Source organism: Salvelinus fontinalis, chromosome 22 (assembly GCF_029448725.1).
Source record: "Salvelinus fontinalis isolate EN_2023a chromosome 22, ASM2944872v1, whole genome shotgun sequence".
Lineage (NCBI taxonomy): Eukaryota > Metazoa > Chordata > Actinopteri > Salmoniformes > Salmonidae > Salvelinus > Salvelinus fontinalis.
This window is the reverse complement of record NC_074686.1, coordinates 19,434,787-19,578,965: the sequence shown is the minus strand read 5'-3', so window position 1 is coordinate 19,578,965 and position 144,179 is coordinate 19,434,787. Positions and strand designations below refer to the sequence as shown.

The 144,179-nt window shown below is 44.6% G+C and overlaps 2 protein-coding genes across 11 annotated transcripts in view; one reads left to right on the top strand and one right to left on the bottom strand.

Moving 5' to 3' along the window:
* The first annotated feature begins 43,453 nt into the window (after positions 1–43,453).
* On the top strand, positions 43,454–134,142 carry LOC129819990 (protein Jumonji-like). 4 transcript variants are annotated; one of them, XR_008754139.1, is made up of 19 exons: positions 43,455–44,021; positions 91,466–91,601; positions 94,908–95,028; positions 104,094–104,263; positions 109,063–109,086; positions 113,670–113,846; positions 118,743–118,954; positions 123,082–124,270; positions 124,883–125,397; positions 126,303–126,395; positions 126,553–126,671; positions 126,790–126,860; positions 126,975–127,089; positions 128,014–128,302; positions 130,344–130,474; positions 130,782–130,965; positions 131,336–131,443; positions 132,155–132,978; positions 133,043–134,142. XR_008754139.1 is itself a non-coding variant. In XM_055876760.1 (18 exons), the coding sequence occupies exons 1-18, from the start codon at positions 43,977–43,979 to the stop codon at positions 132,335–132,337; spliced, it is 3,882 nt and encodes a 1,293-aa protein (XP_055732735.1). In that variant the 5' UTR covers positions 43,455–43,976; the 3' UTR covers positions 132,338–133,036. The 4 variants fall into 4 exon arrangements, 1 of the variants encoding a protein (XP_055732735.1); XR_008754138.1 differs by having other exon boundaries at positions 132,155–133,012; XR_008754140.1 differs by lacking the exon at positions 109,063–109,086 and having other exon boundaries at positions 43,454–44,021; positions 132,155–133,012.
* Positions 134,143–135,010: 868 nt separating this feature from the next.
* Positions 135,011–144,179, bottom strand: part of LOC129819992 (dysbindin-like) — a 15,558-nt gene continuing 6,389 nt past the window's right edge. For all 7 annotated transcript variants that reach the window (XM_055876763.1, XM_055876765.1, XM_055876768.1 and 4 more), the window contains 3 exons: positions 137,373–137,576; positions 135,618–135,752; positions 135,011–135,509 (listed from right to left, as the gene is read on the bottom strand). In XM_055876763.1, the coding sequence (XP_055732738.1) occupies positions 135,247–135,509; positions 135,618–135,752; positions 137,373–137,576 (602 nt within the window). In that variant the 3' untranslated portion in view covers positions 135,011–135,246. The remainder of the gene's footprint in view (positions 135,510–135,617; positions 135,753–137,372; positions 137,577–144,179) is intronic.

The following is a 144,179-nucleotide window of genomic DNA, read 5'->3' as shown; positions in this document are numbered from 1 at the left end:
AATGTTGAATGTTACGGTATGAACAGACAAATCAAAATGATCTACTAATAGTTTACTACAAGACTCAAAACGACAAGTTGTCGGTCACAGTCAACAACAAATCAACAGTCCAGTGCTCATTGTTGTGCAGCTAGATGCTGTCTGGTCTCTGTAAGACGCTGGCATGTTAGACTCCAGAGAACAGCAATCTAACACTCTCACCTTCAGCGGGAGCAGCCATTAGCTACAGCTTGTGTGTGTGTGTGTGTGTGTGTGTGTGTGTGTGTGTGTGTGTGTGTGTGTGTGTGTGTGTGTGTGTGTGTGTGTGTGTGTGTGTGTGTGTGTGTGTGTGTGTGTGTGTGTGTGTCGGAGGAGGAGGAGGAGGAGACAAAGTGTTGTGGTTTCTAGGGGCTGCAGGGGCCTAACTAATCCTGTTGAGGACGTCTCGTGCCTCTCTTCCTCTTCCCTCCATGCCCTGCAGACATACAGAAACAGACCGAGGTCCACAGTCATAGAGACACACACACACACACACACACACACACACACACAGCTATTTGTTTTCATTTCCCCACTGGTGATTTGGATTCTGTTCTGGTAGTTCTGATTACACTGCACACATGTAATGTGTCTGGTATCTGTAGCGTTCTTTGTAATCATAATGAATTGTATTTCATGAATTAACAAATAGAAAAACAACAATGTGTTTTATTTTTAAAATGGATAACAGCAAAATTGTTTGATGCTTTTTAATCATTGTGAATAAATGTATAAAACATTATTGTATCCTGACTAATTTGTTGTTTTCTGAGAACAATGCCGATATGGTAATGGAATTGATTTAATTAACATGCGAGAGAGAAGTCCTAGAGGATCACGGCTATTTTTGTACATGGAGAGTATAACCATATGTAAATATATGGTTAGTTGTCACGAGCGTTGTTGTAAGAATCGGACCAAAATGCAGCGTGGTTTGGGTTCATCATCTTTATTACGTGAACCGGCAAAAAACAATAAAGAACAAAACGAACGGGAAGCTATGCAGTGCTCAAGGCAACTATACACAAACAAGATCCCACAACAAACAGGTGGGAAAAGGCTGCCTAGATATGATCCCCAATCAGAGACAACGATAGACAGCTGCCTCTGATTGGGAACCATACCAGGCCAACCTAGAAATAAAGAAACTAGAATGCCCACCCCAGTCACACCCCGACCTAACCAAAATAGAGAATAAAGGATCTCTAAGGTCAGGGAGTGACATTAGTACTGTCCAGCATTTCTTTTTTTATCTTTTAGGATGTTTTCTGTATGGATTTATGTCAGTGGGATAGCAGTAGACCTAGGCTTTTCCAAGGGAAACAAAGTAACTACTTTTTTCAACTATTTGAATACAGATATGATATGAGAAATCAAGTACTTTCCTGAAACTATTGGATTTGCTGCTTTCAACTGATGGCAGAGCTGTATCTGGAACTGCATGCTGAAGATATACATAGAATGAATAGAGCACACACCATCTCTTCCACCGTTTCAATCTATCTGACAGTTATATTTGATACAATACATTTATATCTGAACATTTTCTAAATGTCTGTTGCCCCAGGTGTACACAAGTAAAACCAATTAACCAATAACATTTTATACAGATACGTATAAATTCGTTGTGACGGTTGACTACTGCATGACTTTCAACATGCCACTGAAAAGGTCGAAAGCTACAATTAAAAATACTGCAGAGTAATTCAAAGCCATTTGCTAACATTGCAAACCGCAAGTTGGATGCTTAGCTAAATCCACTTCAAATGTTGTTTGTGTTCTTGTTTCAAACAAACACCATAGCATCATTAAAGGGATAGTTCACTCAGAATACATGTTTTTGTTATTGCGTTTTAATTGCATAGCAATGAGCTGAGAGTTTAAAAAAAACCTTCTGTACACAAGAGGAATGGTGACTGTTCCTTATTCCACTTATGTAATAACTCCATTATTATGTAATTATAAAGCAATTTCCAAAGCCATATGTTACAACAATGTTGCTATTGTAATAATCACAAAGTTACTACACATGTAGAAGGACTGTCAAGTGTTACTGCATTACCTTGTCTCACTCCTTATGAAATATATATTTGTTAGTCATATTGAAACTGCAAAAGTGGTCTACTCAAATGTTGAGATGACTAACTAATTCAACTAACTGTTGTAGTTTTTGGTTCATCATCAAATATTTGGCCGCAATCAAATACTTATACAGTATATATATTTATTTTTTAAATAGCTTGCAGATATTCAAATATCTTAAAATATTACTTGGTTTTCTGAGAGGTATTCAAAATACTTTCAAATATGATTTGTTTTTCTGAGACCTGTATTTGAATATAAAAATGTTTTTTGCCTTTTAGTTGAAACTATATAAACTATATTATTAAAGTTGGTATTTTCAAATAAACTAGGAATTACAACTATTTTCTGCACAGGTCTGGATGCCAGTGGAGTACAGAACGAGATTACTGTCTATGTTGTTTTGTTCTTGGTCCTGCAAAAGCCACAAACTATGTTAAAATATTGGTTGACTAGGATGTTGACTATTCTCACTATGATGCTTGTCTATGAGTGTGACTTCTACTTAAAGTACATCAGCATGTGACCAGAGAATCATTGTCAAGAGAAACAGACATGCAAAGAGCAGTTTCCAGGTTCTTATATTTAGCTCAGAGAAACCACAACGCCTCGTCTCTCAAACCGTCATCTCACACACAGGAGAGTGATGGTGACAGCTCTTCCTCCCAACACCCTTCATCTCTCCTTTCTCTGAATGTTGGCCAAGATACGCTGCACTCTCTCTCTCTCCCTCTCTCTCTTTTTCTCTCTTTCTCTCTCAGATCTACAGACAGAGGCTGTGTAGCTGGGGTTACCCCCCCCACCCCCACAAAATAGACACATAACCTTCATCTAGAGACGCTGTCCAAATTAAGCCAAGCGGGTCTGCCCCCCACCCCCCCACCCCCCCAGGCAGCAGCCTGTTGAAACAGACGACCAGCCTCCTGTGTATCACCCTCCAGAGTCGTCCACAGAAACACACCTGTCTGAAGGAGCAGCAGAGGGGTTTGGAGTTTAGCAATAAAAAGCTTTTGTTTTTGATCCTGTTTGAACATTCCTTCTGAGGCCTAAAGCCTAGCAGAAGGCTGGACTGGCTACCTCAGGGACACGCTGAAAGTCTGCGCTGACTGCTCAATGACACAGACGGAACATAAGTGGACCTGGTCAGCCATATGAAAACTCAACAAGATCAGAAACACGAAACAGGAGGGTCTCAGCTCCAGCTTCTATTCTTCAACCCAGATTCTTCCATGTGACTAATTATGACTGATCACCCTACCAGCAGAGGCCTCAGAAGACAGAAAGACGATAGAGCTGGTATTTATAAACTTGCTCTCTGTTTGATTGTAGAGAAGACGGCTGTTAGTCTGGAGGCCATTCCTGGACAGGCATCACATTAGAGATGATTCTGGCGAATCGACACAGCAGATCAGTTCTAAACGAGGGCTGGTGATATCTGTAGAGGAATGCTCATCCAGAAGTCTCATGACTCCCCCAGAGTACAACTACTCTATGGCTCTTTATAGACCAACACAATGAGGCCTCTATTAGTAGTCCACCCAGCCATGTGGAGCCATCTAACCATGGCCTGTTTCATTAAAGCCAGAAGGGGCCTTTATCCGACAAGGGGAACGAAACCAATGTTCTTTTCTCTTTGCTGGGAGGAGCTTTAGTAAGGAAGTCTGAACAACGATCTGAACAACAATCAATATCTGACCCGATGTTGCTGTGAGCTGGTTATCAGTCTGGATATATCACAGCTTTCAGTCTTCCATTAAAGGTTGAAGAATGTAAGAAAATAGAATATCTGATCCACACACTGACTGACTGACTCTACCAGCTCTATGCTGTTAAACACCAGACTGACCTGTCAAACCAAACACAACCCCTGTGTTATTCTCCTCTTAAAGAGACAGCAGAGAAAAGCGTCACGAAGCAGGAAGAAAATATCTGAATGTTTCCTCTTTGTTTTCTTCCTCCGGAGCGAGTCGGTCTCTCTCTGTCACGGCTCTGAGACTGGCAGCAGAACCGGTCAGACTGATCTCTGTTTTGTGTTTCAGACAGAAAGACTAAAACACAGTGATGAGGGGAGATATGAGGGGGGATAGTGATCAGGCCTATCTGGTGCTGCTGCTGTGCATCTGACTACTCCAGCTAAGGCAGGACAGAATGGATAACACGTCATATCACAGAGCTCTGGGAGTCACTTTGAACAATGACATTGTACTAAGCACAGACTCAATGCGGGGTTTAAGTTAGGTCTAAGTGCACTAATCCCAGACTCAGGGAGAGGCTTAGGTCTAGATGTACAGTTCCTTATGTGCACTGGAGTGATTCGACACAGCCCTATCTTTATGACAGGGTCTTAGGGCGTCTATAATATGAGCAGCATCTGCTTGGTCCATCAGGCCCCATGGTGATTCCTCTCCCAGTGCACTCTGGGAAAGTCTCCTAAAGTCTCCTGATTCTCAGACCTCTCTCTCTCTAGGCTGCTGTAATACTGCTGTCAGGGGCCTGATACTGACAGAAATAACAACAGGCTGGACTGACTGGGGAGGGGATGTAGCCCACTCCATTACGTTAGTTCATAGACCCTGTAGACCACTGTGTTATACAGCCCAGTTGAAAGGATTACCAGTGTATGTAACCCTATGTCCTCATGTTCTGATACTTACTATAACATGGGATCGGCCGGACTTGACACTGTGCTTGTGTGTCATACAACTGTATGCACAACGTCTAACTCAACATTTCTTCTGTCTTCATGTATCCACAGGCTGACTCTGGGGACTCTTAAAACTAAAGACACTTTTCAACACGTTCGTTGGCCCCTTTTCCACCATACCATGGCCGTAACACATATGACACATGTTGAGACAGTCCACCGCCAAGAGGATATCCTAGGGAGTGTTTACTGTCTACAAGACTGACGTTATGGACATCATACTCACATTATGAATATTAGATTCACTATTTTTTATTTCACCTTTATTTAACTAGGCAAGACAGTTAAGAACAAATTCTTACTTATGATGACGGCCTAAGAACAGTGGGTTAACTGTCTTGTTCATGGGCAGAACGACAGATTTTTACCATGTCAACTCGGGGATTTAATCTAGCAACCTTTTAGTTACTGGCCCAACGCTCTAACTACTAGGCTACCTGGACATTAGACTCACATTATGGACATTAGTATCCCTGTTTGGACATTATACTCACTACGGGAACATTATACTCACTATGTGGACATTATACTCACTATGTGGACATTAGATTCACTGTGTGGACATTAGATTCACTGTGTGGACATTATACTCACTGTGTGGACATTAGATTCACTGTGTGGACATTATACTCACTATGTGGACATTATACTCACTGCGTGAACATTATACTCACTATGTGGACATTATACTCACTATGTGGACATTCGACTCACTGTGTGGACATTAGACTCACTGTGGGGACATTATACTCATCATGTGGACATTATACTCATCATGTGGACATTATACTCATCATGTGGACATTATACTCATCATGTGGACATTAGACTCACTATGTGGACATTAGACTCACTATGGGGACATTATACTCATCATGTGGACATTATACTCATCATGTGGACATTATACTCATCATGTGGACATTATACTCATCATGTGGACATTAGACTCACGTTATGGACCTTAGTGTCACGCTCTGACCGTAGAGAGCTTTTTATGTCTCTATTTTGGTTTGGTCAGGGTGTGATTTGGGTGGGCATTCTATGTTCATTTTCTATGTGTTATATTTCTTTGTGTTTGGCCGGTTGTGGTTCTCAATCAGAGGCAGCTGTCTATCGTTGTCTCTGATTGAGAACCATACTTAGGTAGTTTTTTCTCACATGGTTTTTGTGGGTAGTTATTTTCTGTTTAGTGTTTCAAACCTGACAGGACTGTTTCGGTTATTCTCTTTGTTATTTTGTTATTAGTGTTCAGTTTCAATAAAAAGCATGAACACTTACCACGCTGCGCTTTGGTCCACACTTTCAACAGACAACAGTTACACTTAGACTCACGTTATGGACATTAGACTCACGTTATGGACATTAGACTCACGTTATGGACATTAGACTCACGTTATGGACATTAGACTCACGTTATGGACATTAGACTCACGTTATGGACATTAGACTCACGTTATGGACATTAGACTCACGTTATGGACATTAGACTCACGTTATGGACATTAGACTCACATTATGGACATTAGACTCACGTTATGGACATTAGACTCACGTTATGGACATTAGACTCACGTTATGGACATTAGTATCACTATAAGGACATTACTGCGAGAACTGGAAGATCGATCTCTGAAAAACAGCCTTATACCAGTCAGATGATTTCAGTCATCATATTACATGACTGATATTCTAAGAAAAGAGCTCCCTGTTCTTCCTGATATGGCTGAGTAGTTCTAGGGGGCCACTCCGTCCTCTGGCCCTGGCTGGCCAGTGTGTGTTTCTATGAATGAAGCCATGGGGTGCTGTATTTGACAAGCTGCTCCATAGAGGAAGTTTTTGTGTGGAGTTGGGTGGTGATTTGCATTTGAAACAGTTCCCCTCCTCCCTCTCTGACTCCGTGGCCCGGGGCTAATGTTCGCTCTCTGTCCAGACCAGGCCCTGCACCTGTAGATCACACACAAATGTGCACACGTACGCGCGTGCACACACACACACACACACACACACACCTGCAGTCACACGTCAGAGTACAGCTGCAGGCTTTAGTTGACCGCTCTACTCTGCTCGCTGGCCAGACTCTATAGGCCTAATGATCCTTGACTGGACATCTGTGGACCACAGGCTGGAATGGGAACACCAGGGAACTCTCCTCTTCACTGTTATACTATAATGAAGAATAGAAAATGGCTGCCTGCTCAGCCTTTAGTAAATTGATGAGATTAACTGTATATGAAGAACTATGGAATTGCCAGAATGCTACAGTATCTTATAGGGCTCAGTTAATACACAATGGATGTTAGAGACACACTATAAAATAAGTTAAAAAAAGAACTTCATTAAGAAAGCGATCAATCAGCGGTGCTAAAAATGGACATCCCGTTTAAGAGTCTTGTTGTTGATCACGCTACAGTACACATCTCTGAATGAGACAAGACAAGACAAAAGCTTGGATGGATCGGTAACTAGTTTTGTTTCTGAGACAGAGAGGAAATCATATGCAGAGAACAGACTTATCAGACCCTCCTGTTGGAGCGATAAATGAAAGTGTTTGAATGGAAGCACGTCTCGGTGTCAGGGTTTGTAATGTTCTCGCTGACAGTAATGTAATTCAGTAAGCACCTTGCTGTGCCAGTTGTCATGGTGCCAGGTACACTGGCACTCAGACTGGCACTCAGGGCGCTTAACCATTTAGGGCACTGGCATCATGGCATCAAGCCTGCTCTCTCCCCACCTCCATACGTCTCAAGAACTGCCGGTTTCAAATAGTATTTGTTTTCTTTCAAACACTTTAGCTGCTCTTGATTGAGCTTGCCTGGCACAATTGAACCAACGATATTGTCCCAAAAGTGCAAAACCGGCCCATCTGTCATTGCAGGCAGGCTCAATCAAATGCTCAAAGAATATATATATTTTTTTTAAACAATCCTATTTGAACCCAGGTGTGATCCATCTTTGCTGAGTAGCCAAAACATACCCTGCCTGTTAAGCTGGTGTTTATGCTCAGACCCTTTTAAGGAATAATTTTTCAAACCTCTCAACCTTTTGTGCCCTCAGAGATGAGAGAAGAATGTCCTGTAACCACCAACGTAAGAGGAAACCCTGTGAATGGGATTACCTTTCCTTCTCAATGAGTTTGAGCATTTGTCTTGTGGACAAGCTGTTTTAAACAGTGTAAGCTGTTTAAAAAAATGTACTGTACTAGATGTACATATTCGTGTCCATTTGTAGACAAATGCCTTGCCAGATATTAAACAGCCAAAAGTCAATAGTGACTAAGGTAAGAAAGCAAGGTGGGTCCATTAGCTATCTGTCTGGCCTAATCATTGACCTACTACCTCTTTAATTCGCTGGTATAAAAAAACGCATTGCTCACAGTGCAATACAACACACTCTACACTCTAAGTTCAGAAAAATGACTGCGTATATCCATGACAAACAGCCAGGCTCAGGGCATGTTTTGGTCAAACACTACATCTTGCCCTGTCACTGGAGTCAGGAAAACTGGGCTTCAGCATTCTAAGCAGTCGATAGCGAAGTGCTTACACATTCTATAGTGATGTAATAGCTTGATTGATTCATGGGGCCTACTGGGTCTGTGATGTATGGAGAGAGTATAGAAAACTGAACTCAGAGTTGAAGTCAGGACGCTACAGGACAAACCCTGATGTGCTTTAACCTGCTCATCCTTTACATTAAACCGATATTAGCATATGCATTTATCCTCTTGACGGTGAGCCTCTCACCCTCAACCACTTAAGCAGGGAGACATCACGCCTTGAAAGCAAACAGCATGGGAGGGAATGAATGCCTTGTCAACTAGAACAATGTAAGGAGTTAATAGTGTATGTAACTGGAGCGTTACAGGGGTGGAGGAACACTGCACACCTTTAGTACACTGACGTAGTAACTAGGGTCATGATGCTGAACCTGTAGTCGCGGTGTATTGTTTCGATTGACATGGTGTACCGTAACCATGAGAGACTGCTTGCACAGGGCTCCCTGGTAAAACGTATTTATTTCTATCAGGACTCGCCTGGATATACAAAAGATCAACATAAATGTAAAAAATGCACATTGCATTTCTTCGAGCCAGACGCAGTCCCCTTTGTATGTGATGATTAACAAGACTAAGCTGGAATACTTGTTCTAAACGTTGAAAGGAGACACGGCTCATTATTCTTACAAAATGTCCGATTTCTTTCCTCATTGTGGCCTAGAGCTATTAATCCTAAAGTAACAGTGTAATGGTTATATTCCTTAAACTGCCATCTCTCACCAAGCCTTAATCTGTTGAGTCCTGCTGTATGTCCCACCAGGAGCATGATATTAGCTTACACTGATGTTGTCTTCATGGCATCAGAAACACCAACCGGTCGACTGGGAGTTCCAGAAACGCTTTAGAGCCACACATTTCAGCCACTAGCCTGTTGAACACATGCACGCACGCAGCTTGGACAAGCCCTATTCACCCTGATATTCACCCTGTCTTCTGGAACTAGGCCTGAGGATGAAAGAGACCTGAATGATCCAGTCATCATGGCTACAGCTTGTAGAGGTGTATAGTTGAGTTTAGTTCCTTGAGGCGTCATGGATGGGAGACCCAAAGAAATGGGAGAGCATTATTTCAGACCCACATGAGGGGCTCAGATATCATCTTACACTTCCTGCTCCAGGCCTCTGGTCAGCCATCCCCTCCCCCATCAGCTCATATCAGCCTCCTCTCTAAACCTCCTCCACTAAGGTCAAAGATCAGTAATCCCTCTTTCTCCGCAACAACAAAAAGAAACAGTGTGCTAAACATTCGTATTTTCAACAGGAAGAAGATTGTTGTGATTGTGATCTGAGCGCAAAAGGCTAACTGATAGAAATAAAACCGAGGTTGGAAACGTTGTCCAACCATAAGAGGCTTCCTGATAATATCTCCCCTGATGCATTTCAGTTGGAATAAGACGGCCTGTTTCATTTGCATTCCCTGCCATTCGGCCTCCAACACACACCAATGAAACTGAATGAGGGTGTGACAGCTGGAATGGGGGTGTGGCAGCAGGACAATACTCTCCAGACTTAATTTGCCAGGGTCACAACAGACACCTTAACGCCAGGGTAACACTGACCATTAACTACTACACACGACATTTCACCTCTGAAAAGTGGGTACATTGATTAATATCACCATTCAACATTATCCAGGGCATCTGTAAAAACTATAAGGTAGATTATTAGTATATTAGAATAAAAAAGCAGTAATTCAACATATTTCCTATGATTGGCAGTAGGATCAGAGTGGCTTAGCCCTCCCGATGATGTTACAGCCAGATAAACCTGAAATCAAGAAATTAAGGAAAATGAATGTAAATGTCACAATTTAATGCTGAGGATGATTTCACATGTTTCATTGGAATAGGAAGAGTAAGTGAATGAACAATAGGAGGGATTTCAACAGAGTGAGGGATGAGGAAAAGAGAGAGAGAGAGACAGAGAGAGAGAGCGCGAGAGAGAGCGAGAGACAGAGAGAGCGAGAGACAGAGAGAGCGAGAGACAGAGAGACACAGAGACAGAGAGAGAGTGGTAGAGAGAGATAAAGAGAGAGACAGAGTGAGAGGAGAGGGGGGAGAGAGAGAGAGAGAGGCAGAGAGACAGAGAGAGAGAGAGAGACAGAGAGACAGAGAGAGAGAGAGAGAGAGAAGAACAAAGAGACAGAGAGAGAGAGAGACAGAGAGAGAGAAAGAAAGAGAGAAAGAGTGGTAGAGAGAGAGAAAGAGAGAGAGAGAGTGAGAGGAGAGGGGGGAGAGAGAGAGTTTGTTTGTAGACTTACACCAGTATTTTGTGTTAGAAGGTAACTGAGTGAGGACAGAAAAATCCTGTCAATTCAATATTCAATAAAGGGGGCTGTATCACAACTGGCCGTGATTGAGGGTCCCATAGTGTGGCACACAATGGTCATTGTAAATAAGAATTTGTTCTTAATGACTTGCCTAGCTAAATAAAGGTTAAATAAAAATAAAAATATAAATCCATTGCAGATGTAAGAACAGAGATAAATGCTTTGAAATGATTTCCCTTACAGCAAGTCCGCACACCATCAAACCAACAGCTACAAATCACATCTCCACCGAATGACTGCCACATCAGCTAGATTGTTAGACATGATTCAAGTACCAGGCTTTTATCACTTGATAAAGTATATAATATAATGTGTTCTTATCTATTACATCAATATATCCACTGATGAGACAAAGGACATGACATGCCTGCCAGTCTCTGTTATTGGGTAGTGTTCAGCTCCCTACCTCACCTGAAATCACTGTGACAGCCTGGGCTGATATTGAAATGCAGACACTCAACCAAAACAGAGAAACGGGAATAACTGAATATATAAAATAGCTAACAACACTGTTGATTTGTTTTGTTGCACATATCAGAAAAACTCAAACTTTGTGAGGACAGTAAATCTAATAAGATGCTAAATGCAATTTTGAAGACAGAAGCAGTTTTCGATTATTCTCTTACCACACATTTGCCTTTTATCAACCCCCCCCCCCAAAAAAAAATTACGAATAGTCATAGACTAAAAACATTTGTACACTTGGGAGACTGGCGGTTGAAGTTTACTTTCTCCCACCTGAAGAGAGAGGAGCCAACAGAACAGGTGTGATGATGATCAGGAGGGTTCTTACAGAACAGGTGTGATGAAGGTTCTAACAGGAAGTCACCAACTTCCCTGAAAGGATCCGGAACGCCTTCCAAAGAGGTGTTGATTAAAAAACACTTTATTCCAGAAAGCTGCTGCCCTTCTAGTCAAGTTAATTTCCCAGGATGTATGACTGGTCATGGAAGTAGCTTGTGACTAAGTGTCCTGCCCTTTGATATGTATGACACATCTACTGCAGAGAGTGCAACTTTCCCTCAGGATATTCATCATGTAAGATCTTAATTTGATCACTGTGTGCAGGAAATACAAACTTGTGGTGTATTTAAGGTTTACAAAGGCCTCTATTTTCACTTTAAATGATTTGCCCAAACAAAAAATGTATCAACCCCTACAAACATTACCATTAATTATAATCCACACAATTATTCATATTTCCTGTTACTGTAGGATTATTTTCCAGCTATTTTCCATTAAGATCCTGCATCTGTACTTCCTTGCATATTCACTCTGGATCTCTACGTCTGCCTTTCTCTCTCTCTCTGTCTGCTGTTTATTTAAGGCTGTGTTTCCCACAGTGAGGCTTGTCTGAGGGTGGCTGCCACCAGAGTCCTCTCTCCCAGGGTAAAGCATGTTCTGTGGCTGGCTGTCCTCTGCCATGTGGCTCTCATTACATTACCATCTCAATCACTGTCCGTGTGGTAATTACCTGGACTAACCTGTACCCCAGCACATTGACACGGTACCGGTACCCCCTGTATATAGCCTGGTTATTGTTATTTTACTGTTGTTCTTTTCTTTTTAACTTTAATTTACTTCCTAAATATTTTTCTCAAAACTGCATTGTTGGTAAAAACAAACAAACAGAACAGTTGGTTAAGGGCTTGTAAGTAAGCATTTAGTCTGGTCAGTAAGGTCTGTGAAATGTGACAAATACAATTTGATTTGATTTGACTTTTTCATCTATAGAGGACAGACAAATTAACAATTGACCTGCCATCGATGACTAATTCTACAGACTTTACATGTTCTGCCTGGCTGGAAAAATGGTTATGGCTGCAGGATACATAGAAACCTCTTTCCTGTGATGTAGTTACATCACTTTCCTGTGATGTAGTTACTCTCTACTATACTGTAGATCCTGCCTGGCTGTCTGTCTCCCTACCTGCCTGTGCCTGTCTCCCTACCTCTCTGCTCGCATGCCTGTCTGTCCCCCGGTCTCCCTGCCTGTCTGCATGCCCACTGCCTGGCTGCCTTTCTCTTTGCCTGCCTGCAAGACACTGCCAATGTCTCTGTGTGTGTGTGAGTACTGCCTCTCTGTATTCTTTGAAGATCAACAGCATGCTTCTTTGGGCTTAAAGAGTGTTTCAACCATGCAGAATGGAAACAGGTGGTACATGTTGTCAATAATTACCGTGGTTGCTTCCCTCTCATGACAGGCTGTGTGGTCCCATATAGTTGATGGGAGTTTAGACAAGTGACAACACGTCATCTTCAACTGCTTGAAGAGCAGTTATCCTCCAGTGTATTCTAATGTACTCTAAGTAAACCTCTCTTTGTTACAGCAGTCCAGAGTTATTCACTGTGTATTGAATCAACTTTCATTCTCTTGCTGTTTCTATAGAAACTCTACAGTGTGGTGCCTAGTTCTTCTCTTCATTACAAAGAACAAGATGCTCCTGAGTACCTCCCCACCTCCACATGTAACAGTGTAACATCTTCCCCAGTGGCCTCCTCCTGAAACACAATCACATAAACAAAGACCAGTCTTCTTACTGACGCAGGATAAGTGCTTATTAGAGGAGACAAGCTGATTGGTGATTGTGTTGCAGTGTCTTGCTGCTAGCAGAACAAATTGCCCACAAGGGCTGAAAAACAACTCTTGACTTTATGATGAGAGGAACAAACTGAGACATGGGAGCAGAGTAGATGTGATTACTGGGCTATTGTTGTGGAATATCATATCAGTCTGTTTCCTGCTGCTGCTGCCTGCTAAATACAGACCATAATAATCCCCATGTGATGCTGGAGGCTGGGAGGGTTAGGGGGGAGAGGGGGATGGGGTGGAGGGGATTGCCTGGGTTAGGGGGGAGAGGGAGATGGGGTGGAGGGGATTGCCTGGGTTAGGGGGGAGATGGGGTGGAGGGGGGTTACCTGGGTTAGGGGGTTAGGGGGGAGAGAGAGATGGGGTGGAGAAGGGTTGCCTGGGTTAGGGGGTTAGAGGGAGAGAGAAATGGGGTGGAGGGGGGTTGCCTGAGTCGAGACAGAGCGTGGGGGGAGGTAATTAAAACTACATGTGTCTGTTGCCAAAATGTACGCATTTACACCCTGTCTCTAAGGTTACACCGGCCTCGTCTAAGGTTACTGGGGCTTTGTTTCAGGGGGTACTGACATTTATGACATGTTTTTTAGTCAGACCTGCTATAAGAGAAGAGTCTTGAGAGTTGTCCCTGAGTGATCTATTGTCCCCGAGTGATCTATTGACCCTGAGTGATCTAAATATGAGTCTGTCTTTCAGTAATGACCCAGTTAGACAGCAGCATCAGAGAGGAGAGGAGGGAGAGGAGAATACCACTCTGGTGTTAACAATTATTACTGGAGATAATTAACAAATCCAATTAATACAGATGAATCGCCGAGAGAGAGAGAGAGAGAGATGGGGGACAGAGCATTTTCAAACATTTCAAATTTGTGTCCGGAAATTGGCAACAAAGGAATGCTGGGGGGTTCCTGGGCAATAAACTTTCTCCTGGGAGCAGTAGTCACTAATCAGTTGGCTGTGTTCAAGGTGACACAGAGACACACAGGCATGTTGCTTCACTAGAGAGCTGGAGACACAGTGAACCATGCTGTACCACTGGAGGCCTGGTTCTGGTCTGTCCGTCTGGGTCTGAACTCTCATCTGGGGTTTGTAACTTTAATGAGCTCATCATGTGTCCCGAGGCTACCTCTACAACTCAGGCTACCTGGGTCAGAAACAAGACCAACAGGAAAACCGCAGAGGTGGCTGAACAGCACAACTTACAGGACGTTCAGGGATGTTGAAAAGCTGTAGGAGAACTACATGGCAGTTGTGTCAAGAAGCTGCCAGGTCTTGTTTTCCTCTTTAATTGAATTGAACACCTACAAGCTCACACAACACTCTCCAGGAAGAGAAGAACCCAGCCTAGGCCAGAACAGTCTGCTGTGGAAGACAGGCCCAGACTAAATATGACATTGTTGATGGATGGGATGAGATTCTTAATCCCCTATTGGTTCTATGTGTGCCTGGCCTATACCATTAACACTGCATGTGGCTACGCTACACGGTGAACACATATGTGCTTCCTCTGCTCCACACTGCTAAGTCCAGATCGTTTCCACTAATGCCACTGGCCTACAGACATAACAGAGATTAGTAAACCAATACCCTCTACCACCTGGTCTGGAAAGACCAATAGAAAAAGGGGCAATGCGGCGGTCCTATGGAGATCTGGCAGTCTCACTGGATCAACTATCCTAATTGCAGAGACAGAGACACTGATACTGTCATTCTGACTGGTCCTGGAACAACTTCAATAAGGAGGACCATTAAAAGAACAGCCGCAATCAGGGTTTTGGTTCAGCAGCTCCTGGTCATGGTGGGTAGGGGGGCTCGGTGTGTGTGTTTGTATGTGTATGTGTGTATGGGGTGTTGGTCAGGGATTTGATGAGATAGGGAGATTCAAAGTCAGATTTTCCCTGGTGAAACCGGCGCCGTGCTCCAGGCTGCAGAATAGGCAGAGAGGGAAGTGGCTTGTCATGTACAATAAAGGAATGTCCGGGCCAGTCAGGCCTGTGAGTAGGGTCGGTAACCTTTTCCATCCATACACTCTGTGATGGTCAGGAGGAACAGGGATCTCTCTGGGGGCTCACTGTCTACCCTCTAACAGGTGGAGGTGCAGTGAGGTGTTGATAGACAGTCCGACTACCCTCTCAGGGCCCGGTTTCCCAAAAGCATCTTAAGGCTAAGTTCATTATGAGAACCTTAGTCGAGCATCATTAAATCTCCAAGCTGTTTCCCAAAACCATTGTTAGTTGCACTTGTACACGTTCGTTATTACCAACAGCCTCAGACCACTCAAAGAACAGCCAAATGTGTTCTTAGATGTTTTTTTTGCCCTTCCACATCACTTTAAAGACATAAGATCTGTGGAAACATATAATCAAGCTATTTATCTGTCTCTGTGTGACCAGCAATAACTTTGGAAGAAATTAACTACAAATACACATTTGCCAATGTCTTTGTAGTTGAACAAGTGAAGGATAAAAATATGCTTAAAAAGAAACCGAGATGAGTGCATTAAAACATTTGTACAGTAATCCTATAGGCTTAAATAAATGTAATTTCAGTCAATTGAGTTCTATTTGTAGTCTACACTATCTGTAATGTTTGCCTCCATATATTTAATGGTGTGTAACGTGTGAAACGTGCCAAATGAATATGTGATTGACTGCATTATTATAAGGTAAGAATTAGAATAAGCATCCTCAATATTTCGCGACATTAGGTGATATCTCTCTAGGAGCTGATCTGTCGTCAGTATCGTGGAATAATTATAACGTTAAGGTAATATTTGAATGGAGAAACCTGACCAGAGAGCAGAGCTGCCTTTCTTTTGATCCTATCAGTTTCGACAAACGCTCCAACGACGCACTTAGCGAATGTTCTTACTGCGTGGTGTTTTGGGAAATGCATGATAAATCTTCGGCCGTTGTAGGAAAGATGCATCATCGCTATCATCGAAACCGGGCCCAGAGCTCGCTGACCCGCTGGCTCCTCCCCTTGCTCCAAGGTTGCAGCCTACATCCGAGACGCATCTCATACTGCAGGGATATTCCACATGCAATAATGTTTTTGAAGAACTGGATAAAAAAAGCTAAGTACACACACCAATAAAGCACTTTCTTAAAATGCAATGTTGCTGAAAGTAATTAGGAAGCAGGTGGAGGGCGCTCAACCAACGTGAGTCGAGGTGCAACCCAAAAATGTGATCATCATTGAAAAGGAGCAAAACTTGTTCAGAATTCAAAACATATTTTTTATTCAAGCAACAGTTTAACAGCTTCTTGAAAGTAATTGGGCCATTTTAAAATAATCAGAAAACGAAGGGTCTCAATAAATAACACAACGATATGTCAAATCAGGTAATGCCAATTTCGAGTTTGAAGGAAGTATGCTTTGAATTAACTTCCCTCCGTCATTAGGTGCGTTTTTTTGTCACACCCCTTTCTAATGAGTATGAGAGAGGGAAACAGAAGGGGAGGGAGAAGGCATGCTTCCTGAGAGTTCCAACTTTCAGCAATGGGGTTATTCTATTTTGTAGCTTAAACATTTCAAACCCTTGAGCCAGATTCATATGAAGAAAAAGAGAATCAACTTTGCCACATAGGCGCTAGAAAATGCAAAAATCGCTAGAAACCACAATAGAGAGTTAGACAACCACCATAGTGCTCGTAATTTTGGCACTAAATGTTGGATCTTGGCAGGGATTTCTTTGCAGAGCTTTTATTGTTGTTCAGAATTGATCAAAGGGCCAGTCTAAATGACTAAACGGGCCGCCAGTTGAATAGCCCTGCCCTACTGAGACATAACCCCAAACCGAAATGTACAAAGACCTCCAGGGGTTCATCTCCTACTGAGACCTCCGGGGATTTACAGGGGCCGGAGCTCAACATGTGACCCAGCCTTCAGCGCGACACGCCAGCTGAAATCATCATGCTGTTCAGGGGGCCCTTTAAACTCTGCCGTTAAAACACCAGGTAAAAGATTTCTGTCTTCTGGTGGGATGGATGGCTTTAGCAGAGAGATGAGGAGAGAGAGAGAGAGAGATCTGACAGAGTACCTTGTACAGTAGATGTGGGTGCCTGTTGCCTGTGTGTCAGAGTCAGGGTTAGGTGGGAGCTCTGTGCTGTCTGTGCTGAGCTACAGGCTCAAACGGTTTCATGCTATTAATAACATCAACCGCAACCCCTGTGTGGATGGATGAGCTAGAACTATTAGTAAAATGGGTTTTTCTACCTCGTGCATGTGTGAGGACAACAGAGGGGCTTGAATGCACAAGCTATAGCTCAACAAATGCCCACAGTCTCATACCAGTCATGAACTACATTGGACCCCAAATCTTCAAAAGTTATTCTGCGCAGCCTTAGAATTGTATTAGGCCTAATATAGAAAAAAAGACAAGACATTTTTACATAAATACACAAGAGATCTATAACTTTGGTATTAGCTTTAAATATTTAACAGTAGGTATCCCTGTTTCTGTTCTCTCCTCACGACTTTGCTGGCACCTGCCTGCTTTAACCAAAGCAGATAAAACAGGCCTAAATTATATTTATTTTGGTGTAATCATAAGGATTAAGCTGCTGAAGAAACACATTAATGTATAATCCCCCGTGCCTCCCCCCTCCTCTCACTTTACCTCCGGGCTCTCCCTCCCTCCCTCCCTCCCTCCCTCCCTCCCTCCCTCCCTCCCTCCCTTCAGCTTTGCAGCACTGAGCCTTTTAATTCAGAAGGAAAATGGAGGCAGTGGTTTGGAGCCGCTTTGAGCTCCTGCCAAGCTCTCGTCTACATTGTGGAGCTTACAGCTGGGCTTGCTTTCCTTTATTCTGCTCTTTCTCTGTCCGTCTCTTTCTTTCTCTGTCCCTTCCTTTCTTTCTGTGGTGCAATTCTTGCTGCTGTGTGTGCAGGGGTGGGGGGGGGGTCACTTGTCATGGGGCCAACTTTTTGGGTTTCCATCCCATACACCCCACTTCTTCCTTCCCTCCTCCCCCGTACACCCTCATTCCCTCCTTCCTCAATGACAGGCTGTAAACACAAGAGCAGTGAGAGGGGGAGAGAATGGGGAAGGGGGGACACGGCACACTCTTAACTCCCCCTGACATGCTGCCTCATTTCTCCCCACCCCTTCTGCTGCTCTCTAGCATGGTTTAAATGTACTGTACCGCATGTCTTATTATCCTGGTTTAAATGTACTGTACCGCATGTCTTATTATCCTGGTTTAAATGTACTGTACCGCATGTCTTATTATCCTGGTTTAAATGTACTGTACCGCATGTCTTATTATCCTGGTTTAAATGTACTGTACCGCATGTCTTATTATCCTGGTTTAAATGTACTGTACCGCATGTCTTATTATCCTGGTTTAAATGTACTGTACCTTATGTCTTATTATCCTGGTTTAAATGTACTGTACCGCATGTCTTATTATCCTGGTTTAAATGTACTGTACAGTGTGTCTTATTATCCTGGTTTAAATGTACTGTACCGCATGTCTTATTATCCTGGTTTAAATGTACTGTACCGCATGTCTTATTATCCTGGTTTAAATGTACTGTACCGCATGTCTTATTATCCTGGTTTAAATGTACTGTACAGCGTGTCTTATTATCATGGTTTAAACGTACGGTACCGTGTGTCTTATCCTGGTTTAAATGTACTGTACAGCGCGTCTTATTATCATGGTTTAAACGTACTGTAACGCGTGTCTTATTATCATGGTTTAAACGTACAATACACCGTGTCTTATTATCATGGTTTAAATGTACTGTACAGCGTGTCTTATTATCATGGTTTAAATGTACTGTACAGCGTGTCTTATTATCATGGTTTAAATGTACTGTACAGCGTGTCTTATTGTCAGAGGGAGAAAACAGGGATAAATAAGAGTTCTGAAGAAATAAAGAGAGAAGAAGATCCAAAGGGAGATACTGACACAGAGAGAGAAAGATAATGGGAGAGAGTGAGACAGAGGAGATGGAATACTCAAATAAAGACAGTGATCTGATAACAAGCTGTGGGACTTTGAGACAGACTGTATCTCTCAGAGAAAAACACTGATATTAAAAAGACAGGGAGATTGTGCTGTAATTCTCTCTCATACACAGTAGTCTGCAGATGTATGACTGTAAATGAGATTAAATGGAGGAGGCTCATTGGTTCCCCATTTTCCAGTACTCTCATTCTCCATCGCAATTTGATTTTATGTAAAACTCCTACTGAAACTCCTACTGAAAGCCACGAAGAGATGACAAGCGCCTGATGCATCCAACCTTCCGGAAACCTCCAGTAAACCACACACTTATTATTGTTACTGTTGGCTCTTCATTTTAATCCACAGGCACTGGCCAGTCTGGCAGAGTTTACCAGTCTACTCTGTTTCGGGATCAGGTGCTGACTTGTTGAACATCAGACCTTGTGAAAGTAATGGAAGCCAAACATACTTTATATATATCAAATAAAGTCAAAGAAAAACATCTATTTCCGTTTGTCTCTGAAAGATGAGTAATAATGATACTTCATCGTCATGTTCCAGCAATGTCCTCCTCCGTGGTGAGCTGGAGTGATGAATATAGAGAGATTAATAATGTGGACATAGCTAAACATGGAACAGACAGCTGCTGAGAATGACAGCTCTTTCTTTCATCCAGACTAATCAAATCAACTGGGCTGCATTAGCCACAGCCAATGCAAAGCACCTCGGCACAAATTCATTTTGGATTTGAATTACAAATGAATCCTTTTAGAGGATCGTTGTGTTCTTGTAATGATCTGACTCCCAGGTATCACTCAGAGTTTGGTAGAAGGTTACATCTCCATGACAACTTGAAGAGAGAGGAGGGAGGGGGAAAGCTGTTGATGATGAGCCCAGGGGGAAATGGAGCTTCTCTTCTGTTAATGTCAAGAAAGTAGCAATCCTGTGGATCTGTGGACTTGACTGTATCTGTTTATATCCAGCATCTGTTGAAGCTCCCAATGAGGCATTTTAATGTATTCCAAAAGTAAATAAAAAAAATACTATGAAATCTCACAGTTTAGTTTTGATAAATGCAACATTGTCTTTGTTTTAGTTGTAGGTTTCCCAGTTAGTTGGTCGTTAGTTGCCTGCAGTATATGACAAGGTCATTTTACCACAGACATTTGCATGTTTTTCTGACAACGCCCGTCCCTCTAAGGAAGTTGGCCTATCAGTCACAATGCCACACAGTGAGAACACAGAACAGTATTAGGTTGATGTTTAACTAAGAGTCCATCATGCTGTCAACTGTGTCTTTGTAATACTTGTTGCCTCGTGGTGTTTCAAGTGTGGTGTGTGTCGTCAAAGAGTTTCAGGTGTGGTGTTTGTCGTCATGGTGTTTAAGGTGTGGTGTGAGTCCCTAAGGTGTGAGTCACAAAGGAAGTCGAGTCTCAACAATGCTGTCATCAGCACGCCGTGACTTTGGTGTAAACAAAGCAGGATGATGGCATGCGAATGAGGAGAAAGGAGAGCAGAAGTTAATAAAACAATGTGCTCTCCAGCTGCTCAGATACATGTTGGACCGCGTCCAAAATGGCACTCCATATAGTGCACTACTTTTGAAGGACCCTCAGCCAGGCTGCCTTCCCCTGTTAGACCCCGCTCGGTGACCCTCCAGATACACTTCACCCTAACCGCCTGGGAAAGCAGGAAGCTGTGGTCCTGGAAAATGTCATGTTTACACTGAGCTTCCTTTAAACTTGTCTGCTGCCCTCCTTTTACTCATTGACAAAGTGGACAGGGTCGTTCTTAATAGTCACAGATTACCTTTTAATAAACACCTACGAGCCAACACTTGGTAAATAATCCAAACAAAGCCTTCACTGCTTGAAGATTAAGTAGAAATAGTGAGTCGAATCATTGCTTGAGAAACGTGTGTGCGACCAAAAAGTTTCACGCATATCTCTATTGGACATCTACGTATGATTTTCTTTAAGGTTCTGAGATAAAATCCCATTCCTCAATCTGGGATTAAACCCTACAAAATGAAGCCTTAACTAACATGAACACAGTTGACCCACATCCATATAGTTATCATCCCTCTGTCTTCACCCATATACTGTATATCCCGTTCTGCTCCCTCCCCCTGCTGTAACCCGCCCTGCTCCCTGCTCTGCTCCCTCCCCCTGCTGTAACCCGCCCTGCTCCCTGCTCTGCTCCCTCCCCCTGCTGTAACCCGCCCTGCTCCCTGCTCTGCTCCCTCCCCCTGCTGTAACCCGCCCTGCTCCCTGCTCTGCTCCCTCCCCCTGCTGTAACCCGCCCTGCTCCCTGCTCTGCTCCCTCCCCCTGCTGTAACCCGCCCTGCTCCCTGCTCTGCTCCCTCCCCCTGCTGTAACCCGCCCTGCTCCCTGCTCTGCTCCCTCCCCCTGCTGTAACCCGTCCTGCTCCCCGCTCTGCTCCACTCCCTCCCTCCTCCTACCTCTCATCTACCTGCATGTTTCCCATTCCCAGCCATCAATCAACCACTACCTTCCAGTCTACACCTTTCACTCCACCCCCTGTGTCGGTCTGAAACCCCTTTCTGTGTCGGTCTCAAACCCTTACTCTTAATTTCATGGATCATAGATCTTCTGCGTTCCTCCCGGCTCACAGTTCACTCCCCAACCTGAGAGATTCGTGCCTCTACAGACAGCCCAGACAGAGCGAGAGCAATGCTGTAAGCTGATACCTGGACACTCCACTACAGTTCCCCTTGAGGGGATGTGAATGGTTGACAGGTGGACACACCTGGTCTCTACAGCAACACAAACCTGCCGTTCTCAAAACCTGCACCCTGTTCCAAACCCACGGCCATCTACAAGCCTCTCTAAGACCCTGGAGCAAGAGACAGGGCTGGGGATAGTCTCTTTTACAGAGATGTGAGGTGTTGACAGTTCTGCAATATAAAGACAAATTGTCCAAGTTAGAGCATTTCCAGGGGCGTAGATTGATGGTCTTAAACACTGACGGGATGACTTAACTGAAATTCAAGACACTGCAAAGTACATTGCAGTCTAAGCCAAAAAGTTCTCAGAGCATGTGGGATGGGTGAAATGTGAATGCTGTTTGAGGCTGTTGAGATATTTTACATCACAGTGACTGAAGGTAAGACTAAAATAACTGACAGACCATTGACCTTGACTCTGCCCACATAATGTTTGTGTGAGAGAGGGAAAGCACACGGGGCGAGGGGGAGAAAGAGTGCAAGAGTGAGAGATATAGACAGAGAGAGAGAAAGACAGCAAGAGAGCAAGGGGGAGAGAGATTGAGAATGAAAGAGAACAAGAGCGAGATCGAGAGAGCGAGAGAGAGCGAGAGAGAGCGAGAGGGAAAGAGCACGATAATAGAAAGATGGGTGGAGGGGTGGTGTAGGTAGGTAGTAAGTTGTGGGTTGTGGACAGGCGTTGAAGAGAGCTGGTGATGGTATACGTGACAGACTCTTTGATTTGCATATACATGCTGTCAGTCTGGAGCCTGACGACAGGGGGTAGAAGAGGCTTGGTAGGGGTTAAGTAGCAGCTTTTTACTCGGTTTTTAAATAGCAGCAAACTGGATTTACTTTGGGCTGTGCTGAGTGGTGTGGCAGAGCTATCATTTTGAAATCACCAGCAGCTCCAGTGCCTTGGAGTACTAGTCCAGGACTTACATAGTGCATGTTTGTTATGCATGGGTATCTGAGAAGGTATCAAAAAAATACCAGGGTTAAATTCAGTGTATCACCCTTTTACTCTCTGTATAAAGATAACAAAACAGAGATACAACATGTATCCCTGGCTCTTGCCTCACTAATCCAGCCCCAGTCTTTGACATTGTCTCTGTAGCATAGCTCAGTGAGCTCTAGACACTTTGTTGTTCTCAGTCAGACCACAGTCTGTGTGGGGTAGTGCACTATAATTATCTAGGGTCTGCTAAGTCCCTCTGTAGCGACAACGAGATAAACTCCTCTAAAAGACTAAAGACTATAGACTCCAGTTTAGAGACAAAGACTATAGTAAGGTGTTAAGAAGCACCTGACTCTTTCATTTCCTCCTTAATCCATGTGTAAATTGAATTTAAATAGAACCATATAGTGTCGTAGCCCTGAGAGCCAAGTGTATAATAAATTGGTGGAAATATTTAGATCCCTTAAAATAAACTTTCCTCAGTCTCTCTTAGGAAATGACAGATTTACAATAAGGCAATTACCACAAGCCTCACTCGGTGTTAATTGTTGTTCTGTTCTGTTCACCTTATTTTGTCTCATAACGAGGATCAAGTTTGCATGGAAAATTAAACGTTGGGTTCTGGAAAAATACACAAGGTTGGTTAGATGAGTAGCTTTGAGGTTGAGTGGTCTGCTCCCCTTTACAGGACTATGGTGTAGAACTGAACTCACAGACGACCTCTGAACGGCACATGGCATTGGTTCAATTCATCTGGAAAAGCAAGCTATTTTAGACCGACATTCTGTGTCAGAAATATGGCTGGGACAGGAAAATATGTTGTGCTATCATGTCAAAGCATGACGTCTTACAACAATGGAAAATGCCACTTCTGAGAGAGGAAGTGTTTTATAACTGGGGTTGATGACATAGATTTGGCTGGTCTGAACAGAGCGCTGCAGCTTCAAAGAGCTCATGCTTCAACACCAGTATATTTCCAGTTGCTTAAGTTCCTCTACCACATGACTTTTAGTGTCACAGACTTGGCTGGGGGGGGGGAGAGAGCAATACTCGCACACACGTATGAAGCGCAGAGAAAGTGCTACGCTTCACACAAGGAGACTTAATCAATGTTATCAGTAATGGTTCCAGGCTGACCCTTCAGTCTAATGTGAGAGAGAGAGAGAGCGAGAGAGAGATCCTGGCTCAGGTTAGGTAGGCCAAGGAAGAGACTGTTACCGTGGCGATGTTGTGCCCTGGGTCAACAGGCCAGCTAAAGCCTGGCGCTTTTCCGTGGTAGCCGGGTGTGTTGTCTTGGTGTTGGGTTCCCTCCCTCTCAGGGCCAGTCAGGATGAGGTCGAGTGGAGGAGCTTCTCTTTTGTACAAAACAAATAGCAGCATGTTTGTTCGTTCATATAAAGATAATGTAGTGTGACAAAGTACAGAAAACTGTGGTGTCCGATGAGGGTTAAACAAAGGATTACACATGGCAAGGGGAAACAGAAGGGAGGGAGTACAACATGACAGATACTCTCTGTCTGTGACAACAGGAGGGTTGTACTGGGAGACAGACCACTTGCAGCGACAGTTGGCGTTGAGTCATGTGATGGACCTCATGGCAGAGCCAGGCTGCTGGATGGTTGTCTGCAGTGGAGAGCGAGGGAGCCAGTGTCAGTGGGGAGTCACCCCAGTGTGTTGGAGCTAATCTCTGGGCTTCAGCTCTACTGGGTGGAGGTCAGGGGGGAGCCTGGTGAACAGACAGTCCTCAGCACAGGAAACGACAGAAGCAGGAAGAGCCGTTGCCTCACCATCCGCCCTGCCACTCTATCACTACGGCCTCAACACTCACAGTCTATCCTTTCAGCTGGAGATGTATGCCATGAAAAATTCTCTGTATCACATGAAAAATTCTCTGTATCCCATTCTCCCACCCAAAGTACTCCCCTGTGACTCTGCTGAGCCAACTCATTTTAGTGCGGAGTCAGTCTCTCTCTCTCACTCTCTCTTTCTCCATCTCACACACTCCTCCTCATGAAGTCATTCACTGGGAGAGATGATGTACCACAGGGGAGGTTGTACCGGTCTTCCCACCTTGTTTTTTTACAGCTCATCGATGACTGATGCTGGGTTCTCAAATAAACCACTGTGGGAAGAAATCTGTTAAATACACCACATGACCAGAAGTATGTGGAAACCTGCTCGTCGAACATCTCAATCCAAAATCATGGGCATTAATATGGAGTTGGTCCCCCCTTTGCTGCTATAACGGATTCCACTCTTCTGGGAACTGTTGCCACAAAGTTGGAAGCACAGAATCATCTAGAATGACATTGTATGCTGTAGCGTTAAGATTTCCCTTCACTGGAACTAAGGGGCCTAGCCATGAAAAACAGCCCTAGACCATTATTTCTCCTCCAACAAACAGTTGACACTATGCATTCAGGCAAGTAGCATTCTCCTGGCATCTGCCAAACCAAGATTTATCCGTCGGCATGCCAGAGTGACAATCTCTCCAGAGTGGTGATCTTAGGCTTGTGTGTGGCCGCTCGGCCATGGAAACCCATTTTATGAAGCTCCAGACTAACATTTATTGTGCTGACGCTGCTTCCAAAGGTAATTGGAACTCGGTAGTGAGTGTTAAAACTGAAGACAGACATTTTTTATCCGCTACGCGCTTCAGCACTCTGCGATCTCGTTCTGTGAGCTTGTGTGGCCTACCACTTCGCAGCTGAGGTGTTGTTGCTCTTAGACGTTTCCACTTCACAATAACAGCGCTTACCAGTTGACCGGGAGCAGCGATAGCAGGAGAGACCTCTCCCCATCTTTACAACCATTGAATCTGTATATGTTTTGACCATGACAGTTTACAATCTAAGGTAACACCAAGTAATTTAGTCTTCTCAACTTGTTCAACAGCCACACAATTCTTATCAGATTCAGCTGAGGTCTAGAGCTTAGGGAATGATTTGTACCAAATACAATGCTCTTAGTTTTAGAGATGCTAAGGAACGGTTTATTACTGGCCACCCATTCCAAAACTGACTGCAACAGTGTTGACTGCAACAGGGTTTCAGTGAATTCATTAACTGTGGTTGCTGATGCGTATATGGTTGAGTCATCAGCATACATGGACACACAGGCTTTGTTTAATGCCAGTGGCATGTCATTGGTAAAAATATTAAAAGTAGAGGGCCTAGAGAACTGCCTTGCGGTACACCACACCCTACATGCTAGGCATTAGATAAGCTTCCATTAAAGAAACCCCTGAGTTATATGAGATCGATAGCTCTGAATCAACAAAATGGCATATTATTCACAATACTCAACAGGTTATGGTCAATAATATCAAAGACTGCACTGAAATCTAACAGTGCAGCTCCCACAATCTTTTTATTAATTTCTTTCAACCAACCATCAGTCATTTGTGTCAGTGCAGTACATGCTGAGTGCCCTTCTCCATAAGCATGCTGAAAGTCTGTTGTCAATTTGTTTACAGAGAAATAGCATTGTATTTGGTCAAACACAATTTTTTACCACAGTTTGCAAGAGCTGGCAGCAAGCTGATTGGTCTGCTGCTAGAACCAGTAAAGGCCGCTCTTGGGTAACGGAATGACATTGGCTTCCCTCCAGACATCTTCCTCTAGACTTAGATTAAAGATGACAGATAGGAGTGGCCATAGAGTCAGCTACCATCCTCAGTAGCCTTCCATCTAAGTGTCAATGCCAAGAGGTTTGTCATTATTGAACGATAACAAAACATTCTAAGAGTAGTTTCTTAGCAGGGAATGTTTATCAATAATTGGAGGAAGCAATTTCATAAATTCATCAAGTGCAGCATCTGGATAATCCTTATTAATTACACCAGACCAACAAATATTTTTTACATCATCCACATACAAGTCACAGAAAAAACTTTTGTATGATCTCTTATACACTATTTTAGGCCGAGCTTTTGGAACCTTGGTTCTCCTAGATATAGCCACTATATTTTGATCACTGCATCCAATGGGTATGGTTACAGCTTTTGAAAAGAGTTCTACAGTATTGGTAACAATTTGATCAAAACATGTGGATTATCATGTTCTTGTAGTGTTTGTAAACACCCTGGTAGGTTGATTAGTAACCTGAACCAGATTACAGCCACTGGTTACAGTGAGAAGTTTCCTCTTGAGCGGACAGTTTGATGAAAACCAAGCAAGTAGACTTCTGTTTACATCACATACACTATCAAGCATTTCACAAACATTATTTAGATACTGATGGTTAGCACTTGGCAGCCTATAGCAACACCCCAAAATATTGGGCTTTAGATAAGGTAGGTGAACCTGCAGCCACAGTACCAATAACACTTGACATGAGATCTTCTCTAAGCATTACTGGGATATGGCTCTGAATATACACTAACATTCAAAAGTTTTGGTTCACTTAGAAATGTCCTTGTTTTCCATGAAAACATACATGAAATGAGTTGCAAAATGAATAGGAAATAGGGTCAAGACGTTGACAAGGTTATAAATAATGATTTTCAATTGAAATAATAATAAACTTTGCTTTTGTCCAAGATTCCTCAATTTGCAGCAATTACAGCCTTGCAGACCTGGGCATTCTAATTGTCAATTTGTTGAGGTAATCTGAAGAGATTTCACCCCATGCTTTCTAGTAGCCGGGGAGTTCAATGCAGGGAAACTTAAATCCGTTTTATCAAATTTCTATCAGCATGTTAAATGTGCAACCAGAGGGAATAAAACTCTGGACCGTCTTCACTCCACACACAGAGATGCATACAAAGCTCTCCCTCGCCCTCCATTTGGCAAATCTGACCATAATTCTATCCTCCTGATTCTTGCTTACAAGCAAAAACGTAAGCAGGAAGCAGCAGTGACTAGATCAATAAAAAAGTGGTCAGATGAAGCAGATGCTAAGCTACAGGACTGTTTTGCTAACACAGACTGGAATATGTTCTGGGATTCCTCCAATGGCATTGAGGAGTACACCACGTCAGTCATTGGCTTCATCAATAAGTGCATCGATGACGTCGTCCCAGCAGTGACGGTACGTACATATCCCAACCAGAAACCATGAATTACAGGCAACATCCGCATTGAGCTAAAGGCTAGAGCTGTCGCTTTCAAGGAGCGGAACTCTAACCCGGAAGCTTATAAGAAACCCCGTTATGCTCTCCGATGAACCATCAAACAGGCAAAGTGTCAATACATGACTAAGATCGAATCGTAATACACCGGCTCTGATGCTCGTCAGATGTGGCAGGGCTTACAATCCATTACAGACTACAAAGGTAAGCACAGCCGAGAGCTGCCCAGTGACATGAGCCTACCAGACTAGCTAAACTACTTCAATGCTCGCTTTGAGGCAAATAACACTGAAACATGCATGAGAGCACCAGCTGTTCTGGAAGATTGTGTGATTACGCTCTCCATGGCCGATGTGAGTGAAACTTTTAAACAGGTCAACATTCACAAGGCCGCAGGGCCAGACAGATTACCAGGACGTGTACTGCGAGCATGCGCTGACCAACTGGCAAGTGACTTCACTGACATTTTCAACCTCTCCCTGTCCGAGCTGTAATATCAACATGTTCTAAACAGACCACCATAGTGCCTGTGTCTAAGAACACTAAGGTAACCTGCCTAAATGACTACTGACCCGTAGCACTCACGTCTGTAGCCATGAAGTGCCTTGAAAGGCTGGTGATGGCTCACATCAACACCAATATCCCAGAAACCCTAGACCCACTCCAATTTGCATACCGCCCCAACAGATCCATTGATGATGCAATCTCTATTGCACTCCACACTGCCCTTTCCCACCTGGACAAAAGGAACACCTACATGTGAATGCTATTCATTGACTACAGCTCAGTGTTCAACACCATAGTGCCCTCAAAGCTCATCACTAAGCTAAGGACCCTGGGACTAAACACCTCCCTCTGCAACTGGATCCTGGACTTCCTGATGGGCCGCCCCAGTTGGTAAGGGTAGGTAACAACACATCCACCACGCTGATCCTCAACACAGGGACCCCTCAGGGGTACATGCTCAGTTCCCTCCTGTACTCCCTGTTCACTCACGACTACACGGCCAGGCACGACTCCAACACCATCATTAAGTTTTCCGATGACACAACAGTGGTAGGCCTGATCACGACAACGACGAAACAGCCTATAGGGAGGAAGTCAGAGACCTGGCCGTGTGGTGCCAGGACAACAACCTCTCCCTCAACGTGATCAAGACAAAGGAGATGATTGTGGACTACAGGAAAAATAGGACCGAGCACGCCCCCATTCTCATCAATGGGGCTGCAGTGGAGCATCAAGTTCCTTGGTGTCTAATTCACCAACAAACTAACATGGTCCAAGCACACCAGGACATGTGGTAAAGAGGGCACGACAAAACCTAACCTAAAGACTCCAGCCACTCTAGTTATAGACTGTTCTCTCTGCTATGCTATGTGAAGCGGTACCAGAGCGCCAAGTCTAGGTCCAAGAGGCTTCTAAACAGCTTCTACCCCGAAGCCATAAGACTCCTGAACACCTAATCAAAAGGCTACCCCCGCCCTCTTTTATACCGCTGCTACTCTCTGTTGCTATCATCTATGCATAGTCACTTTAATAACTCTACCTACAGTTGAAGTCGGAAGTTTACATACACCTTAGCCAAATACATTTATACACAGTTTTTAACAATTCCTGACATTTAATCCGAGTTAAATTTCCTTGTTTAAGGTCAGTTAGGATCACCACTTTATTTTAAGAATGTGAAATGTCAGAATAATAGTAGAGAGAATGATTTATTTCAGTAGTTTACATACACTCAATTAGTATTTGGTATAATTTCCTTTAAATTGTTTAATAACCCGGGTCAAACATTTCGGGTAGCCTTCCACAAGCTTCCCACAATAAATTGGGTGAATTTTGGCCATTCCTCCTGACACAGCTGGTGTAACTGAGTCAGGTTTGTAGGCCTCTTTGCTCATGCACGCTTTTCCAGTTATGCCCACAAATGTTCTATGGTATTGAGGTTAGGGCTTTGAGATGACCACTCCAATACCTTGATTTTGTTGTCCTTAAGCCATTTTGCCACAACTTTGGAAGTATGCTTGGGGTCATTTCCCATTTGGAAGACCCATTTGAGACCAAGCTTTAACTTCCTGACTGATGTTTTGATGTTGCTTCAATATATCCACATAATTTTCCTATGAAGACATCTATTTTGTGAAGTGTACCAGTCCCTCCTGCAGCAATGCACCCCAACAACATGATGCTGCCACCCCCGTGCTTCACGGTTGGGATGGTGTTCTTCGGCTTGCAAGCTTCCCCCTTTTTCCTCCAAACATAACGATGGTCATTATGGCCAAACAGTTCTATTTTTGTTTCATCACACAACAGGAAATTCCTCCAAAAAGTACAATCTTTGTCCCAATGTGCAGTTGCAAAGCGTAGCCTGTCTTTTTTTATGGCGGTTTAGGAGCAGTGTCTTCTTCCTTGCTGAGTGGCCTTTCAGGTTATGTCAATATAGGTCTCGTTTTACTGTGGATATAGATACTTTTGTACCTGTTTCCTCCAGCATCTTCACAAGGTCCTTTGCTGTTGTTCTGGGATTGATTTGCACTTTTCGCACCAAAGTACGTTCCAGATACTCAACTGGTCTAAAGAAGGCCAGTTTTCTTGCTTCTTTATTCAGAACAAAATTTTTCAGCTGTGCTAACATAATTGCAAAATGGTTTTCTAATGATCAATTAGCCTTTAAAAATGATAAACTTGGATTAGCTAACACAACGTGCCATTGAAACACAGGAGTGATGCTTGCTGATAATGGGCCACTGTACGCCTATGTAGATATTCCATAAAAAATCTGCCGTTTCCAGCTACAATAGTCATTTACAACATTATCAATGTCTACACTGTATTTCGGATCAATTTGATGTTATTTTAATTGACAAAGATTTTGATTTTACTTCAAAAACAATGACAATTCTAAGATCCAACTCAATCTTCCTTTGGTTCATCTTCATTTTCTTCCTTTTGTGGTCCTCAGACCACATTCCAGGTCTCATGTGTTGGTTCTGCAATTCCGTCTACAACAATGTTATTCTGCCTTGATTGTCCCTCTAGATAATCTGATTTCTCTGTCATTGTTATGATGGATTTCCATATAGAACTAATGTCCTCTCTCATTGACTTACAGGTTGTTGTCATCTTGCCGTTTTCCTGTTTGAACTCATCAAGCTGACGCTGGGAGAACTGCAAACACTTCTTCTGGTCCTGGACCTCTCTGGTCAGGTCACCCATTATTTTATTAGTTGACCACCAGTATTTGGACAAAACACTTGAAGATATTTTCTTGGTGTTGTAACAACTGCTTGTAGAACTATTTTTGATCCTTTTAAAGATCCTTTACCTGTGATAGAGAGACACCACTGTCCTCAACGGTACCAGCTTTGGTCTTGTCATGGTAGCAACGAAGGCTACGTTGTTACTCCCCACAATTCCAGACAGTGCAGGTTGCAGAGAAGATGGAAAGAGCAACAAACAGTAGGGATCTAGACAGCCACAAGCCTAGGATAATCCGAGGTCCAGTGAAACCCTGCTAGCTTGATAGGCAGCTAACAGGGTCAGATAGGTCCTCGGTTGGCAGAATCCCTGGGCAGATAGCAGCGGACCCAGCTACTGATGCCAACCGCATCGCAGGATCCAAAATCAAAAGGTTTCCAACTAGTAACCAAACTTTTCCAATAAAAAACTTTCAGACACTTTCAAACTTTACAAACCAAGTGCTGCCTCTATTCCACATTCAACAGGAAGTTACATTTACATATGGTTAAGTTGTTAAGGCTTGTCATCCTAAGGGTTTTACCAAGGAGATATGGTTGTAACATCTTAAATAGCTTAACAGTGAAATCCTTAGCCTGTTGCTCCTGGAATGGGAAAGGTTATTGAGGACCGAACAATTTCTGTTTAGCACTAGAAAGCATTCTGGTAGTCAGAATCAGCACAACAGACTGCTCACGGACATACAATACAATCAGCCCACATACTGAGTCCTTAGTCATTAGAAGCATTTGCCTGGTCTCTACAGAGCATCTACCTCCTACATCCTACAGCGTGGTGGAGGCTGAGAGTGGTGCTGAGGAGGATCTACAGAAGCAGTGAGGTTAAAAACAGACACCACACACACACATTGATCAGCAGGAGACAGATGTCAGGCTTCAGTTATATAACCCTTCCTCCCTTCCTTCTTGCTAACCTTCTTCCCTCCTAACTGACTAACAGGCTGAGGTGGGTGTTGGTGCTGTGATACTGAGAGTGCTGAAAGCTCATGACTCAGTAGGAATATACACTGAGTGTACAAAACATGAATAACACCTGCTCTTTCCAAGACATAGACTGACCAGGTGAATCCAGGTGAAAGCTATGACCCCTTATTGATGTCACTTGTTAAATCCACTTCAAATCAGTGTGAAGGGGAGGAGACAGGTTAAAGGATTTTTAATCCTTGATACAATTGAGACATGGATTGTATATGTGTGCCATTTAGAGGGTGAATGGGAAATATAAAATATTTAAGTACATTTCAACGGGGTATGGTAGTAGGTGCCAGGTGCACCGGTTTGTGTCAAGAACTGCAACACCGCTGGGTTTCCTATGTGTATCAAGAATGGTCCACCACCCAAAGGATATCCAGTCAACTTGACACAACTGTGGGAGGCATTGGAGTCAACATGGGCCAGCATTCATGGGGAACGCATTCGACATCTAATAGAGTCCATGCCTCGAATAGTTGAGGCTGTTCTGAGGCCAAAAGGAGGGGGTGCAAGTGCAACTCAATATAGCGAAGGTGTTCCTAATGTTTGGTATACTCAGTGTATAAACTGCATACTGTGTTCCTCTACAAACTCCTGTGTCTCATCCTGCCTCATTAGAACACACTAGAAGGTGAGCCTGCTAGCTGGGCTGTACACCCTGCTTCTGTTAAGAGGAGCTCTGAGATAAGCGTTTCCTCTCACCTCCCTTTGTGCCGTGCTTAAGAGATCAGCATCGTCGTGACACTTCTCCCTGTGAGCATACTCTTGACGCACCTCCCCTCTGCCTCGCCTCCCCTGCTGAACCCAACACCCTGGACAAAGCACACAGCAAACCTGTAAACAATTCATGAGGCCTCCATTTTTCATGGGTGGGGAGAGAGGGAGAGTAGAGCGAGAGAGAGAGAGGGAAAAGAGAGGGAGTATGTTTGCAAGAGATAGTGAGAAATAGGAAGAGTCAGGTTAGAGTAAGAGAAAAAGTGTGGTGGTCGAGGAGCGTGGTGGTCGAGTGGTCGAGGAGTGTGGTGGTCGAGGTGTGTGGTGGTCGAAGAGTGTGGTGGTCGAGTGATCGAGGAGTGTGGTGGTCGAGTGATCGAGGAGTGTGGTGGTCGAGGTGTGTGGTGGTCGAGTGGTCGAGGAGTGTGGTGGTCGAGGTGTGTGGTGGTCGAGGAGCGTGGTGGTCGAGGAGTGTGGTGGTCGCGGTGTGTGGTGGTCGAGGAGCGTGGTGGTCGAGGAGTGTGGTGGTCGAGGTGTGTGGTGGTCGAGGTGTGTGGTGGTCGAGTGGTCGAGGTGTGTGGTGGTCGAGGAGCGTGGTGGTCGAGTGGTCGAGGTGTGTGGTGGTCGAGGAGCGTGGTGGTCGAGGAGCGTGGTGGTCGAGGTGTGTGGTGGTCGAGGAGCGTGGTGGTCGAGGAGCGTGGTGGTCGAGTGGTCGAGGTGTGTGGTGGTCGAGGAGCGTGGTGGTCGAGGAGCGTGGTGGTCGAGTGGTCGAGGTGTGTGGTGGTCGAGGAGCGTGGTGGTCGAGTGGTCGAGGTGTGTGGTGGTCGAGGAGCGTGGTCGTCGAGTGGTCGAGGAGTGTGGTGGTCGAGGTGTGTGGTGGTCGAGGAGTGTGGTGTTCGAGGAGTGTGGTGGTCGAGTGGTGTGGTGGTCGAGTGGTGTGGTGGTCGAGGAGTGTGGTGGTCGAGTGGTCGAAGAGTGCGGACCAAGAAGCGTTCATGATATTTAAACAAACTGAACACTGACACAAAATAACAAAGTAGAACAAAACGAAACTGTTCTGTCTGGTACAGACACAAAACAGAAAACAACTACCCACAAAACACAGGTGGGCAAAGGCTGCCTAAGTATGATTCCCAATCAGAGACAACGATAGACAGCTGCCTCTGATTGGGAACCACACTCGGCCAAAAACAAAGAAATATAACACATAGAATGCCCACCCGAATCACACCCTGGCCTAACCAAAATAGAGACTAAAACTCTCTATGGCCAGGGCGTGACAACCGGCCAGTCTGTCTTGTCGTTCTGTGTTCCCCAGCTGATCCTGGCCATGGCCCGTTTGTGTTACTTTTTTACCACGTGGCTGAGTTCAGTGGCAGTGGCCTCGCTCCCTCTCCCTTTCTCCTCGCTCGCTCTCTCTCTCTCTCCTCGCTTGCTCTCTCTCTCTTCGCTCTCTCCTCGCTCTCTTCCCTCTCTCTCTCTTCCCTCTCTCCCTGTGATCACAAAGCAGAGGAAGGCTGGTGTTTGTGAACGGTGCAGGTGTCCTGGGCATGAAAGGGCCTCAGGGCTACAGGGAGACCCAGGAGACTCAGGTCCCTCTGGAGAACGTTCAGCTCAACCCAGCTGAGTCAGTCAGTCAGCCGAACAGAACACCTTCTTTTGCCACTCGTTACGTGGCTACACTGAGGATGGCAGGCCTCCCCTGGTCATCACTGAATCATGGCTGGAGACAAATCCACTTAATCAAACCCCAGAATGTGAGGAGGAGAAATGTGAATGGACTCTGACTGCTGAGTGGGAGGAAGAGAATGACAACCCGAACGTACAGTTGAACGGAGAGATCACAGAGAAACAGTGACAGACAGAAGACACAAAGTGTCCACATCAGACTGTATCAGATGGGGGGCGTCTCCAAGCAACAGGTTCAGCTGGACAGAACCAACTCCACATCAGACAGTCCCATAGAGACAGGATGAAGACAGGGTTCCTAGGTGAGAACAGGTAAGGCTGTGGGTTCTGAGGTGAGGCTGTGACAACTAACATTGTCAACAAACACAACAACACAACGACAGCGGTGGGGCAGCAGCACCCTTGTGGTTGTGTTTAACCAACCAGTAAAGCAGTAGTGTAACTGACATTTCACGACATGAACAGTTACACAGTCTTTGGATTCTGTTGTTATTGTTGTTCACGTTGAACTTGGATTTTCTCTCTTTCTCATTGGTGTTTCCATTTGAGTCCAGCTGATGCAATTACCTAGCATGTATTTCATTCCAGGAGGGATTTAGGAACTCAAGGTGTCCAATTATCCTGCGTGGTAGACTGGGACTCTCAGTCCCTCTGAGGGGGCCAAGGCTGTAAAATAAATGTTGTTTGTGATCTTGACTGGTCCCAGCAGAGAGGAGAGGAGGGTGGGGGAGAGGGTAGAGGGGGCAGGGGAGGTTAACCTCACTTTAATGAGACTAGGTACAGGATTTCCATTTCGACAAGGTCATTTCATACTAGCACGACCCTCGGCACGCAACACAATTTAAAACATTATTTCTCACTCTTTTGTGTCATTTTCAATATCCTCACTAATACTTACATTTTACAGCATCTTGAAAATACAAAATTGTACAAGTGGCAAGCATCTATTTTACAACCCCCCCCCCCACCCAGCAGCACAGGGCTGTTCCTCTGTCTGTTGCTGTAGTGGAGCGGTATTGTTTTTTACAGTATTTATTTTATTGAACCTTTATTTAACTAGGAAAGTCAGTTAAGAACAAATTCTTATTTACAATGACGGCCTACCCTGTCCAAACCCGGACAACACTGGGCCAATTGTGCGCAGTCCTATAGGACTCCCAATCACAGCCAGTTGTGATACAGCCTGGAATAGAACCAGGGTGTCTGTAGTGATGTCTCTAGCACTCAGATGGAGTGCCTTAGACTGCTGCGCCACTCGGGAGCCCAAGTGATCATCTTTCCATAATAAAAAGAGTAAAAGAACCCTTGATATTTATACCAGATTCAATATTATAATACCACATTCCACATTATAATACCACAAAAATTATCCCAAAATATTTGAGGTTACACTAACAGTGATACTGTTCCAACCGTTTAAAAACAAGTTCCCAGTACTCTGAGAGTTGAGATATATATATTTTTAAGATCTCTCAACATTAATTTGGATTCCCTTTTTGTCAATGCTTTATTAGCCATGCTAAATTAATGGTATTTTCCCTCCACTGCACCTCCGCTCGTTCCCTTTACTCTGCTACGGGACATCAGTCTGAGTAGCACCGGCTGCTCTGATCAGCCTCACTCACCAATTAAAACCATGGGGAGTGAAAACTCTAATCACCCCCCCCCCCCCCCCGGCACATCGGGACACAGTTAGACTCCTCAATCCACCTCCACACCACCTCCCCACCTAAGAGCAGACCTAACACCAAACAGCCTGTTAAAGCAACACTCTAAAGAGGAGGTTTAAACGTGTCTGTCTGCTCAGTGTCACGGCCTGCATGGGCTCCTAGAAGTCAAGTCAAGTGTATCTACAGCTATTAGTGGAGAACATGCGTTTGGAATGGAGGCCTGCAGGAATAGTGAACAGGGACCAGGCAGGATTAGTGAACAGGGGCCGGGCAGGAATAGTGAATAGAGGCCAGCAGGAAAAGTGAATAGAGGCCAGCAGGAACAGTGATCAGGGGCTAAGCAGGATTAGTGATCAGGGGCTAAACAGGATTAGTGATCAGGGGCCAGGCAGGATTAGTGATCAGGGGCTAAACAGGATTAGTGATCAGGGGCCAGGCAGGATTAGTGAACAGGGGCCAGGCAGGAATAGTGATCAGGGGCCAGGCAGGATTAGTGAGCAGGGGCCAGGCAGGAATAGTGATCAGGGGCCAGCAGGATTAGTGATCAGGGGCCAGCAGGATTAGTGAACAGAGGCCAGGCAGGAATAGTGAATAGAGGCCAGCAGGAATAGTGAATAGAGGCCAGCAGGAATAGTGAATAGAGGACAGCAGGAATAGTGATCAGGGGCCAAGCAGGATTAGTGATCAGGGGCCAGCAGGAATAGTAATCAGGGGCCAGTAGGAATAGTGATCAGGGGCCAGCAGGAATAGTAATCAGGGGCCAGCAGGAATAGTGATCAGGGGCCAGCAAGAAATAGTGATCAGGGGCCAGGCAGGAATAGTGGCCAGGGGCCAGGCAGGAATAGTGGGCAGGGGCCAGGCAGGAATAGTGATCAGGGGCCAGCAGGAATAGTGATCAGGGGCCAGGCAGGAATAGTGGGCAGGGGCCAGGCAGGAATAGTGATCAGGGGCCAGGCAGGAATAGTGATCAGGGGCCAGGCAGGAATAGTGGGCAGGGGCCAGCAGGAATAGTGATCAGGGGCCAGCAGGAATAGTGATCAGGGGCCAGGCAGGAATAGTGATCAGGGGCCAGGCAGGAATAGTGGGCATAAATGTCACTAAACAGGACAGAGCCCCACAGAACCCCTGGGAGCAGGAGGACATGGAAAAACAGAAAGACGTAACTCATGTCCAAAACATTAACTGAACTATTTATGTTTCTACATCAAGGTCGCACATCAGTGATGAGTTAAATGATGATAAAAAATATATATTTATCCCTATACAATAACGGAAATTATTATAGTGTAACAGTTTATAAATAGCTTACTGATATTTTCTAAATTAGCAATAAAGATTTACAAATGTTCAGCAAATCATTAACACATACCTTAGAAATGATCTGACAATGGCTTATAAATGAAAGTTATTATATAAAGTGTTACAACCGTGTGGTTAACTGGGATCAGTGTGAAGTCTGGAGGCTGGTCGGATTTAATCAGATCCATAATATAATGTCATCTGCAGGTTTCACTGTGGCTTATTGATCTGCCGGATATTGATCCAGAGTGTTTGTTCATTCATGGGCAAGTTCACAGCTTTGATCACTGTGAGCATGGTGCTGAATCTACATCAAACATGCTGGGGAGTGATATCCCATCCTCGTTGCATGATTATAAAGAAATCTGCATGTTCATGCACTGGTTTTCATCTGTTCCCTGTAGGGCTCATTTCAGCACCTTGGTTCACTATCATCAGGAAGTGCACCTGATCCAACCCCAGTGTGAATAGACTGATGTTGTTTAGCTTATTAAAGAGCCAATCCAACAGCAGAAGAGACTTTACCTTCCCCTTGTACATGATTTCAGAGGCTTGACTTTGCTGCTGTGAACAGCAGTAACAGTACTTACCCACATCACACAGGTCCACACCAGTGGTGGCTGGTGGCACTTTAAATTGGGAGGATGGGCTAATAGTATTGGCTGGAACAGAATAAATGTAATGGTCTCAAACACATCACACACCTGGTTTCCATGTGTTTGATACCATTCCAATCCCTCCATTTATTATTATGAGCCGTCCTCCCCTCACCAGCCTCCTCTGGTCCACACAGTCTTCCCTTCACAAACTGCATCAACATGTAGGCCTTGTCATTCCTCCTGATAGGTCACTGAGGAGGAAGAGAAACCAGTCATCAAACAGTCATCACAACCAACCGAGATCCTGCTCATCAGTCCTTCAAGACGCAGACACACACAGTTTTGATGACTTCAAAGCAATGATAAGCCCTGACAGTGTAGGGGCCAGTAGGAATGTTCTGAGTAACAGAAGGCAGTAGAGTTGTTTTTGACTTTACAAGTCGAAAACAGTCATATGCCAAATATTTTAATCTCTGTGAACGAGAAAGGGAAGGGGGATACCTAGTCAGTTGCACAACTGAATGCATTCAACTGAAATGTATTTCCGCATTTAACCCAACCCCTCTGAATCAGAGAGATGCAGTTTGAAAATCGACCTCCATCCAGGGATGGAAGATGTCGCTGTACTCCTAATTATCCCAATAGGCAAATGAAGAAGATTGAAATACTGCTTTAATAGTTTTAATAGAACTTTTCTGTCAGCATTCTAAGCTAGCTGAAGCTAAATCAGCCCATTAGATTCCATGAAAATGCGACGCCAAGCAATTGGGTGAGTAGCTGCTGGAGGTGATTGTGGAATTAAAGGAGCTGTTTTATCAGTAGCTACCTAGAATGAGGGTGTGGAAGGTAGTTTAATTAATAACTAGCAGTATTTCAACCTTCTGAAATTGCGAATGGGATAATGGGAAAGTAAGGAGTACAGTGACATCTTCCATTCCTGGATTGTGGTACGTTTTCAAACCATTTCTCTTCTTGTCCACCGAAATGAAGACATATTTGGATATGACCAAAACCTTTGACTAATTGGTTCCCTGTTCACCGCTAAATCACTGGTTCTCAGGTGAGAGAGGATATTTTCCCTTAGTTGAGGAGGAGGTGGTAGATGCCTACAGTTCCACTTAAGTGAAGGAAGGCTTGGCAGAATGCTTAGATTCATGGTCAGTAGGCTATGATTAATCTACTTGAACTTCTAGTCAATTTTAACATGAAAAGCTCATTTTGAGTCATATTGATGGTGTATGTGCATTTGTCACACTTCTATTACTGCAACCTTCTACAGTAGCCTGGATTTCGCCTGGGGTTCGTTTAGTAGCCTACAACAGAACGGTGTTCAATGTTAATTTAAACGGAAACGGTACTGAACAACAAGGATGAAGAAGAGGACTCTGGAGGCCCAGATGGGATTGTGGATGGTGTGTGCTGCACCTGTTTTGCAATGGTCACACACATATTGATCAGGCCACACCTCACTACACCCACTGAACTGTAGAAAACATACCTCAAACGATGTCGAATAACGCACTGTTTTAGGGAAACATGTTGTTCAGCAGCGTACAAACCGTCACGCAATGTAGCAAACGTTGAACCGAACTGATTGGCAGTGGTGGAAAAAGTATTCAAATGTCATACTTGAGTAAAAGTAAAGATACCTTAATAGAAAATGCCTACAGTAAAAGTGAAAGTCACACAGTAAAATACTACTTGAGTAAAAGTCAAAAAGTATTTGGTTTTAAAAGACCAAAAAAAATGTAATTGCTCAAATATACTGTACTTTAGGTATTAAAAGTAAAAGTATACATAGTTCCCAATTCCTTATATTAAGCAAACAAGACGGCCCAATTTTCTTGATGTATTTTTTATTGACGTATAGCCAAGGGCACGCTCCAACACTCAGACATCATTTAAGAAAAGAAGCACGAGTGTTTCAAGTTTTAATGTAACATGCACAAGTAAAACTACATACAGTTCAAGTCGGAAGTTTACATACACCTTAGCCAAACACATTTAAACTCAGTTTTTCACAATTCCTGACATTTAATCAGAGTAAAAATTCCCTGTCTTAGGTCAGTTAGGATCACCACTTTATTTTAAGAATGTGAAATGTCAGAATAATAGTAGAGATAATTTTTTATTTCTGCTCTTAATTTTTTCATCACATTCCCAGTGGGTCAAAAGTTTACATATACTCAATTAGTATTTGGTAGCATTGCCTTAATTTTTTTTTACTTGGGTCAAATGTTTTGGGTAGCCTTCCACCACCTTCCCACGATAAATTGGGTGAATTTTGGCCCATTGCCATTGACAGAGCTGGTGTAACTGAATCAGGTTTGTAGGACTCCTCGCTCGCACACGCTTTTTCAGTTCTGACCACACATTTTCTATAGGATTGAGGTCAGGGCTTTGTGATGGCCACTCCAATACCTTGAATTTGTTGTCCTTAAGCCATTTTGACACAATTTTGGAAGTATGCTTGAGGTCATTGTCCATTTGGAAGACCAATTTGCAACCAAGCTTTAACTTCCTGACTGATGTCTTGAGATGTTGCACCACTGTCCCCTCTGAATACTTCCCGAAATACCATATTTACAATGTGCAGGGATACTGGAGTGGTGGAGGTAGATATGTACAGTATAGGGGTAAGGGAACTAGGTAACAGGTTATAAGATAAACAGAGTAGCAGCAGCTTGTATGTGAGTGGGTGTGGATGTGTGTAGAGTCAGTATAAGTGCATGTGTATTATGTGTGAGTGAGCAGATGATAGAGTGAGTGTGTAGGGCCTGTGAGTGTGCATAGAAACAGTGCAAAAATGTAAATCAGGTCTATAAAGATACAATGTTAACTCAGATAGTCTATGTATCAGTCTCATTGCTTGGGGATAGAAGCTGTTCAAGAGCCTGTTAGTGTCAGACTTGATAAACTGGTACCGCTTGACAATGTGAAGCAGAGAGAATAGACTATGGCTTGGGTAGTTGGAGTCTTTAACGATTTTCCAGGCCTTCCTTCCACACCATCTGATATAGCTGTCTTGGATGGCAGGGAGCTCGGCCCCAGTGATGTACTGGGCTGTTCGCACTACCCTTTGTAGCGCCATTGGATCGATGGTGGTGGTACTGCCATACCAGGCAGTGATGCAGCTAGTCAAGATGCTCTAAGTGGTACAGCTATAGAACTTTTTGTGGATTTAAGGGCCCATGTCAAACCATGTCAACCTCCTGAGGGGAAAGAGGTGCTGTCGTGCCTTCTTCACGACTGTGCGTGCTTATTTTGACCATTTTACGTCTTTAGTGCTTTGGACACAGAGGAACTTGAAGCTCTCGACCTGCTCCTCTGCAGCCAATGTGGGTGGATCGGGGCATGTGGATGGGGGTGTGCTCATCCCCCTGTTTCCTGTAGTCTACGATCAGCTCCGTGGTCTTACTGACACTGAAAGAGAGGTTGTTGCTCTGGCACCACACCGGCAGGTCACTGACCTCCTCTCTGTAGGCTGACTCATCATCGCCGGTGATCAGGCCTACCACCGTCGTGTCGTCAGCCAACTTGATGATAGTGTTGAAGTCGTGCGTGGCCCCGCAGTCATGTGTGAACAGGGGTACAGGAGGGGAGTAAGCACACATCCCTGTGGGGCACCTGTGTTGAGGGTCTGTGTGGCAGAGGGGATGTTGCCTACCCTCACCACCCGGGGTTGCCTGTCAGGAAGTTCAGGATCCAGTTGTAGAGGGAGGTGTTCAGACCCAGTGTCCTAAGCTTGGTGACGAGTTTAGAGGGGACAATGGCGTTGAACGTTAAGCTGTAGTCAATGAACAGCATTCTCAGATAGGTATTCCTCCAATCTAGGTGGGTGAGGGCATTGTGGTGAGCAATTGAGATTGTGTCATTTATGGATCAGTTGAGGCGGTATGCAAATTGGGTTTAGGGTGTCTGGGATGGTGGAGTTAATGTGTGCCATAACCAGCCTCTCAAAGCACTTCATGATTACAGAAGTGAGTGCTACAGGGTGGTAGTCATTGTGGCGTGAAGCCTTACAGTTCTTGGGGCCAGGAATAATGGTGGTCATCTTAAAACATGTGTGGATTACAGACTGGGACAAGGAGAAGTTGAAAACTACCATGAATATGCCTGCCAGCTGTTCTGCGCATGCTCTGAGAACGCGCCCTAGAATACCGTCTGGGCCCGCGGCCTTGCGGGTGTTGACCTGCTTAAAGACTTTTCTCATGTCGACCTCGGAGAGCAAGATCCCCCAATCCTCTGGGTTGGTGACGGCCCTCACACCCGGCTCGATGTTGTTGTCAAAGCGTGCATAAAATGCATTGAGTTCGTCTGGTAGAGAGGCATCGTTGGGCAGATCACGGTTGCTTTTTCCTTTTGAATCCGTATTGGACTGTAGCCGGGCGTCGAAGGCTGTGTAGTATGATTCCACCTTATTGCTATATTGTCAATTTTCTCGTTTGATGACTCTGTGGAGGACATAGCAGGACGTCTTGTACTTATTCATATCCTTGGCAGTCGCCTCAGGGTTGTGTAGTCCTTTAATTTAGTGCCACTCTCAGTGCTAATCCAGGGCTTTTGATTGGGGAAGCAACAAACCCTCATGTGGGGACAATGTAGCCAATGCATTTTCCAGTGATGGAGGTGGTTAGCTTGGTAATATTAGTCTCAAAAGCAGTCCTGTAGCATAATCTCGGATTCTGGTGACCGTTTCTCAACGGTGTTTAGTGAGTTTGCCAGAAGTTGTGCACAGCTGGAGTGAATTTAACAAGGAAGCTAGTTTTGAAAATCTTAAATCTTAGAAGAAAAAAATCACATTTACATTTGATAAGATTCCCCAAAAGAATATGGTAGCTGTGATGTAAGGTTTACTTGACTTCACCTTCCTTACCTCAATGCACAATGCCATTCTGAAGGTGAATGTAGGCCTGTGGGCTAAAAACACTTTTTACTTTGGCAACAGAATATTACTGATTCATTTGTAGCATTGCCATTACATGATTGAGGGCTTGAAACAAGGTTGCTAATTTGCACACTAAATATGAATGGAATCCAGATCCGCTTTTCACTTGATAGCTCAAGCCACTGAGGAGAAATAGGAAACACGTGGTAACTTGCAATTTTCAAAGAACCAACTAGCCTACGTGTGGGGATCCGATTCCTTCGAACAAAGTAGGCTACTTCATCCGTGATATATTATTCATCTCCCGTTTTGTAAAATAATTTTTACCCGGTGCCCGAAAAACGGTCTTTTAAAGTTGCCGCTGTCCATGGTAACGGATGTGATAGGCTGAACCTGGGAAAGAAAGAAGCACGCCTCGTTCAGAATAGCAGCGGCGCTGGAGTAGCCAACAGTCGTCGTCTGATAGCTCCAGCCAAAACGGGACATCGAACCTTTTTTATTTTATTTATTTATTTGGTTCGATTGATATCCTCTTCTCAAACAAGATGTGACTTTTAAAACAAGACTAATACCTTTAGAATATTCATGTCAGGATAGCCGGGAGAGAGAACGCCGAGGGGTTTTTGCGAATGGAAGTTATTTGTTGTGAATTGTTTTGAGTATGTTATGCCGACGTGAGTTTGTTTTTGGGTTGTCTCTGTTCGTCGTGGACCCTTAATTTGGAATCTAACGACGAAAACCAGATCGTCGAGGGAAACCCTGAGTGGGGATTCTACGAAGCCAGAGAGCTCCCAACAGACCGGGGATTTAAATTGTGTTTGGTGTGCTCCGGGAGAAGCGAGAGTCAAAGAAAGAAATTCATGTGGCCATTCTCTCTTTAGCAAAATATTTTGGATTGCAGAATGAGCAAGGAAAGACCCAAGAGGAATATCATCCAAAAGAAATACGTGAGTAGCTACTTTCCTATTATTGTCCTATGTGCATAAAATAATTTGACCTTTACAAGTTTGCACGTTCAATTCGCTTGTTTCGAAGAAAATGCATCCACTTCGATCACGGAGTAGAAAGGTTACCATTACACAGCTGTGGCCTATTTGAGTCGAATTGCCTTTCAGGTTGAAGTTGTAGAATGTGTTATCAATTAGACGTCTTTGATTTTAAAGAGTCTGTTATATGTATACAGTGTCTGTGTTGCTTTAGTTCTTAAACATCAGACAAGGCTATTTATTTGATTATTAACTCGCCATGGAAGGGCAATGCGCATTGGGGACTCATCACTCTACGAGAAATGAATAAACCTCACACAACAATTTAAGTCAGAATTTTACACTGGAGCTGGCTACTTGTTTTCAGAATATATTTTTCTCCTTTAGTTCCTTTTAGAGCCATGAAGAGAGACCGCCATATCTCCCATGGCTGATTCCGGGTTGCATACCCCCATCCTGAGCAGCCCTCTATACACTGTGGCATTTATAAATTAACATTTGTTTTGCTGTTGGATATCATAACAACATTCACTTTAGTTATGTTGACGTGACTTGACTGTAACTGAAAAGCACAGTCCGACCATGAGTGGACTGTGGCTCTTTAATTTTCTCGGTAGGAAGAGGACGCAGGGGTTAGGCAATTTAACATTTGCGAAGAATTTATCATTATACAATCGTAGTGGAACGTTCAGGAGGAGTTGCTTGTCTGATGGTTTACTGACATTGATATGCGATAAAGGGTCTCATCATTTTCATTTTGTGTTGCACGTCTGTGTTATCTCAGTGAATGGAATATATTGCAGCCTGAGCTTGCTGACTCAGGAATGTTAAAGCTTCTCGGACATTTTTTTTCTAAATCCGCATTTAAGTTTAAGCAGACGAGAGACCCTGGATGCCGCTAAACGAGGTGTTAAAGGGCATAGTATATTAAACGCGAACTTGTTTTTTGTGTAATTTTAAAGAGGTGGTATTTCAGTCGCATTGCAGAGGTTCGTGTGAAGGGGAGGCAAGAAGCGACCATTTTCTATCTGCAACTACCTAATACCGGTGAATTTGTCAAAGGGGCTATACCAATTTAGGTAATTTAAAGATATTTACCCTCTGTGTAACCCAAAAGATTTAAAATATTTTAAATTGAGTTTTAAAACAGGCGTAAACTAACCAATGACGTACTCTCTCAAACTGAGACACTGGCACATCCCTTGGCTGAGTTTAACCCTCACGTTACTGCGTGTCCTCGTGTGAATTTTCCTCGTGTGGAAACAATGTGAAGTTATTATGAACTACTTTGAATAATAACATAACTTAAGATGCACGTTTTATATCCATATATTTAATCTCAAAACATTTTGGCCACGTGTGGGCCTGCTGTTTGTGGCCCACAACACTTGAGTTATGAAAGCACAGCGGGCACCTCATAAGGTGTGATTGTGGCCTTTCCCAAACATTCCACTCTAACGTGATTGAAACGTTATACTTTTTATATATTATGAGGTGAAATAATAATAATTTCCCGAAGTGTTAAGCATATAGTTACAGTCCATATACTCTATACTTTCCCCAGAGTGTGATACTATTTCTCCCTAACGTACTCAACTCTCACTGCAATGCTAAAGTAATCAATGCACTACATTTCCAACTTTCTTTGGGACAGGTGAGATAATTTGACAGCGAAAAGGACACTGGGGAAATCTCAAGACTGAAAATTATGTCTGATATTTTATTCATAACTTATGTAATTATAGATGTATGCTTATATGGCTATGTTTGTGTGTGGAATTGGACTGCGCGGAACATGGCTGTCACATCTGCTGAGCTGCAGCAGCTGGGGTAAAAATCTGGTCGGACCAAACCATGCGAACGACAAAACAACCTGGGGGTGCCCCCCTCTCCTCAGGGCCCCCCACTCAGAACGCAACACCCTCCCCCTCAGAACAACTCTTGGCCCCTCTGATTTAACGTCCCCTTAATTAGCGTTAGACAATTAGCCATGCTTGGCTCCTCAGGAACACTGGAAAAGAGTGAGTTGTGATTCTCCCCCATGTGCTCCATCCATGTTATTAAATACATACATCAGGGGGGAAAAACACTTTTTATAAAGCAGACAAGGCAGTTGCCGCTCCTTAGATAAGACTCAAGTTAACCCCCCCAAAAGAAAAAAACATTTTTAGAGGCACAAACACTCTCACTCTCTGAAATGATATATCTGTATATTCAGTGAATTTGGCGGGGGTGTAATAACTCATTTGGGTAGCAGCGTTTGCTAGATTTGTGGTGTTTATCTGAACATACCACTGAGAGGAGACGTGCAGCCAGGGCCATTTTGTCCTGACTAGGCTGTTCTCAGGATGTGTGGTGGGATAGAGCTGCCTCTGATTCAGGCTTTGTGGCGCTGGGCTGGCCTCTGTGTGCTGGGATAGAGCTTGGCTGTGTGGTGGGATAAGCACAGCTGCTGCAGGGGTCTTTACAAATGTAAAGAAGCTGTCAGTGTTTGTTTCATCAGGCACACAACTGATGAGGGCCAAGTTGAAAAATCCACTGCAGTGTGTTGAGCACAAAAAGAGGAAACACAAATAGAGGGGGCCGGGGTCGAGGCCTGTAAAGGTTCCCTCCCCTCTCTCCCTCCCCAGTCCTTCAGCTTTACTATTTAAATTTGTGCCTCATATCCACCCATGAGAGTTTGTGGGTCTGAGCCTGAATGTGCTTCATTTAACCTTCTGTTTTAATGCAGATGGTCTTTTTAAAATCCTCGTTTTCTTCCCGTGTGTAACACAGCAGAGTTCACAGTTCCGCCCTGAGGAACCTTGGCACTGTAACTGGGCCAGTGAGGAAGGTTTCAGACACCTCATTCTACACCACTACCCTCCACCTTCTTGCTCAACCATTCTTAGTATTAATCATAGTTTTATCCTCCTTTATATCGGCGGGACCACTGACTCCACAGTACGTGGAGAGCTGGATCTTCACAGTACGTGGAGAGCTGGATCTTCACAGTACGTGGAGAGCTGGATCTTCACAGTACGTGGAGAGAGGGAACTGGCAGACACAGCCTTTTGATGCTGTTGCATTTATTGATGGATTTATTCAGTTCTCAGTGTTTTGCTGTCTGCCAACAGACAATGTTCCACTTTACTGCGTCGTTACGGGAGCTCCCCAAACTGCCGAATTTAATTTGGGCCGCCAGTGATCAGCTGCAACCAGCCCATCGCCTCCTATTCTCCATTCTGTCTATCCCTGATTTTATGACAGCTTTACTTCACGCACCCTGCCCCTGTTACCCTGTTATGTAATGTGACCTATCTCTTATCAGCTGTTACCATCTCGGCACTATCTCTGCACAAGGCCACAGTTCCTTTTCTGTTCATTAGACCAACCTCTTTATGGGCAAACTACCAGCCAGGCTCATGCACTATTTTATTAAACTACCAGGGTAGTGCCATACGTACTGTACCAGGCAGATGAACTGCTGTAATATCATACAAATGGGGGGTGACTGTGTTGACACCATGGATAATGACTCCATATCTGTGCTGAGGAGGATGTGTTCCTATGTACTGTTTGATATTGTAATCATGTGCTGTAATATACTCTATCATATGTGCGATTATTCTGAGAGGAGACTGTCTGACATTGCTGTATTGGAGGACTATTCAGAATATATGTATGTATGAGACTCATGTACACCACATTCTCACTGAATGCACTGCTTCATTTTGCTACATGATTTATGTCTTGCTACTCCTGTGGGTTTGGCTGGACTGCCCTGAGAGGGACACAAGCTGCACTACACAGTATGTGTGTGTGTATGTGGCAGCCAAAGCTTATCTGTTCTGAATCCCTGAGGAGCTGAATCAGCATTTTTAGATGTCTTTGGTTTTGCCTCAACATGCTTCAACCCTGAGGTGGGAGGACACTTGACGGCAGTAGGTAGGCTGCATGGGTGTGACTGGAGGGCAGAACGGGGGAGGATGGGAGGGCATTATGAACAAGACACCTTAGCTGAACCCATTCAGCTGGTGAGGGTTGTGTTCAGAGTGCAGTAGACTTCTACGGAGTCTCTACTGACTGTAACGCCTAATGGAACCATTAGTACTGCAGTGTCCTGCCATCCAACCACTAACCTAACATAGCAGGCGTAAAAAAGACGCCTCAGCGGTGTCCCTACATCTGTTCTTTAGGTTGAAAACCCGAAACATCTGTGTTGTACCGACCCTGCGGAGAGTGAGTGCATGGACTGCTTCTGTGGTTGAGCTGGGGCTGGACACATCAGTTATACACTCTCGGTCAATCCGGTATTATCTCTAGATCCCTTTCTACCACTCTGACTTACCTTCATCAGGCAGCAGTAAGCCTCCAGGGATAAAGCAATAGAGGTTCCATTCTGACTATATTGATCCACGTTACCGACTCCTAATGCCTTGATGCGTGATGAGCTGCTGAATGGGCAGCGAGGAGGCTATTTTAGACATATATTGTTATTCAACATGATTTATAAATCATTATACTCAATGTCTAAATATAGTTGACCATCAGATTACACAGCTGTGTTATACCTGGTTTATAGGACTCGTATTTACTCATGTCTGAGTTTTGAATCATAGTGCAGTCATTACAAAACTCTCATTATGTAGTTTGGGGTTCTAGGTTTCCACCAATTTATTCTATATAAATCGGTGATGCAATGATGTTTGTAGTGGTGTATATAATGGTTATATTTCATGTGTAGCTGTATAATATCTGTTTCCTGCCAGAGACCCCCACATGGACTTTTGTCCACTGCTATTTTAGATTGGCACACTGACTTATCCACGGGTTAAGTTGGAGTCAAAGCATTAGTCAGATGTCATATTTACTGTGGTGGTGAAGGTATTTCTTTATTTACATTTTTATTGCAGTCATTTGAGGCCCTTGAACAAGCCGGTGTCGTTTTCTGAAAGATGTCCTCTCCCTCAGTACATGTTAATGCAGCCTTTTCAACAAGCGTCACCCCCCCCCTTCTGAGGACAGGCCTAACTCTGGGTGGCAGCTCGCCTCTCGATTTATTACAGTAATGAGCTTGTGCAGTAAGTGGCTGCAGTGTGTACTCTTCTCACTATAATCTGCTGGAGTAGTTGGGTGGGCTGCATTGGCTTTGTGGGGACCGGGGGGGGGGGGGACTTGCACAGGTGGGGAGGCAAGAAACTGAAGCTTTTTTTTTTTTTTTGGTGAATGGAGGCGAGTTAGTTACCGCTCTGTGCTCCAGCACCATGAGAAACACATTAGTCTCCTGCGCCATCTTGTCTGGTAATAGAATACTTTTTTTAAATATATATATATTTTTTTATTCCCTCGGTGTCATTACTCAGCCAGGTGCAAAGAGCAGAGCGGCACCGTTTCCAGTGGGATCAGTATGAGAGCAGAAGCTACGGCAGTTCTCTCCCGCTGAGCCAGAGAATCTCCTCTAAACTGCTGTGGAGGGGTTGGCGGTGGGATATCTTGCTGCTTACAACACTCGTGTATATTTGTCTGTAGTGTGTTTGTATTCATCTGTTTGGCGGGAGATCCGTCTCCTTGGTGGTTTCTTCTCTCCACTCCCTCCTCGCTGCATTCTTCCCACATTTTGTTGTTTGGCTTCAAACTGCCAAAGGAAACATTGGAAGCTTCCCCAGATAGATGGAGTGTATCTGAGTATATCTGTTGGAATACCTCACCTCGCCTCTCCCTCTCTCACCATAAACAGGCACCCTGTGCTTTGTCCCTGTGGGTCAGCTAAACACATGGGGCCTAGGAGTTTGGTTAGCCACACATTCTGTCCCTCACATGCCATTAGATAGCTGCTGTTGTCTTGGCGGCCTGAAACGTATAAAGATTATTCACAATATGTGGTTTCATAAAGAACGTTGACAGATGTTCATTATGACCCAACAGTGGGATTAATATTTAAAATAGAAGAATTGTCAGAAATCTGATTCAGTCAAAAGTAATGCCTCTGATCTCTGCATAATGGCAGAATTTTAATGACACTTCTAGCTGCTAAGTTTTCACTAGGCCTCACAGCAGGGGACTGTAGTGTTTGGTACACCCAGGGAAGGGAGCCAAAGCCCAGGCTGAAAGGCTGGCCCTGCCCCCTGGCCCTGGATCAAATAACCCTCCCAAAGGAAGCACTGTCACAGGTTGTGGTTTTTAGTCTGAGAACTAAAGAGGATAGAAATAATTAAATTGGGGTCTGTTGCGGGTAGAATTTCAATCTTTACCGTTGCTGATGACAGAGCCGGGTCTAGATACTGATCTTAATGTTGATCACGTCAGATCCATATACTGTACAGCCTTGCTTAAATCTCATTACATTGGTAAATTTCAGCAGATTTACACTACAGCCATTTAGGCCTATAGATGTCTATAGGTCTATAGTATACTGTGTGACTGAGGACAGAGTATGCGATTTAGTAAGGCTTCAGTTGGTAATCATAGAAGTTCAATCCAAACCAACTCTGCCATGTAATGTAAACTGAATCTGGGAGTCACCTAGTGTTTTTTTTTCTTTTTTATTCATGCCATCGGAGGGGGCCTAGCCACTCCGTTACTATAGCAACTGCTGGAGTCTGGGCAGAATGGAGCGTCCATCGGTCTGTTTTCAGACACGACACTCCAGTGTCTGAACATAGTGGAGAGCTGAAGTTAGACTGTAAAGTAGCTTTGCACAGACTGTACTGAGGGGTGTTTGTAGGTAACAGGCTGAGAGGCATGACTTACTTTGGTATGAAATGTGTGGCAATTTACACTCTTGTGCTATTTTAGGTATTTCACAACTAAGGCATTTCCTGACAGAACTAGCTGTTTGAGGCCTGTTCCCTTTAATATCACACTATTGTATTTTGAATGAAACCAGAACCATTACCTGGTACTGTAAATGACAGTTCCACTGAAATCAACTGAGGCATTATTACTCCTATCAGTCATTGTTGCCACATTTACTTTACTACCCGAATGGAGAGCAAGTGGAGGAGAGGCAGCCATTTAGTTTCCTCTGAGTATTGAATTGTCTTACTTGGCTTGGTGCTCAGACATAGTTAAGTGGAACCATTTGCCAACCTTGAAGGAGGAGTGTCTGAGTACCTTTATCACTGGACAATCTGCCAGACCCACTGACTGAGGCAGCAGCCATGGTTTGGTGTGTGGCTTTGTGTCTGTGACTTGGCCTGACAGGACAGGAGGTGTGTGACTGGTTCTCCTGTTTACTGTGACTTGGCAGAGGATCCTGTAAGCGGTGACACCGTGGTAACTAGGTGTCTCTGTCTCCGTGGCAACCAGGTTTGTCTGTGTGCCTGAGACAAAGTACATTTCGCCTCCACAGGATCCCTTTGAGCTCAATTACCAACTAGAGGGAGAGAATGAGAAGGAAGGAAGGAGTGAGGAAGGGATAGTATGAATCAACCCTGCTGCTCCTCTCTCTCTAGCCTGCTGGGGACCCTTCCCTCCCTCCATTCTGTATCTGATCTAATCGTTTCTCATACATCATAATATTTTGCGCACGGCCCCACAGTACGCTGCCTCCCAGTAACACCACACTGTCCTACCCCTGCAGCTCCTTCCCTGGGAATCTCCTCTCCTCCCCAGGCTGCAGCGTGGTTCTTTGTGAGGAAACGGGCCAAGCTATGAGGTGAAAATCATTTCTTAATTGCCTGTTTTCTGTAGCTCTGTGCAAGCGAGGGGCTTTAGTGTTGTGAGCCCCAAACAACCTGAGCAGCTCCACTAAACACCTGGCTTTGTGTCTGGGAGCAGGCTGGCCCACTGTAATCTACAGTCATATAGCCCTGCACTCTGAATGACCACTTTCATCATGATTTTCTCAGCAGTGGTTTGTGTAAAAAGCGTATCAAACATCTTTCCTCCCAACGACGTTTCTACAGTATGTGATAATTGCCAGAACAAGAGATGCAAAAAATATGTGTTTGGGCTATACTGGCATGGACCTTTTTCTCTATTAGTGTCTGTTGGCTATTAGATTGAAAGGTTGTGGTGTAAGAAGCCAACACTGTGTTGGATGCATGTCCATATCAGTGAGCGTTTTGTGAGCCCAGAGCAGTAGCATGGTGTAGAGCCAGGCTGGGGCCCCTCTGTGGTCAGCTTCCTGTCAACTGTCTGTTCTGCTGCGGTCTCCTCCATTACCAGCAAAGTAACGGCTAATCTTATCTCCCTGACAGTTAGCATTACACTCAGCCTTCTCTCCTGCAGCCATCTCTTTTGAGCTTCACTCTACCAGTCCACTCATTGTCTCTGCAGAAAGAGAGCGTTTTAGTGACAGTTGAGGTTTCTCCCTCCCAGTCAAACTGGCCTGTGAATACCAGGCCAGCTAATCACTAGCTGCTTGTAACTGTCATCCACAGTGTGTCCTGTTGGTGACACTGGGCCTGCTGCAGGAGAGCAGAGCTCACAGCTTCATTAAACCACATGAAATCCTCCACTTAATTTCTGTGGGCCCTGATAGTTGTTTTCCTCCAGCTAACAGAGCCGTGTAGTGCGACTATAACCTAACATAATCATTTAGTCTCCCAGCATCTGGCAGGCGACTCTGCTCTCTGAAATCCATCCACTGCTATTTTTATGGGGCATGAATCTGTTGAAGCCACGGCTGCTGCTGGCTGTCTGGCTTTTTTTCTCCTGTTGTAAATAACTTCTCTCTCCATCAGAGAAATAGAGTCCATTGTTATAGGTCATTTTCAGGCCTACTTTGTTTGAACGTCAAAGGAGAATAGCTTGTGAATAAAATGAATACGGTTGAAATATGATGGTCAAACGCCTGGACTATATTGAGTAACCGTAGTGCGGAGGAAAAACAAATTACATTTTCTGCTGCTATTGTTTTGATTCCTGGAACATGGCTGGTAGGTCGGTTAGGGGGTTAAGCACAGCGTTTGTATGCTGTGAACCCTCTGACCCTGGACGTTTACAAACGGGACAAAGCAGCTTTGCGTCTCTCAGCTCAGTCAGCGCTGTGCTGGGGCCCGGCCTCACGCTTGCATCAACACAGCTCCCCAACCGCAGTGATGGTGCATGATGGGAGCTGCAGAGTGCAGAATACACCTATGTTTTGGGGTAAGAGTAACCCTCTTGCTACCCCTGTGCTCTCCCATGAGCCAAGTTTAATTATTTTTTTTAATATATATTTTTTCTTTCTCCCCACTACTAATTGACTGTGAACATGGCTCTGGGAGCACGGTGCTGCATGGATCCCCCTGGCTGTCAATCGCTCTGCTTGGTTGTGAGCGACAGCTACAGATGTGTGCCCTGTTCTGTCTGTCCTCAAACCACAGTACCGTGAAACTGTCAGTCTGCCTTCCCCCTTTCTTTCCCCACTCCAGAGAAACTCACAATGCCTTTGACTTGTAGTTTCTCAGGTCGTGTCTACACTTGACACTTCCATGCGACTCCTACTATCAGAATACAAAGATCGCATTGAAAAGACTGGTCTAGATGTACAAACGTCGCTTTGTGGTCTAATTGTGTTCAAATATGGCTGACCACATCAGGTGGTCAGGGATGCATTGTGTGAGAATTTCTCCTTCGTCTGAATGCAGTCAGGCTACCGACAGCGCATACAGTGGGTGACGTCCAGCACTCCTCCCACCAGTCTCCACAAATGCATTCCAAGCACCGAGGAACATGTTTGCAGGCCTCATCAATGCTAGCCAACTAGTTCATATTTAGAAGAAAAACTCATTTGTTTGACTGGAGATATGCTCATTCATTTGCAATCCCTTTAGCATTGCTTGCTGGCTAACTACAGAGGTTAGCTACTGCCATCAGTTGTGATTTTATTATAATTTAGCCTATTCCACCGTTTGTAGAATGCATACTGGCATTTGAATATTGGTGGGAAAAGAGAGTCCGGACACACTGGACACTGTAGACTCATTTACATGTAGGTGTAGACTCCTGACGCTTTCGGAATTCCATGATCAGAACTCTATGATCAGAATACCAAAGCGGCATGAACTGTCAAGTCTAGACATGGCCCGCTGTGTCTTGGGGATCCCATGAGGTTTAATTGAACCACTATGATGTTTGTGTAAATGTGGTCTGTGCACAGCCTTCTCAGCAGTGAGATGTAGGCTACACTACTTCTCAGCTCTGTTGGCTATTTATACTAAATTCTCTTCAGTCCATGCCACTGAAACATATTTGAGTTTGACTAAACTCAGTTCTGATGTTTTGGAGCTGGTTATTTGCCATTCATTTATAAAGGTCTAAATGCTTTTCATTCATTGATAAAGGTAGACAGTAGTGCTAGTTTGGTTTAATGTTCTCCCTCACCAGAGAGAAGCTAGTCTAAACCATACTGTTTTATTTCAGTCCTGTGAAATTAATTCATGGAAAAGCTGAGTGTCTGACTCTGCAGTTTGCATATTCTCTCCCCAAATGAGGGCATTGATGTATGAAGAACCTGTCAGAGGAATTGATTCCAAAAGCAGCCGTCTCTTCCTCAAACACACGACTTCTTCCCAGTGAGCCCACAGATTGACAGCCAAATTTAGATTATCACCTTATATCAGTCAGTAGGGCGTCTTGGCGTCTATACCTCTACCTCTCTCGGCTTCAGTTTTGTGTTCAGGGCCAAGTGTTTCTTTCTGTCTCACAGGATTTGATGAATAGCTTTAATACAACGGTTCTTTTTGCTCTCTGAGAAAATAACTCCAACTCAAATCCAACTTTGTGTCACCTGAGCCGAATACACGTGTAGACCTTACCGTGAAATGCTTACTACAAGCCCTTAACCTCTCTAGGGTACGTGAGACGTGAGCGTCCCACCTCTTCAACAGCCATTGAAACTGCAGGGCGCCAAATTCGAAGCAACAGAAATCCCATAATTTAAAATTCCTCAAACATACATGTATTTTACACCATTTTAAAGATACACTTGTTGTAAATCCAGCCACAGTGTCCGATTTCAAAAAAGCTTCACGACGAAAGCAAACCAAACGATTTATGTTAGGTGAGTGCCTATTCACAGAATAACAAAGCCATTTTTCCAGCCAAAGAGAGGAGTCACAAAAAGCAGAAATGGAGATAAAATGAATCACTAACCTTTGATCTTCATCAGATGACACTCCTAGGACTTCATGTTACACGATACATGTATGTTTTGTTCGGTAAAGTTCATATTTATATCCAAAAATTAGAGTTTACATTGGCGCCTTATGTTCAGAAGTCACAAAACATCCTTTGATTTTGCAGAGAGCCACATCAATTTACAGGAATACTCATAATAAACATCGCTAAAAGATACAACTGTTATGCATGCAATTTTAGATGCACTTCTCCTTAATGCAACCTCTGTGTCAGATTTCAAACAAGCTTTACGAAAAATGCAACCCATGCAATAATCTGAGTCGGCGCTCAGAGCCCAATCAAGACACAAATATAGCCGCCCTATTATGCAGTCAACAGAAGTCAGAAGTAAAATTATAAACATTCACTTACCTTTGATGATCTTCATCAGAATGCACTCCCAGGAATCCCAGTTACAGAAATGTTCGATAATGTCCATTTATGTCTAAATTCCTCCTTGTTGTTCTAGCGTTCAGTACACTTTACAAACTCACGACGCGAGGTCGGGTCCAGCGGAAAGTACGGACAAAAAGTTAAAGTTATATTACAGTCTGTAAAAACATGACAAACAAAGTATTGAATCAATCTTTAGGATGTTTTTAACATAATTTGTCAATGTTCCAACCGGAGTGTTCCTGTGTATTCAGAAGTGTGATGGAACAGAGCTCGCTCTCACGTGAACGCGCATGGTCAGGGCATGTTCATGATAGACCTTACTCATTCCTCTCTCCTTCGGCCCCACTTCACAGTAGAGGCATCAGACAAGGTTCTAACGACTGTTGACATCTAGTGGAAGCCTTAGGAAGTGCAACATTACCAATATCCCACTATCTTCAATAGGAGCTGAGTTGAAAATCAACCAACCTCAGACTTCCCACTTCCTAGTTGGATTTGGGCATGCTTTTCATCCGGACATGAAAACTGCCCCCTACCCCAAAGAAGTTAACTTTTCTTGAACTACACTGTTGGTTAAGAAAATATTTACCAAATAAAGTGATTGTGCAAGGGTCATTTTGTGACGTGTAGAACTACTATTTTTCCTACTCAACTTTTCCTCTGTTTCTCCTCACCCCTACACTCTGTCCATTGCCTGTCTTCTCCATCCATGCTGCTATTGTCCGTTCTGAAAGCGACTCTGACAATGCCACATGCCCCCCTTCGTTTGTGTGTGTGTGTGAACCTGTTCCTTCTGTTCCACTAACCTGATGTCTGCAGGTGTTTGTTTAACGGTGTGGTCAGCCATGCGTAGTGGAGGCCAACTGTATGGTAATATGAGACCAGGGATTGTACAGCAGTGATTCTACTCTGAGCAACAACATGGATCTGGGAAGAACCCGGACCTTCACTCATTGAGCTTCTCTTACAATGGCTGATTGACAGCTGGCCCTATTTAATTGTTGTGTATTTCTTATGACAAACAATGGAGAAATGTGTTAAACGTGCAATGTTAAAGGTCTCATGTGCTGTGATTTTTTAACGTAGTTTTATGTATTTACAAAGGAGGATGGGACTGAAGCGGATTGCCAAGCCCAGTATCAATGTATTGTCTACATCTAACTGGCTTTTATTCTTCAAGGCTGTTTGGACAAAGGCAGTTGTCTGAATAGGGATGTGTGAGATATATGCACAGCTGTGCTCTGCTGAAAATAATGTTTCCTCTCTAAAGCCACGACAGACAGGAAGAAAGTTGGAATAGAAACACATTTTCTAAGGACAGGTACACAAGGCAAGTATCCCCATAAGAACACACACCACCGTGATTTTGTGAAATTATAATTCATTCTTTATTCAATGTTTTCATCATACAATCAAATGTTATCTTATGAGACCTTATCTGTACTACTTCTACAAAATAAATCAATAGTAATTAAACTGCACATTCACAGTAGAGGAAGGCTGTCAGAGCCAGTTTCTCCATCTCCTCAAAAGAACCACTGCTCGTCACTCCTCTCACACCTTGCTGTATGATTCTGTCTCACTGTCTCTCTGCAAAAGAAGCATATTCCTCACCTTCCTTTTTATGTGGACCAGGCAGCTTTGCTCCTGCTCAGACAGGTGCTAGCTGTGTTCGAGGGCAATGTGTCTGTTCTGCTCACACTCCCAAAGACGTGGGCTGTCCGCCTCCACCTGGGCCATCCATGGTGCAGCCTGGACAAATTGCTGGATGTAGTAACGCACGTGCGAACACACACACACACACACACACATACACACAGGCTGCTGCGAACACCTTTCTGAGCTGAAGGGAAGGGCCTCTTTCTTTGTTGCTGCTCTGCTCAGAGTGGAATGAGGGAGTACAACGAGGGGAAGGAGGGAGAGCCACAATGACAGACCACCCTTCTCTTCACCAGATAAAACAGAGCTTCACCTGGTCTTATGTGGAACTGTGGACCTGAGCAGTCAGAGGAACTGACCGGACGCCATTTTTACTCCGTTACCTTCCTGTAGTGACGATTGAAAAGTAGGTCAGATCAGAGGCCTCGTCAACCCTGCGCTGTGCTGCGTCAAGCAGACCTGCGTAGACCAATATGCCTCTGCTGTCTCAGCCTCTCTACTGTGTTTCTGTTCAGTGTTTCCTTCCGCCAGCAACCAGCTTGAATTCCCACTGCTTCTGAGCCCCTAGGCAAGAGGCCCAGGAGGCGTGTGTGTGTGACCGCTGAACCCCTGTGCTTGGAGGGGTCTGTTCAGTGTCGTGCTGCAGGCATGAAATGGACTGACGAGCGATAGGGTTGAGGGGGAAATGGAGATGGGTGGTGGAGAATAATGACGGCTTCTCCACAGACAGACCGGCAAAACGGGACCGGAAAGGGGTTATGAACAGAGGGAGTGTGACAGAACTGGATGGAGAGAGATTGAGTGCAGTTAGTCTGCTGAGGAGAGAAAGGAAGCGAAGAGGGAGAGACCAGCATGCTGCTGTTGTTAGGGCATGGGGGGAGAATGGGTGGAGCCACCCATATGCCTTGGCCAATCCCTGCCAAGCTCCCTGCTTACTCTGCTGTGTAGTTGGCTGAGGTCTCCATGGCAGAACAAAGTGCTTTTGATAGGCGAGCAGCAGTGTAACCAGACTCTGGGGGTTGATGGACTCCGGGGTGGGTAGGTAGTCTCCTTCCCCTGGGTTTTGTCATGTGTTTAAATGGCTAATAGGAGCTGAAACGAGCTCCGGTTGGTTGGCACTGCCACGGCCCTCACTTCCATCCAGCCCTGAGCTGCTGCTGACGTAAAACATCCAGAATGTAAAGCTGAATGGAGATCAATAAAATATTAAGACCACAGCAGTTTCACTGAGCCCCCCCCCCCCCCCCCCCCCCTACTGTGTAATGTTGGCTCAAGATTATTTGAAGCTTCTATCACCCTTTATTCTACAAGTGGCCAACACTCCTGTCTTTTTAACTCTCATGCATGGCAACATCGACTCAGGAAGCATGGAGCCGGTCTGTTTGTGTTTCCACCACACCAGGCTTTGAAATAATCTAATCTGTCAGTAAGGGCTCTCTCTCTTCCTGCTCCTCCCCTCTTTCTCACTCACTAGAGCGTTCCACAGACCCTGGTCACTAAGCTATCCCTCCGGTCTCTGCTCTTCTTTTCTCCTCCTTTCATAATTTAGACGATCACATTTACTAACATTCACAGACTGGCACACACAAACATGCACACTCATGCAAAGATAACTGGCAGAAATTCTCCTGTATTTGATTTTATAGTACCAGTCAAAAGTTTAGACACCTACTCATTCCAGGGGTTCTTTTATTTTTACTATTGCAGGAAAGAAATTCCACAAATGAACTTTTAACAAGACACACCTGATAATTGAAAAGGATTCCAGGTGACTACCTCATGAAGCTGGTTGAGAGAATGCTAAGAGTCCAAAGCTGCCAAGGCAAGGGGTGGCTACTTTTGAAGAATCTCAAATATAAAATATATTTTGATTTGTTTTTGGTTACTACATGATTCCATATGTGTTATTTCATATTTGTAATGTCTTTACTAATATAATACAATGTGGAAAATAGTACAAATAAAGAAAAACCCTTGAATGAGTAGGCCTGTCCAAACTTTTGACTGGTATAACATTTTACATTTACATTTTAGTCATTTAGCAGACGCTCTTATCCAGAGCGACTTACAGTAGAGTGCATACATTTTTATTACATTTTACATACTGAGACAAGGATATCCCTACCGGCCAAACCCTCCCTAACCCGGACGACGCTATGCCAATTGTGCGTCGTCCCACGGACCTCCCGGTTGCGGCCGGCTGCGAAAGAGCCTGGACGCGAACCCAGAGACTCTGGTGGCGCAGCTAGCACTGCGATGCAGTGCCCTAGACCGCTGCGCCACCCGGGAGGTACCCAAAATAAGCTGGGATTGGCAGCCACGCCTAAAACAAGAGAAAAGTTTGACTTAACACCTTTGGAGCAGAAGTCGTTTTTTCTCTTCAGATGACTGGCACTACACCCCCCCCCCCACACACACACACACACAAAAGTGAAAGTCACCGTAGCCTCCTGTAAGTGGGTGACCGACCAACCCTAGTCTGGTGAATTCTCCAGGTTCCACTGAGGCGTGGGTGAGAAGCTTACCAGCAGTCCTGGCATGAAGAAAGGGGGGGGTTTCATTATTTATTCCTATGGGTTAGCTAGATGGCAGCATTGCAGGGAAATGTCCAGTTTTTCCCATGGCGACCAGACAGGATCCTTCTGGTTGCGCTTCCTGTTCAGATGGTTACATCACTAGTTTGGCATTGTGGGTCATCGGCCAGTGTCCATTCAGAAATCTGATACCTGATAAGGGTATCCCCACTGCCGTCTGACAGGACGTCTGGTGTCAGAAGTTTCACTATGAGAGAACCACCTAGAAAAGATTGTCAGAAGTTCGGAGGAAGGGGAAATGGAAAACAGACATCACTGATTTGCAGGAAAAAGTCTGGTCTCATTAGCGCTTAATCTTTGACCCAAGATAATGCCACAGTTTTTGTCTGGTAGCCTGGTCTATTGACCACTAAAAACTGAGAGAACAGACTGTAGTGTGAGTCTGTAGCAAAGCATTACATGTGGATGGAGATCCCAGGGAGCAGACTCTGTGTGTGTGGGGGAGCTGAGGGAAAGTGGTGGTATGGAAACAAAGCTTTCTGTGTTCTATGGTTGTTCCGTAGCCTTAGCTTTATTCTACGAGGCGAAACGCAGGAAGATGGGGGAGGAGTTTCATACCATATCATGGAAGCCTTTATTCATAACTTCATTGAAGTGACATAAGGTGGTACAGTTACACGTGTTAAGAGATGCGTGTGTGAACCTGAGGAACAACAATAGAATCACATTGGCTAGAACAAGGGGAACTTCCTCTGTCAAAGGTATTCCCACAGAACTGCCTACACCAATACAGTATCTTCCAAGTGTTCCGAAGTAGCTTTTATAGAAAAGGAGGTTCTAGAGGTCAGGGAATAAATGTGTGCAAAATAATGAGAAAGTAGGAATGCCATTTTATGGCGTGTGTGTGGTTAACATTGCTATTGAGGATACGTAGTTGGTTAGTCTGGTTCAAATCAAAATCCCCACCCACCACTGACTTGGCTGGACTGCAGTGAACTGGCTGTAGTGGAGTTTTGGAGGAATTAGAGGAAAAAGACTTGCACGTTTTCAACTGAGCAGATGAACAAGAGACTAGTGGTGCACTGACATGTCACACTTTGACTGGCAATGTCCTCTGGCAGCGACGGTAGTGTGAGAAGGTGGGAGGAGGACTGGGAGCGATATCAATGGCTGCTCTCTGAGTAACAGATGTTTCGGCCAGCTACTTCTGTACGATCTGTCTGTCTACTGGGAACAGTGGGGTTACAGTCCTGGTGGCTCCCTTGTTTCCCCATGCTCTCCCTGCCACAATACAGCTCATCTTAAGCAGGAGAACCCTTTTAAGCATTCATGCAGAGGCCCCTGTGTGACTGTCAATACGGACCTGTGTGTGAGGAAGTGACGGCGCAAGGGTGTGACTGTGTAATTAGGTCTCCCTGAGACTGATCTCTCCTCTCATGGTTTCTCTTTTGGCTGATGCTTTGTCTGCTTGGCAGCCTCTGGTAGCACAGCACCACTGAGCTCAATTCAAGTTGCTTTCTTGAGCTTTCCCCTCTCCCTTTTTAAAATTTAAAATTTGGAGCTATTCCTCATTCCTCCCCACTCCTGTCATACACGTAGAGCATCTGGCCCAGAGGATGAGTAACATGTGAATGCAGACTGAGGTAGCTCGGATCAGCTGGAGGTGGGTACAGTCTGCACACAGACGTGGCTCTAGTGTTGTCGTCATCCCTCTAATGTATTTTCTGTCTGCCCTAGGTCAATGCTTAATTTAACTAACTATATTGATTATTCTAATCTAGACAAATACTGTGATTTGAATGAGTTGGGTATTTTATTGTTCAAGTAAAAGTGGCCTGACTAGAACAGAACAGGATAAACTTGTCACTGATCACAACTCACGACCTGAACCTGTCCCTCCTGCGGGTAGGAGATAAGTGAACCACTTCCATGGCGTTTTAGTTCCTAGACTGGTATTTCAGTAGACTTCTCTTCTGGCAGCCACTGGTACCCAGCCAGCCTCAACAGCCAGGTGGAAGCGAAGACTGATTTTTTTTTTTTTTTTTTTTTAAAGGAAGAAGATATGGGGGGGTGGGATGGATGGATGGATGGAGGAAGGAGTTGCCTGATAAGGAAGTTTACAATTAGGAGCCATCCGGGTGAGGCGAGGACCTCCAGTTAGAGTTTATTGTGCTTTCAAAATTGACTTTTAATTATCTGCAGCCTCCTCTGCTCCTGTGTGCTAAAATCAAGCTTATTTTGTAGCTGTCTGGCAAACTTTCCCACCCAGCAGAAATGTGTTCATGAGAACCGCTGTCTGTAGAATAATGATAAAGACATGAAAGAATGATTCAGGATGGCTGAGTCACAGTAGTTTCCTCAGAGCTTCCTCGCTGCATCACATCCAATCATTATGTTGGTTTTAACCTGAGTTGGTTGTTAGGAAGATGACATCAATATCTGAAGTGGTTTTTACTCATCTCAGTGTATCGCCTACCAGAAGCTCCTTGTTTTGTTGATGAATGTTTGAGATCCTCCTCGGTCATGAGACTGAGCTGAAGGAAACTAGTGTTGTCACCAAAGGGAAACTCTTTCTCAGTCATTCCTCTCGCTGTCGGTGCCTTGTGGTGATGTCAGAAGCTGTGAAATGTTCAACTCAAATCAAATGTATTTGTAACATGCACCGAAATACAACAGTTGTAGACTTTACTGTGAAATGCTTCTTTAATAACTCTGCATGGTTTGGAAAGGGCTAAAGTAATACATAAATAAATTACAATATGCTCTATATGAAATAGTAACACAATAAAATAACAAGGCTATATACACTGAGTACCAGTACCGAGGCAATGTGCAGTAGTTGAGGTAGAGCGAGGTCTTCGGAGATAAGCGTGTTTGAGTTTCTCCACCCTCAGTCGGTAGTGTTTGGGCATTAGGACTGTTTTTGTGGTGTGGTTGTTTCTCCATGTGTCCTTGGTTTCAGGTTGAAGACCCCTGCCTGCCTTCATGTCTCTGGGGGCTACTGCCCTCTGGCTAACAACATTACTCTAAGCAGAGACGACTTATCAAGGAGGGGAGGGAGGGGAGACTCAGCGACTAACCGTTAACCATCAGACAAATTACCTCCAGTGGTTTCTGGAGTGGGGAGGCATTCAGTCACCCAAGCATCTAGACCCTAAAGATGGGACCTGGGTGGGGTGAGCAGCGGGGTGGTACTCAGGGGTTTATGAAAGTGGAACTTGATCAGATGGTCAGGCTAAGTAATCTAACACACAGCATTGGCAAGGCTTGAATGGTCTGTGTTGCTTTAACTCAGTCACATGATGCGCCTAACTGACAACCTCCAGTGGTTTGTTCCCCCACCACCATATTAAACAGGCTCTACTGAGTCATATGGTTGCTGGGTATGGGAATGGTTTTGTGTTAAGGCACAGAGGGGCTCCTCCATTAATCTGTCAGACAAGATCACTGTAGACCTATTAAACACCCATACAGACTGTATAAATGGCCTGTTTTTAATATAAACGTGATTTGTCTGAATGTCACAGCACTGCAGTAGTAGTGGGTTCTCCTGACTCGTCTGGTATGGCTCACCCTACCATGGTCTCTCTCAGGGCTGCCTCTCTCTGTAGCCCAGCCTTGGTCTGTCCTCTCTCTCTCTCAGGCAGCACCAGGCTGATGATTAGATGAAGGGTCATGGAGTTTGGCCCGGGAGGGGTGGCTCTGGGGGCTTAGCTGATTACTTGTTCTAGTAGTACTGAACTGTTTCAGCAGCAGACCGAAATATGTCATCTACTAAAGAGATGAACAGGGTCTGTTGCAGCACACGCCTGTAATGCACAGACAGAATTTTGGGTATTCAAATATAGCCAAGTCATAGCAAAGCATGGCTGGTGGCTCTGAGTCCTGCGTTTTTTAAATTGGACACTCAAAGATGCAGTGGAATGTAGTTTACACTAGTGCAGAAGTACTGATGCACTTAGATTCATGACCAACCTGAGAGTATATAGGTGCTAGAACAGATCATTTAAAGCCTATTTGTTAACCCTGGAATGTTCATACTGTTTGTTGCATTTCTGCATTGTGTTATATAGATTTTACTGGAGGGACAAATTGCAACTGAAAATGTGCCAAGTGTTTATGTTGGAAGCACTTAACACTATCAAATCTGCAACAGCACTCGTAAACAGTGTTTATGAATGTTAATCTATTTGGTATTACTGTAGCTCCAGGAAGTCTGGGCTAGGGGATATTCTTGCTTCTCTGTGTGGGTTGAAAAAGTTCCTAAGGCCCCAGCCTCGTCCAAACTCCTCTCTCTCACACGATGTTAACATCCATTTTGTGCCTGCCTGGTAAGGTTTGTAGAATGTGGACCTTTGACATGTCCTACTTCCCCACCCACTCTGCTGCTCTCCACCCACAGCTCTGGGTTTGTGTGTTGTGGTCGGGTGAGCGTGCACTGCTACTGCAGCTGAACTGCATGCCATGCACGCAGAGCTGCTTCTAATGCAGTAGTCTCCACTGGACTGCTCTCCTTTTCTTGTTTTTTGTTCTACCTATATCGATTACTGCATTGTTGGGAAAGAGGAAGCAAGAAAGACAATTTACTGTACTTGTTTATGGGACAATAATACTTGAAACAAACTCTGCAGCGAGCACTCTTTTTTTTCAGGTCCTCAGATGTGAAGCGTTTCACAGTCCTACATGACCAGGAGTTGACGTTAAACTTTTTTTGCCACTAGGACAGATACATTTTTAAACAAGCTGAAGTCACTTATCCCGATCCCAAAAAGGTCTGCAACGCCAAAAGGGTTACTGGAAAAATTAGTGAAGTACATAGAAGGAAATAAATAATTTTCTGTGCTTGTCGATATACTATGTTATTGCCCCCTAGCAGTTATACCAAAAAGTAAAAAACACACTACTAGGCATTTTGGCTCTAATGCTAATTGAGGGATGAGAGGACTCATGACATGGACAAAATATATTTAGTGGATCCAAATCTTTTCGAATAGCCTATTCCACTCTGGTGGAGCTGTGGCACGAAAGAGGCCTAGGCTTCTACACATCTGGCTGTGTGTTCTGAAAAATGCTGATGAAGCGAGTGACGGTCAACAAGCCTCGCTGGCTATGCGTCTTGTGATGGGTTGAAAATCATCCTGGGCTGCAGAGCAACTCTGCTGTCCTCAGAACTGGATAATTATAAACTGATTTGCATTTTTGCTTCATTCTCTTATTAGGCATAGGCCACTACAGTGCCTTTAGAAAGTATTCATACCCCTTCACTTATTCCACATTTTGTTACAGCCGGAATACAAAATGGGTGAGAATCAACTTTTTTTTTTTTTTTATCCATCTACACACAATACCCCATAATGACACATTTGAGTAAATGTATTGAAATTAAATGCAATATATAATTTGCATAAGTATTCACATCCCCGATTCAATACATGTTAGAATCACCTTTGGCAGTGATTACAGCTGTGAGTCTTTCTGGGTAAGTCTCTGAGCTTTGCACACCTGGATTGTACAACGTTTGTCCATTTTATTGTTTTCAAAATTCTTCATGCTCTGTCAAATTGGTTGTTGATCATTGCTAGACCACTATTTTCAGGTCTTGCCATGTATTTTCAGGTTTATTGCCTTGTGTTTTAGGTTTATTGTCCTGCTGAAAGGTGAATTAATCTCCCAGTGTCTGGTGGAAAGCAGACAACCAGGTTTTTCTCTAGGATTATGCCTGTGCTTAGCTCATTCTATTTTATTTTTTTAACCTGAACAACTCCCCAGTCTAACGATTACAAGCATACCCATAACGTGATGCAGCCACCACTATGCTTGAAAAGATGGTGCGTGGTAATGTGTTGTATGTTTGAGGCAAATCCAATAACACGTTGTATTCAGTACAAAAAGTGAATTGTTCTGTCACATTTTTGTTCAGTATTACTTTAGTGCCTTGTTGCAAAAAGGACGCATGGTTTGGAATATTTCTATTCTGTACAGGCTTCCTCCTTTTCACTCTCAATTAGGTTAGTATTGTGGAATAACTACAATGTTGATCCATCCTCAGTTTTCTCCTATCACAGCCATTAAATTTAACTGTTTTAACTCAGCAACTGAGTTAGGAAGGATGACTATCTTTGTAGTGATTGGTTGTATTGATACACCATCCAAAGTGTAATAACTTCACCATGCTCAAATGGATAGTCAGTGTCGGTATTTTTTTATCGACCTATAGGTGCCCTTTGCGAGTCATTGGAACACGCCCCTGGTCTTGTGGTTGAAACTGGTGTTCTGAAATTCACTGCTTGACTGAGGGACCTTACAATTATCTTTATGTGTGTAGTACTGATATGAGTTAGTGTATAAAGTAATTTTTTTATGACTATTGCACACAGAGGGAATCCATGCAACTTATGTGACTTGTTAAACACATTTATACTCCTGAACTTATTTAGGCTCAGGGGTTGAATACTTCTCATTATTTTATTAATTTGTGAAAATAAACAATTCCACTGATGTGTGTAGTAGGCCAGTGACCTAAAATAATTCTCAATTTGAATCCATTTTCAATTCAGGCTGTAACACAAAATGTGGAAAAAGTCAAGGGATGTGAATAGTTTCTGAGAGCACTGTACATGCGTTGTGGGTAGGTTGCGCATTGCTAGAGTCATATGGAGCTAGTTCTAGACCAACTATGTATAATGGATTTCATAAGCTTTCCTCCTTTTAAATAAATAAATAAATTCCATTAGAGATTTCCATCTTGGTATTGTTTGCTCAATTTCTCTTGTTGTGTCCTAAAAAATGTTGTCATTCAAAATGAATCTGTGAATGAGAATAGCATGGACTTTCATACTGATTCTCATTTAAAAGCTGCAACTATAGGACAAACTTTGTTAAATTAGAGTATTCACCAACCTATTCTGTCGTACTGCTTTTGTGATCTTTCAGTTAGTATGATTAGGCTTTTGGTCATTTGGTTCGCAAGGATGGATATTTTATTTCTGCCTCATGCATCAATTGTCTTATGGTTTGCCTTAGGTTTGTTCCAATTTCTCATTTAGATTTTTATATCTTGCAAATGTTTTTTCTGTCTCTTTTATTACCTTGGTTTTTGTGTTATTCATAAACAACTTAACTTTCTGAGATGGCCTAGAACTAGATTCATTCATTGTTCTATTAAAAAATCTAGCATGCATTGCACTGAGTGGCTTAATAGGCCAAGTCCTATTTCTATCAAATAGAGGAAATGGAACATTTGTGCTTCTATAACAATAAGACACGGAGTGTCCTCTATAAAAAAAAATGTCTTTGGCTATTGGCCCAGATCATTTGAAAGCGAGGAAAAAACAAACATTTTCTGAACAGATATTTTCCCGCTACTATGGGGAGACTAGATCCCGTTGTAAATATAACATATTTATTGACATAGGTCATTTACTTAATGTCAACCACGCACTGCTCTCCTCATCCAATTCTGATCAAAGTAACAACTGAATTTAAAAAAAATTATGTTTTTTTTTGTGCACCTGACAAGTGGACAAGCATTGATGTCGAGCCCTGCATGCCGCGCTCTCAGCCAACCAGCCAGCATGGAGGCCTTCTGCCTTTTTAGTTCATCACCAAGAACTGCTTAAAGCTACAGTATGGAGCCTCAGACCAAGTCAAGCGTACTCTTAGGTCTGCGCTCAGTGCATAAGAGGTTAACTAGCAGATGCTGCTGTGGTTTTAGCTGGATGTGGATGCGTCTGGATGCGGGTTTGCTCCAGTGGCCGCCCCCACTAGACCCTCCAGGCTCAACCTGTCATCATTAATATGTAAGAGGGTTATGGTTGGGGGGGGGGGGGGTAGTGAAGGGTTAGGGGGCATTAGGGTCTCATCATACTTGTCCATGATCTTTGATGCCCCAGTTACTGACTGCCTCAGCTGCTGCTTTAAAGTGGCCTTGCTTCCTGTCCAAATTCTAGCTTTTCTCACAGAAAGTGTTTGTGGGTGTGCATCTGTCTCGTTCTGTGTATTTGAGTAGGAGGTGAGGGACAGTCAGACAAGATCTCAGTTCTCGATATACACATTTTTGTTGGCTGCACATCAAGATCATCTTTCTGTTCGCTCAGTCTGTTCGTCTTCGAGTCTGCTGCCTGAGTCATATATGCGCGCCGACCAGCCCTGTGTCCTCTTATCCCAGCCCAGCATGACTGCCAGTCAGTCAGAATGTGACAGCACTCCCTCTTATGTTTCTCTAGTAGAATCTGAGTAGACGAGGAAGTAGCAGAAAGACTAGTCTTTAATTAGAGGGTTGTTGATCATACTATGACTACATTAAAAATGTATCTTGTCTGGTAGGATGTTTAGCACAGTGGATGGTGGGATTGTTGTGTTTTTCTGAGATGCTGGAGCCACATCAGTGCTGCTGTCTGTTGGGGTGAAATGTCTCTGTCTGATGGCAGGCTGCCTCAGCAGACGCCATCCTATATTGTATTTCTATCCTGCCCATGAGAAAAAGGATGTGATTTGTTAGTCGAATCTCCTATAAATATTTAACCCCTCCCCCTCACTTCAAATGGCTGTTAGCAGTTCTAGTTGCCGTGGGGATGGGCCTAGTGTTTGTTTAGCCAAACGTCATCTGTTTCTCTAGTTCTGCCAAAATGTGAGTTCCTGCATGCATGTCCTTCTGACACTGCCTTCCTAAGTGGCTGCACCACAGCCAGGGCTTTACAGGGTGTTTTCCCTGGGCTCATGGACTGCTGTGTGGAATAATCAATAACACATTATATAATGTCACCTCCTAGGCTTTAGGGAACCTGCTGATCTGATCTGCCCCCTTTCTAATGCCATTGATTTGTGTCCTATCTTTTCCTAGCCTGGAATCCAAACTGATTATCACTGTTGTTTCATGATATTCCAGGCCTTTTCAGATGAATCTTTTCCGATGTTATATTGCCATCCTGGTCTGTCCTGTGTGTTGCTACTATATAGCCCTTCCTCTGGAGGTTTCGGGGACATGATTACAGACCGAGGCTGTTAGCCTGGCCTGCTCCTCCTGCTGCTGTTGCTATTTTAAGCACCTTTTGATTAGTGCAGAGGCCCTTGCACATGTTACAGACCGCCTGGCTGACTTCAGCCCTGTGTGTCTTCTCCTCTCAATCTCTTTCTCTGCTCGCTCGTGCACTCTCTCTCATCCCTCTCTCTCAATCTTTCTCCGCTCTCTTTTGCACGTGCTCCCTCTTCTCTCTCCTTAATGCACTATCGACCTCCTCCTGCTCTCCCGTGGCCTTGTCCTGTAATGTCAGCTCCCTGCTCCACCTTGTCCCTCCATCTCCCTGCTGAACCAGTTGACCTTTATCCTCTCAGAAGCAGACTTGATTTCCAAGATGGCCATATCCAACAGTAACCCTTCTTCCTCACCCAGTAGTAATGTAATTAGACTGTCCTGTCTTCCCGTCCTTGAGGAGCAGGGTAATTCAGTTTGCTCTGCTTGAGGCTTTCTGACGGCCATCACCAGGCTCACTCTCTGGCAGCATTCGCCTCTTCTCCCTCCCTCTCTCTTCAGCTCATTGACATCATGTCATTTCCTGCCTAAATTGGGTAAATCTGCTCTGGCTCAGTCACCACAGCCTTAATGAAGCGGAACGCCCACTTTACCTGCCGGTTAACGCTCCGCCTAGTTGAGGTTCTGCCTGAAGGATGCCTGGGTAAAGCTGTGCCTGTTGGCTGCTTGGTTATCAGTCTGCCTGGTCTCTACCTGCTGAACATGCCGCCTGGATAAACCTTTACCTGCCGGTTAATGGTCTGCCTGGCAGTGGTGTAAAGCACTTACGTAAAAATACTTCGTACTACCTAAGTCCTTTTTGTGGTAGCTGTACTTTACTATTTATATTTGACAGCTTTTACTTCACTACATTCCTAAAGGAAATATGTACTTTCTACTCCATACATTTTCCCAAAAGTAGTCTTTGCATTTTGATTGCTTAACAGGACAGGAAAGTGGTCCAATTCACACACTTATCCCTGGTCATCTTGACTGCCTCAGATCTGGTGGCCTCACTAAATAAGCATTCTTTGTTTATAAATTATGCTGGAGTATGCCCCTGGCTCGGTAAATTCAGAAAACAAAAAAATGGTGCCGTCTGGTTTGCTTAATATAAGGACTATATATTTAATTATTTAAAGTATATTTAAAACCAAGTACTTTTACTCAAGTAGTATTTTGCTGGGTGACTTTTACTGAGTCATTTTCTATTCATTTATGTTTACTTTTACTCAAGTATGACAATTGGGTACTTTTTCTACTGCTGCAGCCTGGTTTAGGCTCTCTGGGTCTGCCTGGCATTAACTGCCTGGTTAACATGCTGCCTGGTTCATGCTTCCTAAAATGACTCCTTAACCTGCCCTAACTCATTTATCCACAGGTGTGAATGTCATGTTTATTTATTTATTTTATTTAACCATGTAGGCAAGTTGAGAACAAGTTCTCATTTACAATTGCAACCTGGCCAAGATCAAGCAAAGCAGTTCGACACATACAACAGAGTTACACATGGAGTAAAACAAACATACAGTCAATAATACAGTAGAAAAAAATAAGTATATACAATGTGAGCAAATGAGGTGAGATAAGGGAGGTAAAGGCAAAAAAAGGCCATGGTTGCGAAGTAAATACAATATAGCAAGTAAAACACTGGCATGGTAGATTTGCAGTGGAAGAATGTGCACAGTTGAAATAATGGGGTGCAAAGTAGGGGAAGAGGTAGTTGTTTGGGCTAAATTATAGATGGGCTATGTACAGTAGAGGTCGACCGATTTTTAATCGGAATGGCCGTTTTTATTTTTTTATTAGGGCCGATTTTCAAGTTTTCATAACAATTTCATAACAATTTTTTTTTTACACCTTTATTTAACTAGGCAAGTCAGTTAAGAACACATTCTTATTTTCAATGACGGCCTAGGAACGGGGGAGTTAACTGCCTTGTTCAGGGGCAGAACGACAGATTTTTACCCTGTCAGCTCGGGGATTCAATCTTGCAACCTTACAGTTAACTAGTCCAACGCTCTAACAACCTGATTACATTGCGCTCCACGAGGACACTGCCTTTTACGCGAATGCAGTAAGAAGCCAAGGTAAGTTGCTAGCTAGCATTAAACTTATCTTATAAAAAAACTATCAATCAATCAATCATAATCACTAGTTAACTACACATGGTTGATATTACCAGTTTATCTAGCGTGTCCTGCATTGCATATAATCGATGCGATGCGTATCCGTGAAAAAGGACTGTCGTTGCTCCAATGTGTACCTAACCATAAACATCAATGCCTTTCTTTAAAATCAATACACAAGTATATATTTTTTAAACCTGCATATTTAGTTAATATTGCCTGCTAACATGACTCGTTGCGAACTGTGAAGACTATTTCTTCCTAACAAAGACAGCCAACTTCGCCAAACGGGGATGATTTAACAAAAGCGCATTTGCAAAAAAAGCACACTCGTTGCACAACTGTACCTAACCATAAACATCAATGCATTTCTTAAAATCAATACACAGAAGTATATATTTTTAAACCTGCATATTTATCTAAAAGAAATCCAGGTTAGCAGGCAATATTAACCATGTGAAATTGTGTCACTTCTCTTGCATTCATTGCACGCAGAGTCGGTGTATATACAAGAGTTTGGGCTGCCTAATTTGCCAGAATTTTACGTAATTATGACATAACATTGAAGGTTGTGCAATGTAACAGGAATATTTAGACTTAGGGATGCCATCCGTTAGATAAAATACAGAACGGTTCTGTATTTCACTGAAAGAATAAACGTCTTGTTTTCGAGGTGATAGTTTCCGGATTCGACCATATTAATGACCAAAGGCTTGTATTTCTGTGTGTTATTATGTTTATAATTAAGTCTATGATTTGATAGAGCAGTCTGACTGAGCGGTGGTAGGCACCAGTAGGCTCGTAAGCATTCATTCAAACAGCACTTTTGTGCGTTTTGCCAGCAGCTCTTCACTGTGCTTCAAGCATTGAGCAGTTTATGACTTCAAGCTTATCAACTCCCGAGATTAGGCTGGTGTATCCGATGTGAAATGGCTAGCTAGTTAGCGGGGTGCGCGCTAATAGCGTTTCAAACGTCACTCGCTCTGAGACTTGGAGTAGTTGTTCCCCTTGCTCTGCATGGGTAACGCTGCTTCGAGGGTGGCTGTTGTCGACGTGTTCCTGGTTCAAGCCCAGGTAGGGGCGAGGAGAAGGACGGAAAGCTATACTGTTACACTATCAATACTAAAGTGCCTATAAGAAAATCCAATAGTCAAAGCTATATGAAATACAAATGGTATAGAAAGAAATAGTCCTATAATTCCTATAACAACTACAACCTAAAACTTCTTATCTGGGAATATTGAAGACTCATGTTAAAAGGAACCACCAGCTTTCATATGTTCTCAAGTTCTGAGCAAGAAACTTAAACGTTAGCTTTCTTACATGGCACATATTGCACTTTTACTTTCTTCTCGAACACTATGTTTTGCATTATTTAAACCAAATTGACCATGTTTCATTATTTATTTGAGGCTAAATGGATTTTGATGTATTATATTAAGTTAAAATAAGTGTTCATTCAGTATTGTTGTAATTGTCATTATTACAAATACATTTTTTTTAATCGTCTGATTTAATCGGTATCGGCTTTTTTTGGGCCTCCAACAATCGGGTATCGGCGTTAAAATCATATTCGGTCGACCTCTAATGTACAGGTGCAGTAATCTTTGAGCTGGTGCTTAAAGCTAGTGAGGGAGAAGTGTTTGATAGTGTAGTGATGCTGGACGGGCGAGCAGGTGCAGGCAGCGATCGGTTGAAGAGCATGCATTTAGTTTAACTTGTATTTAAGAGCAGTTGGAGGCCACGGAAGGAGAGTTGTATGGCATTGAAGCTCGTCTGGAGGGTTGTTAAGTGTCCAAAGGGCCAGACGTATACAGAATGGTGTCGTCTGCGTAGAGTTGGATCAGAGACTCACCAGCAGCAAGAGCGACATCATTGATGTATACAGAGAGAGTCGGCCCAAGAATTGAACCCTGTGGCACCCCCATAGAGACTGCCAGAGGCCCGGACAACAGGCCCTCTGATTTGACACACTGAACTCTATCAGAGAAGTATTTGGTGAACCGTGCGAGGCAATCATTTGAGAAACCAAGCCTATCGAGTCTGGCGACGAGGATGTGGTGATTGACAGAGTCGAAAGCCTTGGCCAGGTCAATGACTACGGCTTCACAGTATTGTTTCTTATCGATGGCGGTTAAGATATCGTTTAGGACCTTGAGCGTGGCCGAGGTGCACCCATGACCAGCTCCGAAACCAGATTGCGTAGCGGAGAAGGTGCATTGGGATTCGAAATGGTCGGTAATCTGTTTGTTGACTTGGCTTTCGTAGACCTTAGAAAGGCAGGGTAGGATAGATATAGGTCTTTAGCAGTTTGGGTCAAGTGTGACGACCCCCCCCCCCCCCCTTTGAAGAGGGGGATGACAGCAGCTGCTTTCCAAACTTTGAATCTCAGACGACACGAAAGAGAAGTTGAACAGGCTAGTAATGGGGGTTGCAACAATTTCGGGAGAGCATTTTGGAAAGAAATGGTCCAGATTGTCTAGCCCGGCTGATTTGAAGGGGTCCAGATTTTGCAGCTCTTTCAGAACATCAGCTGACTGGATTTGGGAGAAGGAGAAATCAGGAAGGCTCAGGTGAGTTGCTGTGGGGGGTGCAGTGCTGTTCATCGGGGTAGGGGTAGCCAGGTGGAAAGCATGGCCAGCTGTAGAAAAATGCTTATTGAAATTCTCAATTATAGTGGATTTATCAGTGGTGACAGTGTTTCCTATCTTCAGTGTAGTGGGCAGCTGGGATGAGGTGTTCTTATTCTCCATGGACTTTACAGTGTCCCAGAACTTTTTTGAGTTTGTGTTGCAGGAAGTAAATTTCTGCTTGAAAAAGCTATCCTTGGCTTTTCTAACTGCCTGTATTTACTGGTTTCTAACTTCCCTGAAAAGGACTATATCTGTTCCTGTTTCTACATTTCTTGAATGGGGCATGTGTAAAGTAAGCTCTGAGTATTTTCAGATTTAAGGGGATAAGTGTTTTATTTCAGGAAGATCCCTCACCTAGACTGGGTATATTTAGACAGCATTATCTAGATGTGCAGTTGGCTCACGAGATAAAATAGCATTAAAGGCAGCATAATTGCCTGAGATATGGCTCGAATGACACCCATAGGAAAAATGACCTCACCCAGTGAAATGCACTGGCTGCACTAGCCCTCTCCTCCAGGGGCCGACTGGCCATCTGGCATTCCGGGCAAATGCCAGATGGACTGGTCAATTTTTAGCCCAGTGGCTCTGTAACTTGGGTTATTGGCGCAAAATTATTGTTATTTTACTAATAACTGACTGGGGTGGCAGGTACCCTAGTGGTTAGAGCGTTGGGCGAGTAACTGAAAGGTTGCTCGATCGAATCCCCACGCTGACAAGTTAGAAATCTGTCGTTCTGTCCCCGAAAAAGGCAGTTTACCCACTGTTCCCCAGTAGGCAGTCATTGTAAATAAGAATTTGTTCTCAACTGACTTGCCTAGAAAAATAAAAGTTTAAAAAAATAAAATAATAATGGTTGCCACTGGGAACAAAATGGGCCTGTGCGTGCCTGAAAGAAAAAAAATGGTCCGGTGTGTTATAAATGCCAGGGCTGAGTTCTGGTCCCAGTCTGCCCCAGCTCTCCTCTCATCCCCCTTTACCTGATCCGAGTCTGAAAACCCTCTCATATGGCGCCACCCTTCTCGCTCTCTTTCTCCCTCTCCATTTTCCATGTGTTGATTCTTCTCGTGTGGGTGGGTGGGTATAGTGGAGTGATTTTTATATGAAACGTCTCTCTGCCTACATGAGCTGAAACAGAGATCAGAGCACTGCCAAGCCCTCAAAGAGGAACTTTGTCATTTAAAGAAACCAGCTCATTGTGCCAATGATTTGGGAACAACAAGACCGTCCTCTCCTACTCTACCCGTTGTCTGAGTATTTGATGCTTTAGTTGTGTGGTGTTCTTGCTCTCTGTAAAGTCACTAGAGCATGTCTCCTTCAGACACTCAATGGATGGCTGTTATTCTACCCTCCCTCTCTGCTCCCCAGTCCGCTCCCTCCCCACGCTCTGCTCCTCAACGCATCAGCAGAAACCCTCCCTCTCTGCTCCCCAGTCCGCTCCCTCCCCACGCTCTGCTCCTCAACGCATCAGCAGAAACCCTCCCTCTCTGCTCCCCAGTCCGCTCCCTCCCCACGCTCTGCTCCTCAACGCATCAGCAGAAACCCTCCCTCCCTGAACTGCTAAACCGGGCCGGGGAAGCCTTCTGCCATAGCTCTGCCCGCCAGGCGGCAGCCACATTATTGCCCGCTTAATTGTGGACAGGAAATCTGGAAGTCAAGCATGCCCCGGGGTGCTACGGGGGGGTAGTGTCAGGAGGGAGGCCAGAACCCTTTCTGGCTGGGCTCAGTCCTCTGTAAGGCAGGCAGCTTGGATAAATATGGTTGCTCTCTGGCAGCTTGATTTAATGGTTCTAGGTGTAGCTGGGAGAGTAATCGAACAAGCATTTGTTATTTAAAATGAGCCTGACACAGGTCTGAACTAGCCAGCATCAGCTAGTGTCATTACAAAGCAAGTTAGGCTGCGATCAGACACAGCTTTACTTTGCTAAATGTTTGGACCATAATCATGCGTTTTCTACACCTAGTAGCTGCTGCTCCTTCTGAGATCCACTTTTGTCATTACATTTGTGTCAAGTCTGAGTATTTCAATGCCCTGGCACTGTCATTAGACATTCTCACACGAGTCCTGTACTCTTTTTGGCTGCAACAGAACAAGTTTTTTTTTCTTTTTTCTCTCTGATCCATTTTTTTTTCTCCTGTCAGTGTTCTTTCTTTTCCAGGAGGAGCCTTCAGCTTAAAATCTCCCACTAATTGAAGAGGACAATTTACCAGCGCAAAACCCCACTGCCATTCACTAGGAAATTGAACACCGCACTTGATTCGATTCCATATTTCAGACGCGTGTGTGTGTGTATTTTGGAGCTGCATTCAGGCTGATTGCAAGTGGCATGCAATTATGTCCTGTATTTCTTAGTTTTTTTTCTGCCCTCTCTTTTTCCGAGGCACAGTAAAACTGAGATTAAGGCCCTCAGTGAGCTAATACAGTGGAGTTATTGTGCGGTTCGCTAACAGAAAAATAGGTTAAATTCAACGACACATTTTATGATGGCCTATAAATCCCATAACATGTATACGAGTCACAAACGTACATTAAAATGCCAGGACTGGTTTAAATGCCTAGTAGGGTTTAATATAACAACCCAGTTCTCTGGTCTGTAGACAGATGGGGGGGGGGGGGGGGGGAGAAAGACGAATGTCCTAAGCCAATACTCTCCTTATTTGCATCTTAGAGAAGACAAATCGACACTGTCTGACTCTGCAGTTAGTTAAAGGTAGATGGTCTCCTCGTACAGTGAGTGGGCATGTGTGTGCTGTTGTCAGCAGGCTACATACTAGGGTCTGTCTGATTCTTCTGTCTGGCCTTTGCTGTGTTTTATTCACTGCCCTATTCATTGTGATTCCTGGTAGCAGTGGATTCCTACAAGGTAGTTTTATTTTTGTATACATATTTTTTTTTTAAAGTCGACTCCAGGGTCGTTGAGAGGCCGTGCTGCTCCTCTCCTTTGAACGGCAGTACTATCACTCTCCTTCAGCTCGGGGGATGAACACGATAGGAATGTTGCCGGTTGGGATGAGGCTATATCCACGCAGGACCAGTCTAGGCAGGGCTGAGTCAGACATGTCATGATGTGCACAGTGAGGCGTTGGGTACCTGTCTGGTAACGACACTGGTGTAGCCGGTCAGGTTCCCAGTAGGTCTACGTCACTACAGACTCATACCTGGTGATCCTGGTATATGTGACCTTGTTTGACCTCTGACTGCGAAATGACAAAACTGGTGTTTGCTCCCAATATGCAGTGTCATTTAGTTTCTTAGTAGCAGGGCTGTGATGACATTATGTCCCAGTGACTAGTGCCACACACACCATTGCCATTAAACAGAGCTGGAAGGTACCAACTGTCTCGGGGCCCCTAAACCAGCCTCTTCATTCCAGGTCCTAAAACAACATGCTGCCATCAGTGGATCCAGTGTATTCGCTTTGTAATTCATATTCCAAGCCAGGGTGCTCCCATTGACTTCCTTAAACTACATTCTCTCTTTAAAATGTATAATTTCACACACGCTCTCGGACACCAAGGCACACCGCATGTACACAACCCTGCAGCGATTGAGACTGCCTTACTGTCTTTCAAAAAAAATAGACAGTGATTGATGGATGGAAGGTTTGATTTGTTTATTTAGCTGCTGTCAGTGATTGGTGGAGAGACTGACGTGTCTGAAGGTGTTAAGGCGTCCGCATGCGTCCCAGACCAAACGGTTCCATCTCTGAGGAATCTAAACTCCAACAGAATCTTTACTTGCACAGATTGATGTTGTAGCGTATGTCATGACCCTTCCTGTCCCGTTGATTCTTCAGTTTTAAAAGCAGGGTACTGACGATGGACCTGGTGCCATGGGCGTTTCATCCATCCTGCTATTGTATTTTTTTTCCCTCTCTCCCTGTTCTTTGCCTTCCCTCGTACCACTTTGTCATGTAAAGGGCTTTATCTAAGAGAGACCCTGAGGTTAGGCTGAGCGAGACGCAGGATGGTAAATAATCAATATTGATTGACGGGCTCTTTGAGCAGAACAACCTAGAGGTGTCTGCTGGGAGTCCCCTTTAACCCCAGAGGCCACCTGCCTCCCTGACCCCCAACCCCACACTCTTCTGGTGCAGCTCCCTGGACATGTGATCCTGTATCTCTGTTATGTTATCCCTCCCCCTGCCTGCTCCTGCAGATCTATTCTGTCTCTTCTGTTCCCAAACATCCACCAGTCAATATCAACGTTAGGAAGGTTTTTTTTTAGAGCTTCTGAATTGCTTTGGACATTTTAGTGTCCCAACCATTCCTCTTCCAGCTTCCAGTGTGTTCTGACCTCTGTAAACCCCCAGAAGGCCAGCCAGCTCCGCTTTTGTTGTTAAACCTGGCTGGCTTCTGTTTAGTGTGTGATTTATGTTATTAAACATTTCACAAAATAATTATTTCATTTTGTTGCCTTAGAAATTGCACCGTGTTGCAGTCTTCCCACCAGCGCTGGGCGTTAGTTTCATATTGTCTAGCAAACAGCCACTAACAATGACAAGTTAATGGATGCTGGTGAACAGGGAAGTGCAAATTCTCAAGGTAGACTTAATTTCCCTTTCTGTCTAAATTGGGCCAGTGTGTCAGACTGAATAAACCGAACAGTGGACCGCAATGATGATGATCAAAGGTCCATCGTGTGCCCCGCACTTGTGTTGATATATGGTGCGTGTAGACTTCTCTCCCATCCGTGTGAAAAAAGGAAAGTGTGAGGTCCTAGTGGTTGCTGCCAGATGGTTGTAACATTTCTGTTGACTTCTCTGTAAAGCTACTGGTTACAACCATACCGCTGCTAACCTTGTGATTTAAACTGAGATGGTCATCTCTCTACTGTGAATCTGCTTTTGACAAGCTAGTGCTGACTGGTTTGACAGACTGGTGCTGACTGGTTTGACAGACTGGTGCTGGCTGACGGCTGGATATCTCAGCTGAACCTTCTATTGCTTTGTCCTTCTTACCTGAAATACCATGAGGTGTCGACACTATTTCAGTAATGCGGCTAGTCTAAATGCACTGTTTTGAAGTCTCAAAATGAAATGAAGCTCCCAGTACACTGGCTCTCTGTAGAGGGGAATCAGCAGCCGTTTGGTTGGTCAGTTTCCATGGTCTCTGTTATGCAGCAGAATCCCTCTAGGAAGTGAAGTGTGTCAGGGTCGACATATGTTCAAGCTGACCCGTCACTGCCCATATGGAGCTAGAGGAGAATGGAGGACTTTGCTGGAGTGTGTGTGAATGCGGATGCTGCACACATCTGTGGTTTTACAGGGCAGAGGAACGCCACAGAATCTGGCTGGCTCACTGAGCCTGCCGGAGGAGAGGAAGCAGAGCGACTCAGTGAGTTGGAGGCAGGAGCGGGTGAAAATTGAATTACATCACTGAAATGTGTGTTGAATTTAACATCGCTGAGACAGGTTAAGCAAAGAGAAACAGGTGACTCAGTCTACCAGGACCCCTAGTGTCTACCCCCACTCTGCTTCACCCTGCATCACACACTGACTGGGAGTAATAAAATAATAACAGCCTCTTAACTATCCACTCACTGCACAGGTTTATCAAAGACACCAGGCCCCTGTGCTGTGAAACACTGGATGGCTGAATGCTTTGCCTGAATGTGGTGCTCTGATGGATATTATGGCGCTGAGCGGTGCTTGTTGGTTTGGCTAGAGGGAGACCGGCTTGACCCCGTGCACACATTACAACTACAACTACAACTAGTTCTGCTCTTGTTACGATAGGGCAGTGTTTTTATCCAATTACACATTCACTATAATTTGATTTCCTGATGTCTGACTCGACCTGATCCTCACCACTTGGCCTCTGCTCCGTCTATTAAAACTGTGATGTCATCTGAAAACAGCTGTTCATCCTGTTTTCAGTGTGCATACGCACGCACGCTCGATCAGAGCTAAGAGCTCAGGTCCAGTAGCGTGCCACAGGGCCAGTGAGTGCCAGGGTTGCAGAGGGCATCCCAGAACACTGTGCATTGTTTACCCCGGCACTGCGTGCTGCTCTGTGCCATCCTGCCCTGTGTCCTGGCACCCTCAGTACTCTCTGCTCTGTGCCACTCGCTGCAACACATCCAGGCTCCAGCCCTACAATGCCGCAAACAGTTTGGAAAGTATTTCCACCAGCTGTGAGAAGAGGCGCTAAAGCTCCCAGGGCTGACACACAGGAGCTGCCTTGCTGTTCTCCCCTACTGCTATTCTTCTCCTCTCGCTCGGCTTTCTTCTCTTCTGTCCTTACCACCTCCGTATTCATACACTACCACGGAACTACATCTACTCAACATCATGCGGTGCAGTTAGTGGGTCACATGGTGGTCAACAAGGTGGGATAGTGTAGTGCTAGGAGCTGTGTCCCAAGGGACAGGGCTGAATAATAAGACCAGGACAGGCAGTGGGACATGGGAGCAGCCACAGTGTTCAGGGCGCATTTTATTTCTATGAAAGAACAGGAAGATTGATTCACCCCATGAGACAGACAGAAAAAGAGGGGGGAATTAGAGGAATGGGGGCTAGGGAGTGGGTGGTGGAGTCATGCTTCAGCATCACTGTCTCTCCTAGGTTGAGCCAGGCTGGCACTGTTAGTGGAGCAGTGACTGTTCTCTCTCCTGACCTACAGTCTCTGTCTCTGTCTCAATCCATTCCTCTGTGTGAACCCACAGCTGTCTGCTTTTGTTTGGTAATAAAATCATCTCCCAAGTTGGAGGGTGTGAGTAATCACATGCTGTGGTGGTCTGAACCCCCTCCCCCTGATTGTTGTGTGGGGGGGGGGGGGGGGGGGGGCTGTACACACAACAGGTCAGGGACAGTAAAATACAAGTCAGGTTTGACTGGGTGGATAAAAGTAGTAATGTTGCTGAATTGACATGTTTCCCTGAAATGATGTTGCCTGCTTCGCAAAAACATGCAGGTGTGGGGGCTGGCTGGCTGGCTTTCACTGTGCACCGCTGGATTCCATCTACAGCACAGTGCTGATATATGTGTGGGTTTGTGTGGAAAATGGCTCAGTCTGATGCTGATTCAGATGCCATTTCAAGCTCTGACCTCATATGAGTACCATACGAGCTGAGTGCAGGGGCACAAGTATCCTGTGTATGTGTTTGAGTCGACTCTCCTTCAGATTGTAAGGGTTGTGGTGAACTCCCTCGGTGACTCAGTGAGCTACCCAGTGACAATGGCCACGGCGAGAGACCCAGTGCTGACTTCAGGAAGCGTTGCTAAACCTGAACTCTTAGGGTTTGGTTCTGCATTAGCTACGCTGTGAACATCCTATTGATTTAGTGATCGCGGATTAATTCAGAACGGTGAGGTGTAATGCTGCTTTCTCTTACCCACAGTACATCCTCTTTCTAAATACAGAAACAGATTATTTTAATCCTCCAAGATTATTTAAAATATGGGGCAGAGAGGGGGTGTGTGTGTATAGAAAGCAATGCATGTTTACTATTTGTGGTTGGTAGACCAATGTCCGTAGTATTCAGATAGCCAGCGCTTGAATACAGACTTTAGCTTTCTGTGTGGAAGTTTGTGTGTTCTGTAAACACTGCAGTGACCTCCAACCCTCGCAGCCAGATGAGAAAATCCCTGTTCAACACATCCAATGAGATTTCCAATGGGGGAAGCCCTGAATGCAGTGTGCTAGTCCTATGACTAATCAAATACAACAGTGAAGTGCTTACTTAAGGGTTCTTCCCAACAATGCAGAGAGGGGGGAAAAAAAGTGAAATAGAAAAATAATAACACAAGGAACAAATACACAATGAGTAACAATAACTTGGCTATATACATGGGGTACCAGTACCGAGTCGATGTGCAGGGGTACGAGAGTTTAGGTAGGTATACAGTGCATTCGGAAAGTATTCAGACCCTTTGGCTTTAGAATTTTTAGCAAATGTATTAAAAATAAAACATTGAAATATTGCATTTTCATAAGGTTTCAAACCCTATATTCAGTACTTTCCAGAAGCACCTTTGGCAGCGATTTACAGCCTTGAGTCTTGGGTATGACGCTACAAGCTTGGCACACCTGTATTTGGGGAGTGTCTCCTATTCCCCTCTGCAGATCCTCTCAAGCTCTGTCAGGTTGGATGGGGCGCGTCGCTGCACAACTACTTTCAGGTTTCTCCAGAGATGTTCGATCAGGTTCATGTCCGGGCTCTGGCTCGGCCAGAGGACATTCAGAGACTTGTCCCGAAGCCACTCCTGCGTTGTCTTGGCTGTGTGCTTAGGGGCGTTGTCCTGTTGGAAGGTGAACCTTCGCCCCAGTTTGAGGTCCTGAGCGCTCTGGAACAGGTTTTCATCAATGATCTCTCGCTCTGTAATTTGTTCTGTTCACCTTTCCCTCGATCCTGACTAGTCTCTCAGTCCCTGCCACTTCCCCCTGGCATGATGCTTCCACCACCATGCTTCACTGTAGGGATGGTGATGGGTTTCCTCCAGATGTGATGTTTGGCATTCAGGCCAAAGTTCAATCTTGGTTTCATAAGACCAGATAATGGTCTGAGAGTCTAGGTGCCTTTTGGCCAACTCCAAGCGGGCTGTCATGTGCCTTTTTACTGAGGAGCGTCTTCCGTCTGGACACTCTACCATAAAGGCCTGATTTGGTAGAGAGCTGCAGAAACGGTTGTCCTTCTGGAAGGTTCTCCCATCTCTACAGGGGAACTCTAGAGCTCTGTCAGTGACCATCAGGTTCTTGGTCACCTCCCTGACCAAAACCCTTCTCCCCTGATTGCTCAGTTTGGCTGGGCGGCCAGCTCTAGGAAGAGTCTTGGTGGTTCTGAACTTCTTCCATTTTAATAGTGATGGGAGCCACTGTTCTTGGGGCCCTTAAATGCTGCAGTCATTTTTTGGTACCCTTCCCTAGATCTGTGCCTCGACACAATCCTGTCTCTTACAGGATTACAGCTTACAGCACGAGTCAAAAGTTTGGACACCTGCTCAGGCCATGTTTTTTTTGTTTTTACTATTGTCTACGTTGGAGAATAATAGTGAAGACATCCAAAACTATAAAATAACACATGGAATCATGTAGTAACCGAAAAAGTATTAAATGAATCAAAATTTATATTTCAGGTACTTCAAAGTAGCCACCCTTCGCCTTGACAGCTTTGCACACCCTTGAATAAGTGCTTCCAAACTTTTTACTGTGTGTGTGTGCCTTTACAAATCAATTGAATTTACCACAGGTGGACTCCAATCAAGTTGTTAAAACATCTCAAGGCAGATCAATGGAAACAGGATGCACCTGAGCTCAATTTCTAGTCTCCTAGCAAAGGGTCTGAATAGTTAGTGTTAATACGTTTTTTCTTTTTTAAGACCTTAGCAAAAATGTCTGCCTGTTTTTGCTTTGTCATTATGGGGTATTGTGTGTAGATTGAGGATTGTATTTATTTATTAAATTTTAGCTTAATAGCCTGTAAAAAATGTGGGAAAGGTCAAGGGGTCTGAATACTTTCAGAATGAACTGTAGGTAGTGACTCGTCAACAGGATAGATAATAAACAGTAACAGCAGCCTTTGTGCTGAGTCAATAGAGTTGGTGAAAAAAGGGTCAATGCAGATAGTTAACCAATAGTTACCCGGACTATTTAGCTGTCCAATGGCTTGGGGGTAGAAGAGGTTCAGGATCCCGATTGGCTGTTTTGATTGACTGTTCTCCACTGAGAGGAATGGCGGGAGGGGGGGGCATCCTGTGGAAAAGTAGTGGGATTAATGGGAAGAGATAGATCTTGAGTAGTATTGACACATGAAGGCAGAGCGGCATGGAGGGATGAGAGCAGAGGGATGACTGTACCATCTCTTCCTCTTTATCTGGTCGATTTATGCCTGTGTAAACAGAGCTGCATGGTGGGCTCTGGGCTGGATCTCACTGAGACTGCTGATCCACTTTCAAGGCTGAATAAGTGGACATTGACACACTAAACCGACCTCGACCTCCCTCTCCCTGTCCACATTAAACCCTGAAAAGTTGAAGTGGGCCCAGGTCCATCTGTCTGTGGTGAGCTGTGCTGTATTAACCCGTGTCTGGGCTGTATTAGTGTGTTAGCCTGCCTGGGCTGTATGAACCATCTCTGCCTGTGGGATCCAGACCGTTTCACCTCAATCAGAATCAGAGCCCGGCGGAGTAATGAGACTTTGGACTTCCCGTCCACCCCCCCCCCCCCTTCCCCCGGGTCACTTCCTAAATCTGTCTGCAGCCACTGAGGGGCCCAGTACACACACACACACACACACACACACACACAGTTATTATGACCAGGTGGACTCTGTTTCTCGTTGGGTTTTTTCTTCAGTCATGTGACTGGTCAGGGGCAGTAAGCCTAGTTGATAAAGCCTCTATTGGTCCAACTTGTGCCCTGGAACCTCTCTCTAGCTCCTATAACCTGAAATCCACTCAGATGTATTTATGTCAATATAATATAAAACATGACATTTATCCTGCTCCTTTAAATTGTTATGTTATCATAGGGCTGGGCGATATGTTCTAAAACTCATATCTACATTTTCCTCAAACTTTTATAGGTGATTCACATCTACATTTATAAAAAAAACAACGTTTTTAATACTTTTTCTCTAATAAGCGCTGTTGCACATTTCAAGGCCAATACACTGCATTTCAAACTGTCAGGAATAATCTAATGAATTCGGGGCCTGTAAAATTATACCTAGGCTAAATATAAGCCTTCAACCATAAGACCCACTAATAATTAAATTATTTGATCAAAATAGTTTACCCGGCTTTTTTGCAATAATCACTGACCTGGCTTTCAAGTCTATGAAAATGCCCTTTTTTTGTTACAATGTAACCAGAACCATGTACTTCCACTAATAATGACAAACTTCTGGTAGCAGGAATTATAGAAAATGAACACAGGTTTTATAAAAATGTCCAACTGCTAGTGAGTAGCCAGCAAATCCTTTGTTTAAAGTCTAACCGATTTGGATCTATTTGCTGTTATGAATATACCTTCCTGTCCGTCTCCCAACTGTTTGACCAACAGCTTCTTCTCTTTGTTTATGTTGAAATCCTGCCGTGGTAAGATTCTAATTTCTCAGACAGAGAGTTGCCAATCCCTTATACAAATGCATATTTTTATGCTCATTGCACATTTATGAGAGACTAGACAGCTAGCACACGTTTGTGGCTACAATGCTGCTAGCGGTACATGGTACCACAATGCCACGTGCCGTGGCAAATCAACTCGATTCTTGTGATGCAGGCATTTGGAACATCGCGCTAAAACATGCAATCAAATGAATATGATATATCGTCCAGTCCTACATTATTCTGCTCCTTTCTACTCCCGTTTAATGAGTCTGACAATGTGCTTGACAGGGCTGAATGACAGTGGCAGTCTGTCACTGTCACGGAAGAGAAACCACACCATGATAAAGCTCACTGCGCCTGGCAGTGTGTCTCAGATCAACGCAGTGTTTTCTCTCAGGGTGTTCACGGTGGACCCCTAGGTACTGGAGATGGGGAGGAGGGCAGAAGACACACAGTGATGAAGCGAGGCAACTCTTCCCCCTCCGGGTCGCCAGCCCCTAACATTTCAAAAGTTCCCAAAACGGGACAATGGTGCAGATGGAAGTGGTCTGGGTCTGAGCCGGGGAACAGGACTGTGGTTGGTCCCAGCATGATGGTGTTTAATGGTGGATACGGCCCGGGCATTCCGATGCGCTGAGCTAGAGGTGTAATGAGGTGATGACATTAAGTTCCTCACGCATCTGTTAACTCCCAGTGAGTTAGGCACTCTTACTAGGAGCAGACTGAGTGACTGACTCAGCCCTGCACTCTGGAATGGACTTCCGCTTGTGACTTGGTGAAATCGTGTCGGCTTTGCAACCCCTCTAATTAATTTGCAGCTTGTCACTTGTATCTGCAAGCTAAGTAACGGTTTGGGAGGAAAGCTGTGAAAAAGTTATATTGATCTGTGTGAGAACCTCTCCTGTTAGCACTGGGACATGTGGAGTCTAGAGAGGTGGAGACCCTCAGGAGAGGGGAAGCGCGAGGGAGACCCTTCCTAGCAGCTACACAAACACTAAGCCCTCTTCACCCCCCCCCCCCGGACCAGGAGAATGTGTTATACAGTACGAAAACACATTTCAGCCGGATCTCAGTTGGCGCGTGGCCCACATTCTCCAGTTGATGAGATCCAGACCATCAGCACTGTTATTATTAGTCTGCCATGTAAACCAACGCGTGTTCCTTTTTTTTGTTTTGAAATTGGCACAACCCCTCCTGTGGGGGAGGGGGGGGGGGGTTCTGTTCCTATAAAATGAATCCATGGTGGTTATGACAAAATCTGCAGACGGGGGTGTGTGAACTTCCTGCTTGGTTAGATGGACTTCCTCTCGGCATCACATCTTTCAGCCAGTCTTCTTAGTTCTTTAAAATTTAACCTTTATTTAACTGGGCAAGTCAGTTAAGAACCATTTCTTATTTACAATGACGGCCTACCGGGGAACAGTGGGTGAACTGCCTTATTCAGGGGCAGTACGACAGATTTTTATCTTTACCTTGTCAGCTCGGGGATTCGATCCAGCAACATTTCGGTTACTGGCCCAACGCTCTAGTAGGTTTGAAGAACCAGTGTTCTTTTATTCCTCATTGCAGTGACCTTGTTTCCATTATTGTTCACCTCACAAGACAATTTGTATTTAGTCATGCATCAGCGCTACAGACATCTCAAGAGCTTGGGAATTAATTAATGAATGGATGAATTACATTTATGTTCGTGTCAAATCGCCAGTTGGCAACCCATCGCGTATGAGATTAATTAACACAAACAAACATTACAATAATTCAGTGATAATTATTCTGTTGATCTGTGCATTATGCACTGCATAAAGGAGGAAAAATAAATAAATTACCTTTTATTGTTATTATATCCTTAGAGCAGTAAACATATATACACTGCACATTTGTGGCCTGCTGGAGGTCATTTTGCAGGGCTCTGGCAGTGCACCTCCTTGCACAAAGGCGGAGGTAGCGGTCCTGCTGCTGGGTTGTTGCCCTCCTACGGCCTCCTCCACGTCTCCTGATGTACTGGCCCGTCTCCTGGTAGCGCCTCCATGCTCTGGACACTACGCTGACAGACACAGCAAACCTTTTTGCCACAGCTCGCATTGATGTGCCATCCTGGATGAACTGCACTACCTGAGCCACTTGTGTGGGTTGTAGACTCCGTCTCATGCTACCACTAGAGTGAGAGCACCGCCAGCATTCAAAAGTGACCAAAACATCAGCCAGGAAGCATAGGAACTGAGAAGTGGTCTGTGGTCACCACCTGCAGAATCACTCCTGTTTTGGGGGGTGTCTTGCTAATTGCCTATAATTTCCACCTTTTGTCCATTCCATTTGCACAACAGCATGTGAAATTTATTGTCAATCAGTGTTGCTTCTTAAGTGGCCAGTTTGATTTCACAGAAGTGTGATTGACTTGGAGTTACATTGTTGTTTAAGTGTTCCCTTTATTTTTTTGAGCAGTGTATATATACACAGATATAAACTTAGTATTTATCAGCATTTTTGTCAAAATTGAGTTGACAGCCCTGTTCTGTTCAATGTTCTTTACCTAATATAGTACTCTAAATACCCCCATTTCATGTCAAGTTCAAAATAATACATTGCTGACAAGCTCTCGCTTTCTACAACTACATTCAAGCTTTATTCCATCTATCATGCAATGTTCGAGTTGACAGATGAAACTGAGTTGTCTCTGTCCTGGTTATTATATTAGTCTTGGTCTTAATGGATCAGGTGGCTTTGGACAGGAATGGTTACAGGTTTACAACTCAGTGATGTGTTAACATGGGACATCTCACTACATCACTGCTCAATAAGATGCACAGGAACCACAACCGTCTCCCACTACTACTGATGTTGCTGTTAAAAGGACATTTCAAAAACATTATACAAATCTACAGTGCCACCCCAACATTAACATATGTGAAAATGGCAGGTTTCTATGTTTTGTAGTAAAAACAAAAGAGCAAGATCAGCGTTTCCAACCCCGACTCCCAATTGGTCAAAATCACACGATGCACACCGATGTTATTGGAAACACTTATCTTCCACTCTCTTTTTTTACCACAAAACATAAACGCTCCATTTTCACATATGTTGGGGTGGTACTGGAGATGATGAATATGAAGTTGAAACATTTTTGAAGTTTCCCTTTAAGACTAGCCCCTGCTTTAGACTCGGGCACCAATGCTATAAATAACCATTCCACTGGGCTTCTAGTGTAAACGGCAGCCTCAGAACAATCAGGTGTAGACTACTTATTTTCCTGAAGCCTATTGGGGAGGTTCCAGACTAAAGCGTTTACAAGTTGACATGGTTTCTTTCTGGCATCTAAGTCTCTACTGGCGTGTGTTTACAGTGTGCGGGAGCCAGCGTGTCGTCTGATGTAGAGTCTCCTCCGTCTGCTGTGACAGACGTCTGACTGGGACTACCCACCTTTAGTCTCGGTCTGCGGATATCCACCTTCCCCATCCTGGCTCGTCTCAGTGGGATTGTTAAAGGAGTAGAGGCTCTTGATGTCATTTAGAAGAGCCTCCGTGTGTCTTTCTGTTCGCTGCGTTTGCCAAGGTGGTGCGCTGTGGTATGAAAGGCAGCGGGTTCTGAGTTCCTTTGGGGCCCCTAAAACGTGTGCGTGCCGGTCGTCCCGCAACCGTAGACACACAAAGGCCCCAGCGTTCATTAGCAGGCTGTGGGTTCCCAGTGGGAGCGGGGGGGGGGGGGGGGGGGGGGTGTAAGCGGGCGGGGGTTGTCAGCTCAGTGCTGCGTGATGTCTCTGTGGTGGTGCCAGCTCCTCAGCTCTCATCTGAGCCCAGGCCCTGCTCTGCCAGCAGCCCGACTCTCCCTCTGAAGAGGCCTGGCAACCCTCCGTCAGTCAGCCCTCTCAACGGCCTGCTTACCTGCCTAACTACCCACTCCTGCCTCTGCTAGTCTCTCTGCCTACCTACGTCTGTCTGTCGGTCGTGCCAGGAAAACGCATTTACTTACAGCAAAGGCACGATAGCAATGTTGGGATAGCAATGTTGGGTTTTTATACCGTTTTTGGTCTTTTCTGAAAGCATTGAGTTGAACATGTTGTGATGTATGACACATGAGGTTTGAGTGTTTAGAGAGGGTTTAGCCCTTACTAAGCAGATGGACAGGGCTGCTTTCTGTTAAGACGAGCGATCTGCAGAATAAAGTCCTATTTTAAAGATTTAAGTGTTGAGTTTCGGTAGAATGTTGGAAACCTTTTTGACTCCATTTTTTTTCTCCTTTTTCTGTGGATGTTTTTACCTTGTGTTGCAACAAAATGTAGCAAATCGTTTTTTTTACATCTCTTTGCGGGGCTCCGCCGACGATGACTCTCGGCTGACGAGCCAGCACTTCGCAGTTTCCAACTCTGCGTCACTACGTGTAGGGAGATGAGGAAATCACTCTGGCAGCCTGCCAGCCTCCAAGAGGAAGAGAAGGAAAAACACACACTTGCAAGCACATTTTTTGGTCTGCTCCCAGAGTTCAAAGCCAGAGGTGCTAGCTTGCGTGTGTTTGTGTCAGTCAAAGCTAAGTGTAACGAGGAGCGTTGGTGCACAGCATTGGCGACAGTTGAGTGTGTCTGCAGGGAAACATGGCTGTCATCCCTCCGCTTCATCACAAGGAGACACCCGATTGTCTAACTTCATTACGTTGATTCTCATGGAATATCTCAGTGATGTCCGCTACTGATGATCACTACAGGGCAATTCCACGTTAATGGTATTACGCTCAGTGTCTTATTTTTTATTTAACATGTATGCCAAACATAAACCACAGATTTTTCAAAGTTTACCAAACATACAACTCTATGCTCAATGACTACTTCGAACAATTTACACAGTAAAAAAAATATACTTTTGCTGGAAACTTTTATCAAACTTTGCATGTGCAGTTTTTCCTGTAAAATGCGTTTTTATAAAATGTTCAGTGGAATTGTTGAAAGTAGGCCTTGTTCATACAGTTTTGTGGTTTGTTAAACTTTGAAATGTGTAATTTCGTCACCATGGAATTACCCTACAGCTACACAACATATACAGAAGTATGTGGACAACCCTTTAAATTAGTTGATTTGGCTATTTCAGCCACACCTGTTGATGATGGGTGTACGAAATAGCACACAGCCATGGAATCTCCATAGATAAACTTTGTCAGTAGAATGGCCCGTACTGAAGAGCTCAGTAACTTTCAACGTGGCACTGTCATAGGATGTGATCTTTCCAACAAGTCAGTTAATAAAATTTCTACCCTGCTAGAGCTGCCTTGGTCAACTAAGTGCTGTTATTGTGAAGTGGAAACATCTAGGAGCAACAACGGCTCAGCTGCGAAATGGTAGGCCACACACACTCACAGAACGGGGCCAGCGACTGCTGAAAATCGTCCGTCCTCGTTTGCAACACACTAGTTCAAAACTGCCTCTGGAAGCAACGTCAGCCCAAGAACTCGAGCTTCATGAACTGGGGTTCTGTGGCCGCGCAGCCGCACACAAACCTAAGATCACCATGCGCAATGCCAGGCGGATGGCAGGAGAACGCTACCTGCCCCAATGCATAGTACATTGTAAAGTTTGGTGCAGGGGGAATGATGGTCTGGGGTTGTTTTTGCATGGTTCAGGCTCCTTAGTTCCAGTGAAGGGAAATCATAATGCTACAGCATACAATGACATTCTAGACGATTCTGTGCTTCCAACTTTGTGGCACCAGTTCGGGGAAGGCCCTTTCCTGTTTCAGCATGACAAAGCCTCTGTGCACAAAGCGAGGTCCATACAGAAATGGTTTGTCAAGATTGGTGTGGAAGAACTTGACTGCACAGAGTCCTGACCTCAAACCCATCGAGCACCTTTTGGATGAATTGGAATGCCGACTGCGAGCCAGGCCTAATTGCCCAACCTTACTAATCCTCGTGGCTGAATGGAAGCAAGTCCCCGCAGCAATGTTCCAACATCTAGAGGAAATCCTTCCCAGAAGAGTGGAGGCTGTTATAGCAGCAAAGGGGGGACCAACTCCATATTAATGCCCATTTTGGAATTTAGATGTTTGACAAGTAGGTTTCCACATACTTTTGGTTTCAGTAGAGGTCCAGCTTGTTTGGTCATCTCGTTCTAATCTAATTTCTTAAGATAATTTAGTGTTACACATCAAACAGTAGCCTAGTACAACTGCACTGTGTGTAGGAAGCAGTGCTGTACTGTGAGGGGAAGTAGGGTTATAACAGTGTTATACATTAAATCTGCTCTGTGTAGGAAGTATGTTATTTCTGTATTCAGACACTGGAGACCTTAATGAAGCATGTTGGAAAGTTAGTGTAATGTAACGGAAGTCTGGCGCGATTCTATTCTTCTGTCTTTCCTAGTGGTGTACTGCTGTGAGTATCTGTGCCACATTGACCTCATGGACTGTCCCTCCATTGTTTAAAATTCCCAATAGTACTGAGATGGAAAGAGGGTTATTGTCAAAGATGAAAAGTGATGAAGGAGAAGGAAGCGGTGTGATTAAGACGTCTGTCACCCTTGTTACAATAACATCCTGTGTCTGACTTTGTCAGCCAAGAGAAACGGTCATACTAGGCAGCCGTAGTCTCCCAATTTAATTCATTATTAGGCTTTATTGGTTCTGGGTGATGGCTCACACATAAATATTAAATATATGTAAAATGCCAACTCCAAAGGACCCTTCTATGGATTACATTTTGTGAAAATCCCCCAAACCATGGTTTTGTTCTAGTTTCGTAAGCAATCACCCTTCTGTCTTTTGTGGGTTATGGTTATGTTGTGAGAAACGTGATGCTACTCGTAATGATTTGCTAGGTTATGCTAATGTATCATGTTATTCTTATACTAACGTCTATCTACTATGCTGTGTTATGTTAAGATGCTGTGTTATGATAATCAGTAGTCCTCTGTCCTGTGTTTTTAGGATGATATCGATGGGATCCCCTGGTCAGAGGAGAGGGATGTGAGGAAGGTGCTCTATCTCTCCCTGAAGGAGTTCAAGACTGCTCAGAAAAGGCAGCTCGGAGACGGCATCGGAGATGGAACCAAATACACTAATGGTGAGTTTCCCCTGGGACCCTTTTCTCTGCAGCACTGACCCAGTCAGGCTTTTGTCTGGATGCTCACAGACCTGCGATAGACTGCTCTGTCTTTAGTTGTTTGCAGTGGACCAGCTAATAATGATAGGAGTGATAGAATAGTGACACATTTAATATGGCGTTATTTCAGAATGAAGGTGCTTTGGTATGCATAATGAAACCGAGGATGTTGCAGGGTTTTTTCTGAACAGGTGCAATAACATCCAGGGAGCTCAGGCTGCCTGTTTGTGTCCATCTGTGGTATAAAGGCTGGTCTGAATTATCTGCTGCTGCTTTGTTTGACACCTTCGCTGTGCGTCAATCCACTCTGCTTCAATCCACTCTGCTCTGTCTCTTCTCTGCTTCAAACACCAGCCAACTAGGAGATTTGAACTTCACACGGGCCTCTGAACCTATTCTCAGCTGTCACCGACACAACCCAGAGACCGAGAGAGAGATAAAGGCCTCTGGAAGTTTACACCGTGCCAAACAGGCATGGAGAAGCCTCAGTTCAGATCTAGGTCACAGACTCAGTCGCACACAGACTGCCCTGTACCGGCTGAAACTGTCATCCATTTTGGAGAATCAGTCAAACAGCAACTTTTGTGATGGCGGTTTTCTCATCCATCTTCACCCCCCGGCAGTGTTGTCAGTCTCTTAGAGGAGTGTGTCTGGCTGGCTGTCTGGAGCCAGCTACCTGCAGAGGGATGTGAGGAAGGTGCAAATTAGATTAGAACAAGATGACCAAACAACAAGCTGGATCTCTACTGAAATACACTACATGACCAACAGCATGGATCCAACAGCAGAGTGAAGGGACCGGCCCTGCAAGGCCCTAAGCGTGTCTCCCCCCCCCCCCCGGTCTATCTCATAACCGGCAATCATGCCATCTCCCTGACCACTTTACCTCTCACTGTTGGCAGGCGTCCATCTCTCCACCTCTTAGCCCTCGCTCCCCCTCTCTGCATTATTCAACTAATTACATGATGCCCCTTCTGCATCCTCTCCCCTCCCTGTCTCTCCCCTCCCTGTTATCCCTCCTTAGATGGAAGGCATCATTACGTCAATAGGCCTCTGGTTACTGCGGCTCAGGAAGCTTTCTTCCCACTCCCCTGCACTCCTCTCCATACCCCCCCATTGATGAAACTACTGGCTGTGTTCCAAACCATTGGGGATGGTGTAGTGAGTGTCTGCCCAATGGCACCACCGGCGTTGTGCTGTCTGTCCCTTAGCACTGACCCTGTCCTGTCTCATGGGGATGACACTGTTCTGGTCAAAACTTCCATAGTGGAAGATGGCACAGAGCCTTGGTGGTGGAGCTGGCTTCCTCTCGGATAGGGCGAGTGTTAGACTGACAATCTGCAGCATGTCATTCTCACATAACGCATCTACTCAAATAATTTTTATTTGAAAGTATATTTAAGGTATTTTATGAAGATGACAGTGGGGAAATATAGAGGTGGTGTCAAAGGGCAGTAGGCCAGAGTCCAACCTTTGCCAACGCTGTAGACATACAGTATGTGCCAGAGGAAGCTGTGGTTTAGACTGCTAGACCACCCTAGGCCACATAGACAATAGTTACTAAATAGGATATGTCTATTTCGGCCTAGGGTTGATTTGTGGTCAGAACTGTGTGGTTGAGACAGCAATTTTAAAAACAATACTTTTTGTTGTCCTCTTGTAGGGTTGTCTCCTAGAGTTCCCTATTTAGTATCCCATTCTATTGTCAGAAGTGGTTGAAAATACATTCAAATGGGTTAAAATCCCACACAACAAACGCATTGTTTATTTTTATAGCCAGTACACTCCCAATCATACTGTGTCATTAAAAGCTTTGAGAGAAATAAGTTTTTTGTTACTATCCACAGTAAAGTGGACCAGTGAGAGGGTTACTGCTACAGGCTGCTGATGGACCCTAAGCTTGCTCCATTACAAACATTATTATTCAGTTGTAATCACTCTGTTTGTAAAGCTGAAGTAATGCCACTCTCCTGGCTGTTAAAATGTTCTGTCTGCATCTGGGCTTCCTGTCCGCATTACTCCACCTCCCACTAATGGGCTACACTCTGACTAGCTATGGTACGCACCCCCAACCTCACTCCTCTCCCTATCTCCTTCATTCTCTTGCTCTCTGTCTGTCTGGAGAGCAGGAGGAACATAGCAGGGTGATGGGCTTATTGAACCACGCATCCATCTGATTAGAGTCCCTTACGGATCAGCCGTCATCCTCCTTCCCAGCTAGGCCTCACTGGGACCAGGGGAAAGAATTTAGGACCCAGCCCAGTCTGGCTCCCTTTCGTGACTGCCAGTTTGCATCCCTGTCTCGCCCTCCTTGCCAGGCCCCTCACAAAGGCACTGATGTGAAACCAACATATGTAAAACATCTCGGAACGGCGGAGAGGGGAGGGAGTACAGGAGACAAGATGGCCCCTCGCCAGGCTGTTTATGTTCAGTATGAATATTATTACAGTCACCTACTACTACAGATTAGACAAATATTATTATAGCTGAATCAGAATGGTTTCTTTGTGTTCTTGGTGTTATAAGCTTCACCCTGAGCACAGAACACACTCAACTAAACATAACCCAGTCGGTTCCCTGAGCACCACTGTGGTGTGACTCATACTGCCAGAGCATGTTAAGAGGTCTACAGACATGTTAAGCTCTATGGCTGGTCTCCTGCTATCAGGTAGTGACCTGCACTCGGTACACAGACTTCAACTACAAGCTGCCTGGGTTTGTTCTGGGTTCTTCAAACAAGTTTTCAGAGGAAGCTGCCACTCAACTCAACCATTAGCCACTATGTCATTATTACCATTCTAATTTATGTTCCTTTGACACCTGCAGTTAAGGGTTGTGGTTTTGGGTTGGCACATGATTTAAGGCCTCAGTCCTAAGGAATGTGATGGGAGGGTCATGTGTCAACTAGAAATGCCAGTACCAGGTAGACTTTTACAACCTACAAAGATTTAGTGGATAATAATTGATCTGTTTTTCTTAACCATCATTAATACTTCCACCCTGTTTGTGTAATTGCAGTGAATGCGGTTTCGTTTGATCAAGAGGGTTTCACTTCATTTTCATGTCTTGGTTACTCATCAATGCTGTCTTCATTTGACTGGAATGTCTTTTTGAGATCTGCTCAAGTCCTGACTTGTTCACTTTGTTCAGCTAACGGGCTCCAAACACACATCAGCCCTCTTACTTTGGTCACCGTGTTTCTCTCCAGTCAACATGTCCTAGCAGTACACTGCATGGTCTCTAAACCATGTCGTCTTGTCTCTGTAGGTTCCCATGCCTGCGGGCAGCTCAATGGCTCAGGGCAGAAGGGCCACAATGCTGACGGGTCACGGTTCCAGAGCACTGACGGCAGCAGCGAGTACTCTGAGGATGGCCCTGCCAAGAAGAGGTGAGTGTGTTAACCTGTACTCTGGAGCGATGGCGCTCTCGCTCTGCTCTCTCTCTCTGATCGGCAGCAGCTTTGAACCAGAGAGTGCTTGAGTGAAGGTAGTGATAGTCAGGGGGAGCTCGACAATACCTGGGCCCAGATTCACAAAACCTTAAGAAGAAATGTCTTAACTGGCATTTTTTCCTTAATTATAGACTTAAGAAAATGTAAGCAAAGTTGATATTCCTCAAAGTTATTAAACATTTTTCTTGTGCCGTGTCATGTTTCTCCTTAAACCTAAAGTTAAGAAATTAGATTATTGAAAATAAAATTATTGGAAATGTTCCTTTTTTCCAAGATAGCTAAACCCTTGTCTCAAACTCAAGGCAATGAAAGTTCATGAAAGCAATTGGACATATTTAATTCAGTCACACACGTCATCTGATAGTTTCAGTATTGATTATTTTAAACCCAAGAATATGTTTTAGAACAGTATTCTTAGTAAGAAATATGCTAACATGATTGCCATTGCTAGCTAGATAGCTAAAATGGTTGCCTAGCAACAACCATTTTAAGAAGATATTTGAGAAATTCGTAAGAAAATAATTCCATCTTAAGATATTGTTGAGGATTTGCACTTATGAACTTTAAGAAGCTAATGTTTTTTCGTAAGTAGTGTTTTGTGAATCTGGGCCCTGATTTAAAAATATATATATATATTTTTTTTTTAAAGTTAATTTTTTTTATTTATTTATAAATATATATATACACAGTACAGCCGAGGTACAATATCATAGAGGTGTTTTGATCCAGGTGATCTCAGCATTGGTTTATTCAGCGCTCTCAGATCCGTATGTGTGAATTATCAAAGCCAAAATATACAATTGTGGTAGTAAATGTATAAAGGCCTCTGCTGTCTTTTTATTAATTCACTTCCTTCTTGCTGTATTCTCTTCTCCTGTTCTCCAGTAATGTGTTTGGTTAAGTCAGGGAATTACAGTAATGGGACATGACAGCATCAACAGTGAAGAATGGGAGCTCTTTAACCAGCGTTCGTTCTTAAAAGGCAGAAAGTTGTTTCTGTTTTAACTTATTTTAATTTAACTAGGCAAGTCAGTTGAGAACAAATCCTTATTTACAATGACGGCCTACCCTGGCCAAACCATAACCCGTACGACGCTAGGCCAATTGTGCACCGCCCTATGGGACTCCCAATCACGACTCCCAATCACGGCTGGAATCAAACCAGGGTCTGTAGTGACGCCTCTAGCACTGAGATGCAGTGCCTTAGACCGCTGCGCCATTCAGGAGCCCTAAATGAGTGATTAAGAGATGTGTTGAGCATTTTCAAATCATAATTTAGGACCAAGTTAATGCATTCAAATACAACAATGACCTTGTTTCCATGTCATTCCTACTAGTGATTTGTAATCTATAAAGGCCTTGGGGGAAACTGCTTCACAAGAGCTTCTCTCACTCAGATTCTCCCCTCGGGTTCATTCTCATGGAAAATAGAATAAGACTATTATTTGGATAGTATGCAGGGAAGTATTTTAATTTTGAAATTAGAAATTGAAGATTGGTACTTGTGCTTCTTATAACATTATCCCTTTGAGATTCAAGTGGTTGATCTCTAATGGGTTATTTTCTTCAGATCTAGCATAATGAGGAAGATGGGTTGAAGACTCGGAAAACTGTCTATAGTATGAGTGAAATATTGTGCCTAGGTTGAACATGGGGCAGTGTGATGGCCTGGTTGTTCCCTGTAGGGTTCCACTCTGACATGGTGTTCTGTACCTCTTGGCTGGCTGTCACCTGTGGAACGTTTGAGGGACTGGGCTTGACTGGAGGAGACTGGGCTGGGGGGGTGTGAGGAGACTGGGCTGGGGGGGTGTGAGGAGACTGGGCTGGGGGGGTGTGAGGGACTGGAGGAGACTGGGGCGCAGGAGTGGTGTGAGCACACTGGTGGGTTCAGACTGGGAGGGATTCCCTCTCAACTAGCAGGTCCTGGTTCCATAACAGACCAGCCACTGTGGATGAAATGCACTGCTTGGCACACACACAAACTCACAGCTACATTTAAATCATATATACACATGCTGAACTGCAGCGGCCATAGCACAGAGATCTGCTCTGTAATCTCTCACCGTGAGACCCTCTGTGTAGCCAGCCATCGCAGGATTCCTCAGCTCCCCGTCTCCACCTCCTCTTTTCACCCTCCGTGTGTGTGCAGTACCTGTTATTTAATAGTCCAGCAGAACTGGTCATTAAGAGGCCTGGCAAACCTGAAAAGGAGAGCAAGATGGACAGGGAGAGAAGCAGAAAGACGTTGCGGCAACAACAGGCCTGTGTTCACTACAGTGGTTTGATGGTTTTCATTAGTTCTCATGCTGGAATAAAAGTACGCTCTCTCCCTCTCTTAATGAGCAGCTGGCCCAGAGTGCTTGGCAATAGCTCAGGCCTTTTGGTGTGGGGAGAGTGTGTGTGTGTGTGTGTGGAGGATGACTTCTTGGCCCTGGCATCTGCAGCCCAAGCCACTCTATAACAGGGTGGCTGAATGAGGAGGTGCCAGGACTTTTCACACCTGGCAACGCAAGAACTAGCGGATAGGGGTTGTGCAGGTGCGCGGTTTTGGCTGCGTCATCCTGGGGCGCAGGGGAGGTTCCCAGTGTGTCTCGGGAGGGGATGGGCGGTCCCAGGGAGGCGTTTGGGGACATTTGATGTTTGTCTTCCTAGGACACCGAGATTGGAAATCAGGCCCCAGCATCTTAGAACCCTACTGGAGAGGTTCTTCCCTCCTCCTCCCATTCCCAGCCACACCACGAAGCTGGAATAGGAAACACAGGGTTCAGCCATGATGACCATAGTTGGAAAGCTCCACTTCTTAGGGAGATTTTGAGGCCAATTCTCCTCAGTAGTAAGAGCCAAGTAACGCTCATTGAGCTGCTTGTCGTTTGTTTTAAGGAATGCCAAGTTAGTAAGCACTGCCTTTGTCTGCTGTTCTGTTGCCCCCCCCCCCCCCCCCCCCCCCCACACACACACATTTTCTGAGCATAAGTGGAGATCAAATACTTTTTAATTGTGGGAATGTGTTCCAAAGTATTCCCACGTGTAATAGAGCGATGTGATTGTATACAAATGTAAGCAAGGTTTGAAATTCTATCTGCTTGGGTGTCTTGCTGTCAATTTGCAGTCTACAAATGATTTGTAAATATGTTCCGATCCCCTGACCATAGGCTCAAGAAAGAATCGGTCCGCAGCTCAATCTAGTTGATGATCCCTGCATTACATACTGTCACAATACTGTCTGCTGAGCGGAGGAGTTGTTGTATTATCATACATTGTGATATTGTATAACCTGTTACCAAGCAGTGAAGACAGTAGGTGAGATCAGAGAGGGCATTGTCATTAACAGTGTTTGTTCCAGTTTCTCTATTCTCTGCAGGCTGTTTGTATTCACTGAAGACAATAGGCACATCAAAGGAATGAAACGGCAACATCACAACAAACTATACAGCACTTCTGAAGAGAAGTAGTTTTGTTCTATCGGATGTGGACTGGGTGGCAAATCCCATGTTCCACTGCTGTGGCCAGAATTCAGAGCCTGTGATGTCATGGATAATGTCCTGATTTTAAAGTGATGTCAGCAATAACACAGCTTTTCTCTGAGCCTGCTCGTTATTGATCTGGCTTAGCGTGATTTTTAAGATGGCCGCCAAGATCATGGGTTAGAGGTCAGAGACCAGGGTCACTCCAGTAAAGTGGTCGACCCACTGAGCTGAGGAGAAGGCGATGTTGTCCAGCGCCGACTTAATACACAGTTCATCAGCTCACTGCTCTAAGCATGGAGAATGTACTGGCACCAATGGTGGTAGTATACTAAAGAGCAACAGTGGACACCGTAACATCGTAGTATACAGTGGTGTAAATACTTTAACGTTGTTTTTTGGGGGTATTTGTACTTTACTTTGCTATTTTATGTTTTGGCTACTTGGTTACCTCTGACCTGGCGAACTAACTAAATACAATTAGTACGTTTGTAAACGATGTCTGATTTGTTGGAGTTTGCCCCTGTCTGTCTACATTTATTTTTATTTTTTTAAACCTAGAAAATAGTGCTGTCAGGTTTGCTTAATATAAGTAATTGGATGTATAGCATGTATATTTACTGTTACTTTTACTCAAGTATGACAATTGTGTACTTTTTCCACCACTGTACATAAGTACATTAAAACCAGATACTTTTAGATATTCACCCAAGTAGTATTTTACTGGCCGACATTCACTTTTACTTGAGTCATTTTCTATTAAGGTATCTTAACTCAAGTATAACATTTAAAGTACTTTTTCCACCACTGGTTCTATAATAATGAGAAATAGTGGACACAGTAACATGGTAGTACTATACTAAAGGGAAATAGTGGACACAGTAACATGGTAGTGTGGTAATGCATTATGCAACACGTAGGCTTAGGTTGCTTTAATTAACTTATGTGCAAAGTGGATTGTGTGAAGGTCATCGTGTAGGACTTATTTAAGCCTTGTGTACACATCACACACCAACACTGCGCCGATATATTTGTTAGTCTGTGGTATCTCGCATTGGAATGCTCGCCAACACTCCCTGTTTCACATTTAAAAGAGAAATGTGTTCACTGGTGTGCTTTTTTTTTTTTTTACTAGCAACTCTGAAAAATACGAGGTGAAATCATGACGTCAATGATCTTCAGGTTGGAAAGTTGGAGCTCTAGAAAGAGTGGCGAGTTGGATGACCGTTCAAAATGATTTAGTCCCGGTTGGAACTCGTTTTTTCCCCTCAGAGTTCCCAGTTTTCTAGAATGCACTGAAGTCGGAAGTCTGAGATTTCAGAGTTCCCAGTTTTCTAGAATGCACTGAAGTCGGAAGTCTGAGATTTCAGAGTTCCCAGTTGTTTTGATCGCGGCGGAAGTCTTGGTTATGTCTTGGTTTTGAATAGACTAGAAAGTGCCAGCCTGCATGGATCTGCATCAATCAGTACTATCAGGGTTGTTATGCATCAGCAGATTCCACACAATGGTATAGTTAGAATGTTTCAAGGTGAAATGGTTGTAATGAACTCTTAGATGAAATTCACGAGATCCAGACTTCAAGGGTCTTGTTTGTCTCTCACCCCCGTAGCCTTGTCTTTCTGCTTCTCTGATGACCTGTTATGGCATGGGGAGTGTTGAACCCTGGGGGGATTACAGGGTCACCAGGTCACACAGTCGGCTCAAGCAAGGCCATCTCTCCTCCAAGCGCTCAACACTCAGACAGAAAAGCAATACCACATTAGCCGGAGTGGCTCTCTCCGTGAACGCTGTTTACACTAACCCTGACCCTAACCCCCTACTTTAGAATCCCAGTCATTTGATTCATCCAGTCTTAATGTTTGTATTGACAGCCGTGGTCATGGTGTTGATGTTCTAGGAGAATGCTCCTGCTGTGATGAGAGATGTTGGACACAAAGTTTGGCTGTAGTTTCACCTGGATACTAAACCCATGGGTTTAATCAATCAAATGTATTTTTAAAGCCCTTTCTACATCAGCGGATGTCACAAAGTGCTATACAGAAACCCAGCCTAAAACCCCAAACGGCAAGCAATGCAGGTGTATCCGCTACATACTCCCCTTGTGGCTGTGTTGTTAGTTTGATGTCAATCAATACTTTTAAACAAGCTGCAGTAATGGTTATTGCATCCTTAACAGAATATTGCTAGTCTGGCTACCTTGTCTTTACACTCTCGGTGTCTGTCTCTCGGTCTCTTCTCCTGCATCTGCGTCTGACGGTCTCCTCTCCAGCTGCTGAGCGCTGCAGTGTCTGCTGGTAGAGTTTATTAGGACCATGTGGACCATCTGGAGCGGTTTAGAACCTCATTCCTTCCTTCATTTAGCCGGGGGAATCCAGACATTGTTTCTGTTCCGGCGCTGGGTAACCCTCTGTCTGAGAGCTAATCAATGATACAGAGCGGAAGCACGTGTAACATCAGAGGAACGGCAGCTTTGAAGAGCGGGGGAGGAAGAGGGGGAGGAGGAAGATTAGTTGGGATGAAGGGGACATCCTGCAGTAATCCCTCCTCCCTGTAAGCCTGTGCCTCTACTGCAGGTGCTCTGCTCTCCCTCCCTCTCTCTCGCTCCCAATCTCTCTATTAGGCGTGTGTAGAGCAGTGCCCTGGCAGCGAGTATAAGTCTGGGTTAGGTGGTGGTAATAAACGGCAGACATAGCATGTCTTTAGACCCATATAGAAGGATAGCACCTCATCAAGCAACACCAGTTTTACCCCACTTCTGACATAGGGCCAGTGTTAGAAAATATTTTCTATCACATGGATGTGACGGTGTTGAGAAGTTTGTGTCAGTGAGCGCTTTCTACAGGGAGGCTCGGGGTTCGAGAGGCTTGGTGTCTATTTGTCTCTTAAGTCTTGCTGGGCATTGTGGGTACATCATGGCGCCATGATATCCTGACTAGATGGTCTGTACTCCATCCTCCTGGGGGAAAGGGTCCAGATTTTAGTCTTGTGGTTCAGTTCACTGTTGAATGTCTTTAATACCAATAGGAAGAGCCCCTCCAATAAAAGCCACTGTGCTCATTGGTGCTCAGGTCTGTCTAGAGCCATGGCACTTCTAATAGTTTAATAGTCTATCTTATGTCTCTAACTGATCCTACCTTTAACAACCACGTCCAGTTAAATTGCTCCTATTTATCGCTGGCTCTATTCCAATGAGCAAGATCATATTTCTGAAGGGGTTTATTGAAAGCCATGTTTTTCTCCTGTTACTGTCTGGGAGGCAGTCATTAAATACCCTCGTCCACGTTCTAATGGTCCACTGCTGTCTGCAATGTTGGTTCTACCTTCATGGAGCTGTAGTGCTGGTTCTCCCCCAAGTAAGTTGTAGTGTCGGTTCTGCCCTCTGGGAGACGTGGTGTCAGGGAGCCACTGTAACTAATGCATTCTGCATCTCTAATCTGCACCAGTCTCCATGACTCACAATATCTCGCTCTCTCCATCCTGAGGCCCTGCCAGCTATAGGGCCATGAGTCAGGCTGTTTAAACAGCTCATGTTTTACCAGTCTGGCAGGGAAACTAATAGCTCCATTCACAACATAATGACTGGCTGGTGACACCTGTCATGTTCAGGTGTTTGAACCATGCGACCTGCAACAGCCATTGGTCTTTCCAGAGGGAACAGAACCTGTTTGTTGTTCTCTTCACTGGCTGAACTAAAGCATGAGAACAGATTGGTTATCATACTGATGCACCTGCTCATCAAATACAGAATCCTTCTTGAACAATGGCTTCTCTCAGGAACTGAACAGATTGTTCCGTCACTGAACCCAGTATATGTGTGTATCGACACAATCTCTTGTTCAAGGTATTTAGTCAGGGTTGGTGTTAAATAGGCTGTGTATTGCTTTGTGATTGAAGTGCAATTGGAGAGCTGTAGGTTCTGGGGGTTTGATGGAAACAAAATACATTGGGTGTTTCAGGGCATAATTTGCCGAATGTCATGTTTTTTTTGGGGGGGGGGGGGCTCACTGTAGGATATCATGAAGCATTTCCCTCCCTACATGTAGCGCGATGAGACAATCAGCCGAGTAGTCACAATCTGTCTGGAGCAAGTGGCTGTGGTCTCAATTGATTAGTGATGCTGTCTGTGTCTGTCAACCTGCCTGGAAGGCCTGAACGTTCCCCTCTAAACAAGCATCAGATTGAATGGGAGATTGTTTCAAACAGGACGGTGGAATACAGGGAGGCAGTATGAGCGTGGCATTGTCTTTTTCGGTTTAACGTGAGACCGGCCTGTATCTGGCATCAAACGTCCCTGAAACAAGGAGATGGTGAAATTAAATGGCACACTTCTCTTAAAAGCAGGGTGCTGTGTGTGTGATAAAAGATGAAGAGGTGTGACCAGGTCCATCTCCAGACAAGCTGCTCTTAGTATTCCATCCTGTCAGCCTGCTACCTCTGTGGAATCAGAAGAAAGAACAGACGCAGAAAGAGATCTGACCTGGAGAGACGGAAGGGAAAAAACTAAATCTGGCCTTGAAAGTCTGTCTGCAATTTGACACCTCCTTTGTACTTGTTATCAGTTGTCAGCTGCTGCAGATGTCTTGGCTTTAATGGAGAACTTAATTACAATTCAAAGAGTCAACATGAATCAGAAGTCTTTCATGAGGTGGACGGCTGCTTGCAGGTGCTGCTGGGGGTTATTCTGAGGGAGGATAATCATTGTTTTAGCCTCCGTGGACACTTCAGTCAATGGCCACTGCAGTGTTATTAAAGATAATTAAATCGTGTCCAATGTCCAGACTGATTAAATTAGGCATACTAACAACTGAGGCCAGCGTTGTGTTAAACCGCTGAACACAGGGGTATACTACAAACAGGGATTAATGAGTTAGCCAGCTAACTTTTGATAAACCCCCCCCCCCCCCCCCCAAAGATTTTCTGTGTTTTTGGTTGTTTGAGTCAATTAGACTATGCCCATTCCAGGTCCTGGGCTGGCGTGGTTACACGTGGTCTGCGGTAGTGAGGCTGGACGTACTGCCAAAAAATCTGAGACTACTTTGGATGCAGCGTATTGTTGAGAAATGAACATTCAATTCTCTGGCAACAGCTCTGGTGGACGTTCCTGTAGTCAGCATGCCAATTGCACGCTCCCTCAACTTGATATCTGCGGTGTGGTGTGAAATAACTGCACATTTTAAAGTAGTCTATTTAATTGTCCCTAGCACAAGGTGCTCCTGTGTAATGATCATGATCAGCTTGTTAATATACCACACCTATCAGGTGGATGGATTAGCTTGGCAAAGGAGAAATGCTCACTAACAGGGATGTAAACAAATTTGTGCACAATCCGAGAGAAATCAGCTTTTTATGCTTATGGAACATTTCTGGGATCTTTTATTTCAGCCCATGAAACGTGGGACCAACACTTTACATGTAGTGTTTATTTTTGTTCAGTGTAAATGAAATGCATACACAAAACAGGGCGAGCTGTATGTCAGTTCCTATCGTAGGTCTGTGTAAGGATGTATGGAATAATCATTTTTTCTCCTCTCTTCCCAGGCCCAGACTGCAAGCACAGAGGAAGTTTGCCCAGTCTCAGCCCAACTCTCCCAGCACCACCCCGGTCAAGGTGTCTGATACCGCCCTGCCCGCACCCTCCGCTCACATCAGAGACATCTCCAGACGAAAACCCAAGACCGAAGATTTCCTCACCTTCCTCTGCCTGAGAGGTACAGTAACCCTGTGGTCCATGCCTCACATCTCACCTTTTCATCCCCACACCCCTTCATCCACCCCCACACACACTGTCCTTCATCCTCCCACCTCACTAATTTACTCATTCAGTCGGCCACTCACTTGCCCAGTCCCCCTAGCACCATGCGTCTCGTCACCAGGCCAACACCAGGGCCCTGCTTCTCTGACCTCCGTTAGGACCTGGGCTTCAGTTCAGCAGCCACACATCTCAGGAGAGTTCCAGGCCTTCCTCCCGGCCTGCCTGCCTTTGACCTAGATCCAGGCCTAGCTGTGCAGAAGGAATAGTTCAGTCAGAGGACCAGGTTCATTGACCCTGATAAGGCAAACACCAAACCCATTCTGTCCTCACAGGTTACACATTGGCTACAGATAATGTTTCAACAATGAATATTGAATATTGTTATCTGCACACAGTCAGCTTTGAGCACCCCCCCTCCCCCTACGCACACACCCACACAGACATCCTGGTAGAGCCAGATAACCCTGCTCCTGTACCTCGGAGCACAGAGAGGCCTGGGTTGCTCTCTGCCGCCCACCAACACAAACACGGCTAAGCTAGGGAGAACAGGGCAGCATTTCAGCTACAGGGTTCAGCTGAAATCCCACTTCCCAATCCCACCTCACTATCATGGACATGTTTCCCTGTACTCTTTACCTCAATGATGAATTGAAACACGAAAAAAGAAATGGAGAAACTGAGTGGAGTATAGCCTCACCTCAGGAACAAAGAGGATTCTTGGATGTTTTTTTTAATTTTTATGAACAACCTTGGCCTTGGCTTTTACTGATGTCTTCAATCCCAGAGAGTGTTTAACTCTGAACAGTATCTCCTCCCATCCAGCAGAACCCTCCCCGACTCATCACAACCAGAAATAGCCCTTTAGGAAGAGTAATGCCTTGATTAGATTAATTTGGTATTGCCATTAACCTCGGCTGGCAAGATGAAGTAGGTTAAAACGAACTGGAATCAGCTGGGAGCTAAGAGGCCCAGAGGAGAAGAAGAGATGAAGACTCGTGTTTAAAAGCCAATGTCACTTCAATGTAACGTAATTAGCGATCAGTCAAACTGACAGGGTTGGCAGCCTTATTCTCAATGGAACATATCTGTTCTCAGAATCTTCCAGTAAATGTCTTCTATTGTTCAGGTTTTGGACAACTCCTGGATGCTATGCTAACTCCTGACCAGTTTCCTAGTGTCCCCCCCCCCCCCCCCCCCCCCCCCCCCCCCCCCACTGTGCCGCGCCTGGTTGACCGCTGCACCCCGTCTGTGGCAGCCTTATTTATAGCTCTGTTACCCGGCCGAAAGGCGGACTGATTCCTCTGCAGAGCTCATGCTGCCTTAATGGCATTTTCATACACAGGGTTGTGCTCTCTCTTCCTTCACTTTAATGGCCCGTGTGGAAGAGACCAATACATCGAGGAGACGTGCAAGAATGTCAGGGCAGCGCAGGGGTGTGCATGCGCACAAGCACGGTCGGTGTCCTAGGGACAGATAGATATAGACCATAAGGCAGCAACGTTTTTAACATTTTCATTTTCAAAGGTGCTTTTGGCCTTTTGATTTCATTCAAAGGACTTTGTACATCTGAATCCACTTTGGTGGCCCACGCTAGCTTGGTGTTACACTGATTCCACTGTAGTGGCCCAAGACCAGGCAGCAACACTTTGTATCAATTTATTTATATTTTCCCCAGAGCTGACTGAGGGGTTAGGGAGGCAAGCAGTCGGGACACGGTCTGTTCTTCTCGCTCTGGAACAGATCAATGACGTTCCTGGTCGACATTAGAGGTCAACCGGTCATTCTGTTCAAACGGCTCCGCTCCTCTCAAATGTTTATCTTATCTGACAAACATGCCACATTTACCCAGCAAGCCCCCAGTCTGACCGCTTTAGAAAAGCATCTGATAATAATGCGCTGGTTATGAAAGCAGGCCATTTCCACCATGATTTCATGGGGAGAAGTTTTCCTCTGTTCTCTACCGCAGCAGCAGCTTGTAATCTCCCCTGCTTATTCATCTGGGACTCGGCATCATAATGAGCTGTTTTCTTTCTCCTGATTTTTAAACAGGAACGATGTATTTTTAATCCCTCTTGGGGAACTGCTGGCTGTTCTGATGCAATGTGCGACGGTCACAAAACGGAGTGAATCGGTGGTGTTTGTGCTACGCGCCTTCTCGCATCCCTTCTTATTGCGGCGGTGGCAGAATCCATTTGGAGGCTGGCCAGCCAGCTTGTCTCTGAGGCTGGGGTAGTAGTCCAGCCAGCCTGTCAGCTTGTGTAGGCTGTCGTAGTATGCTGTAACCCTGAGTCTGTAGCCTTGGATACAGGCAGCACAGAGCATTGCCTGTAGTGATGGGTAGAGAGGATAATTGTTGGTAGTGGCTGTGACAATATCCACGGTTCCTCATCGCAGTTGAGCCTCTCTCTGTGTACACAAACACGCATGGCTGAGAGTGCCAGATATAGTAGATGAGTAACCCCCACTAATATGCTTGTCCAATGTTACATAACAGCTACTACTACTGTGTGTGTGTGTGTGTGTGTCAGCCATGGCTGGCTGAGCATTGAATGTGTCTGGGTCTAGGTCGGAGGCTGTGGTTGTGTTTACGAAGGCAGATTTTATTTTTATTTTTTTAATAAACCAGCGACTCCTAGAGCTGACTGGACCCGAGTGCAGCATGGGTTAATGGATTTGCAGACATTCAGGAATGTAAATCAGAGGCGATATAATCCCCAATCCTCTCAGATTCACTCTGCTGCAGCGGCCTGTAAAAAAATGTTATTGAAAAAGTCACAGTCCACTCTCTTCCATTCCCTCCCCTCTCCACCCATCTTCTTCCTGACGAGGCAAGTGGTGAAGTATGAGGGGTTGGAGAGGGGGCAGAGTGTCTGACATGGTCTCTCCACACACTGTCTCTGTCTATGACGGGGGATTCAACCAGGGATTGGCCCTCTACTTCCATCGACGAGGAAGGTCATACACTTGACTCAATAGCGTCTGCTCTTTTTATACACATCTTGGAACTGCTTTTCTGAGAGGCTCTAGAGGTTCCGGAGGATCTTTAGGCTATACCCGAGAACCAGGAGAAGTGCTAATTTTCCTTAACATGGATGTTAGTCAGATTATACATTTGTGTCATTTTTTTCTCCGTTAAAGCTCTCGATTGGCTGTTTAAACTCCTCATTGTTTAAACTCTATTAAAGGAAAATGTTTTTTAAGTCGACCATTTTGGTTGTAATTACGCCTGTCTAGTGAAAAATGACAGTCATAATGGACTCTTTCAGCCTTAATTATGATTTGACTGTGGTTCTGAGGCACATGAAAGGCCCATAATTGAGGATTGGGAGGAGGGAGGGGAACAGGCCTGGAGGGAGGCCCGGGTTATATTTCTCTGTGTCTGGGAGCTGACAGATGGAGTCTCCGCACCAGAGAGAGCGGCTGTTAAGCCCAGCACCACCCTGCTCCCCTGTCTGAGAACCACCCGCTGAAAACACAGCCTAACCATAGACCAGACACCAGTGACCAGATGAGCCAGCCTAACAGGCTTCTTCTCTCCCTCCCTCTGACTCTAGGGGTTACTGTAAATACATGGGAGTAACAGGCTTATTTTGGGCCACTGGAAAAGATTACAGGATAACATTGTCCAGTCTCATCCTCTCCTCTCTTTCTCACTTCCCCACAAAGAGATCCCTCACCCATTAGATGAGACCTCATCCCCATGCGCCACACCACCTCGCCAACTCCCCGTGCCCATCTGGGCCTGCTAGCCATTGGCCCTGTGACCCCAGAGAACACAGAAATTGAAGCCATGTTGTTAATGAAGGAGGTCACTTGGAGCTGATTGGGAGTTTGTTGACTCTAAGTCCCCCTGGCCTCTGTCACCAGGAGAAAGGACTAGTTTGGAGAGCTGACACAAATGTGGTACTATCACACTCCTCTGCAGTCAGTCAATCAATCACATTTATTTTTAAAGCCTTTTTACATCACAACGTGCTTATACAGAACCGAGTTAACCCAGTTCTCTACAGCCTGGTCTTAGCCTGACCTGGAGCCGTGACTGAAACCAGCACCTCAAACCTAGTCCAGACATGACTTCTTCTCACGTTACACATTATACTCTTCTCCTAAACCTTACACAATGACCCCTAATAACAATGGGCTGGCATCTCTGCTCTCTCTACATGCAGGGATAGTCAAAGTATCGAGTCACACTGGCATTTTAGTCCTGTTGTGATAAGCTTTTTATTTTGTATTATGTAACCTTTATTTAACTAGGCAAGTCAGTGATGGCCTACCAGGGAACAGTGATGGCCTACCGATTACAGTGATGGCCTACCGGGGAACAGTGGGTTAACTGCCTTGTTCAGGGGAAGAACGACAGATTTTTACCTTGTCAGCTCTGGGATTCGTTACTGGCCCAACGCTCTAACCACTAGGCTACCTGCCGCTCCAAAAGCTGTGTTGTATTGTGGGTACTGACTTTATTGGGCTTTTTTTTGTAGGCCTACTAACTATTCTGATGTGTGTGTGAGTCAGAAGGCTCCGATATCACTGTAATTCATTACTGCATTCAAAGTAACCCTAACCCCATTGGCTCCCCTATTGTAACCATAGCAATAAGTCGCTTATTAATGATGCTCAGCTTAAAGCACACTTTTCTGCAATAGACCAGTTCCTATCATACTGTTGATTGTATGGATTTGCATCCAATTTGATTATGAAGTTTTGGTTTTGATGTCTGACTAATTCTAGCTTCACCACATCTAATTTCAGGTTACTCCTCGTGGCCAAATGAAGGTTAGTTAAATTTCTACCTTTTTTAAAAAGTACTTGTCTAGACAAATGTTAATACACAATCATGTACAGTACCTTCGGAAAGTATTCATTTTGTTACAGCCTTATTCTAAAATGGATGAAATTGTTCCCCCTCATCAATCTACACATAATGATAAAGCAAAAACAGGTTTTTAGACATTTTTGCCCATTTATTAAAAAAAGAACTATCACATTTACATAAGTATTTTCACACCCTTTACGCAGTACTTTTCTAAGTACCTTTGGCAGTGATTACAGCGTTGAGTGTTCTTGGGTATGATGCTACAAGCTTGGCACACCTGTATTTGGAGTTTCTCCCATTTTTCTCTGCAGATCCTCTCAAGCTCGATGGGGAGTGTCGCTGCACAGTTATTTTCAGGTCTCTCCAGAGATGTTTGATTGGGTTTCAGTCCGGGCTCTGGCAAGGCCACTCAAGGACATTCAGACACTTGTCTCGAAGCCACTCCTGCATTGTCTTGCCTATGTGCTTAAGGTCGTTGTCCTGTTGGAAGGTGAACTTTCGCCAGAGTCTGAGGTCCTGAGTGCTCTGGAGCAGGTTTTCATCAAGGATCTCTCTGTATTTCGCTCCTTTCATCTTTCCCTCAATCCTGACTAGTCTCCCAGTCCCTGCCACTGAAAAACATCCCCACAGCATGATGCTTCCACCACCATGCTTCACCGTAGGGATGTTGCCAAGTTTCCTCCAGACTTGGCATTCAGGCCAAAGAGTTAAATCTTGGTTTTATCAGATCAGAGAATCTTGTTTCTCATGGTCTGAGAGTCCTTTAGGTGCCTTTTGGCAAACTCCAAGTGGGCTGTCGTGCCTTTTACTGAGGAGTGGTTTCTGTCTGGCCACTCTACCATAAAGGCCTGATTGGTGGAGTGCTGCAGAGATGGTTGTCCTTCTGGAAGGTTCTCCCGTCTCTACAGAGGAACTCGAGAGCTCTGTAAGTGACCATTTGGTTCTTGGTCACCTAAATGACCAAGGCCCTTCTCCCCCAATTGCTCAGTATGGCTGGGAGGCTAACTCTAGGAAGAGTCTTGGTGGTTCCAAACTTCTTCCATTTAAGAATGATGAAAGCCACTGTGTTCTTGGGGACATTAAATGCTGCAGAATTATTTTGGTACCCTTCCCCAGATCTGTGCCTCAACACAATACCGTCTCAGAACTCTACGGACAATTCCTTCGACCTCGTGGCTTGGTTTTCTGAAATGCACTGTCAACTGTGGGACCTTATATAGACAGGTGTGTGCCTTTCCAAATCATGTCCAATCAATTGAATTTACCACAGGTGGACTCCTATCAAGTTGTAGAAACATCTCAAGGAGGATTAATGGAAACGGGGTGTACATGAGCTCGGGTCTGAATACTTTCTGAATACTTATGTAAATAACTTATTTCTGTTTTTTTTATTTGTAATGTGCCAAAATGTCCGAACCTGTTTTTGCTTTGTCATGATGTGGTATTGTGTGTAGATTGCTGTAGGCTGTAACGTAACAAAATGTGGAAAAAGTCAATGGGTCTGAATACTTTCCGAAGGCACTGTATTTCCCACTGTCATTAGGAATGAGCATTTTTATTATATATACTGTGACATGAAAATGTAATGGTTGACAACACAAACTTAATTCAAACATCTTAACTTAGGTCTAATCAAAGCTCATTGGAGACCATTACAACTGTTTAAACCGATAAACCCCAATGGAGAGCGCTGATGCAAAACCAGCTTTCTTTTCCTCTGGTGTCTCTAATGGCTGCAAGAGGCCAGGCCCTAGTCCTAAAGCGGTTCCTAGTCCTACGAAGGACTGGGACCTCCGTCAGCTGGCCATAGAACTGCTTTCTCTGTGCTCCGGGTCAGGGTTCTGCAACTTGTGGCTGACGGGCATAATTTGGCCACCCAAATTTTCTGCGCAAATATTTTATTGTTGGACATAAAACACTGTAAAACATTTGTGTTAGGAAAGGGTTCCTAATGTTTGATATACTCAGTGTATTTGATCGTGTACAAATACTTTTAGTAGTGTATGTGGACACCTGCTTGTTAAATCTCATTCCAAAGTCATGGGCATTAATATGGAGTTGGTCTCCCCTTTGCTGCTATAACAGCCTCCACTCTTCTAGGATGGCTTTCCACTAGATGTTGGAACATTGCTGTGTTGACTTGCTTCCATTCAGCCACAAGGATTAGTGAGGTCGGGCACTGATGTTGGTCGATTAGGCCTGGCTCGCAGTCGGCGTTCCAATTCATCCCAAAGGTGTTCGATGGGGTTGAGGTCAGGGTTCTGTGCAGGCCAGTCAAGTTCTTCCACACCGAGCTCAACAAACCATTTCTATATGGACCTCGCTTTGTGCACAGGGGCGTTGTCATGCTAAAATAGGAAAGGTCCTTCCCCGAACTGTTGCCACAAAGTTGGAAGCACAGAATCGTTTAGAATGACATTGTATGCTGTAGCATTAAGATTTCTCTTCACTGGAACTAAAGGGCCTAGCCCAAACCATGATAAACAGCCCCAGACCATTATTCCTGCTCCACCAAACTTTACAGTTAGCACTATGTATTGAGGCAGGTAGCGTTCTTGTGGCGTCCGCCAAACCCAGATTCGTCCGTCGGACTGCCAGATGGTGAAGCGTGATTCATCACTCCAGAGAATGTGTTTCTACTGCTCCAGAGTCCAATGGCAGCGAGCTTTACACCACTCCAGCTGACGCTTGGCATGCACATGGAGATATTACGCGTGTGTGTGGCTGCTCAGCCATGGAAAGCCAATTCATGATTCTCCCGACTAGCAGCTATTGCGCTGACGTTGCTTCCAGAGGCAGTTTGGAACTCGTTAGTGAGTATTTGCAACCGAGGACGGACGATTTTTACGAGCTTCAGCACTCGACGGTCCTGTTCTGTGAGCTTGTGTGGCCTACGACTTCGCGGCTGAGATGTTTCTCAGAACAGGGCAAACTGGCTCTAACTAGAATAGAAAGACGAGTGGAAGGCCCTGGTGCACATCTGAGCAATAGGACAAGTACATTAGCGTCTAGTTTGAGAAACAGAGACCTCACGTCCTCAACTGGCAGCTTCATTAAATAGTACACGCAAAACACCAGTCTCAACGTCAATAGTGAAAAGGCGACTACGGGATGCTGGCCTTCTTGGCAGAGTTGCAAAGAAAAAGCCATATCTCAGTCTGGCCAATAAAAATAAAAGATTTAATATGGCCAAAAGAACACACACACTGGACAGAGGAACTCTGCCTAGAAGACCAACATCCCTTAGTTGCCTCTTTACTGTTGAGGTTGAGACTGGTGTTTTTGTGGGTACTATTTAATGAAGCTGCCAGTTGAGGACTTGTGAGGTGTCTGTTTCTTAAACTAGACACTCAAATGAACTTGTCCTCTTGCTCCGTTGTGCACTGGGGCCTCCCACTCTCTCTATTCTGGTTAGAGCCAGTTTGCCCTCTTCTGTGAAGGGAGTAGTACAGTGTTGTACGAGATCTTCAGTTTCTTGGCAATTTCTCGCATGGAATAGCCTTCATTTCTCAAAACAAGAATATACTGGTGGGTTTCAGAAGAAAGATCTTTGTTTCTGGCCATTTTGAGCCTGTAATCAAACCCACAAATGCTGATGCTCCAGATACTCAACTAGTCTAAAGCAGGCCAGTTTTATTGCTTCTTTTTTCAGAACAACAGTTTTCAGCTGTACTAATATAATTGCAAAAGGGTTTTCTAATGATCAATTAGCTCTTTAAAATTATAAACGTGGATTAGCTAACACAACTTACCATTGGAACACAGGAGTGATGGTTGCTGATAATGGGCCTCTGTACGCCAATGTAGATATTCCATTAAAAATCTGCCATTTCCAGCTACAATAGTCATTTACAACATTAACAATGTCTACACGGTATTTCTGATCAATTTCTAAGTGACCCCAATCTTTTGAACTGTGTGTGTGTAAGGTTTGAAATGATGTTTTAGTCAAATTATATATGTTTGTGCTTCTTGCAGTCTGAAACTATTTCTAATTATGTTTCGCCCCCCCCTGACCATCCGCTCAAGAAAAAATCTGCCCGTGGCTCAATCTACTTGATGATCCCTGCTCTAGGGGTTATAGGTGAACTACGGGTGTGGGACCACATAAGGACCTATACACTGTCAACACTATTAGTATTCCACACCCTATGAACCTTCTATTGCAGTGTTAAATCGTTCATATCAACATACTTATGACTCACCTGTATTTATTCAATTATCTAGTGTGTGTTCCCAGTGTCCCATAATGCACCGGTCGCACTCCTATAGAATTTGAGAGACACTGGAACATGGTGCAGACAATGGGACTTGTTATGCATGTTAACACAGGAGCGCAAGGAGAAGGAGGGAGAGGAGATTTAATATCACCTGTTTATTTTTTTTTACTTTTTCTGGGATGCTGTGATTTTACAGTACTGGTGTTTGCCAGCACATTACACTCTGTCAGAAGGCTGCAGTAGCTCTCTCCTCTCCTCATAACTGCTTGGTAGGTTCTCAGTAGTTTTAACACTGTTCTCTCTCTCTCTTCTCTCTCTCCTAGGGTCGTCAGCGTTGCCCAGTAACATGGCGTACTTTGGGAGCTCTCAGGATGAAGATGTGCTGGATGATGAAGAGGAGTACGAGGATGTGAAGCCAGACGTCAGCGTGGCATCTACTTCCTGTCAGTCCACGCCCAGGAAGGGCAAACCCCAAGGGAAACACACCGTCAATGGCCACGGTACGACAATGTCCTTTTACTTACCTAACCTCAATGCTAACCCTACGAAACTATTCTCTCTCTCCTTCTCACCCACCCAACCCCGAACCGCCCGGGAAACACGCTGTCAACGGCCACGGTGCGACGCTTCGGCCGTCATACTGCCAGCTCCCTTAGTCTCTATAGAACTCTGTACATGCAGTACAGCACAGTACCACACCACACTCTGACCAATCACAGCAGACATTTAACACTGACCAATCATGGTTGAGGGCTGAAGGGAAACAGGTGGATTGGTTCCAAAGGACCTAATGTGCACAAGAGGCCCACACGGTTAGAGCTGTCTGCAACCGAGCATGGCTGAGTTGGGGAGGGATGGAGGGAGGTAGGGAGAGCATGGAGACTGAGGAACTCACATGGGAGTGTGGCAGGGAGCATTCCATCTTTCCACTCCAATTAACACTAGGAGGGAACAGCGGTAACAAGGTGTTTATGCATTCAGCTCACAGCTGGCCAGGGAGGAGGGGAACAGGGATGGAAAACAAGGAGCACACACCCCAAAGCTCCACCGCTCTCCCTCTCTCTCACACACACACACACACACACACACACACACACACACACACACTGTGTGTGGTTCTGAGGGGAGCTTGTCTTAATGAAACACGTCATGTTAAAACACAATGTGTCAGTGGTGATGAAGGCTACAAGCAGGCAAAGCCACGCAATAAATAGCTACATGTTATCAGTGGCGTATGCTTGGTGTTGCTCAGCAACTTTCAGTGGTTATTATAGAAACACACACACACTTGTAAGTACAGTGCTATGTTCCTGACTTTGTAGTCCTCCTCCCTGTGACACCAGATCCACCAGCCCAGGCAATCCCCATGGAAACAAGGCCAGTGTTCTTAGTTCCAAGTATCTTAAACGCCTGTCTGCCAGTAGTGTTAGGCCTAGACCGTAAGTACCTGAGAAGCCTGTCTGCCAGTAGTGTTAGGCCTAGACCGTAAGTACCTGAGAAGCCTATCTCCCAGTCAGTGGTGATTTTTAGCATGTAAATCTGGGTTGGGAAACACTTTTTTTTTTCTTTTACATGCATGCCAGCAAAGCCACTAGACAGTACATGAATTGCACTATAATGGTGACAAACTGTTATGGCCTACATGAAGCTGAACCAACAGCCGAGCACCAACAGCAGTCCCAACACCATACCACCGCTACACCCGGCTATCAGCGGAGCCTTGTCTGGCAGAGAAACAGTTAATTCAGCCTCATTTTACTGCCTTTCAAAAAAAACATAGCTCATAAGGTGGACTTAAACAAATGTGGTTTCTACTGACAATTGAGATGTACAAACTATGGCATAAGGGACAACGAGCGTGTAAGAGGCAATCCGTAATTTCGATTAAGGTCAAATCATGATGACGCAAGTGATCTTCAGCTTGGAGCTCTAGAAAGAGGCCCTTGCAATTCCGATTTGGATTAATGTTCAAAATGTATTTTCCTAGTCTGAGCCTGTTTTCATCCGAGTTCCCAGTTGTCTTGAATTCACTGAAGTTGGTGATTTCCAGGTTTCCAGTTGTTCTGAGTGGGGCAGAAGTCATGCTGGATTGACAGCATGGCCAATGTTGAATGTTTTATCATTTTAAGCTTGGAAAAGAGACCCTTAAACACAGACTTGAACCACACAGCCACTCCACTGTATAGCAGGCTAATGATTGCTTTGCCATGCTTGCAGTTAGCCACTGATTGTTGAATTTGCGATTTCCAACTTGTTGTAATGTGTATGTTCAATGGCCGATGAGCACCGATACATTTTATCTATAATTTCTTTTCATATGACAAGGATTGAAAAGGATTTGCCAGTAGATTGTCGACTTGATTAATGACTGCTTGTTTGCTAGCTAAGATTCTGAAAGTATCAGTCCAATGAAAGCTACTGTACATATGTGATTTGACATCATTTTATTTGTGGCCAATGACCTTGAGCCGCTTTGGTTGGGTTCTTCTAATGTAACTCTATGGCAGCACCCAAGGGGCTTGAATTTTTGAGCATTACCCTTAGACGTCGCAGTGACGTAGTTTCCACATGAATGACTGAACTATGAGCCAATCACGGTGCAACTAAAGAACATTACCAACCCCAACGCTACGTATTTTACTGTGGCTGCCCCACCAAGGCACTGAGTTAGGCTGAAACACCTGCATTTTCGAGCTGTCTTTCTTCAGAAAGTAAAAAAGAGACCAAGTTTGTATGCAGCTTTATTAACTCTATGGTTATTACTTTTACAATGTTTGCAAACTGATATGTGACGTATTAATGCCAAATTAACAGGCACACAAAAAAGACTGGTCGCCACTGCTCCCAGTACAGTGTTAGGCCTGGTCTGTAAGTACCATAGAAGCCTGTATCCCAGTATAGTATTATACCTGGCCAGTACAGTACACTATAAGGCCGTGTGTCAGATGTGACACTTTTAACATGTAGCGTGGGCAGGACTTCAGTAGTTTATTTGAGCTGCTGTGCACAGAGCGAGAAATCAGAGCTCTGCTTTCATTACCCTGCACCTTGCTAACCCCAACCATGTTTACATTTTCTAAATTAAACACCTTTTTATTGAGTTCAGTTTTCCAGTAGCTTTTCAAAACGCTGAAGGGACTTAGACAGACGGGGGGAGAGAACGAACCGTGTCGTTTTATAAACGCCAGCGACTGTTGATATTAAAATAGTGAACCTCCATAAAATATAAAGAGGGCTATTGAATGTGTTAATTGGAATGGTTCAGCCGGCTGATGTCAATGCTTCTGCTCTCGTCTGAGGTTAGCAGGGCTGGAGTCTGGTGTTTGACCAATATAATGTTCACCACAAGTCACTGTACAAGACTGGAGGAAATATTTCATTGAAATGATCAATTCTTGTTAAAGTTTTAATATACAGATGCTTTCAGAAAGTATTCACAACCCTTGACTTTTTCCACATTTTGTTACAGCCTGAATTAGGAATTGATTAAATGTGTTTTTTTTTGCTCACTGGCCTACACACAATACACAATAATGTCAGTGGAATTGTTTATTTATTTTTTTACAAATGAATTACTAAAGAAAAGATGAAGTGACTTACGTCAATAAGTATTCAACCCCTTTATGGCAAGCCTAAACACTTTCAGGAGTAAAACATTGCTTAAGTCCCATAAGTTGCATGTACTCACATTGTGTGCAATAATAGTGTTTAACATGATTTTTTATTGACTTCCTCATCTCTGTACCCCACACATACAATTGTCTCTAAGGTCCCTTAGTCGAGCAGTGAATTACAAACACAGATTCTACCACAAAGACCAGGGAGGTTTTCCAATGCCTCATAAAGATGGGCACCTATTGGTAGGGTTAACATATAAAAGCAGACACTGAATATACCTTTGAGCATGTTGAAGTTATTAATTACACTTTAGATGGTGTATCAATACACCCAGTCACTACAAAGATACAGGTGTCCTTCCAAACTCTGTTGCCAGAGAGGAAGGAACCGCTTAGGAATTCACTGAGGCCAATGGTAACTTTAAAAACTATTTAGAGTTGAATGGCTGTGATGGAGGAAAACTGAGGATGGATGAACAACATTGTAGTTACTCCACAACACTAACCTAATTGACAGAGTGAAAAGGAGGAGGCCTGTACAGAATAAAAACATTCCAAAACATGCATCTTGTTTGCAATAAGGCACTAAAATAATACTGCAAAAAATTGTGGCAAAGCAATTCACTTTTTTGTCCTGAATACAACACATTACAGAGTACCATTCTCCATATTTTCAAGCATAGTGGTGGCTGCATCATGTTATGGGTAGGCTTGTAATCATTAAAGACGGGAGTTTTTCAGGATATAAAAGAAACGGAATGGAGCTCAGCACAGGTAAAATCCTAGAGGAAAACCTGGTTGTCTGCTTTCCACCAGACACTGGTGTCACGCCCTGACCATAGTTTGCTCTGTATGTTTCTATGTTTTGTTTGGTCAGGGTGTGATCTGAGTGGGCATTCTATGTTGTATGTGTAGTTTGTCTGTTTCTGTGTTTGGCCTGATATGGTTCTCAATCAGAGGCAGGTGTTAGTCGTTGTCTCTGATTGGGAACCATATTTAGGTAGCCTGTTTTGTCGTTGTGGGTGATTGTCTATGTTATGTTGCATGTTAGCACAGTGTTTATATAGCGGTCACGTTCGTCTTATTCGTTTTGTTGTTTTTTGTTTAAGTGTTCTCCATTAAATATAGAAGAATGTATTCAAACCACGCTGCGTTTTGGTCCGCTTCTTACGATGATCGTGACAACTGGGAGATGAGTTCACCTTTCAGCAGGACAAGAACCTAAAACACAAGGCCAAATCTACACTGGAGTTGTTTACCAAGAAGACATTGAATGCTCCTGAGTGGCAGAGTTAAAGTTCTGACTATAAATATGCTTGAAAATCTATGGCATGACCTGAAAATGGTTGTCTAGCAATGATCAACAACCAATTTGACAGGACTTAAAGCATTTTGAAATGTTGCACAATCCAGGTGTGGAAAGCTCTTAGACTTACCCAGAAAGACTCACAGCTGTATTCTCTGCCAAAGCTGCTTCTATTTACTTATGTAAATTAGATGTATATATTTCATTTTCAATACATTTTGATAAACATGTTTTCACTTTGTCATTATTGGGTATTGTGTGTAAATGGGTGAGACGTTTGTATTTAATAAATTTTGAATTCTGGCTGTAACACAACAGAATGTGGAATAAGTCACGGGATATGAATACTTTCTGAAGGCACTGTAAGCCAGCAGCATCCCTTCTACACTGCCCTGAAATCATATTTTCTCTGTTGGTCCGGTGTTCAATCTCCTAAGCTGACCTAAGATCATCTTTCTTTCCTGTTGGTTCAGTGTTGAACGGCCCCAGCAAGGCGCCCCGAGACAGCCCCAAGCCCAGAGGGAAGGAGTGGGTGCAGGTGAGAGAGCGCAGTGAGAGGGCCGAGGCCCGGAGGGAGCATGCCCTCAGCCAGCTAGAGGCTACAGCCAGGGGCCACACCCTACCCAGGGGCCACACTACCAACGGACTGCCCCACAGGAGGGCCGCGGAGGAGCTCTGCAAGCAGGTACTGTATCATACTTCATCTATACCTGAACAGTAAGCTTCGTTGATTTGGCTAATATGTAACTCTCTATAATGGTCATAAAGATGGCTGACCAGCATGCCTGAGTAGCCACCAGGCACGTGATTAAAGAGCAGACATTATTGTCATTAGAAGAGCAGTAATGTGTTATGATAAAAAAGATTATACATTAATAGAGTAACATAATAGCAGCATGCTCAGTGTTGTGTGAAATCCCTGAGCTCCTCCCTTTGTCTCTGTGTAATGATTGTATTTCAGTCTGCTACTATATTTAGTACTGAGGCTGGGTTGTGAAAGCTGCCTTCCTGTCCAAGACGTTCCGTTGGTTTAAAATAGCTCTACTAAGGAGGAGAGGTCGGGAGGAGGATGGAGAGTAACTTTGACTCGGCTCAAAAAGCACATTGTGCTTCTGACAATTGCGTGAACTAATCAGAATGGAGTGCTGGGGGCTTTGCCTCGTCAGAGAGGGTAGCATCAAGACGAGCAGCTCTCCCAGACGGCCAGCAGACGGGGCCGAGCCATGCTGTCTCATGTTGATGCCGGGCCTGTCAGTTTTAAGTGCTGCCAACTGACTAATTAAGGAACAATGAATCTCAATGAGCAGGGGAGAGCCAAGACAAACTACGCTCAAGTTATTGGCCTTTGTTCTATCCCCCCTCCCTCTGTCCTCCTCTCTCTCTTCCTCTCTCTCTGCTTTCTCTCTCCTTTCGCTCTCTCCTTCTGATTAATCCCCCCCCCCCCTCTCTTCTCCTCTCACTCTTTACCTCTGTTCATATGTTATGCTGGCAGATTTACCATCCTTGGCAACAGAGCTCCAATCATTTTGAGGGATTAGCATTTTGTGTTTTCTGATATTAACTGTGAGTGCAGCAGTAGGCTGATGTCCAATCCCATGGCCGAAAGCATCGCGATCAGGATCCTTATATGTGGAAGGGACTCAGCCATAGGTTAAAGGTTATCATACAAGAACCCAATGGCCCTGTTGTACAGCAGTTAGAGTAAGCCAGAGTCATGATGTTCTATGAGATCCGAACTGAGGAATGTTAATGGCGCAGGAATATTGGGCTGCTGCTCCGGTCTCCTGTTGACCTTTCTGTCTCAGTTTAAAAGTCAATATTCTGAAGGCTATTCATGAAGACTAAGGCCACATCTTTTCAGCTATCACATTGGTTGCTTTGTTTGTGTGTTTCTCTAAGCACTGGAAGGGTTACGTTTCCAGCGCCGCTTCCTGATCGTCTGTTTCTATTGTTTTGTTGAGATGGATCCAGTCTGTTCCTATAAACAGCTGAGTTGCAGATGTTCCATGTGAATCTTCTTGCCATCCTGCAGATTGGCTATAGCAACACATGATGTCATCCTGGCCCATCCCCCGCCACCCCCCTCTTCCCACTCACGTGTGACCAAAATCCACTTCAGAGGGTTGGCTGTGGTTCTGTTCTCATTCTCTCTCTCCACCTCTCACCTCTGTTTCCGGCACTGATTTTTCTCCTTCGTTCTCACCAGTCTTTTGGTGCTTTCTACAGTAGCATGGATCCTTCTCCTGCTCCATGGGGCTGGGATGTAGCCTGTCTTCTCTCTCCCTCTCCTCTGTCTCAGACCAGACTATTACAGTGCAAGGCCAGGGCTCACGTGCACACCAACCCTCAAGGCTTGTGCAGCAGCGCAGTGCCAGTGAGCTCTCTAGTGGTGAAACTAAAGTAGACCGCCACCCAGCCCGCTGTGCCTTTTTGTCAGCATATCTGTTCAGTCACAGTTGGCCGACTGGCTTTCTGTTTCTATTACTTTGGTCTTCGAAGCCAAACGGATGAGTTTGACCCTAAAGGAAGGTGTTGTTTTAAATACTGCAGACAGAAGTCTTAAGAATCTTATTTAATCTTTGGTTATGACCCCTAACCTTCTAGGGTTGTAGAATCTGATGTGTTCGTTGGTTCTTGGCGTTCCGTTTGGAGCCCCTGGCAGACGTCACGCTACGTTTAGACATCGACACTCAGGCCTGCCGGGGCGACGCCGTTCTCTCTCTAAAATACAAAGGGGCTTTATTGGCATGCCAAACGTGTTTACATTGCCTAAGCAAGTGAAATAAATAAAAGTTAGAACTCAAAACCGATCAGTAACATTGCACTCTCTAAGGTTTGAAAATGATAGACATTTCAAGTGTTATATTATCCGCTATGTACAGTGTGTTAGCAATGTGCAAATAGTTGTAGTACGAATAGTAGGCGACGATAAATAAACAAATCAATGATTGGTGATATTTACAATGTTTTTTTGTTTGCTTCACTGGTTGCCCTTTTTCTCATGGCAACGGGACATCTTGCTGCTGTGATTGCACACTACGGTATTTCGCCTAACAGATATGGGAGTTGATCAATGTTAGATTATTATTTTTTTCTATATATATTCGTTGTGTGTCCATAGGATCTGTGGGAAATGTGTATCTCCTAAGGTGGTCATACATTTGGCAGGTGGTTAGGAAGTGCAGCTCAGTTTCCACCTCATTTTGTGGGCAGTGTGCACGAAGCCTGTCTTCTCTTGAGAGCCAGGTCTGCCTATGGCGGCCTCTCCCAATAGCAATGGATTTTCTTAATTTTGGGTCAGTCACTGTGGTCAAATATGCTCTGTTTTTGTTGGTTGATTCTTTCCAGTGTCAATTAGTTATATTTTTGCCTTTTCATCATTTGGTTGGGTCAAATTGTGTTGCTGTCCTGGGGCTCTGTGGGGTCTTTGTGAACAGCCCCAGAACCAGCTGGCTGAGGGGCCTCTTTTCTAGGTCGATCTCTCTGTAGGTGAGGGCTTTGTGATGGAATGTGTAGGCATTCTGAGTGTCTCTCTCTGTTGCCTCTCGCTGTCAACTCCCCTCTCTCTCTCCCCTCCCTTCTCCCCCCTCTCGCTCTCCATCCTTCCTTCTGTGTTTTTCCACTGTTGGAGTGGAAGTGGACAGGATTGATGAAGGGGGTCACATTTCACTCCCCTTATCTTTTAATAGCCTCTCTTTGTGTTGGCTGCACCTGATAGGAATACAATACAGCTGCGGCCCTGCTTCAAACGCAGCCGTCAAGCCTGCTGTCACCTCCCTCTGGCACCTCGCTGGTTCGATAACGCCATCCTCTCATCTCCTCTGCATAGTTTGCTTACAGCAGGATGCTTCAGCAGGGCTACTAGGTTCACTTACAACAGGGTGCTACTCAAACTGAGGAATGCAGTGGGAAGAACAGCAGAGCAGCTAGTGGGGTCTAAGCAGAAAGCTGGTGTCCAGCTGCCAGAAACCCCAATGTATCTGTCCCAGAGTCTCAGTCCAGACATCCCCTCTATTTTGACTACACACACCGTTTCCATTTTACTACACACATGTATATTAACATGAATGAAGTTTGTTCCTGTTCATGTTGATGCTAGTCTGTATCATGTTCTGGGGAGGGTGGTTTAGGGGCAGCACTAAAACTAGGGCAAGTAAACAACATGACGGGAGAGAGGGAACTGAGAGAAGGAGTCGACTCTGCTTCTTCCGCTGGTGGGTCTGGGTGGCTTCATTCCCCCAGCGGCCATTGGCCAGTGAGGTCCCCGACGTAACCCAAACTACCTACATTAGAGCTCACATGTTCAGCAGGGGTTCTCAGATCTGCAACATTTGAAAGAGCTTAAAGAAACCATACCAAATAAAACTCTTTCTGCTGGGATGGGGTTTCAAGTAGCAACCCATTTTATGTAGTGTTTTGTACATACAGGAGTTGGCTCTGAAGTGAACCTCACTCTTCATGTTAGGGCCGGGATGGCTTTTTCATCTGTTGTTGAAGCTGATTGATCTGTTTTTTGCCCTGTGAGAAGAGTGTTTGTTTATAACTAGCTGATTTGAAAGTACAGCAACCCTGTATAGGCTTTAATGAATGGCAGCAATTTCTGCATAGCATTTAGTTCTAACCCTAACTCTTTACTTTTATAGCTGTTTCAGCGTGTTAATGTTTGCTTGGAGTTTTTACTTCAATGTGAAGCTCCAGCTCCTGAGAGTGTGTGTTAGTGCAGGGATTCTGTGTTCTATGTTGCTGCACTACAGTATGTGAATAAACAACTCCATGTTTCTGGTCTCTCCGTCTCTCGCCTCCCACTCTCAGGTCTCTAAAGTGAACGGAGTCACACGGGCGTCCCAGACAGGCATGCACACGGCCGGTGCCAAAAAAACGAAAGACTTCAGACTGCCGTCCAAAACTGTGAATGGCCTCGTCACATACACCAAAGGAAAACGAGAACTGGTGAAGAAAACCAAACTGAACAAGCGCAAACACAGCACTGCTGCTACCCATAGAGCCCATAGCAACAATCGCCACCACAACCACCTCCAGCGCCACCAGCGACTCCCCCTCTCCAACTCAGGAAAAGCCCAGAATAGCAAAGCAAAAACAAGCAAACAGGTGCTATTATCCAATGGGGTGCACAAGGTGACCAACGGGGGCGGAGTGCGCCTCAACGGGCACCTCTGTGCCAAGCAGGAGGTGGGCAGGCAGGGGCGTGAGGGACTGAGGAACTCCAAGCGGAGGCTGGAGGTGGCGGTGGCTGCCATCGGGGCGGTGGCTGACTCCCAGGGTAAGTTGATCGTCCTGGAGACTAACCGTAAGAAGACCAAACAGAACCTTAGCAGCCCTCTGGAGACACGCAGTAAGAAAGCATGTCAGGGCAAGGCCTCGGTCCCTAACGGACACATCGTCATGGAAACCACCCCTCCCCCCTCCCTGCTAGCCCCACCCCCTCCCTCCACACCACTCGCCAATCCAGAGCCAGGGCGTCAGCGGCCCAAGCGAGCGTCAGCCGGCAAGTTGATGTTCATCAGACAAGCACAGCACCGGGCGCAGGCTGCCTCTAACCCTAACCACACCCACACCCTTAACCGCTCAACTACCTCAGAGTCCCCTGGCCACACCCCCGGGCATACCCCTCACAAACCAGCAGAGCCCCGACCTGACAGGGAGTGGGAAAGGGAGAAGGAGAGGGCGGAGAGGAGCAGGGCGAGCTGGGCAGCGTTGGGTGAGGCACCAGAGTTCAGTCCCACCCAGCGGGAGTTCCAGGACCCCCTGGTGTACCTGGACTCTGTGCGGGAGGGGGCGGAGCCCTGCGGACTGTGTCGGGTGGTTCCACCGGCTGACTGGCGCCCAGAGTGCAAACTGAACGATGAGATGCGCTTTGTGACCCAGGTGCAGCGCATCCACAAGCTAGGCCGTCGCTGGGGCCCTAACGTACAGAGGCTAGCCTGCATCAAGAAGCACCTCAAATCTCAGGGCATCACCATGGAAGACCCACCACTCATCGGTGAGTCTAACTCAGACTGTCCCTACTTTACCAGCAACACAACCCTAACACTGGTCATCAGTTAGTCAGACACACTCACATAGGCTGGACGACTGTCGCAAAACGGACCTCTTTAGCAAACATCACAAAAATTGGGTATCAACAGTATTGACAATCCAATAAAATGTTTGTTGCATTCCACCAACCGTATCTGGTATTTATACTGTGAGGTCAATATGAATGTTCAGATGTGGCCTGTATGTCTGAGACAATAAAACTATACCCAGCAGCTTGTCTGTCACTTTAGATCTCTCACTCAGCAGCTTGATGTGTTTTAAACAGCCTCTAGCTCAGTCAGTCTATATGGCTGAAATAAATGTTTACTGAATCGGTTTGAGAATACGGCCGATGTAGTGCTATCATACTACTGCACTGTTGGAGCTAGGAACACAAGAATGTCGCTACACCCGCAATAACATCTGCTAAATATTTGTATGTGACCAATTTGATTAGATCATTACTGTAGGAGTGTTAAACTCACGGCCATAGACCCTAACCCATCTCTCTCCCCAGTCGGCTGTGGGTTTAGGGTTAACTCTATCTGACCCCATAGATCTGTCTCTTTCCCCCCAGGTGGCTGCGAGGTGGACCTGGCTCGGTTCTTCCAGCTGATTAATGACATGGGCGGCATGCAGCAGGTTATGGACCTGAAGAAGTGGAGTAAACTGGCTGATCTGCTGCGGATCCCCAAGTCAGCGCAGGACCGTCTAGCCAAGCTGCAGGAATCCTACCTCCAGTACCTGCTGTCCTATGACTCTCTGTCCCTAGAGGAGCACCGGCGCCTGGAGAGGGAGGTGCTGCAGGAGAAGGAGGGCCTGGAACGTCGCAGGGGGCCCCTGGAGGGCCACTCAGACAGGAGCCTGACCCTGCCACGCTACGAGCCCAAGAACGGGCTGGCCGGCAGTCTGGTGCAGCACAGCAACGGTCAGCTGTGCAGCCGGCTGAAGGAGCTGGACAGTCAGCAGCTCAAGGTGGGACGCCGGAGGCTGTTCTCTCAGGAAAAGAGGAATGGGGAAATGACACAGCAGGAGGAAGATGAGGATGAGGAGAAGGGGGTTCTCAGTGACCAGCACAAGTGTATTTACAAGGTGATGCAAGGTCAACAACTTTGCACATCCTTTTTAAATTAGTGTTTTTGTTCATTACTCTCATGCTCTGCTCATGCTACAAGAGGAAGGGAAACCTGGTAGTGTAGCTCCAGTCTTCCTGTTTGTCTGCCAGCTCTGTTCTGGCTGATGGAATGTAGGTCAGTGCTGAGCTGGGTGAAATGGGCCCACAGACAGCAGGCCACTGCCTCTCTACTCAACATCGTTCTGCTCTGCCTCTGTTACCCCTGCCCAAACATTGAGAGAGAGAGAGAGACACACACACACACACACACACACACACACCACAGCTTCGTGACCCAGATGTTGCCCCTGCTGCTCTTCTCATGGAAGAGCCTGAGTGTGATGTTGTGCATGTTGTTTCTAACTGTCTCCTTCCTCTGAACCTGCTGCATGTCTGATCATGACATCTCAAACACTGTCCTAGTCTGGATTCCATTTCAATCTTTTCCCTCTTTTTCTTGTAACCAAATCCCCAACACAAGCAGACCCATGGGATGTGAGTTCAGTACAGTAACCTAGCTCTCACATAGAAGAGGGGTGAGGAGAGGGTGTCTTTCAGCAGGGTATTAAATCCAGGGACGGTACAGGCAGATTTATAGACTATCAACACCCCTCCATTCTGAGGAGGTGTCCCGGTGAAGGTTCATATTAACTACAGTCAAGCTCGGAAACTTTCAGGACAGACATGCAGCTGCAGAGACTTGCAATACAGTACACTGAGGTCATCTAGTCTTTCCTTTCATTTTTCATTGCAGAATTATGCCCTGGTGGTATGTATATGTTTCTCTTCAAGGCTCGTCTATAGGATGGCGTTTGCGTTTACTGGGTACCTGACTTTGTTTGATGCTAGCTGTACTATCCTGATGTGGCTTCTCTTGTTGCAGGGGAAATCTGTATCTCTCACCAACTTCTTCAGGATAGCCAGGAACACCATGATCATGTGCTTTAACAAAGAGCCTGGGGCTGCTGAGGTCGAGGTAAGAATGGAACTAGTCTCAATCCCTACTGGCTTCATGTAGAGGTCAGCTCACTGCTGTAGCATGCCATTGACCTCCATTTATTAGTCACTGTACATTTTGTTTTGTTCAGTACGCAGATGTATCTATCACTTCTCCTATTTGTCTTCCTTTACAGCAGGAATACTGGAGGATAGTGGAGCAGAGGCACTGCCATGTGGCAGTGCATTATGGGAAAGTGGACACCAACACACACGGAAGTGGTTTCCCCGTGGGAAAGTCAGAGCCATTTTCTAAGTAAGAAAACCCAATGTCATCACACCCTAAACACAGTAATACGTGGCGTAATAACCATAGAGTTAAAAATATATCTCTTGACTGGCCACTGTGTTAATGACTGTTCTCTCTGTTTCAGACATGGATGGAACCTCACTGTCCTCCCTAATAATTCTGGATCCATTCTGCGGCATCTTGGAGCCGTGCCCGGTGAGATTTCTAACCCGTCATCCTCACCCCTGAGGCACACGTCTTTCTGAGACAATGTGATGCCTGTTGTGGTGTCTGCTATGTTAAAATGGACTTTTCTCTCTCTCCCCGTAGGGGTCACCATTCCTTGGCTGAACATTGGCATGGTCTTTTCTACCTCATGCTGGTCTCGAGACCAAAACCGCCTTCCATACATTGATTACTTACACACTGGTGCTGACTGCATTTGGTAAGTATCCCAACATGACCACCTCTGGGTTTCTCTTTCTCCTCACAGGTACATGTGTACTGTACAAGGACATTACAAAGAAGTGTGGTTTTTCTAAGGTGACATGGAATATGTGATATAAAGCATAATGCCATTGATAACTCGGATCAGACTTGTAATTAGCTGATCAAATTCCACCTTCATTGAACACACGCCAGTCTTTTGAAAATATGTAGAGCCACAGGCTGGCTGTGTTGTGTATTGACCTGTTATGAAGGCAATGTTTAATCTCTTTGCATTAGCCCAAATTGAATGTAATGGTAATGAAGGGTTTGAGAAAGGGCAGTGGCTGTAGACATCCACCAGCCCAACCCTCCCTCCCCATGTGTGCTACCTGCCCATTGGTGGTGACACAGGTGAGTAGACATGTGCTAGGAGGTTCCTGAGATGAAGGCAAGTCATAATCATCATAATTGACTGCCTGCTATCTTGAAGTATGAATGTTCCACTCATCTTTTCATTGTGTTTGCATGTCCTAGAGATACAGGAAGGGCTAGACAGTCTAACGGCATGTCCTAAAGATACAGGAAGTGCTAATTTGGGATGCACTAGGACAAGCATAAGTCTGTTACACTATTCCCAGAGGACTTAGTTGTCCAGTGAGTCTGTTTAAAATGAGGTCTCATTCTATTATGCATTCAAGGTCCTCCATTTGACAGATGAAACCACAGACGGACAGAACTCTACAGGCTATGATCCCCACAGGAAAGCCACCTCTGTAGGATCTCATTCTCGTTCTCAATCTTCTCTCTAACTTTGAGGCAGAGCGTAAGCACAGACTTAACTCTGACTGTTCAAAGCTGAGAGGTTACACAGCACAGCTGATGTCCAGCATAACACACACACTCTTGCATGAGCTTGATTGGTTCTTTCTCGCCCTACCAGGTATTCTGTTCCTGCTGAGGAGAAGGTGAAGCTTGACAAGGTGGTTCACACACTGCTGCAGGCCAACGGGACCCCCGGGCTGGAGATGCTGGAGAAGAACATCATGATCTCTCCAGAGGTGCTTTGTCGAGAGGGTATCAAGGTCCACCGCACCGTCCAGCAGAGCGGTCAGTTTGTGGTCTGCTTCCCCGGGACCTTTGTGTCCAAGGTCTGCTGTGGCTACAGTGTGTCGGAAACCGTGTATTTTGCCACCCCCCAGTGGATGAACCTGGGATATGAGGCTGCTAAGGTGAGTCTGAAGCCGGATCTGCCACCCTGTGGCCGTTTAGAGACATAGCTCATTGTCTACCACAGTATATCTATTTAGATTTAACCTCTCTAGGGTATGTGGGACGGTAGCGTCTCACCTCGTCAACACCCAGTGAAACTGCAGGGCGCCAAATTCAAAACAACAGAAAGCCCATAATTTAAATTCCTCAAACATACAAGTATTTTAAAGATACACTTGTTGTAAATCCAGCCACAGTGTCCGATTTCAAAAAGGTTTTACGACGAAAGCACACCAAACGATTATGTTAGGTATGAGCCAAGTCACAGAAAAAGACAGCCATTTTTCAAGCCAAAGAGAGGAGTAACAAAAAGCAGAAATAGAGATAAAATAAATCACTAACCTTTGATCTTCATCAGATTACACTCATAGGACTTCATGTTACACAATACATGTATGTTTTGTTTGGTAAAGTTCATATTTATATCGAAAAATCTGAGTTTAGGCAGCATGCTACTGTCTCACTTGGCAAAAAGCCAGAGAAAATGAAGAGCGCCAAATTCAAATGATTACTATGAAAATTACTATAAAAATCTAACTTTCATTAAATCACACATGAAAGATACCAAATTAAAGCTATACTGGTTGTGAATCCAGCCAACATGTCAGAATTCAAATAGGCTTTTCGGCGAAAGCAAACGATGCTATTATCTGAGGATAGCACAATAGTAAATAAAGACGGAGAAGCATATTTCAACCCTGCAGGCGCGACACAAAACGCAGAAATAAAAATATAATTCATGCCTTATCTTTGACGAGCTTCTGTTGGCACTCCAATATGTCCCATAAACATCACAAATGGTCCTTTTGTTCGATTAATTCCGTCGATATATATCCAAAATGTCCATTTATTTGGCGCGTTTGATCCAAAAAAACACCGGTTCCAACTTGCTCAAACGTGACTACAAAATATCTCAAAGGTTACCTGTAAACTTTGCACACAAAAAATCAAACTACTTTTGTAATACAACTTTAGGTATTTTTTTAACGGTAATAATTGATCAAATTGAAGACAGGATGATCTGTGTTCAATACAGGATTAAAACCAACTATAGCTAGCTTTCAGGTCACGCGCTTCTATCTAACAGGACACTTCAAGTGACTCTCGTTCAAGATGGCCGTACTTCTTCATTACACAAAGGAATAACCTCAACCAATTTCTCAAGAATGTTGACATCCAGTGGAAGCGGTAGGAACTGCAAGCAGGTCCCTTAGAAACCTGTTTTCCCAATGAAAACGCATTGAAAAGAGTGACCTCAACAAAAAAAGAATCTGAATGGTTTGTCCTCGGGGTTTCGCCTGCTAAATAAGTTCTGTTATACTCACAGACATGATTCAAACAGTTTTATAAACTTCAGAGTGTTTTCTATCCAAATATACTTATACTATGCATATCTTATCTTCTGGGGATGAGTAGCTGGCAGTTTATTTTGGACATGCTTTTAATCCAAAATTCTGAATGCTGCCCCCTACCGTAGAGAAGTTAACCAGGCAAGTCAGTTAAGAACAAATTCTTATTTTACAATGACGGCCTAACCCAGACGACGCTGGGCCAATTGTGTGCCGCCCTATGGGACTCCAGATCACAGCCGGTTGTGATATAGCCCGGGATCGAACCAGGGTCTGTATTAACGCCTCTAGCACTTGAGATGCAGTGCCTTAGACCGCTGCGCCACTCGGGAGCACTAGCCTAACCCTGTTCCTGGAGAGCTACTGCGTCCTGTAGGTTTTGGCTTCAAATGTAATTTAGCACACCTGATTCTAATAGGTGGTTAATAAGATTAATCCGGTTAGTTACAACTGGGGTTGGAGCGGAAACCTACAGGAGGTTATTGTAGCTTTCCAGGAACAGGGTTGGGCAGCACTGCGCTACAGTCTATGCAGGTTTTTTTTCCTGTTGATTTAGTGTAGTGTCATATGTAATCTGGTTGATACAAAAGGCTGTAGGATATTCTGTCAAAGTTCTGTGTTAACGCAGTGTCTCTCTGCCTTCCCACTGTAGGACCTGAAATGCCGGCACATAGCCAAACCCTTCTCCATGGAGAAGTTACTCTATCAGATCGCCACGGCCGAATCCAAACGCGAGAATGGGCACATTCTGACTACGATCTCCGCTCTTCTCAAAGACCTCAGGTCGGTAGCCATGGAAACCGGGCACATCAAAACATGGATGCTGTTACGGCCTCATTCTTCATCCTCTGTTGCCATGCCAGTATGATCAAAGACATAGCTCAGTCTAACTGTGGTCAAAGCCATGTTGAAAATACCCCAAAATCTTCTGTTTCAAATACACTCCATGATTTAATGGATGGGCTTAGTGTCTACATCAGGGCGGAGAGACCTTTAGATAATACAGCAAACAGTTAATACTGAGCTTTAATCACAACGTTGTGAATTGTCGTGTTCTGAATCACTGAGTTGTGTTGCTCTGCTCTAATAGGAACATAGAGATGAGACAACGGCAGGAACTGTACGAGGCAGGGCTTCTGTCCTCTGCCCGCTACGGAACACATGATAACAGCCTGGTGCCCGGTGATGGACGCAAGAAACCCAGGAAGTGGCTGGCGCTGGAGTCGTCAGAGAGACGCTGCCAGACTTGCCAACACCTCTGCTACCTGTCCATGGTGAGAGCTGGCCCATGGGGAATAGTGCTAGGGTTAGGGCTGGGTTATGGAGAGTAGTGTTAATTTGGGTTGGAACTAGAGCTGGTGCTGGGCAAGGGTGAATGTAGTTAACCGCTCCATGTACGGGGCGGCAAGTAACCTAGCGGAGAAGAGCGTTGGGCCAGTAACCAAAAGGTTGCTGGTTCGAATCCATAAGCGGACTAGGTGACAAATCTGTCCATGTGCTCTTGAGCAAGGCACTTAACCCTAATTGCTCCTGTGCGTCGCTCTGGATAAGAGCGTCAGCTAAATGGTTTAAATGTAAAGATGAATTTAGTTTACCATTCCATGAAAAGATGTGTTGAATTCTGAGTTGTGATGTCCATCCCAGGTGGTCCAGGAGAATGAAAACGTAGTCTTCTGTTTGGAGTGTGCTTTGAGATACGTGGAGAATCACAAGTCCTGCAGAGGCCTCAAGATGATGTATCGTTACGATGAGGTAAGATTCCATCCCAGCAAACCTGGAACTTTCTCAGGACATTAGCTAAAATTCCCATTAAGTGCTCTATTCAATTTATCGCTGAAGCGTTACAGATTGCGCGATGGAAAATGATCATAACATTTCTGATTGCGCCATCGTATGCAGCATTTAACGTGAATACTGTCTCTGCCACCGTGGGAACATTGCCTTTAAATTGGCCTTTAAGGCTGAACTTCCAGGATACGGATTGAATAGAGGCTTAAGTTCTAGTTTGGTTTCTATCGAACATTATGATGAAAACATTCTTAATGTTTTAGATAAAATGTTTTAAATGAAATATGCTTGGAATGTCTTCCTTACATTCACAAAAATGTTGTGCACAATATCTGTAACAACCCGCACAGAACAATCCCCTAAGTTTCTTACGTTTTCAGGGAATGTAATAACTACATGTGTTCTGGGAATGGTCTTGCAATCAGGTGAATGTTTTATACAAAAATTGTATCATCAGCACAACTGGACTGTTTTTTGTGTTATTAGAACTTTTTTGGAACAATTTTGGTTTGCTGGGATAACCCGCTCTTATCTGAGCAGAATTGATCAGAACCTTCAACAGCGGAGTGGTGTAACATGCAATGTTTGGATAAATATGATATTTGTTCATTTCTAGTGTAGTGTTCATTATAACGCATATGTTCTGTCTGATCCCTCGTGCCTTCGCCCCCCCAGGAGCAGATCAACAGCTTGGTGAAGCAGGTGTGTGGCAAGGCCCTGGGGAAGACGACTGAGAAATGTAACGGTGCAAGCCCCATCAAACCACCACCTAAACGCGGACCCCGGAAGAGAGAGACCGTGGAGGTGTCCCTGTCCCGCCTCTCCTCCTCCCACCTGTCTCCCGCAGCCGTCACATGAGGAAGTTAACACCGCCCACTGCCCCTCCATCTTAGTTTGGAGAATCACTGTTGTCCTTTTTTTAAAGAAAGAAAAAATATAATGCCCCAAATCTCCCACGCAACCTTAGTATGGCGAACTACCCCACCCACCCCCTTAGTATGGCAAACTTGTGAAAACAAGCAGTCTTTTTTTGCACTAGCACGGAAAATGTTTTTTCAGTTTCTTCTTTGGGGGCGGGGTGTTAGCATTAATTGAAACGTTCACAGGTAAATGTTGTGCCCCTTTCACTGCCCCCCCCCCCCACCCCATGTGTGCAGTCAGGCCCATCGCCATCTGTCACTCAACTGTGAACAAAGGGACGAATGGAGAAGGTGCTCCTTTTTTCATTTGATTGAAATGACACAAGTAGAACCCAAAGTTTTCTCTCTTTAGTTTTTGAAGATGAGTTGTTTTTATTCTCCTCCTCCTGCCTGCAGAAGCTCCTGTTGTTCAGGGCCTGTTGCTCCCTAACCCACACCAGGTAAAACTTGAAAGGCAGATGTGTTTTGGCTGGCTTGTTTTATTTGGGATTTTAGCTTTGATTTTAGATTTCGAGAAAGTCTTCTGTGTTTATTTTGTCGTCGTTGTTTCCTTTTTCTTTGTTACTTGTGGAACTAGTGGTGCCATGGCTGTATGTCAGAAACACAGCCTGGGGTGCCGTGGCTGTATGTCAAACGGACCAAGGTGCCATGGCTGTATGTCAGAAATACAGACCTAGGTGCCGCTGGTCTCTGTCTCTGTAGTAGGAGGGAGGCCTCCTTCGCTAGCAAGTGAAAACTGTGCCTGATACTCAACAAAGAGATACATTGTTTTTGGTGCTGTTGGTTATTATTACTGTATAACAATACAAAAGAAAGGTGGGGTGCTGGCTAACTGCTAGCCCCCTCTCCCACAGGGCGGTAGCCTCTAGGCTTTCCTCTCCCATAGGGTTAGGGTTCTAGGCTCTCCTCTCCCATAGGGTTAGGGTTCTAGGCTCTCCTCTCCCATAGGGTTAGGGTTCTAGGCTCTCCTCTTCTCGATGTGCAATCATGTTAACATTCCATTCTTCCAGTCCTACTGTTTCATCTGTACCAGTAAACATTAATAATTTTATTTTCTATTTTGATTGTGTTTTTGTTCTGATGTGCGAGTAGAGTCACTAGTCAAAGGGTGTGAAATGTGAAATATGGAAATCCAAGTTTGTTTGTTTTTTGGTGTGTATTTTAGGTTTCTCCCTTTTTCGGATGTATTATGAATTATTTTAGCAGAAGGTCCAACACAACATCCATTTTTGTACATAATCCTGTAAATGTCTTTAAATACTCAAGCCTTTTCTGGGGTGAAGGAAGGAAAATGATACCTCTAAAGGTATTACAGGAAGCAAGGGAGGAAGTGCTTGATGAAGAATAGCCTTACGTTTCAGTTTCTTCATCTGTGTGAGTTTGATGCTTACAGGGTTGCTCTGGTTACGTGTATACATTTTAAGTGCTGCTTACATCACTAAGACAAAGATATGGAGTAGCTATGGCCCCCTATTTTTTATTTTTTTTATTTTTTATTTTTAGCTTTACTTTTTTAAAGAAAAGGGAAAATATGTTCACAAAAATGTACTGAAAATTCAACAATGTAGTAGCTCCTCATGTTGCACTGAGCTTGCCAGTGGTGGCTGACAAGGTGATCCTATTATCCAGTTTGTTGGTTGTTGTTGTCATTTACAGAAGACTGAACTGTTTTAGGAATATTTAATGAAAACCAAGTCGGTTGTTTTCAACAAAAAAGTGGTTGTCATGGCCTTACAATGTAAATTCTTTGCAATTTTCTTTTTCTACAGTAATAACTATTGCTCACGGTCTGGCAAGTTAATTTATTAGCACTGCGTCTCATCTTTCCATCCACTTGGAAAGAGTTCATGTTGGTTATATTGCCAGTTTTTTACTTTTGCAGTTTGTACTAAAGGTTTAATAAAAACGTACAGACAATTCACTGTCTTTTCTTTTGAACCTGCGTGTCTGTCGTTGTGGTGTTAAAAAAACTAACTAGCCATTACAAATAAGTATACTCTCCATGTCTAGGGGTCCAAGACTGACTAACTGGTCCATACCCTTGTTTCACACATTTATATCAGGTTAAGTGGACAGATGTCTCTAATGTACCCAGGAAACGGCGTACTGTCCAGGGCGAGTTCTGTCCTGACTCTCTAGACGGCCAGCCCTACCAGACAGTTTAAGTTCAAATGGTCAAAACAAAACAAAAATGGAAATATCTCAAAGGTGTAATAACAAAAAGGTGTCAAACCAACACTGTAAGACCCCACCAGACCGAGAGGCTACTTAGTTTACCTCTCACTCTGCAATAACCTGCCAATCACCCACACCTGTGAGCGATTACTCCATTAGCAGGCCGTGCTGGCGAGTCAAGCAACTGTATGATATGATTCTATATAACCATGTTATGAAAACATATGCAGGTGTGTGCAATGGCCTCTAGCAAAGAAAATAAACCGTGAATGTACGTAGCGCGCGGCGGCGCCGGTCGGCTGTCCCTGTGTTCAAAGGGTTCAGGCTGGGTTATAAATCAACAGACTAGTGGAGCGGTACTATGAAACAGGGTTGTTCTATTCCAGATTAATTTCATTCTGAAATAGCACTAAGGGATCAGTATGAGAAATGGCAGTACAAGTGGGTGAAATGTTTATTACCAATTCAAGAGATTTGGGGGGGAATAATACTGTAACCACACAATGTCCAACGTGGAATTATTTCTTTACAAAACGGATGAAAATACAGTGAACATAAATGATGCATCTCTTCCATGCATCCAGTGCATAGCAACCAGTCCTCGCAGGGGTTTGGGCCGTTCAGTGTCTTCACTTCTACCCTGGCCCTTACGTGGCCTGTGAGCTGCTGTCCTCAGTGTTTAAGTGTCTGGTTTCTGGGTGGGGGCAGTGGCTGGAGCAGTGGCCTCCCTGCTAGGCCTGTGTTGGGGGGAACCTCTATCTCGTATGATTGCACCCTGACAGGACAGTGGATGCGGTCCTCCCTACCCCCTTCATCCTCCCTGGCCTCAGTGTCCTGGCTGTCAGTGGAGGAGAGGGAGGACAGCTTGTGTCTTAGCTCAGCCTGGGTGGGAACCTGCAGTGTGATCTCTGTGGTTATTGACTCCACGTCTGGACCTGGGAGACAGAGGGAAGTTTTGTGCAGTGCCCAAGAACTAATCAAAGTATGAAGTTGCTGTTTACTGTGCATGTTTGTTTACAAATGTATGTGTGTCTGTGTCATACCCAGCATGGGCGAGGCAACGCTGTTGTCCTCTCCCCCAGAGTGGAGGAAGACGTCAAGGCTCTCATGGTCGACCATGTTCATCAGGTCCATCTGCTCCAGCATGTCTACATTCACCTCCATGGATGAAAAGCTGCCTATTGGCCCTGATCAGCAAGACACAGGTGTTAGTCACCAACGCATACAGAACTTCACCAAGAATGCAACGGCAAGGGGCTGAGTCCAGGAAGAGCCTTAAAGCCTTTTTGTTTTAAAACTCAAAGAAATAAAAAGCCAAAATCATTTACTGCTTTTGGCAAATATTTATATTTGAACCCACAAAATCTTGCATGCTAGCTAACTGACTATTCTTCTGGGTGTGAAAGTGACTAAATCTGAATGAACAGAAACCGCAGATTCAGCGCCTACTCACCACAACCCCCCCCCCCCAAACACAACCTTCAAGAAATCATGTTCCATCAAAAGAGCTGATCTTCACCTGAATAATTGTTTTAATAAATCCTCACTGACTTACCAGAAACCCTGAAATTGTTCTAGGTTGATGTCTGTAGGGTTCTATCATGTCTAAATTGATTCCAGCCTGGTGTCTGTGGTTCTATCATGTCTAAATTGATTCCAGCCTGGTGTCTGTGGTTCTATCATGTCTAAATTGATTCCAGCCTGGTGTCTGTAGGGTTCTATCATGTCTAAATTGATTCCAGCCTGGTGTCTGTGGTTCTATCATGTCTAAATTGATTCCAGCCTGGTGTCTGTGGTTCTATCATGTCTAAATTGATTCCAGCCTGGTGTCTGTGGTTCTATCATGTCTAAATTGATTCCAGCCTGGTGTCTGTGGTTCTATCATGTCTAAATTGATTCCAGCCTGGTGTCTGTGGTTCTATCATGTCTAAATTGATTCCAGCCTGGTGTCTGTAGGGTTCTATCATGTCTAAATTGATTCCAGCCTGGTGTCTGTGGTTCTATCATGTCTAAATTGATTCCAGCCTGGTGTCTGTGGTTCTATCATGTCTAAATTGATTCCAGCCTGGTGTCTGTGGTTCTATCATGTCTAAATTGATTCCAGCCTGGTGTCTGTGGTTCAATCCTGTTTTAAATTATTCCAGGAGGTGTCTATGGTTCTATCCTGTTTTAAATTATTCCAGGCGGTGTCTGTTCAATGTCCTGGATTCATCACCTTGCAGGAACAGTACCTGTTGTAATACCTGTGTTAAGATCACGTGGTGTACGCATTACAAACACACAGTGCACTGTGAAGGATGATTGACAGCTGAGGCGGCATACCTCAAGGATACGAGGAGAGCAGGGCAGGAACGCAGGTTGGGGCAGAGTAAAGAGAGAGGGAACTGTTATTAGCCAGCCACGCACACACATGCACGCACACACAAATGGTGTTTTTCCAATGAGACTTACTCCCACACCAGTGGGTCGCCAGTGTTTTATCTTAATGTAAGCTGTTGTTTTTCCATCGAGTGTGACACTAAAGACTTGTGGTGAGCAAAATCAACAATGTCTGCATCATTCAAATCTGTTGTTTTGTGAGAAGGTGCAGGTCCTCCGGAGCCATGGCCCAGTGTAAAACAGATTCCGGCCCATGTAGATCGAAACAAAAAAGTCTGAACCTTTTGGGTAAAACACTGGGGTAAATCCTTATTGGAAATGTACCAGTACACACACACACACACACACACACACACAATCTGTCACTGTGACCATACTTCTCCATTGAAGATGATAAGGCGTTAAGGTGGGTCTCTCACCTCTCCTCTCAGCGATCTGCAGGTAGCCGGTGGACAGGTACTGATCCATGTCTTGCTGGAATGCCTCTTCAAAGAACTTCTGCCTCTCCTTCAGATTCACCAGGGCAGGCTCCACCTCCTTCAGCTTAAACTGGCTAGACTCCACCTCCTTTGGCTTCACCTGAGGAGGCTCCTCCTCGTTCACCTGGGGTAGCACCTTATCCGCTACACAGGGCCGAGATATTTACATTTTTCATTTAAATGTCCAATGCAGCCATTTTTTATCTCACTAGCAAATCATTTCTGGGTAAAAATGAAGTACCTTTCTGTGATTTTATTTTCAATAAAAATTGTCAAAAATAAACAAAAATAGCTTCTTAGCAAAAAACAATTTCTCGAACAATTTCTCAAACAAGAATTTTGCTAGGACTTTCCAGGAGAGGTCTGAGTGGGGAGGGGGAAAGTGAAAGCTAGCTGTTATTGGCAGAGAGGTTTGGAACTGATTTGTATAGGTCTAGTCACCAGGCAGGCCAAAACTCCATCCCACCAAAACAGGCAAACATTTCAGGCGGTCTTTTCAAACAGCTCATACATTGAAAGGGCATTATCATAATTTTCTCAATTTCACAGTGTTATTCCAACCTCATATTATGGAAATATATATATAAAGCACAAGAAAATCAAGTTTTTGCCTGCACTGAGCTTTTAACAGCTAAACTCAAATAACAATGAATGATTACCGGCATTGATTACAGGTGGTTACTAGCGTGCATTACAGGTGTGTACAGCATCCCATATACATTATTGTAGCTCTGTTGCATGAAATAATTTGATACAAAATGCTGTGATATCAGTTGCCCTAGAGCTTGAGCCTTTGAAAACCAACTAACTGTGTCTGAATGATGACAGAGCCTACTGACCATCTCTGTCTGTCTCGATGATGACAGAGCCTACTGACCATCTCTGTCTGTCTGGATGATGACAGAGCCTACTGACCATCTCTGTCTGTCTGGATGATGACAGAGCCTACTGACCATCTCTGTCTGTCTGGATGATGACAGAGCCTACTGACCATCTCTGCCTGTCTCGATGATGACAGAGCCTACTGACCATCTCTGTCTGTCTGGATGATGACAGAGCCTACTGACCATCTCTGCCTGTCTCGATGATGACAGAGCCTACTGACCATCTCTGTCTGTCTGGATGATGACAGAGCCTACTGACCATCTCTGTCTGTCTGGATGATGACAGAGCCTACTGACCATCTCTATCTGTCTGGATGATGACAGAGCCTACTGACCATCTCTATCTGTCTGGATGATGACAGAGCCTACTGACCATCTCTGTCTGCCTGGATGATGACAGAGCCTACTGACCATCTCTGTCTGTCTGGATGATGACAGAGCCTACTGACCATCTCTATCTGTCTGGATGATGACAGAGCCTACTGACCATCTCTATCTGTCTGGATGATGACAGAGCCTACTGACCATCTCTGTCTGTCTGGATGATGACAGAGCCTACTGACCATCTCTATCTGTCTGGATGATGACAGAGCCTACTGACCATCTCTATCTGTCTGGATGATGACAGAGCCTACTGACCATCTCTGTCTGTCTGGATGATGACAGAGACTACTGACCATCTCTGTCTGTCTGGATGATGACAGAGCCTACTGACCATCTCTGTCTGCCTGGATGATGACAGAGCCTACTGACCATCTCTGTCTGTCTGGATGATGACAGAGCCTACTGACCATCTCTGTCTGTCTGGATGATGACAGAGCCTATTGACCATCTCTGTCTGCCTGGATGATGACAGAGCCTACTGACCATCTCTGTCTGTCTGGATGATGACAGAGCCTACTGACCATCTCTGTCTGTCTGGATGATGACAGAGCCCACTGACCATCTCTATCTGTCTGGATGATGACAGAGCCTACTGACCATCTCTGCCTGTCTGGATGATGACAGAGCCTACTGACCATCTCTGTCTGTCTGGATGATGACAGAGCCTACTGACCATCTCTGTCTGTCTGGATGATGACAGAGCCTACTGACCATCTCTGTCTGTCTGGATGATGACAGAGCCTGGAGAGTTAGACGACACAGTGTCACTTCAGCTAACTGTTTCTCTCAGACGGGGAGAGTCTGTTATATAAGAACGATCTAAGTCACGAAAGGAAGAGAGACTGGGATAGATAGAGTGGGAGAAAGAGAAAGAAAGAGAGCAGGTACAGTTGACGTCCCCAATATCAGCAGCTGTCCCCAGTCTCTCCCCCTTTCTTTCTTTAGCTTCCCCTCTTTCTCTCCATCACTCACTGTTTCCCTTCCACTCTTTCTCTCCATCACTCACTGTTGCCCTTCCACTCTTTATCTCCATCACTCACTGTTGCCCTTCCACTCTTTATCTCCATCACTCACTGTTGCCCTTCCACTCTTTATCTCCATCACTCACTGTTGCCCTTCCACTCTTTCTCTCCATCACTCACTGTTGCCCTTCCACTCTTTATCTCCATCACTCACTGTTGCCCTTCCACTCTTTATCTCCATCACTCACTGTTGCCCTTCCACTCTTTATCGCCATCACTCACTGTTGCCCCTCCACTCTTTATCTCCATCACTCACTGTTGCCCTTCCACTCTTTCTCTCCATCACTCACTGTTGCCCTTCCACTCTTTATCTCCATCACTCACTGTTGCCCTTCCACTCTTTATCTCCATCACTCACTGTTTCCCTTCCACTCTTTATCTCCATCACTCACTGTTGCCCTTCCACTCTTTATCTCCATCACTCACTGTTGCCCTTCCACTCTTTATCTCCATCACTCACTGTTGCCCTTCCACTCTTTATCTCCATCACTCACTGTTTCCCTTCCACTCTTTATCTCCATCACTCACTGTTGCCCTTCCACTCTTTATCTCCATCACTCACTGTTGCCCTTCCACTCTTTATCTCCATCACTCACTGTTGCCCTTCCACTCTTTATCTCCATCACTCACTGTTTCCCTTCCACTCTTTCTCTCCATCACTCACTGTTTCCCTTCCACTCTTTCTCTCCATCACTCACTGTTTTCCTTCCACTCTTTTTCTCCATCACTCACTATTGCCCTTCCACTCTTTATCTCCATCACTCACTGTTGCCTTTCCACTCTTTATCTTTGTATGTGTGCTGCTGAGTGTGGTTGGTGTGTGTGTACAGTATTTGAGTGTCTGTGATTTTTTTATTTGCGAGTGTGTTTGTGTGCCTGTGTACGTGCATATGTGTGTGTGTGTGTGTTGTGCTTTGTTTGAGGATGAATTAAAGGTAATGGGGTTCCTAAGGGACTCCAGTGTGTTTCATTGATGTGGTTAGTTGGCTTCGACTTTGTTAACCCTGAGAAATTAAGATATTCTGCCCTTGTAGAATGTGTCTCCACTCGACTTGACATAGTAAAATTGCGCATGTTGTAAAAATGAAATGAGTCATATATACTGTGCCAAGATGATTCTGTTTTCGTCCCTCCCTCCCTCCCTCCCTCCCTCCCTCCCTCCCTCCCTCCCTCCCTCCCTCCCTCCCTCTACCACACCTGTTGTCTCGACCTCTGAATGCTTGGCTATGAAAGCCAACTGATATTTACTCTTGAGGTAGTGACCTGTTGCACCCTCTACAACCACTGTGATTTTTTATCTATGAACATTTTAACATCTTGAAGAACGATCTGGCCTTAATGGCCATGTACTCTTATAATCTCCCCCCGGCACAGCCAGAACAGGATTGGCCACCCTTCAGAGCCTGGCTCCTCTTTAGGTTTTTTTCTAGGTTCCTTTCTTCTATATCTGCATTGCTTGCTTGCTGTTTTGGGGTTTTCGCCTGAGTTTCTGTATAAGCACTTTGTGAGAATCTGCTGATGAAAAAAGGGCTTAATAAATACTTTTGATTGATTGCTTATGTATCTGCATACAAAAATATTTGTATGTTATCTGATGAAGAAATCTGTATTTATAGACATTACTATTCCATCCAAACATATTCCAACCACACCAATAAACAGATGTGTGGGTATTACTACATAACAACTCTTAATGGGTTGTAATCAGAATGGATGACCAAGGTTCACTTACAAAGCACACAGTTCATTCGGAAAGTATTTAGACCCCTTGAATTTTTACACATTTTGTTATGTTAAAGCCTTATTCTAAAATGTATTAAATAGTTTTTTGCCCTCATCAGTCTACACACAATACCCCATAATGACACAGAAAAAACAGGTTTTTAGAAAGGTTTGCAAATAAAGAAAAAAGAAATGGGAATATTACTCAGTACTTTGTTGAGGCACCTTTGGCAGAGATTACAGCCTCAAGTCTTAGGTGTGACGCTACAAGCTTGGCACACCTATATTTGGGGAGCTTCTCCCAATTTTCTCTGCAGATCCTCTCAAGCTCTGTCAGGTTGAATGGGGAGCGCCGCAGCACAGCTATTTTCAGGTCTCTCCAGAGATGTTCGATCAGGTTCATGTCCGGGCTCTGGCTGGGCCACTCAAAGACAGTCAGAGACTTGTCCGGAAGCCACTCCTGCGTTGTCTTGGCTGTGTGCTTAGGGTCGCTGTCCTGTTGGAAGGTGAACCTTCGCCCCAGTCTGAGGTCCTGAGCGCTCTGGAGCAGATTTTCATCAATGATCTCATTGTACTTTGCGTCATTTATCTTTCCTTTGATCCTGACCAGTCCCTGCCACTGAAAAACATCCCACAGCATGATGCTGCCACCACCATGCTTCACCGTAGGGATGGTGCCAGGTTTCCCCCAGATGTGACGCTTGGCATTCTGGCCAATGAGCTAAATTTTGGTTTCATCAGACCAGAAAATTTTGTTTCTCATGGTCTGAGAGTCTTTAGGTACCTTTTGGAAAACTCCAAGCGGGCTGTCATGTGCCTTTTACTGAGGACTGGCTTCCGTCTAGCCACTCGACCATAAAGACCTGATTGGTGGAGTGCTGCGGAGATGTTTGTACTTCTGGGTTCTTCCATCTCCACAGAGGAACTCTGGAGCTCTGTCAGAGTGACCATCTGGTTCTTGGTCACTTCCCTGACCAAGGCCTTTCTTCCCAATTGCTCAGTTTGGCCGGGAGGCTAACTCTAGGAAGAGTCTTGGTGGTTCCAAATTTCTTCAATTTAAGAATGATGGAGGCCACTGTGTTCTTGGGGACCTTCAATGCAGCAGACATTTTTGAGTACCCTTCCCCAGATCTGTGCCTCAACACAATCCGGTCTCAGAGCTCTACAGGAAATTCCTTTGACCTCATGGCTTGGTTTTTGCTCTGACTTGCACTGTCAACTGTGGGACCTTATATAGACAGGTGTGTGCTTTTCCAAATCATGTCCAATCAATTAAATGTAATTGTAGAAACAAGGATGATCAATGGAAACAGGATGCACCTGATCTCAATTTCGAGTCTCACAGCAAACGGTCTGAATATATATATATTTTTTTTACATTTGCAAACATCTCTAAAAACCTGTTTTCGCTTTGTCATGATGGGGTATTGTGTGTAGATTGAGGGAAAACCTTGATTTAATCAATTTTAGAATAAGGCTGTAATGTAACAAAATATGGAAAAGCCAATGGGTCTGAATACTTTCCGAAGGCACTGTATAGGCAGTAAAATTATATTAGTATTCTGTGAGAAGGTTTTGGCTGGGCCTCTATGAAACTGAACATCATTATCTGATTGCAGGTCTCCATTTAGAGTGTTGCCAGATTACACAATCGAGCTGTCTCATCCAGCCCAATAGTGGAAAGTAGGCTAATGCAAGCACATCCCACCACAGAGACAACAGATTAGCAATAAACACCATTCACGAGGACACATCACTCACAATACAGAACAATGCTGTCAATTTCCCTCCCTTATTCATCTGAAACGCATCAGCTCAAATTATTGTCTATTATTAGAGTTTTAAAAATGCATATAAATAATGCATATAATTTGGTTCTTGTAAACTCATCATCTTAAAGGATTGTCTACTCTGAAATGAATTTGTTTATGCATGGTTAAAAATAAGATGTACTAGTGGCCTGATGAACCTCACATTCTTGACAGTTGTAGCAGTGCATTTATGCAATGTTACTTTTAGATTGCAGGTATCTTTCTCACAAGCGTTCAGATTTCCAGCAAGGCAGTAGCCAACATGAAAATAACTTACGCTGTTAATAGTAAAGGATCAGTAAGCAGTAGTGGAGAGTTAGAAGTAAAGGATCAGTAAGCAGTAGTGGAGAGTTAGAAGTAAAAGATCAGTAAGCAGTAGTGGAGAGTTAGAAGTAAAAGATCAGTAAGTAGTAGTGGAGAGTTAGAAGTAAAGGATCAGTAAGCAGTAGTGGAGAGTTAGAAGTAAAATATCAGTAAGTAGTAGTGGAGAGTTAGAAGTAAAGGATCAGTAAGCAGTAGTGGAGAGTTAGAAGTAAAGGATCAGTAAGCAGTAGTGGAGAGTTAGAAGTAAAAGATCAGTAAGTAGTAGTGGAGAGTTAGAAGTAAAAGATCAGTAAGCAGTAGTGGAGAGTTAGAAGTAAAGGATCAGTAAGCAGTAGTGGAGAGTTAGAAGTAAAGGATCAGTAAGCAGTAGTGGAGAGTTAGAAGTAAAGGATCAGTAAGCAGTAGTGGAGAGTTAGAAGTAAAAGATCAGTAAGTAGTAGTGGAGAGTTCGTATGGGTTAGGGTTAGTGATTGAGGCTAGAGTTGAACTGGGATGTGGACATAAAGCTTGGGTTAAGGTTCGGGTCATGGTCTAGGCTTGGGTTAAACTGGGATGTGGGCATGAAGCTACTGTAGGGCTAGGGTTGTGGTTGAGACAAGC

Coding starts and splice junctions, on each gene's coding strand:
- LOC129819990 (XM_055876760.1), top strand. CDS start 43,977: ATGAGCAAGGAAAGACCCAAGAGGAATATCATCCAAAAGAAATAC. Junction 109,087..113,669: donor CTCCTCGTGGCCAAATGAAG/GTTAGTTAAATT, acceptor TCTCTCTCCTAG/GGTCGTCAGCGTTGCCCAGT. Junction 130,966..131,335: donor ACCTCTGCTACCTGTCCATG/GTGAGAGCTGGC, acceptor TGTCCATCCCAG/GTGGTCCAGGAGAATGAAAA.